We start from the raw sequence: 121896 nt of genomic DNA on the forward strand, positions 1-121896 counted from the left end.
TGTACGTTCCTGGTGTAACTCGAACAGTTGTTGTTGCCATCCTGTACCTGTCCCGCAGGTGTGATGTTCAGATATACCGATCCTGTGCAGGTGTTGTTACACGTGGTCTGCCCCTGCGAGGACAATCAGCTGTCTGTCCTGTCTCCCTGTAGCGTCGTCTTAGGCGTCCCACAGTACGGACATTGCAATTTATTGCCCTGGCCACATCTGCAGTCCTCATGCCCCTAAGGCACATTCACGCAGATGGGCAGGGACCCTGGGCATCTTTCATTTGGTGTTTTTCAGAGTCAGTAGAAAGGCCTCTTTAGTGTCCTAAGTTTTCATAACTGTGACATTAATTGCCTACCATCTGTAAGCTGTTAGTGTCTTAACGACAGTTCCACAGGTGCATGTTCATGAATTGTTTATGGGTCATTGAACAAGCATGGGAAACAGTGTTTAAACCCTTTATAATGAAGATCTGTGCTGCTATTCAGATTTTTACAGGGTCCTGAAAAAGGGATGTTTCTTTTTTTGCTGAGTTTATGTACAGCAGGACCAAATCGGAAAGATAGGTAGGAGCAAGCCCATGAAATGCTTTGTAGGTTAGTAGTAAAACCTTGAAATCAGCCCTTGCCTTAACAGGAAGCCAGTGTAGGGGGCTAGCACTGGAGTAATATGATCAACTTTGTTGGTTCTAGTCAAGATTCTTGCAGCCGTGTTTAGCACTAACTGAAGTTTATTTAGTACTTTATCTGGGTATCCGGAAAGTAGAGCATTGCAATAGTCTAATCTAGAAGTGACAAAAGCATGGATACATTTTTCTGCATCATTTTTGGACAGAAAGTTTCTGATTTTTGCAATGTTACATTGATGGAAAAAAGCTGTACTTGAAACAGTCTTGATATGTTCGTGAAAAGAGAGATCAGGGTCCAGAGTAATGCCAAGGTCCTTCATAGTTTTATTTAAGACAACTGTACAACTATCAAGATGAATTGTCAGATCCAACAGAAGATCTCTTTGTTCCATTTGCCGCCATCCACTCCCTTATGTCTGAAACACAGGCTTCCAGGGAGGGCAATTTTGGGGCTTCACCATGTTTCATCGAAATGTACAGCTGTGTATCGTCCGCATAGCAGTGAAAGTTAACATTATGTTTTCCGAATTACATCGCCAAGAGGTAAAATATATAGTGAAAACAATAGTGGTCCTAGAATGGAACTTTGAGGAACGCCACATTTACAGTTGATTTGTCAGAGGACAAACTATCCACAGAGACAAACTGATATCTTTCCGACAGATAAGATCTAAACCAGGCCAGAACTTGTCTGTGTAGACCAATTTGGGTTTCCAATCTCTTCAAAAGAATGTGGTGATCGATGGTATCAAAAGCAGCACTAAGGTCTAGGAGCACGATGACAGATGCAGAGCCTTGGTCTGATGCCATTAAAAGGTACTTTACCACCTTCACAAGTGCAGTCTCAGTGCTATAAAGGGGTCTAAAACCATACTGAAAAGTTTTGTATACATTGTTTGTCTTCAGGAAGGCAGCAATTTGCTGCACATCAGCTTTCTCAAAATGTTTTGAGAGAAATGGGAGATTCAATATTGGTCGATAGTTTTACATATTTTCTTGGTCAAGATTTGGCTTTTTCAAGAGAGGCTTTATTCCTGCCACTTTGAGTGAGTTTGGAACACATCCGGTTGATATGGAGGCGTTTATTATGTTGAACATATCAGGGCCAAGCACAGGAAGCAGCTCTTTCAGTAGTTTAGTTGGAATAGGTTCCAGTATGCAGCTTGAAGGTTTAGAGGCCATTACTATTTTCATCAATGTGTCAAGAGATATATTATTAAAACACTTGAGTGTCTCCCTTAATCCTAGGTCCTGGCAGAGTTGTGCAGACTCAGGACAACTGAGCTTTGGAGAAATATGCAGATTTAAAGAGGAGTCTGTCATTTGTTTTCAAATGATCATGATCTTTTCGTCAAAGAAGTTGATGAATTTATAACTGCTGAAATGAAAGCCATCCTGTCTTGGGGAATGCTGCTTTTAAGTTAGCTTTGCGACAGTATCAAACATGTTTTGGGGATTGTTCTTGTTCTCCTAAATTAAGTTGGAAAAATAGGACGATCGAGCAGCAGTGAGGGCTCTTTGATACGCAAGGTACGGTCTTTCCAAGCTAATTGGAAGACTTCCAATTTGGTGTAGCGCCATTTCCGTTCCAAATTCTGCAACAAACCGCACAGCAGCACGTAAACAAGTCCACAAGTTGTGACCGGAAATATTCAATCTCTCCCTATCCTAGTCTGCTGTTCCCACATGCTTCAAAATGCTCTTAAATGCAAATAAAACTAAATGCATGCTCTCTGATCGCTGCCCACACCTGCCCGCCCGTCCAGCATCACTACTCTGGACGGTTCTGACTTAGAATATGTGGACAACTACAAATACCTAGGTGTCTGGTTAGACTAAACTCTCCTTCCAGACTCACATTAAGCATCTCCAATCCAAAATTAAATCTAGAATCGGCTTCCTATTTCACAACAAAGCATCCTTCACTCATGCTGCCAAACATACCCTCGTAAAACTGACTATACTACCGATCCTCGACTTTGGCGATGTCATTTACAAAATAGCCTCCAACAGTCTACTCAGCAAATTGGATGCAGTCTATCACAGTGCCATCCGTTTTGTCACCAAAGCCCCATATACAACCCACCACTGCGACCTGTACGCTCTCGTTGGCTGGCCCTCACTTAATACTCGTCGCCAAACCCACTGGCTCCAGGTCATCTATAAGTCTTTGCTAGGTAATGCCCCGCCTTGTCTCAGCTCACTGGTCACCGAAGCATCACCCACCCGTAGCACGCGCTCCAGCAGGTATATTTCACTGGTTACGCCCAAAGCCAATTCCTCCCTTGGCCACCTTTCCTTCCAGTTCTCTGCTGCCAATGACTGGAACGAACTGCAAAAATCACTGAAGCTGGAGACTCATATCTCCCTCACTAACTTTAAGCACCAGCTGTCAGAGCAGCCCACTGCACCTGTACATAGACCATTCAACTACCTCTTCCGCATACTGTATTTATTTATTTTGCTCCTTCGCACCCCAGTATCTCTACTTGCATATTCATCTTCTGCACATCTATCACTCCAGTGTTTAATTGCTATATTGTAATTACTTCGCCACTATGGCCTATTTGCCTTACCTCACTTATCTTACCTCATTTGCACACCCTGTATATAGACTTTTTCTACTGTATTATTGACTGTATGTTTGTTATTCTATGTGTAACTCCGTGTTGTTGTATGTGTCGAACTGCTTTGCTTTATCTTGGCCAGGTCGCAGTTGTAAATGAGAACTTGTTCTCAACTAGCCTACCTGGTTAAATAAAGGTTAAATATATATTTTTTTAAAGATGGCCACCATAGTTCCTGTACCCAAGAAAGCAAAGGTAACTGAACTAAATGACTATTGCCCCATAGCACTCTCTTCTGTTATCATGAAGCGCTTTGAGAGACTAGTCAAGGATCATATCACCTCAACCTACCTTACCTGTCACCCTAGACCCACTTAAATTTGCTTACCACCCCAATAGATCCACAGACGATGCAATCGCCATCACACTGCACACTGTCCTATCCCATCTAGACAAGAGGAATACATATGTAAGAATGCTGTTCATTGACTATAGCTCAGCATTCAACACCATAGTACCCTGACCCCCGCCCTGTGCAACTGGGTCCTGGACTTCCTGACGGGCGCCCCCAGGTGGTGAAGGTAGGAAACAACACCTACACTTTGCTGATCGTCAACACAGGGGCCTCACAAGGGTGCGTTCTCAGCCACCTCCTATATTTCCTGTTCATCCATGACTGCATGGCCATGAACGCCTCCAACTCATACATCCAGTTTGCAGACGACACAAAAGTAGTAGGCCTGATTACCAACAATGACGAGACAGCCTACAGGGATGAAGTGAGAGCCCTGGGAGATTGGTGCCAGGAAAATAACATCTCACTCAACATCAACAAAACAAAGGAGCTGATCGTGGACTGCAGTGGACTGATCGAGGACTGATCGTGGACGACCCTATCCACATCGATGGGACCACAGTAGAGCAGGTGGAAAGTTTCAAGTTCCTCGGCATACACATCACTGATGATCTGAAATGGTCCACCAACACAGACAGCATGGTGAAGAAGGCTTGCCCATTAAAACCCTCACAAACTTTGAAAGATGCACAATTGAGAGCATCCTGTCGGGCTGTATCACCGCCTGGTACAGCAACTGGACAGCCCGCAACCACAGGGCTCTCCAGAGGGTGGTGCGGTCTGCCCAAAGCATCACTGGGGGCAAACTACCTGCCCTCCAGGACACCTACAGCACCCGATGTCACAGGAAGGCCAAAATGATCAACAAGGACATCAACCACCCGAGCCACTGCCTGTTCACCCCGCTAACATCCAGAAGGCGTGGTCAGTTCAGGTGCATCAAAGCTGGGACCGAGAGACTAAAAAGCTATCTTAAGGCCATCATACTGTTAAATAGCCAGCTTATACCCGGTTACGCAACCCTGCACCTTAGAAGCTGCTGTCCTATATTTATAGATTTTTTTTTACCTTTATTTAACTAGGCAAGTCAGTTAAGAACAAATTCTTATTTTCAATGACGGCCTAGGAACAGTGGGTTAACTGCCTTGTTCATGGGCAGAACGACAGATTTTTACCTTGTCAGCTCGGGGCTTCGATCTTTCAGTTACAAGTCCAATGCTCTAACTACTAGGATACCTGCCGCCCCATAGACTTGACTTCGTCACGTCCTGACCATAGTAAGATGTGATTTTCTATGGTAGAGTAGGTCAGGGTGTGACAGGGGGTGTTTTGTGGTTTTCTATGTTTTGTATTTCTAGGTTTAAGTTCTAGGTTTCCATTTCTATGTTGTTGTTTTTTGGGATGATCTCCAATTGGAGGCAGCTGGTCCTCGTTGTCTCTAATTGGAGATCATACTTAAGTAGTTTTTTTTTTTCACCTGTGTTTGTAGGCAGTTGTTTTCTGTTTAGTCTCTGTACCTGCCAGAACTGTGCGCTGTCGTTTTTTCTCTTTGTTATTTTGCTTCAGTATTTTGAGTTATAATAAATTATCATCATGAGCACTCAACACACTGTGCTTTGGTCCCCTCTCTACAATAGCCGTTACAAACTTGGAATCACTGGCAACTTTAATAATGGAACACTAGTCAATTTAATATCTCATATGTACAGTATATACTGTATTCTATTCTTCTGTATTTTAGTCAGTGCCACTCCAACATTACTCAATCTAATATTTATATATTTCTTAATTCCATTCTTTTACTTTTAGATTTATGTGTATTGTTGTGAATAGTTTTTAGATAGTACTGCACTGTTGGAGCTAGGAATACAAGCATTTCACTACACCCGCAATAACATCTGCTAAATATGTGTATGTGACCACTAAAATTTGATTTGGAGGTCCTGGGCTGGCGTGGTTGCACAATGTCTGCGGATGTGAGGCCAGTTGGACATACTGACAAATTCTTTAAAACGACGTTGGAGGCAGTTTATGATAGAGAAATTAACATTAAATTAAACAGCTATGTTGTAAATTCCTGCAGTGAGCATGCCAATTGCATGTTCCCTCAAAACTTGAGACATCTGTGCCATTGTGTCATGTGAAAAAAACATATTTTAAAGTGGCCTTTTATTGTCCCCAGTGCAACGTGCAACTGTGTAATGATCATGCTGTTTAATCAGCTTATTGATATGCCACACCTGTCAGGTGGATGGATTATCTTGGCAAAGGAGAAATGCTCACTAACAGGGATGTAAACAAATTGGTACACAAAAGTTGAGATACATTAGCCTTTTCTAGGATTGTTTTATTTCAGCTCATGAAAAATGGGACCAACACTTTACATGTGTTTATATTTTTGTTCAGTATATATTTGTTCAGTGTAGAATAAATGTATGCACTGTTATAGTTGTAACAGTGTTCTAGGCATCAATGATGAGTACAGTATTATATTGTATCAAATGTTATTAGTCACATGTACCGAATACAACAGGTATTACAGGTATTACAGTGAAATGCTTACTTACGAGCCCCTAACCAACAATGCAGTTTAAAAAAATATGGATAAGAATAAGAAATAAAAGTAACAAGTAAGTAAAGAGCAGCAGTAAAATAACAAAAGCGATACTATATACAGGGGGGTACCAGTCACAGAGTAAATTAGTCGGTTAGTTGAGGTAATATGTAGGTCGAGTTATTAAAGTGACTGCATAGATGATAACAGAGTAGCAGCGGTGTAAAAGAGGGGGGGAGGGGCAAAGCAAATAGTCTGGCGAGTCATTTGACTAGATGTTCAGGAGTCTTATGGCTTGGGGGTAGAAGCTGTTTAGAAGCCTCTTGGACCTAGACTTGGCGCTCAGGTACAGCTTGCCGTGTGGTAGCAGAGAGAACAGTCTATGACTAGGGTGGCTGGAGTCTTTGACCATTTTTAGGGCCTACCTCTGACACCGTCTGGTATAGAGGTCCTGGATGGCAGGAAGCTTGGCCCCAGTGATGTACTGGGCCATTCGCACTACCCTCTGTAGTGCCTTGCGGACGGAGGCCAAGCAGTTGTTGGCCTCATACAGGGCAGTGATGCAACCGGTCAGGATTCTCTTGATGGTGCAGCTGTAGAACCTTTTGAGGATCTGAGAACCCATGCCAAATCTTTTCAGTCTCCTGAGGAGGAAAATGTTTTGTCGTGACCTCTTCAAGACTGTCTTGGTGTGCTTGGACCATGTTAGTTTGTGGGCGATGTGGACACCAAGGAACTTGAAGCTCTCAACCTGGGCCACTACAGCCCCGTCGATGAGAATGGGGGCGTGCTCGGGCCTCTTTTTCCTGTAGTCCACAATCATCTCCTTTGTCTTGATCACGTTGAGGGAGAAGTTATTGTCCTGGCACCACTCGGCCAGGTCTCTGACCTCCTCCCTATAGGCTGTCTTGTCATTGTCGGTGATCAGGCCTAGCACTGTTGTGTCATCGGCAAACATAATGATGGTGTTGGATTCGTGCCTGGCCGTGCAGTCATGAGGGAACAGTGAGTACAGGAGGGGACTGAACACGCACCCTTAAGGGGCCCCTGTGTTGAGAATCAGCATGGTGGATGTGTTGTTACCTACCCTTACCATCTGGGGGCAGCCTGTCAGGAAATCCAGGATCCAGTTGCAGGGTCCTTAGCTTAGTGATGAGCTTTGAGGGCACTATGGTGTTGAACGCTGAGCTGTAGTCAATGAATAGCATTCTCACATAGGTGTTCCTTTTGTCCAGGTGGGAAAGGGCAGTGTGGAGTGCAATAGAGATTGCATCATCTGTGGATCTGTTGGGGCGGTATGCAAATTGGAGTGGGTCTAGGGTTTCTGGGATAATGGTGTTGATGTGAGCCATGACCAGCCTTTCAAAGCACTTCATGACCACAGACGTGAGTGCTACGGGTCAGTAGTCATTTAGGCAGGTTACCTTAGCGTTCTTGGGCACAGGCACTATGGTGGTCTGCAGACTCAGACAGGGAGAGGTTGAAAATGTCAGTGAAGACACTTGCCAGTTGGTCAGCGCATGCTCGCAGTACACGTCCTGGTAATCCGTCTGGCCCTGCGGCCTTGTGAATGTTGACCTGTTTAAAGGCCTCACTCACATTGGCTGCGGAGAGCATGATCACAGTCGTCCGGAATAGCTGGTGCTCTCATGCATGTTTCAGTGTTATTTGCCTCGAAGCGAGCATAGAAGTAGTTTAGTTCATCTGGTAGGCTTGTGTCACTGGGCAGCTCTTGGCTGTGCTTCCCTTTGTAGTCTGTAATGGTTTGCAAGCCCTGCCACATCCGACGAGTGTCAGAGCCGGTGTAATACGATTCGATCTTAGTCCTGTATTGACGCTTTGCCTGTCTGATCGTTCGTCAGAGGGCATAGCGGGATTTCTTATAAGCTTCCGGGTTAGAGTCCCACTCCTTTAAAGCGGCAGCTTTAGCTCAGTGCGGATATTGCCTGTAATCCATGGCTTCTGGTTGAAGTATGTACGTACGGTCACTGTGGAGACGACGTCATCGATCAATCAATCAATCAAATTTATTTATAAAGCCCTTCTTACATCAGCTGATGTCACAAAGTGCTGTACAGAAACCCTGCCTAAAACCCAGCAAGCAATGCAGGTGTAGAAGCATCGATGCACTTATTGATGAAGCCAATGACGGATGTGGTGTACTCCTCAATGCCATCAGAGGAATTCCGGAACATATTTCAATCTGTGCTAGCAAAACAGTCCTGTAGATTAGCATCTGCTTCATCTGACCATTTTTTTATTGATCTAGTCACTGGTGCTTCCTGCTTTAATTTTTGCTTGTAAGCAGGAATCAGGAGGATAGAATTATGGTCAGATTTGCCAAATGGAGGCAAAGGAGAGCTTTGGATGCGTCTCTGTGTGTGGAGTAAAGGTGGTCCAGAGTTTTTTCCCTCTGGTTGAACATTTAACATGCTGATAGAAATTTGGTAAAACGGATTTATGTTTCCCTGCATTAAAGTCCCCGGCTACTAGGAGCGCTGCCTCTGGGTGAGCATTTTCTTGTTTGCTTATGGCGGAATGCAGCTCATTCAATGCTGTCTTTGTGCCAGCCTCAGTCTGTGGTGGTATGTAAACAGATACAAAAAAATACAGATGAAAACTCTCTAGGTAGATAGTGTGGTCTACAGTTTATCATGAGATACTCTACCTCAGGCGAGCAATAGCTTGAGACTCCCTTAGAAATCTTGCACCAGCTGTTATTTACAAAAATACATAGTCCGCTGCCCCTTGTCTTACCAGACGCCGCTATTCTATCCTGCCGGTACAGCGTATAACTAGCCAGCTGTATGTTGATAGTGTCATCGTTCAGCCACGACTCCTTGAAGCATAAGATATTACAGTTTTGAATGTACCGCTGGTAGTTTAATCTTCCGCGTAGGTCATTGATTTTATTCTCCAAAGATTGCATGTTTGCTAGCAGAATGGAAGGAAGTGGGGGTTTATTCAATCGCCTATGAATTCTCAGAAGGCAGCCCGCCCTCTGACCCCTTTTTCTCCACCTCTTCTTCACGCAAATCACGAGGATCTGGGCCTGTTCCCGAGAAAGCAGTATATCATTCGCATCGGGCTCGTCACTCGTTAAAAGAAAAAAAGGATTCTGCCAGTCCGTGGTGAGTAATCACAGTCCTGATGTCCAGAAGTTATTTTCGGTCATAAGAGACGGTAGCGGCAACATTATGTACAATATAAGTTTAAAAAAAGTTAAACACAAATAAACGAACGAAGAAACACAATCGGTTGGGGACACGTAAAACGTCAGCCTTCTTCTCCGGCGCCATTTATTCTATTATGTTAGTGGTTACTCCCAGACCTGGGTTCAAGTACTATTCAAAATCGTTCAAGTACTTAAAGAGATAGTTTAAAAAAATTACACAATAGTTTCCTTACCCTTTTAGCAGTCTATGGATGCAGTATGACAGCAATCCATGCTTTAGTTTAGTTACCCTGGCACTGTTTCCACATGCTAATATTTACGCATTTGTGGCACGGAACCAAGTCATTGAACCGATATTAGCATTTTTCGCGCATCATGTGCAAATGATCCAAAACTATCTCAAATGTATTGCGAAGCTCAACAAAGTCACTTATACAGTGCATTCGAAAAGTATTCAGACCCCTTGACTTTTTCCAACCTTATTCTAAAATTGATTCGTTTATTCCCCCTCATCAATCTACACACAATACCCCACCCCATAATGACAAAGCAAAAACAGGTTTTTAGACACTTTTGCAAATGTATTAAAAATAAAAAGCTGAAATAAAAAGTATTTAGACCCTTTACTCAGTACTATGTTGAAGCACCTTTGGCAGCAATAACAGCCTCAAGAATTCTCTGCAAAGTCCCTATTTAATGTGGCCCATCTGCTACGCACTTTCTCTTACAAACACACCATCTCCTACCCCACCGCTCACAACACGTTCACACCCACACACGCTCTCTCAAACATAGACAAACGGACACACACAACAATAATCAAATAAAATAGTACAAAAAAAACTGGTGATGCAGGCTTGTGAACATGACATCATTTGCTTAACAGATGCGATGTGGCCCAGCAAATCTGTCAGTAAGAAGTCCGTTGCGCTCCTTTTCCAGTATCCCTTTGTCATCCTGTGCTGTCCCTGTTGTGATACAGTCCTTCATGAGTCCCAAATGGCCCCCTATTCCCTATATAGTACACTACTTTTGACCAAAGTCTCTGATCAAATGTAGTGCACTACATAGGAAATAGGGTGCCATTTTTGGGAGACAACCCTTGTCCTGAGCGTACCCAGAACTCCCCCACTCAGCATTGCCCAGCGTCTCGGATGCGACAGGCCACCGCCGTTATGAGAGCTGCCCCCTTCCCACTACCATCCTCTGATTGGATGAAAGTGACCTTGCACTGCGGCGCCAGGTCCCTGACAGTCTCATGCATGAAGTTGGAGAAGCTGTGAAGACGAGAGATAAGAAGAGAGATGAGAGGCAGTTTACAATGTTATTACTGACCAGAAGCTGCAGGGAATGCGGGGGAGTGGGCTCACATGGCCAGAAGCAAGATAATGAGGTAGATGCGCATAGGCAGATGCACATGCACATGTACACACAGCTACTGTAAAAAGATACGGTGAAAAGGCATTTGAGGGCAGACTTTAGGATTCCTAGATGCTTACTGCTGATTTCAACACTATATCACTCAAATTAAATATATTTGGTAGTAAAATGCATAAAGAAACCAAATAACTATATTTTGTAGCCTACATTTAAAAAAAAATACCTTTGAGAATGTTAACATTTACACATAACCTAGAAATCAAAACCATGGAAACAGACAGCTTGCATAAGAAGTTAGGTTAGAAGTTCTCAATGTTTATCTTTTTGTCGCCCACTAATTTTATTCATATATTCAGCCAGGTAAAAAAGAAAGAGAAACTAAAGACCATAAAGTAAAAAACTTCCAGATCTCTAGTTATAGTGCCTTCAGAAAGTATTCATACCCCTTGACCTTTTCCACATTTTGTTATGTTACAGCCTCAATTCAAAATGGTTTCAATAGTTTTTTCCCCCTTACCTATCTACATACAATACCCCATAATGACAAAGCAAAAACATGTTTTTAGACATTTTTGCTAATTTATTGTAAATGAAATAAAGAAATATCTCATTTACATATGTATTCACACCCCTGACTAAATACAGGTTAGAACCTTTGGCAGCGAGCTTTGCACACCTGGATTGTTCAATATTTTGACAATCTTTTTAAAACATCTGTTTTAGGTAATTGTCCTGCTGAAAGCTGAATTTGTCTCCCAGTGTCTGTTGGAAAGCGGATTGAACCGGGTTTTCCTCTAGGATTTTGCCTGTGCTTAGCTCTATTCCGTTTTTTTTTCATCCTAAAAAAACTCCCTAATCCTTGCCGATGACAAGCATACCCATAACATGATGCAGCCACCACCATGCTTGAAAATATGAAGAGTGGTACTCAGTGATGTGTTGTGTTGGATTTGCCCCAAACATAATGCTTCGTATTCAGGACATAAAATGTATTTCTTTGCCACGTTTTGCAGTTTTACTTGAGTGCCTTATTGCAAACAGGATGCATGTTTTGGAATATTTATATTCTGTACAGGCTTCCTTCTATTCTGTACAGGCTTCCTTCTTTTCACTCTGTAATTTAGGTTAGTATTTTGGAGTAAATCCTTTGTTTTCTACTATCATAGCCATTAAACTCTGTAACTGTTTAAAATTCACCATTGGCCTCATTGTGAAATCCCTGAGTGGTGTTCTTCCTCTTCGGCAACTTTGTTAGGAAGGACTAGGTGTAACTTTGTAGTCACTACACCATCCAAAGTGTAATTAATAACTTAACATTGCTCAATAGGTGCCCTCCTTTGCGAGACATTGGAAAACCTCCCTGGTCTTTGTGGTTGAATCTGTGTTTTGAGCTTTAACCTGACAGTATTATCACAATAAAAAACAACCACTCACTGTGGGTGTAGTTTGTAGAGTGTTCCGTCGACACCCACTGTGATTTTGAGCTCAGGGAGGTTGCGGTTCTGCCGGATCTTATCGACCACGGCGGCCAGGCCGGCACCACAGAGCTGGGCAGCGCGGCAAGCCACCACGCTACACACCTCCTTCACCAGGATGCTGTCGTCACACGTAGAGCTGGTTAGACCCAGGTGCTGCAGGATGGAGCGCACCTGCCTCAGGGCCAGACGGTCACTAACAGGGGGGGCACAAACAACAGTCAAGTAAATATCAACGAGATCTATATCAAATCAAAACTTTTTATGAACATACACAGAAAAAGGGATTCACACATTGCTCCCACCATGGCTGTCAACTTTTAAGCAACTTTTGTAATGAAACACTTTTCCAATCTTCCTCTTGCTCGTCATGCATCAACACTAGATATTGATTGAAGGTGTGGTTACCACAAACATGACCAGACACTAGACACTGACTCACCTCTCGATCTGGGAGAGGAACTTGGTTTCAAAGATGCCTCTGGTCTTGAGCCTCTCAGAGAGTTTGCCTCGGAACAACAGTCCCTTAGTAGTGAACTCCAGCAGTACGTTCCTCACTATCTCCCCAAGGTACATCCCACTGATCATCTTCTCATACCTGACAGAGAGAGAGCGAGACAAAGACACTTGATTCCTGTGGCTTACCCCTGAAAAACCAGCTATCAGGCTTTATGGATTAAAGTGTTATTGCCCTGGTGTGTGTCTAGTAGTCCCCAGCCTCCAAAGATACATCAATCAACTTGAACAAACAGTAAATAATAAATCCAATACACTCACAAGAAGGAGATATGGATTTGTAACTTTTTCTTTGTTCAGTTCATCCTTTGTAAGTCAACACCTCAACTAAGGGTGTTCTTTCTTTATTATAAACTGGGTGGATCAAGCCCTGAATGCTGATTGGCTGAAAGCCTTAGCCATGGTATATTAGCCATATACCATACCCCCTCTGGCCTTGTTGCTTTATTATAACACAACTGCAAAGAAACAGTAATAGTCTACGTCTGTTTGCCAGGGTTGGCAGAGTGCTCATCCACGGCTTTGTCGAAGTCTGTGCTGAAGTCGTCCAGCTCTCCGTGGTCCCCAAACGCCCCCCACTCCATGTTAACACACATCTTCCCTTCGCTCCCATCCACCAGCTCCATGTTCTGCATCTCCTCCATGTAGCACACATTGGTGCCAGTACCTGGAAAGAGGGGAAGTGAGTGAGTGAGTGAGTGAGTGAGTGAGTGAGTGAGTGAGTGAGTGAGTGAGTGAGTGAGTGAGTAAACTCATTGAAATAAAAGGGAGGCCGTTGTTGATCTGCTACAGCCTGTGCTTGTGGCCCAGAAGGCACATCCAGTAGGCTCTGAGACTCACCTACGATGAGGCCCACCTCACACAGTGGGTCCTCGTAGCCACATGTCATCATGGTGCCCACCGTATCATTCACCACGGCAACCACGTCCAGGTCAAACTCCTATAAAAACATCAACACGAAGAAGTACGGATCACTAACATGGAACAGTGTTCTATAACCAGTGGATTTCAGATTTGAGACTGGTATACTTTAACATCAACTTCCAAAATGGTTACGGACGGTGTACTTTCATGGTATCATATTACATTTTTAAAGGATTTGAGATCCTACAGGTACTGTTTTGATTCTGGGCAGTGTAGGATTTTGAGAAAGCCCAGTCAGTAGGTGTGACCTCTGACCTCTCTGCGGTAGATAGCATCCTTCAGTAGAGTGACAACATCCTCCCCCTCGCAGCCAGTAGCTTTGAAACCCTTGGTCCACTTTAGCAGGATGCCCTGGAGGAGGAGAAGGAAGAGGAACGGGCATCACATTAGGACAGGCATCTTAATCTGGCCTTTAGCAGAGTGTTGATTAGTCAGAAACCTAAGACATGAAGGCCAGCCTTGGCACGTGAGGGTATATGTTTTTTCTGCACGCCAAGGCATAGCAAGCCACCCCCCCAAAATGTTTTGGTTATGTTCCAGACTTATTCTAAAATTGATTAAATTGTTTTTTCCCCCTTATTAATCTACACATAATATATCATGACAAAGCAAAAACGGTTTTTTAAAATGTTTTAAATATGTATTAAATATAAAAAACTGAAATATCACATTTACATAAGTATTCAGACCCTTTACTCAGTACTTTGTTGAAGCAGCAATTACACCATTGAGTCTTCTTGAGTATGACCCTACAAGCTTGGCACACCTGTATTTGGGGAATTTCTACCATTCTTCTCTGCAGATCCTCTCAAGCTCTGTCAGTTTGGATGGGGAGCGTTGCTGCAGAGCTATTTTCAGGTCTCTCCAGAGATGTTCGATTAGATTCAAGTCCAGGCTCTGGCTGGGCCACTCAAGGACATTCAGAGACTTGTCCCGAAGCCACTTCTGCGTTATCTTGGCTGTGTGCTTAGGGTCGTTGTCCTGTTGGCAGGTGAACCTTCGCCCCAGTCTGAGGTCCTGAGCGCTCTTGAGCAGGTTTTCATCAAGGATCTCTCTGTATTTTCCTCCGTTCATATTTGCCTCGATACTGACTAGTCTCTAAGTCCCTGCTGCTGAAAAACAACCCCACAGCATGATGCTGCCACCACCATGCTTCACCGTAGGTATGGTGGCAGGTTTCCTAAAGACGTGATGCTTGGCATATCCCTGACCAAGGACCTTTCCCCCTGATCGCTCAATTTGGCCAGGCAGCCAGCTTTAGGAAGAGTCTTGGTGGTTCCAAACTTCTTCCATTTAAGAATGATGGGTGCCACTGTGTTCTTGGGGACCTTCAATGCTGCAGACATTTTTTTGGTACCCTTACCCTGATATGTGCCTAGACACAATCCTGTCTCGGAGCACTACGGACAATTCCTTCGACCTCATAGCTTGGTTTTTGCTATGACATGCACTGTCAACTGTGGGACCTTATATAGACAGGTGTGAGCCTTTCAAACTTTAAATACATTTATTTTATTTAACCGGGCAAGTCAGTTAAGAACAAAATCTTATTTACAATTTTTTATTTCACCTTTATTTAACCAGGTAGGCTAGTTGAGAACAAGTTCTCATTTGCAACTGCGACCTGGCCAAGATAAAGCAAAGCAGTTTGACACATAAAACAACACAGAGTTACACATGGAATAAACAAATATACAGTCAATAATACAGTAGAAAAAGTCTATATACAGTATGTGCAAATGAGGTAGGATAAGGGAGGTAAGGCAATAAATAGGCCATGGTGGCGAAGTATTTACAATATAGCAATTAAACACTGCAATGGTAGATGTGCAGAATATATATATAGTATAGTAGCAAGTAGAGATACTGGGGTGCAAAGGAGCAAGATAAATAAATAAATACAGTATGGGATGAGGTAGTGATCTGTGAGCTGCTCTGACAGCTGTTGCTTGAAGCTAGTGAGGGAGATATGAGTCTCCAGCTTCAGTGATTTTTGCAGTTCGTTCCAGTCATTGGCAGCAGAGAACTGGAAGGAAAGGCGGCCAAAGGAAGAATTGGCTTTGGGGGTGACCAGTGAGATATACCTGCTGGAGCGTGTGCTACGGGTGGGTGCTGCTATGGTGACCAGTGAGCTGAGATAAGGCGGGGCGTTACCTAGCAAAGACTTGTAGATGACTTGGAGCCAGTGGGTTTGGCGACGAGTATGAAGCGAGGGCCAGCCAACGAGAGCGTACAAGTCGCAGTGGTGGGTGGTATATGGGGCTTTGGTGACAAAACGGACGGCACTGTGATAGACTGCATCCAATTTGCTGAGTAGCGTGTTGGAGGCTATTTTGTAAATGACATCACCGAAGTCGAGGATCGGTAGGATGGTCAGTTTTACGAGGGTATGTTTGGCAGCATGAGTGAAGGAAGCTTTGTTGCGAAATAGGAAGCCGATTCTAGATTTAATTTTGGATTGGAGATGCTTAATGTGAGTCTGGAAGGAGAGGTTACAGTCTAACCAGACACCTAGGTGTTTGTAGTTGTCCACATATTCTAAGTCAGAACCGTCCAGAGTAGTTATGTTGGACGGGCGGGCAGGTGCGGGCAGCGATCGGTTGAAGAGCATGCATTTAGTTTTACTTGCATTTAAGAGCAGTTGGAGGCCACGGAAGGAGAGTTGTATGGCATTGAAGCTCATCTGGAGGTTAGTTAACACAGTGTCCAAAGAAGGGCCAGAGATATACAGAATGGTGTCGTCTGCTTAGAGGTGGATCAGAGAATCACCAGCAGCAAGAGCGACAATGACGGCCTACCCCGGCAAAACCCTAACCCGGACGACGCGGGGCCAATTATGCACTGCCCTATGGGACTCCCAATCATAGCCGGTTGTGAAACAGCCTGGAATCGAACCAGGGTTTGTTGCACTGAGATGCAGTGCCTTAGACCTCTGCGCCACTCGGGAGCCCCAAATCATGTCCAATCTATTGAATTTACCACAGGTGGACTCCAATAAAGTTGTAGAAACATCAAGGATGATCAATGGAAACAGAATGCACTTGAGCTCAATTTCAAGTCTCATAGCAAAGGGTCTGAATACTTGGTATTTCTGTTTCTTATTGTTAATACATTTGCAAAAATTTAAAAAAAAATGTTTTGCTTTGTCATCATGGGGTATTGTGTGTAGATTGCTGAGGAAAAATATATATATATATTTTAGAATAAGGCTGTAACGTAACAAAATGTGGAAAAAGTCAAGGGGTCTGAATACTTTCCGAAGGAACTGTATATACAGTACCAGTGTCACGTCCTGACCAGCAGAGGGAGTAGTGGTGTAGTATTTTGGTCAGGACGTGGCAGAAGAAGTCTGTATGTGTTGTCTAGTATGTCTGTTTCTGTGTTAGTCTTGTGACTCCTGATCAGGAATAGCTGGGGAGCGTTGTTCCTGATTGGGAGTCATATATTTAGGAGTATGTTTGTCACTTGGGTTTGTGGGTGGTTGTGCTAAGACTGCTAGACTTTTGTTTGTACGTAGCCTGTTAGCCTGTCATTAGTAGTTATTGTTTTCCTGTGGATGCTTTGCTCGTATCTATTAAAAGGATGAGTATCCACATTCCGTCTGCAGTTTGGTCCATTCAACACGGCAACACTTGTGACAACCAGTCAAAAGTTTGGACACACCTACTCATTCAAGGGTTTTTCTTTATTTTTACTATTTTCTACAATGTATAATAATAGGTAGGACATCAAAACTATGAAATCACACATATGGAATCATGTAGTAACCAAAAAAAAGTGTTCAACAAATCAAAATATATTTTATATTTGAGATTCTTCAAAGTAGCCACCCTCTGCCTTGACAGCTTTGTACACTCTTGGCATTCTCTCAACCAGGTTTACCTGGAATACTTTTCCAACAGTCTTGAAAAAGTTCCCACATATGCTGAGTGCTTGTTGGCTGCTTTTCCTTCAGTTTGCGGTCCAACTCATCCCAAACCATCTCAATTTGGTTGAGTTCGGGTGATTATGGAGGCCAGGTCATCTGATTAAGCACTCCAACACTGTCCTTACTGGTCAAATAGACCTTACCCAGCCTAGAGGTGTGTTGGATCATTGTCCTGTTGAAAAACAAACGATAGATGGGATGGCGTATCGCTGCAGAATGCTGTGGTAGCCACGCTGGTTATGGGTGCCTTGAATTCTAAATAAATCACTGACAGTGTCACCAACAAAGCACCCCCGCACCATCACACCTCCTCTTCCATGCTTCACGGTGGGAAGCACACATGCAGAGATCATCCGTTCATCTTCTCTGCGTCTCACAAAAACACCACGGTTGGAAGCAAAAATCTAAAATTTGGACTCATCAGACCAAAGGAAAGAAATTCCACAAATGAACTTTTAACAAGGCACACCGGTTAATTGAAATGCATTCCAGGTGACTACCTCATGAAGATGGTTGAGAGAATGCCAAGAGTGTGCAAAGCTGTCATCAAGCTAAATGGTGGCTTCTTTGAAGAATCTCAAAAATAAAATATATTTTGATTTGTTGAACACTTCTTTGGTTACTACATGATTCCATATGTGTTATTTCATAGTTTTGATGTGTTCACTATTATTCTACAATGTAGAAAATAGTAAAAATAAAGAAAAACCCTGGAATGAGTAGGTTTGTCCAAACTTTTGACTGCAACTGTATATATATATATATATATATATATATATTGTGGCAAACGGCAAGGAGAGGTGAGGGGCATGGTGATTGAAGGAAGATATCTTGCAGCCCGGTGGCTCCACCCCCGAGCCTTATATGGACTTCCTGCCCCAACGAGGCAAGCCAGTGGATTGTTAAGCAATTGAGTGCTTGGGGATAAAAGAATAAGCGGCTGCACAAAGGGTGAGAGGACCGAGAGGGAAAAGCATGTCATGGAGAGGGTGAGAATTGCCTGTACGATTACCTGTTGTGAACTGGTTGCTGGATTCCCCCCTTTCCCACTGTGTGCAAATATCCCTAATAAATTCCCCATTTGCATTCTAGTTGTGCTCCTTGTGCGTGTTTGGTTATTGAACTGGTGATGTGGAAACCCCACACCCTTGAGCCTACTACAATATAGAATATATATATACATCCGTTCAAAAGTTTGGGATCACTTAGAAATGTCCTTCTTTTTGAAAGAAAAGCAATTTTTTTTGTCCATTAAAATTACATCAAATTGATCAGAAATACAAGGTAGACATTGTTAATGTTGTAAATGACTATTGTAGCTGGAAACGGTTGATTTTGAATGGAATATCTACATAGGTGTACAGAGGCCCATTATCACCAACCATCACTCCTGTGTTCCAATGGCACGTCGTGTTAGCTAATCCAAGTTTATCATTTTAAAAGGCTAATTGATCATTAGAAAACCCTTTTGCAATTATGTTAGCACAGCTGTAAACTGTTGTGCTGATTAAAGAAGCAATTAAACTGCCCTTCTTTAGACTAGTTGAGTATCTGGAGCACCAGCATTTTTGGGTTCAATTACAGGCTCAAAATGGCCAGAAACAAAGAACTTTCTTCTGAAACTCATCAGTCTATTCTTGTTCTGAGAAATGAAGGCTATTCCATGCGAGAAATTGCCAAGACACTGAAGATCTCGTACAACGCTGTGTACTACTTACTTCACAGAACAGCGCAAACTGGCTCTAACCAGAATAGAAAGAGGAGTGGGAGGCCCGGTGCACAACTGAGCAAGAGGACAAGTACATTAGAGTGTCTAGTTTGAGAAACAGATGACTCACAAGTCCTCAACTGGCAGCTTCATGAAATAGTACCCGCAAAACACCAGTCTCAATGTCAACAGTTGAAGAGGCGACTCCGGGATGCTAGCCTTCTAGGCAGAGTTCCTCTGTCCAGTGTCTGTGTTCTTTTTCCCATCTTAATCTTTTCTTTTTATTGGCCAGTCTGAGATATGGCTTTTTCTTTGCAACTCTGCCTAAGAGAAAAGAAAATATTAAGATGGGCAAAAGAACACAGACACTGGACAGAGGAATATAGATTTGTTTTACCGAAGGACTGTTCTGTTTGCGCTCTCTGTTGTAAAACTGTTGTTTGTGGGACATTAAGTGTATGGCGTCATTTTGAAACGAGACATGGGAAAAACTTCATGGATGAGGCGGACAAGGCTGAAGGAATCAAAAGGGCTGTGTCCAGGTATGAAAAGCAAAGCAGTGTGTTTACAAATCTACATGCAGTCAAAAATCAAGCTACAGAGGGGAGCTACAAAGTTGCGCAGTGCTTTGCTAAACATGGAAAACCATTTACTAATGGAGAATATATCAAGGAGGCTTTACTTAGTAGTTCCCAGGCTTAATTTGATGGATTGCCTAACAAAGACAAAATCATCTCAAAGACATGCCTGTATCTGCCAGAACTGTTGAAGGGCGTGTTACGGAGATGGCTGAAAATGTAAAGGAACAGCAAACTGTAGCGTTAAAAGGTGTGGCTCTTGATGAGTGTGGATGTGAATGACATTCCACGTCTGACAGTTGCAAGATACTGTGACCCAGAGCAGGTACGTGAGGAGCTGCTTGGTCTATAACCCATGCATGGTACTACTAAAGGGGAAGATGTAGCAAAAGTCGTCACAGATCATTTTGAGGAGAGGTGTCGATATTAAAAGCATCTCGCTATTACAACTGACGGTGCCCCCGCTATGGTGGGGAAACAAAAAGGATTCGCAAAGCTGATTGAAGAAAAGATTGGCTGGGCCTCCTGAGTGGCGCAGCGATGTAAGGCACTGCATCACAGTGCTAGAGGCGTTACTGCAGACCCGGGTTCATTCCTGGGCTGTGCCACAACCGGCCGTGGCCGGGAGTCTCATAGGACGGCGCACAACTAGCCAAGCGTTGTCAGGGTTAGAGGAGGGTTTGGCCGGGGGGGCTTTACTTGGCTCATCGCGCCCTAGCGACTCCTTGTGGCGGACCGGGTGCCTGCAGGCTGACCCCGGGCGCCAGTTGAACGGTGTTTCCTCCGACACATTGGTGTGGCTGGCTTCCGGGTTAAGCTGGCAGGTGTTAAGGAGCATGGTTAGCTGGGTCATGTTTTGCCTCTCCCAAGCCTGTTGGGGAGTTGCAGTGATGAGACAAGATTGAAATTGGGGAGAAAAAGGGGTGTAAAAAAAAGAAAATGTCACTATCATTCACCAAGAGAAACTGTGTTCCAAGATCAAGCCTGTGGGGCTGATGGACAGCGCCTCTGTTTAGCGAGCTATGGAATTCTTCCATTTGTGGGCAATTAGATATTCAATAGACACAATTAGTTGTAATGCACATATGAAAATCCTAACTGGCACACAGATCGTTAGAAATGGTAGGGTAAATTGTAAATTGGCACTCCACACAAAAAATGTCTATGCTATGTCAGGATCACAGGCTACAGGCACCTACAGCATGCGTGAATAGACCATGTGTTGCACTCCGACCACTCCTGTCAACACTTGTCCTTCCAAGCGTTGCCCTGGGAATGATGAGGTGCAGACAGAGCACAATGTGTTCTCTAGTCTTCTCAACGTTTTATCTGTGAGAGTTTCAGCAGTAGTGGGTCAATCGATAAAAAAGCGATTGAAATGCATTGCTTTTTTGTGTGTGTGTGTGTGTGTGTGTGTGTGTGTGTGTGTGTGTGTGTGTGTGTGTGTGTGTGTTTGCTTTGTTACCTGGTCCAGTTTGCTCTGATGGCACGGGAAGGAGAAGGTGAAGCCGAGGGGCAAGGACGCTCTTTTCATACCCATGTACTCCAGGAAGTCAGCGATGCAGTGCACTATGTGGTCAAACAGCTGACAGGGAGAGAGAGAACAGAGAGAGGGAGAGAATGAGAGACGACAGAGAGAAGGAGAAATAGAAAAGAGTGAGTGAGAGAAAGAAAAGATAGGTCAAATTACCAATGCAGTGGACTGGGACTGAGCTCTACTTATTAGGGTTGGGCAATATTTTATATCTATCGATGATAATTGAAAGCCATTGTCGATGGTGACGACATAGTGAATTGACAGACGATGGTTTAGCCTATTTTAGGCTATATTCCGTCCTCTCCATTCAATATGAATATGGCCCTTGGGCAAGGCTACGCTTTCATCGTTTTATGCATGCATGGCTTTCTCCCGATCAAACACTGAATGAATCTAACGACCTTCCATCTCAAAGTTGTTTGAATATCCTAAATACGTAAGGTAGCCATGGGACTGATAATGAAAGAGAATAAACAATATCAATGGCCTATAGAAAAATATAATGACAAGTTAAATCAAGTTTAAAGTATCAGTGCAGGGTAAAAAAATCCCTCTCCTAGTACGCCTATCATAAAAGCTTGAAGATAAATGAAAGTTATGAACAGCAGCCTATTTCCCAAATATTTGAATAGCCTAAGAAGGTACTGTTGTCCTACAGTTGTCGCTTTCAAAAAGAACAAGAATATAATCCTCAAGTCTCATCTTTCAAAATACATAGAGTCCTCTTAATTTACAGCATTTCTCACACACAGACTGTCACGTCCTGGCCAGTATATAAGGTTAATTGTTTTGTAGTTTGGTCAGGGCGTGGCAGGGGGTATTTGTTTTATGTGGTTCGGGGTGGTGTGTTTGTGTAAAGGGTGTTTGATTTAGTATTTCCGGGTTTTGGTTTATGTTTAGTTAATTCTATGGTTAGTCTAGTGTGTGTGTTTCTATGTTTGGTTGATTGGGGTTGGGACTCTCAGTTGAAGGCAGGTGTTGTCTATCTGCCTTTGATTGAGAGTCCCATATATTAGGGTGTGTTTGTATGTGTTATTTGTGGGTGATTGTTCTGTGTGTAAGCCGTATGCTTTACCAGACTGTTTGTAGTTGTTCGTTTCGTTTTGTTATTTTGTATGTTCATTTTTGTAGTTAATAAAAATCAAGATGAGCATACACGTACCTGCTGCGTATTGGTCCTCCTTCACCGACAACAACCGTGACACAGACAACCAAAAGTTCCCAAATTAGCAGGAGGGATTGGGGGAAACTTCATTGCACGAGGTGCTCAAGTTCAGAACGGCTGTCAGTGAAAACCCGGTTTACCTCCTCTCCAGTGCCCTGCATGGCCTCCTGGGGAATGGCGTAGATCTTATTGTGCATCTCCACACTGCGTCTCTTCCCACGCCGCACACGCACCAGCAAAACCCGGAAGTTGGTCCCTCCCAGGTCCAGGGCCAAGAATTCACCGCTCTCTGATGAGTTCAATGAGCACAATGGGGAGAGAAGCTAAGAAAGTAAGATAACACTCCAAAATTATATTTAGCAGTTTAGGGGTTATGTGCCATGGATTGTCAGCCATGGATTTCCAACCGCTAAGCTTTTGATTGCTGGCCCATCTCTCTAACCCAGGGGTGTCAAACTAATTTACCCCAGGAGCCGCATTCAGTCTTAAACAAGGTCTGGAGGGCCGTACTGAAAATGTATTACATTTCCTCGCTGTCAATAATTTTATAAAAATAGTCCTCTATCCATTGTTTTTGGAATTTTCTATGCTCTCTGACTGTCTAGCTTTCATTTAGGTGACTATTAGCGAGCTGGACACAATCAAGAAACTCTATTATAAGTCCATTATAATTTCTAATTCGATTTGGTTTTAATAATTTGAAAGTATATTGAGTTTGTTTTTATTTGTAACAGCTTAAGGCTTTCTTCTCAGTTTCCTGCTATAGCCCTGCCAAGGACATCCATCTATTTTCAAGGATTTTCAAGGCCCATCAGTAGCTTATGGCTCCCTCTCCTACCATACACACATGGAGAATCTCAATTGCATTTCCTCGATTCCTCGTGTCCCCTGTCCTCACCTCCTAAAAACCCAGTGGATGAGGTCAGAGGTCCCTCCCCTCTGACTTTCTAATCCAATTGGTTTTGAAAAGCGGTCCGAGGAGAGACGACACAAGGAATCAAGAAAATGCCATTGAGATTCTCCCACAGATAACACTCCTCTCCCTCCTCTCTCCATCTTCTCTTCTCTTGACCCTGTACCTGTGCCGTCGGGCATGGAGCGAACAAAGGTGGGCAGCATCTTGACGGTGGCCTGGTCATGACTCTCCTTGGCCAAGCCTCTGTTCATCTCCTCTCCCATCCTCCTTTTCACATCCAGCAGCTGCTCCTGGCTCAAACGCAGAGCGTCCAGGATACGCTGCCGCCCGGCATGCTGGATAGCCAGCCGAAATGCCACTGCTGTCACCATGGCTGCTCCCTTCCCACTTCCGTCCTCCGAGCGCAGGAAACGCACGTCGCAATCCGGCACCAGCCGCCGCACCATCTTGTGGAGCCGCCGCGCAAACCTGGGAGAGGAGGCACAACTTTATTTTAAGCTTATAAAACGTTATTAAAAGGCTTATTAGCTATTAGTAAACTGTTTGTAAATTAAATATATTTGATCATGTTTCAGTTACTAGTGAATACATGTACAGTACCAGTCAAAAGTTTGGACACACCTACTCATTCAAGGGTTTTTCTTTATTTTTACTATATTGTAGAATAATAGTGAAGAATTCATATGGAATCATGCAGTAACCAAAAAAAGTGGTAAACAAATCAAAATATATTTTAGATTCTTCAAAGTAGCCACCCTTTGCCTTGATGACAGCCTTGCACACTCTTGGCATTCTCTCAACCAACTTCATGAGGTAGTCACCTGCAATGTATTTCAAGTAACATATATGCCTTGTTAAAAGCTAATTTGTGGAATTTCTTCCCTTCTTAATGCGTTTGAGGCAATCAGTTGGGTTGTGACAAGGGTGGTATACAGAAGATAGCCCTATTTGGTAAAAGACCATGTCCATATTATGGCAAGAACAGCTCAAATAAGCAAAGAGAAACGACAGTCCATCATTACTTTAAGAAATTAAGGTCAGTCAATACGGAACATTTCAAGAACTTTGAAAGTTTCTTCAAGTGCAGTAGCAATAACCATCAAGCACTATGATGGAACTGGCTCTCATGAGGACGCCACAGGAAAGGAAGACCCAGAGTTACCTATGCTGCAGAGGATAAGTTAATTCGAGTTATCAGCCTCAGAAATTGCAGCCCAAATAAATGCTTCACAGAGTTCACGTAACAGACCGGTGGAAGAAGCCACCCATTCTGCAGCAATATGCCATCCCATCTGGTTTGCGCTTAGTGGCACGATCATTTGTTTTTCAACAGGACAATGACCCAACACACCTCCAGGCTGTGTAAGGGCTATTTGACCAAGATGGAGAGTGATGGAGTGCTGCATCAGATGACCTGACCTCCACAATCACCCAACTGAACCCAATTGAGATGGTTTGGGATGAGTTGGATCGCAAACTGAAGGAAAAGCAGTCAACAAGTGCGCAGCATATGTGGAACTCCTTCAAGACGGTTGGAAAAGCATTCCAGGTGAAGCTGGTTGAGAGAATGCCAAGAGTGTGCAAAGCTGTCATCAAGGTAAAGGGTGGCTACTTTCAATCTAACATCTTAAATATATTTTGATTTGTTTAACATTTTTTTGGTTACTATGAACACATGATTTCATGTGTTATTTCATTGTTTTGATGTCTTCACTATTATTCTACAATGTAGAAAATAGTAAAATAAATAAAAACCCTTGCATGAGTAGGTGTGTCCAACCTTTTAACTGGTACTGTATGTATAAGCCATTTCCTAATTGGTCTTGTAATTTTAGCTGGCACTTGAGATGTAAGGGTCAACTCCATTGTAATTTCCGTCATCCACTGTGTAATTTAGTTAAGTCTCTTCTAGGAGAATTGCTCTGAGTAGCCATGCTCTCAGGGAGGTGTAGATTGAAACTCAGGGAGGTGTAGATTGTTGTCAAGTTGAGTTGGAATTCATTACAATTTAACTCGACAATGTCCATTGCATTTTATTTTTAATGTCCTGAAACGACTGGAGCTGAAGTGCATTTGAGTCTTGCCTCTTTGGAATCAGACTTGAAGTCTACTTCCTCACTCGTCTTTAAAATATCAAGGGTAAAAAATTCCAAACAGTACCTTATATGACTCATGCTCTGAATGGTGTGAAACTCAGGGAGGTGTAGATTGTTTGAGTATCAAGTTGAGTTGAAATTTATTCAAATTTATTCAAAACTTGACAATGTGCAATAGCATTTCAGTTTTTGAGTCATGACCACATAGGCAAATTACAGTTGGCCCAGAACAGAGCAGCACGACTGGCCCTTAAATGTACACGTAAGGCTTATATCAAGAACATGCATGTCAATCTCTCCTGGCTCAAAGTAGAGGAGAGATTGACATGTTGAAAGCACTGTTCAAATAGCTAACACACAGCTCAGACACCCATGCATAACCCACAAAACATGCCACCAGGGGTCTTTTCACAGTTCCCAAGTCCAGAACAGAGGCTAGGAAACGCACAGTACTACATGGAATTCTCCTCCACCTCGGGTAACTCAAGCTAGCAGTAAAATCAGATTTAAAAAAAAGAAAAAGTTAAAACAACACCTCACGGAACCACACGCACACACACAAAAATTATAAACCAAAAACTGTTTTAAGTGAGAAGTAGGCATTGCTCTGAAGCCGAAAAATGAAGGAAATTCACGAGCACCACAATGCCTACTTCACCCATGCTCTATCACACAGCTTTGACCTACTACAGTAGCTATGTTGGTCTATTGCACTTCAAACAATGTGTAGGCAGGTTTGCTTAGGATTGAAACCTTCTCAAATAGCCTAACTCATACGCTTAGAGAAGGTGCTCCCACAATAATGTGATTTGTTACGCATATAAGGTAAAGTACTCGATTCTTCACACCACACTAAGACATTATCCCATTCCACTTATACACAATGTCTACCATCTGCCCAGTACAGATGAAACTGGGATTCATCCTTGAAGAGCACACTTCTCCAGTGTGCCAGTGGCCATCGAAGGTGAGTAGATGCCCACTGAAGTCGGTTACGACACTGAACTGCAGTCGGGTCAAGACCCTGGTGAGGATGACGAGCATGCAAATAAGCTTCCCTGAGATGTTTCTGGCAGTTTGTGCAGAAATTCTTCGGTTGTGCAAACCTACAGTTTCATCAGCTGTCCGGTTGGCTGGTCTCAGATGTTCACGCAGGTGAAGAAGCAGGATGTGGAGGTCCTGGGCTGGCGTGGTTACACGTTACAAAGGAGAAATGCTCACTAATAGGGATGTAAATGAATTTGTGCACAAACTTGGAGAGAAATAAGCTTTTTGTGCATATGGAACATTTCTGGGGTCTTGTATTTCAAGCTCATGAAACCTGGGGCCAACACTTCACATGTTGTGTTTATATTTTTATTCAGTGTATATATTTCATAATCACATCCTTTTTTGGTCAATAGGTGTGAAACATAACAGGTGGTGGTGTGTTGAACACAGTCCCTCAGACGAAGGTCTATAGAACCTGTCTGCATTCCTGATTTCTGTAACCATTAGCTAATCTGTGCAATATTGACATAAACTCAAAACCACTTGTTTTGCAAACATGGGTCCTGTTTTATCAATTGCTGTGCTAATCAATGGACAGTTCATTACCTGTCAAAGGAATATGTAGATTAAAGTTATGTTTGTATTTCTATTTATTTTTGCAGTAAAGATGGTGACACTACAATAAAACACATTTAGGCCTACAATAGGGGCTATATCTAAAAATACATACAGACTAATGATAAATATTAGGGGTGTACCGATCTCATCATACTCGTATTCGTAATTGCATCCGTTTTATCACACTTCATACTGGTAATCGGATTTACTCATGATCGGAAAATTCGGAAGTGCGCTTTAAATGCCGGTAAAGCCTCAAGTGTGCATTACTGCAGAGTGCATCGTTCAGTTCCTTCACACACGTTGTTAAACGACCCTGACAGATGAAAATGCACGATTTACTTACTTCGTCCTATTCAATTTCTCAACAAAGTAGGCTAATAAATAGTCTAATGCATGGCTGGCTACTACTGCCTGCAATTATTCCAGACACAGATTTATATGAAGGTAGGCTAATTCACTTTTGAGAGGAGCAAAACTTCTCTCCCGAAACTTGTGCCAACACATTTGTACAATCAAAATAAACCATCTACATTTGTAATTTTATTTTCTAATTATCTGTCACTCAGTAAACATGACTGGGCGAAAATAAATAATAATAGCAAGAAAGCATGGGGATCACGACATAACGACAGTACATCGTCAGTAATGGAATACTTATACGGACAGACAAAGTAGGCATACTAAACAACACCATGTAAACAGGCAAAAACAACCATATGGCCTCAGAAAAGTCGCCAGGAAAAAACTAAATTGTACAACAATGATGAGCTACGGATTAGGATTCATTCATAATGTTTGGAGAAGGGGAGACTTAACAGAGCCACACGTGTGTCTGTCTGGAGAAATGAGAGCAGAGGGAGAGCAGCTTGTTCAACTGATATCCCGCCTGTTTCTTTACAGACAGAAGAACTAGCCAATAGTTGTTTAGAGCACAGTGTTTCACACTGTTTGAGTGAAAGAGAGATGCGTGCTGGCAGCTGAAAATTCCTTTTTTCCGTTCAAGGATAACTACAAAAAATACTTGTCATAATCCTATTCAGAAAATTCTCCATCCCATTAGATACTCATTTTGTCCGAATACTCGGCACACCCCTAATAGATATACGTTATTTTAATAGCAGAACACTGTAAAGTCCATTATTCTTCTGAAGAGTATTAATTAGGGTGTTTGAGAAGGTTTGAATCCTAAGCAACCTGCCTACACATTGTTTGACGTGCAATAGACCAACATAGCTACTGTAGTAGGTCAAAGCTGTGTGCTAGAAAACCTTGGTAGTTCAAGGGTGATGTAGGCATTGTGGTTCTCCTGAATTTCCTTTCTTTTTTGCCTTCTGACCAATGCCTACTTCTCACATAAAAGTTTTTTGTTTCTAATTTCCATGGTTTTTACACTGGAAGGTGATTATACCAAATTATAATACAACATCACAACCTCTTCCTTGACTACTGTCACATTAGGTGGCTCGGAGAGCGAGGAATGAATTGGGGCAAACTGCTCCATGTTCTGCACCTGCAGAGGTGCTGCTGCTGCCCCTGACATCAGTCATCCACCTTGGTGGAAACGACTTGGGACAGACAAAGGTGACAGCCCTGGTGCGTCAGATGCGAGCTGATTTGGAGGTAGTCATCCAAATGTTCCCCGGGACAATGGTGTTCTACTCTGACATCGCACAGCAGACGAGTTGGATGTTCCAGTGGGAGGAGGACTTCAACAAGCGCATAGAGATGGCCCGGCGCTATGTCAACCAGCTTGTGTTTGCATTTCTCCGTGACAGGCGCATGCCCACAATCCGCCACTCTGTAATAAAGCACAGTTTCCCTGGGCAGTAACATAGGTATGGCGTGCATCGCATGGAGGGTAACAACCTCCGCTGGTCTCGCCTCCGTTCTAGCAAGACGCACACAGTAGTACACACCACCACACTTGGTGGTGGTGCCATTTGCCGGCCACTCCACAAACCCAAAGGCTCTTTTAAGAGCCACCTAATAAATGAAAATAAGTGTGTGTATGTCAGGAAGGTGCTGTCAAAACTATAACCTAAATAATGGTCAAAATGTATCCTACAGAAGGCGAACCCACAATCTTCAGATCCACAGACGGTATCTCTAACCATTACACTACAACATTGACAGACCATTTAAATTCTCGATGCCTTTGTTTCACTGATTGAACATGTATTTATGTTGCTTGGATAAAATACAATAGTCTAAAAAAGCAATTCACTTTTGCCTGTGAAAACACACAATCCTACTCATTAATGACAAAATGGTGCCGCAAGAAATGGCAGCATTTTTACGGGCACCCAACCAATTGATCCATTATGTTTTTTTTGCGTCATTTGTAACTTATTTTGTACATAATGTTTCTGAAACCGTATCTTACGGCAAAAAAGAGCTTCTGGATATCAGGACAGTGATCACTCACCTCGGATTAGACAAAGATTTTATCTTCAACAAGCAAGACGCACAGGACATTCTCCAAACACCCGACAGGGCCAACATCCCTGTTATTCGCAAGAGGAAGCGACGCAGGTACAGAGGACAAAGAGCCAGATGCCTGGTCAGGACCCGGAGAAGGCGAGAGGGAAAGCTGCCATTACCGTAAATACTACTCGCCAATGTGCAATCATTGGATAATAAACTAGACGAGGTACGATCACGAATATCCTACCAACGGGACATCAAAAACTGTAATATCCTATGTTTCACGGAATCGTGGCTGAATGACAACATGGATATTCAGCTAGCGGGATATACGCTGCACTGGCAAGAAAGAACAGCACACTGCGGTAAGACGAGGGGGGCAGTCTGTGCATATTTGTAAACAACAGCTGTTGCACGAAATCTAAGGAAGTCTCTAGATTTTGCTCGCCTGAAGTAGAGTATATTGTGATAAATTGCAGGCCACTACTTGCCAAGAGAGTTTTCAGCTATACTTTTCGTGGCTGTTTATTTACCACCACAGACAGATGCTGGCAAGACCGCACTCAGTCAGCTGTATAAGGAAATAAGCAAACAGGAAACCACTCATCCCAGAGGCGGCGCTCCTAGAGGCCGGAGACTTTAATGCAGGGAAACTTAAATCAGTTCTACCAAATTTCCATCAACATTTTAAATGTGCAACCAGAGGGGAAACAATTCTAGATCACCTGTACTCCACACACAGAGACGCGTACAAAGCTCTCCCTCGCCGTCCATTTGGAAAATCCGACCACAACTCTATCCTCCCGATTCCTGCTTACAAGCTAAAATTAAAGCAAAAAGCACCAGGGACTCGGTCTATAAAAAAGTGGTCAGATGAATCAGATGCTAAACTACAGGACTGTTTTGCTATCACAGACTGGAACATGTTCCGGGATTCTTCCGATGGCAATGAGGAGTACACCACATCAGTCACTGGATTTATCAATAAGTGCATCGAGGACGTCATCCCCACAGTGACTGTACATACATACCCCAACCAGAAGCCATGGATTACAGGCAACATTCGCACTGAGCTAAAGGGTAGAGCTGCCGCTTTCAAGGCGCGGGACTCTAACCCGGAAGCTTACAAGAAATCCTGCTATGCCCTCTGACGAACCAGCAAACAGGCAAAGCGTCAATACAGGGCTAAGATTAAATCATACCACACCGGCTCCAATGCTCGTCTTACGTGGCAGAGCTTGAAAACTATTACAGACTACAAAGGGAAGCACAGCCGCGAGCTGCCCAGTGACACGAGCCTACCAGACGAGCTAAATCACTTCTATGCTCGCTTCGAGGCAAGCAACACTGAGGCATGCATGAGAGCATCAGCTATTCCGGACGACTGTGTGATCACGCTCTCCGTAGCCGACGTGAGTAAGACCTTTAACCTCTTACATCTAGATGTTCCGCTAGCGGAACACCTGCTCCAATATCCAATGATGGGCGTGGCGCGAAATAAAAATTCCTCTAAAATCCGAAAAATTCCATTTTTCAAACATATGACTATTTTACAGCATTTTAAAGACAAGACTCTCGTTAATCTAACCACACTGTCCGATTTCAAAAAGGCTTTACAGCGAAAGCAAAACATTAGATTATGTCAGCAGAGTACCCAGCCAGAAATAATCAGACACCCATTTTTCAAGCTAGCATATAATGTCACAAAAACCAAAACCACAGCTAAATGCAGCACTAACCTTTGATGATCTTCATCAGATGACAACCCTAGGACATTATGTTATACAATGCATGCATGTTTTGTTCAATCAAGTTCATATTTATATCAAAAACCAGCTTTTTTACATTAGCATGTGACGTTCAGAACTAGCATACCCCCCGCAAACCTCCGGTGAATTTACTAAATTACTCACGATAAACGTTCACAAAACACATAACAATTATTTTAAGAATTATAGATACAGAACTCCTCTATGCACTCGATATGTCCGATTTTAAAATGGCTTTTCGGTGAAAGCACATTTTGCAATATTCTCAGTAGATAGCCCAGCCATCACGGCTAGCCATTTAGACACCGACCAAGTTTAGCCCTGACCAAACTCCGATTTACTATTACAAAAGTTTGATTACCTTTGTTGTCTTCGTCAGAATGCACTCCCAGGACTGCTATTTCAATAACAAATGTTGGTTTGGTCCAAAATAATCCATCGTTATATCCAAATAGCGGCGTTTTGTTGTTGCGTTCTAGACACTATCCGAATGGTAAATAAGGCGCATGGCGCATTTCGTGACAAAAGATTTCTAAATATTTCATTACCGTACTGCGAAGCATGTCAACCTCTGTTTAAAATCAATTTTTATGCCATTTTTCTTGTAAAAAAGCGATAATATTCCGACCGGGAATCTGCGTTTCGGTAAATAGAGGGAAAAAAAGAAAGACGGGAGCGGCCAGTGCACGCGCCTAAGCCCTTTGTCCTCTGATAGACCACTTAGCAAAAGCGCTCGTGTGTTTCAGCCAGGGCTTTGAATTACGTCATTCAGCTTTTTCCCAGGCTCTGAGCGCCCATGGAAGCCGTAGGAAGTGTCACGTAACAGCAGAGATCCTTTGTAATGGATAGAGATGACAAAGGCCAAGAAATGGTCAGACAGGGTACTTCCTGTACAGAATCTTCTCAGGTTTTGGCATGCCAAATGAGTTCTGTTATACTCACAGACACCATTCAAACAGTTTCAGAAACTTTGGAGTGTTTTCTATCCAAAGCTAATAATTATATGCATATTCTATTTTCTGGGCAGGAGTAATAATCAGATTAAATCGGGTACGTTTTTTATCCAGCCGTGAAAATACTGCCCCCTAGCCATAACAGGTTAAACAGGTCAACATACACAAGGCTGCGGGGCCAGACGGATTACCAGGACGTTTGCTCCGGGCATGTGCTGACCAACTGGTAGGTGTCTTAACTGATATTTTCAACATGTCCCTGATTGAGTCTGTAATACCAACATGTTTCAAGCAGACCACCATAGTCCCTGTGCCCAAGAACACAAAGGCAACCTACCTAAATGACTACAGACCCGTAGCACTCACGTCCATAGCCATGAAGTGCTTTGAAAGGTTGGTAAAGGCTCACATCAACACCAGAAACCCTAGACCCACACCAATTTGCATACTGCCCAAACAGATCCACAGATGATGCTATCTCTATTGCACTCCATACTGCCCTTTCCCACCTGGACAAAAGGAACACCTATGTGAGAATGCTATTCATTGACTACAGCTCAGCGTTTAACACCATAGTACCCTCAAAGCTCATCACTAAGCTAAGGATCCTGGGACTAAACACCTCCCTCTGCAACTGGATCCTGGACTTCCTGACGGGCCACCCCCAGGTGGTGAGGGTAGATAGCAACACATCTGCCACACTGATCCTCAACACTGGAGCTCCCCAGGGATGCGTGCTCAGTCCCCTCCTGTACTCCCTGTTCACCCACAACTGCATGGCCAGGCACGACTCCAACACCATCATTAAGTTTGCAGACAACACAACAGTGGTAGGCCTGATCACCGACAACGACGAGACAGCCTATAGGGAGGAGGTCAGAGACCTAGCCGGGTGGTGCCAGAATAACAACCTATCCCTCAACGTAACCAAGACTAAGGAGATGATTGTGAACTACAGGAAAAGGAGGACTGAGCACGCCCCCATTCTCATCGATGGGGCTGTAGTGGAGCAGGTTGAGAGCTTCAAGTTCCTTGGTGTCCACATCAACAACAAACTAGAATGGTCCAAACACACCAAGACAGTCGTGAAGAGGGCACGACAAAGCCTATTCCCCCTCAGGAAACTAAAAAGATTTGCCATGGGTCCTGAAATCCTCAAAAGGTTCAACAGCTGCAACATCGTGAGCATCCTGACTGGTTGCATCACTGCCTGGTACGGCAATTGCTCGGCCTCTGACCGCAAGGCACTACAGAGGGTAGTACATCACTGGGGCTAAGCTTCCTGCCATCCAGGACCTCTAAACCAGGCAGTGTCAGAGGAAGGCCCTAAAAAGACCCCAGCCACCCCAGTCATAGACTGTTCTCTCTACTACCGCATGGCAAGCGGTACCGGAATGCCAAGTCTAGGACAAAAAGGCTTCTCAACAGTTTTTACCCCCAAGCCATAAGACTTCCGAACAGGTAATCAAATGGCTACCCGGACTATTTGCATTGTGTGCCCCCCAACCCCTCTTTTTACGCTGCTGCTACTCTCTGTTTATCATATATGCATAGTCACTTTAACCTCTTAGGGCTAGGGGGCAGTATTTACACCGCCGGATAAAAACGTACCCGATTTAATCTGGTTACTACTCCTACCCAGTAACTAGAATATGCATATACTTATTAGATATGGATAGAAAACACCCTAAAGTTTCTAAAACTGTTTGAATGGTGTCTCTGAGTATAACAGAACTCATATGGCAGGCAAAAACCTGAGAGATTCCTTTACAGGAAGTGGCCTGTCTGACCATTTATTGGCTTTCTTTGACATCTCTTTCCAAAACAAAGGATCTCTGCGGTAACGTGACACTTCCCACGGCTCCCATAGGCTCTCAGAGCCCGGGAAAAAGCTGAATGTCGTCATTCCAGCCCCAGGCTGAAACACATTATTGCCTTTGTCAAGTGGCCGATCAAGGGACAGTGGGCTTAGGCGCATGGACTGGTCGCCCCCGTCTTTCTTTTTTTCTCCTCTATTCACCGAAACGCAGATTCCCGGTCGGAATATTATCGCTTTTTTACGAGATAAATTGCATAAAAATTGATTTTAAACAGCGGTTGACATGCTTCGAAGTACGGTAATGGAATATTTCGATTTTTTTTGTCACGAAATGCGCCATGCTCGTAACCCTGATTTACCATTTCGGATAGTTTCTTGAACGCACGAACAAAACGCCGCTATTTGCATATAACGATGGATTATTTGGGACCAAACCAACATTTGTTATTGAAGTAGAAGTCCTGGGAGTGCATTCTGACGAAGAACATCAAAGGTAATCAAACTTTTGTAATAGTAAATCTGATTTTGGTGAAGACTAAACTTGCTGGGTGTCTAAATAGCTAGCCCGTGATGGCTGGGCTATGTACTTAGAATATTGCAAAATGTGCTTTCACCAAAAAGCTATTTTAAAATCGGACATATCGAGTGCATAGAGGAGTTCTGTATCTATAATTCTTAAAATAATTGTTATGCTTTTTGTGAACGTTTATCGTGAGTAATTTAGAAAATTGTTAGTAAATTCCCCGGAAGTTTGCGGGGGGTATGCTAGTTCTGAACGTCACATGCTAATGTAAAAAGCTGGTTTTTGATATAAATATGAACTTGATTGAACAAAACATGCATGTATTGTATAACATAATGTCCTAGGGTTGTCATCTGATGAAGATCATCAAAGGTTAGTGCTACATTTAGCTGTGGTTTGGGTTTTTGTGACATTATATGCTAGCTTGAAAAATGGGTGTCTGATTATTTCTGGCTGGGTACTCTGCTGACATAATCTAATGTTTTGCTTTCGTTGTAAAGCCTTTTTGAAATCGGACAGTGTGGTTAGATTAACGAGAGTCTTGTCTTTAAATAGCTGTAAAATAGTCATATGTTTGAGAAATTGAAGTAAAAGCATTTCTAAGGTATTTGAAAATCGCGCCACAGGATTCAACTGGCTGTTACGTAGGTGGGACGATTTGGTGCCACCTAGCCCAGAGAGGTTAAAACCTCTTGGGGATCGAGGGTAACCTAATCCCACTGACGGGATTGCTAGCAAGGCGGGAAATTCAAAACATCAAAAATCTAATAATTTCAATTTCTCAAACAATCAACTATTTTACACCATTTAAAAGATAAACATCTCCCTAATCAAACCACATTGTCCGATTTTCAAAGAGGCTTTACGGCGAAAGCATAAAGTTAGATTATGTTAGGAGAGTACATAGCCAAAAAAAGTACACACATCCATTTTCAATTCAAGGACAGGCGTCACCAAAAGCAGAAAACCAGCTAAAATTATGCACTAACCTTTGACAATCTTCATCAGATGACACTCCTAGAACATTATGTTAGACAATACATGCATTTTTGTTCAATCAAGTTCATATTTATATCCAAAAACAGCATTTTACATCGGCGCGTGCCGTTGTGAAAATGTGTCTCCCCCAAAACTGCCAGTGAATTTACAAAAAATACTCATTATAAAACGTGGTTAAAGTATTAAACTGTTATTCAAAGAATAACGGTTGCATTCTCCTGAATTTCAAAATAACTTTACTGGGAAAGCATACTTTGCAATAATCTGAGTACTCTGGTCAGAAAAATACACTAGGCTATACAGATAGCCGCCATGTTGGAATCATCTAAAACCATAAATAACATTAGCAATATTCCCTTACCTTTAATAATCTTCATCAGAAGGCACTTCCAGGAATCTCAGGTCCACAACAAATGTTGTTTTTTTCGATGAAGTTCATAATTTATGTCCAAATAACTCCATGCTGTTCCGTGTTGTTAGCGCGTTCGGTAGGCTACTCAAAATGAAGGGCGCGGGAGGGAAAGTCACGGCGAAAAGTAAAAAAAAAAATCTATTTACGTTCGTTCAAACATGTCAAACGTTGTTTAGCATCAATCTTTTGGTCCATTTTTAACATGAAACATCAGTAATATTTCAACCCGACCTCTCCTGTGTCTTGAAACACGTTTTGAAAAATGTCTCGCCTCACATGAACGCTCATCTGCGCGCAATAATGAAGTGACGACATCCCAGGGACGTCAACTTCCCTTCCTTCTCACTCGGTCTCTGTTCATCATAGACGCTTCAAACAACTTTAAAAAGATCGTTGACATCTAGTGGAAGCCATAGGAAGTGCAAAATGAATCCTTTGTCACTGTGTGTTTCATTGCCAATGACTTGAAAATAGTACAGCCACAAAATTTTAATTTCCTGCTTGTATTTCTTCTCAGGTTTTTGCCTGCCATATGAGTTCTGTTATACTTAGAGACACCATTCAAACAGTTTTAGAAACTTCAGAGTGTTTTCTATCCAAATCTACTAATACTATGCATATTCTATTTTCTGGGCCGGAGTAGTAACCTGTTTAAATTGGGTACGTTTTTCATCCGGCCGTGAAAATACTGCCCCCTAGCCCCTAGAGGATATTATACATTCATGTACATACTACCTCAATTGGGCTGACCAACCAGCGCTCCCGCACATTGGCTAACCGGGCTATCTGCATTGTGTCCCACCCACCAACCCCTCTTTTACGCTACTGCTACTCTCTGTTCATCATATATGCATAGTCACTTTAACCATACCTACATGTACATACTACCTCAATCAGCCTGACTAACCGGTATCTGTATGTAGCCTCGCTAGTTTTATAGCCTCACTACTGTATATAGACTGTCTTTTACTGTTGTTTTATTTCTTTACTTACCTATTGTTCACCTAATACCTTTTTTTCACTATTGGTTAGAGCCTGTAAGTAAACATTTAATTGTAAGGTCTACACCTGTTGTATTCGGGGCACGTGACAAATAAACTTTGATTTGATTACTACACGTGCTTAATTACGTCACTTTTGTTTTGAGCCGACTTCGCTGCCAGACAGAGCGGGGAACCTGGATCACGCCCGGGAGGCAGCCCGGTTCCAAATCGAATGCAATCAACTTTCAACCAGTGCAAAACAGGCCTACACAGGTACACGGGCAAGATAAATTGAACCCCCTCAATGATTCTGATGTTGTTTTACCTCGGTGCACTGTGGTCAGCACCCGCACCCCCTGACTACTTTTTACTTGTGGATGGCAACTTCTGGGAACACACTGAAAAGAAACTTGACACTGTGTTAATCAGTCAGCACAAATTTGGATTATAATAATAAATACGATAACTAGAAGAGTAAGTTTAAATTACATTTTATTCAACAATCTGCCATGTAGAGCTAGTTAGAGGACATTTTCCAAACAATGTATGACAATGTCTCAGACTGTGTAACCAGGGGTATCACAGAGATGTAGCAATGTCCACAAGATTGGAGAGGAGAAAAATGGTAGCACTTAATTTAACCTCTACGGGATGGGTGTCCCTAAACTGGGACGGTTGTTGCTAACGTGTGCTAAAGTGACTAGAATGACGTTTTATACAACACCCAACTTTCCGAGACATAGACATGTCTTATATAGGCATAAACCTTAAATTATTTTTAATCTAATTGCAGTGTCCAATTAACAGTAGCTATTACAGTGAAAAAATACCATGCTATTGTTTGAGGAGAGTGCACAACAACAAAAAACGTTTACCACGGCAACTGGTTTGATACATTCACCTCTGAAGGTAAATAATGTACTTACATTCAGTAATCTTGCTCTGATTTGTCATCCTGAGGGTCCCAGAGATAAAACATGTAGCATAGTTTTGTTTGATAAAATCTATTTTTATGTTCAAATGTAGGAACTGGGGATAGTGTTTGACCCCACTGCTGTCTCTGGCTCCACACCCACCCCGCCCGGCCATCTAGATGTGTGAAAGTTAGTGCATAAGCTAATAATCTATTATGTATGACATTCCTGGGAGTGTGTAAACTGAAATGTTTTATTACCATTGTATTTTTGTATGTTCTCTATAGTTATGTACTTGAAAATGTATCAATTGACCAATTCGGCACATTTGGGCAAACTCCTGGCAGACTTGATACAAAATATTGTGCAGTAATGTAATTCTTCATTGGATCAGTCTGAAACTTTGCGCACACACTGCTGCCATCTGGTGGCCAACATCTAAATTACACAGTCTCCTATCTGAAATGATGGCCTTTCTCTTGCATTTCAAAGCTGATTAAAAAAAATAAAAAATAAAAAAAAAAATGGTTGTATTATCATTTGCCATATCTTATGTGTTATATTCTCCTACATTAATTTCACATTTCCACAAACTTCAAAGTTTTTCCTTTCAAATGGTATCAAGAATATGCATATCCTTGCTTCAGGTCCTGAGCTACAGGCAGTTAGATTTGGGTATGTCATTTTAGGTGAAAATTTTAAAAAAGGGTACGAAAAATGCCTGGAATTTCAGCCTGTTCAGTTGGGATGAAGTTTTTGGCCCAGATCATGACATCGATCTGATCCGATTATAATATGACCATTAATCTGGGTTAGGGAGTGGGCTTGTGTCGGGACTATCTTGTGGAAAGATGAAATAGAATGAAAAAATGTATCAAAATAACGTTTTTAATGAAAATATGTCAATGATTATTTGAATATGTTGGTAACCCGCTATATAAAAGTGATAATGCCCGAAAAGCTGGTGTTTGGAGGGTATATTGGCACGGGTGTTAGGCCCGAGACGAAGTCAATAATGATTGACATATTTTCATTAAAAACTTTATTTTGATGAATGTATCCATACTATTTCATCCTTCCACAAGATAGAGACGTGACCCAGTCGTTCAGTCTTTTTGTTCTGTATCTATGCACGCGACCCAGTCATTCAGTCTTTTTGATCTGTATCTATGGACACGACCCAGTCATTCATTCTAAATGTTCCATTCCCGTACTGGCTTGCTAGTGAAAAGGGTTCACCTAGGGGTCATGATAGGGGCTGTACCAAATGTTTGATGTATTATAATAATTGTTTATGCTTATGTTGTATTAATAGAAGGGGAGGGGTTATAAGACCCCTCCCTCCTTACATTTATAGGGTCCTAGACTACAGATTAACAACACATATACATTATGAGGTTTAATATTGTTCCACAGTACTTTTCTAGGCTCTTTGCCTCTTATGAAGAAACTGTCTGAGAAATGTGTGACTGAAGACAGAACTCTGCAGGGGAGTGTAAGAGATAAGAGATTAGTAAGACATTCCACTATAAATAAACTTTGACATTTACTGCAAGCTTTTAGATAACACTAAAACTCTTGTTTATATAGCTGAGTTGTCACAAGGGTCGTCGAAAGGGAACCAAGGCACAGCGTGTAAAGTGCTCATTTTTCTTTTATTAATGAAAACACTTAAACCAAAATAACAAAACGACAGCCAACAGTTCCGTAAGGTACACTGACAAAACGGAAAACAACTACCCACAAAACCCAAAGGAAAAACAGGCTGCCTAAGTATGGCTTCCAATCAGAGACAACGATAGACACCTGCCTCTGATTGGAAACCATACCCGGCCAAAACATAGAAAACAAAACATAGAAATAGAAATCTAGAAAAAGCCCACATATAAACAGAAAACCACCACCTGTCACACCCTGACCACTCTACTATGGAAGATGACCTCTTACAAGGGTCAGGACGTGACATGAGTAGGCATGGTTTTGGACTCATTTCACCTCATGAGTAAAAGATAATGATGTAGGCAGTGACATCACTAGGGCTGGACTTCGGGTTTAATAAAATAACATGGGACCTTTTCTTTGATACAGAACTTACTCGGAAACATGAGTTATGTTCCTGTTGTCAACTTCTGTCTGCAATTGCATTAATAATGTTTTTTGAATGATTTAATTAAAGATATTGTCATAATGCTAATTTCACCAATGATCCAATGATTGACAAGGAACAAGGATACGAACACCAACACTAGCTAGCCAACTACGGCTAATTTACAGTCTCGTCAAAAAGTGCAGCAAGAATAAGAGCAAAGTAGCAGCATTTGCATAAGCTGTTTTCCAGTGACATTTATTTGAATAAATCCATAACAATTAGTTAATGAGGTGCGACTTCGCCTGGCATAGAAAACGTGCTCACTCGTCAGGACACTGTTGTTCAGAGGAGCTAGCCAACAACACAATCTCTTCAAACAGAAACTGGAAAGACTGCAAATTAGCTGTGTTTCATTTTACCTTTTTTCAATTGACATTTGTTTGTATACAGTTGAAGTCGGAAGTTTACATACACTTAGGTTGGAGTCATAAAAACTAGTTTTTCAACCACTCCTCAAATTTCTTGTTAACAAAGTACAGTTTTGACAAGTCGGTTATGACATCTACATTGTGCATGACACAAGTAATTTTTCCAACAACTGTTTACAGACAGATTATTTCACTTATAAATCATTGTATCACAATTCCAGTGGGTCAGAAGTTTACATACACGAAGTTGACTGTGCCTTTAAACAGCTTGGAAAATTCTAGAAAAGATGTCATGGCTTTAGAAGCTTCTGATAGGCTAATTGACCTCATCAGTCAATTGTAGGTGTACCTGTGGATGTATTTCAAGGCCTACCTTCAAACTCAGTGCCTCTTTGCTTGACATCATGGGAAAATCAAAAGAAATCAGCCAAGACCTCAGGGGAAAAAAATGTAGACCTCCACAAGTCTGGTTCATCCTTGGGAGCAATTTCCAAAACACCTGAAGGTACCACGTTCATCTGTACAAACAATAGTACGCAAGTATAAACACCATGGGACCACGCAGCCGTCATACCGCTCAGGAAGGAGACGCGTTCTGTCTCCTAGAGATAAACGTACTTTGGTGTGAAAAGTGCAAATCAATCCCAGAACAACAGCAAAGGACCATGTGAAAATGCTGGAAGAAATAGTTACAAAAGTATCTATATCCACGGTAAAACGAGTCCTATATCGACATAACCTGAAAGGCCTCTCAGCAAAAAAGAAGCCACTGCTCCAAAACCGCCATAAAACAGCCAGACTACAGTTTGCAACTGCACATGGGGACAAAGATCGTACTTTTTGGAGAAATGTCCTCTGTTCTGATGAAACAAAAATAGAACCGTTTGGCCATAATGACCATCATTATGTTTGGAGGGAAAAGAGGGAGGCTTTGCAAGCATGGAGATGGCAGCATCATGTTGTGGGGGTGCTTTGCTGCAGGAGGGACTGGTGCACTTCACAAAATAGATGGCATCATGAGGCATGAAAATTCTGTGGATATAATTGAAGCAACATCTCAAGACATCAGTCAGGAAGTTAAAGCTTGGTCGCAAATGGGTCTTCCAAATGGACAATGACCCCAAGCATATTTCCAAAGTTGTGGAAAAATGGCTTAAGGACAACAAAGTCAAGGTATTGGAGTGGCCATCACAAAGCCCTGACCTCAATCCTATAGAAAATGTGTGGGCAGAACTGAAAAGGCGTGTGCGAGCAAGGAGGCCTACAAACCTGTGTCACGCCCTGACCATGGTAAGCTGTTATTTTCTATGGTAGAGTAGGGCAGGGCATGACAGGGGGGTTTATTCTATGTGTTCTATTTCTATGTTCTTAGGTTCTAGTTTTTGTATTTCTATGTTGGTTTGTTTGGGATGATCTCCAATTAGAGGCAGCTGGTCCTCGTTGTCTCTAATTGGAGATCACGGTTTGTTGTTTTGTCTATTCAGTTATTTGATGTATTGCATAGTTTCACAGAGTAAATAAAATGTGGAACTACACACACGCTGCACCTTGGTCCTCTCCTTTTGACAGCCGTGACAACCTGACTCAGTTACACCAGCTCTGTCAGGAGGAATGGGCCAAAATTCACCCAACTTATTGTGGGAAGCTTGTGGAAGGCTACCAGAAACGTTTGACCCAAGTTAAACAATTTAAAGGCAATGCTACCAAATACTAATTGAGTGTATGTAAACTTCTAACCCACTGGGAATGTGATGAAAGAAAAAAGTTTAAATAAATAATTCTCTTTACTATTATTCTGACATTTCACATTCTTAAAATAAAGTGGTGATCCTAACTGACCTAAGACAGGGAATTTTTACTAGGATTAAATGTCAGGAACTGAGTTTAAATGTATCTGGCTAAGGTGTATGTAAACTTCCGACTTAAACTGTATATCCATAAAAAGATGCCAGCTGATTCATGATCTAGACTGGCTGAGAAACGTTGCCTGCCTGTCTGCCTCGTCCCAACTCCCGATACGTTCATTACTATGGGACAGCAGGAGATCCAATTTCAATGTTGAAACAATGTTGCAAATGTCGGAGAGAGAGACAGCAAGGTTTATACAAATCTCAGCTGTTGAAAACAAAATGTTAGTTTAAAAGAAATGTGAGATAATGTCTAGATGCTTTATATAGTGGAGATCAAGTTTATAAGTTGCCTGGTTGGGCTGATGAGACAGTGGATTGCGCAGTCAGATGGAACAGAGAAAATAGGCATTTTAACGTCATAAATTTTGCCGGTAGCAACTTCCTGAATAGACACCAGCTGGAATGCGGTTTTAACCAATCAGCATTAGACCATCCTATCAGCCAATCAGGGCTTTGTATGTAAATATCTTCAAATGTGTGTCCTAATGCCCACACGATCAGACTGAGCATTCAATGGCCAAAATCCTCAGGGAGGATTTAAAATTAACACCTGCCAAATGCGAGTAGATTTTGGCATTGGCGGGTAAGTTGTCTATTTCACCAGCCACGTTGGCGGGGGTCAGGGCTCCACAGTGCGAGAATTTCACAATAAAAATAGTCAAGTATGATCACATATATAGCAAAACAAATTCTACAGTAGCTGTTTTCAAAGAATTTGTGCTGTTTTGTTTCATTTCATAGGTGGTAAATTAAATTGTACTAAGTCAAAGAACTACGAATCCTACTTAACCTGTTGGGGCTAGGGGGCAGTATTTGCACGGCCGGATAAAAAACGTACCCGATTTAAACTGGTTCCTACTCTTGCCCAGAAACGAGAATATGCATATAATTAGTAGATTTGGATAGAAAACACTCTAAAGTTTCTAAAACTGTTTGAATGGTGTCTGTGAGTATAACAGAACTCATATGGCAGGCCAAAACCTGAGAAGATTCCATACAGGAAGTGCCCTGTCTGACAATTTGTTGTCCTTCTGTTGCATCTCTATCAAAAATACAGCATCTCTGCTGTAACGTGACATTTTCTAAGGCTTCCATTGGCTCTCAGAAGGCGCCAGAAAGTGTAATGGGGTGTCTGCTGTCTCTGGGCGAAGAACAGCAGGAGAATTTGTGAGTGGTCAGCCTGGGGACAGTGACACTGGAGATGCGCGTTCATGAGAAATCTCTATTTTTTTCTTTCAGCCTTTGAATGAATACAACGTCTCCCGGTTGGAATATTATCGCTATCTTACGAGAAAAATAGCATAAAAATTTATTTTAAACAGCGTTTGACATGCTTCGAAGTACGGTAATGGAATATTTTGAAATTTTCTGTCACGAAATGCGCTCGCATGTCACCCTTCGGATAGTGACCTGAACGCACGAACAAAACGGAGGTATTTGGATATAACTATGGATTATATGGAACCAAAACAACATTTGTTGTTGAAGTAGAAGTCCTGGGAGGGCATTCTGATGAAGAACAGCAAAGGTAATCCAATTTTTCTAATAGTAATTCTGAGTTTAGTGAGCACCAAACTTGGCGGGTGTCAAATTAGCTAGCCTGTGATGGCCGAGCTATCTACTCAGAATATTGCAAAATGTGCTTTCGCCGAAAAGCCATTTTAAAATCTTACACCGCGATTGCATAAAGGAGTTCTGTATCTATAATTCTTAAAATAATTGTTATGTTTTTTGTGAACGTTTATCGTGAGTAATTTAGTAAATTCACCGGAAGTTTGCGGTGGGTATGCTAGTTCTGAACATCACATGCTAATGTAAAAAGCTGGTTTTTGATATAAATATGAACTTGATTGAACAAAACATGCATGTATTATATAACATAATGTCCTTGGAGTGTCATCTGATGAAGATCATCAAAGGTTAGTGCTGCATTTAGCTGTGGTTTTGGTTTTTGTGACATAGGCTTGCTTTGAAAATGGCTGTGTGATTATTTTTGGCAGGGTGCTCTCTTGACATAATCTAATGTTTTGCTTTCGCTGTAAAGCCTTTTTGAAATCGGACAATGTGGTTAGATTAACGAGAGTCTTGTCTTTAAAATGGTGTAAAATAGTCATATGTTTGAGAAATTGAAGTTATAGCATTTTTGAGGTATTTGTATTTCGCGCCACGCGATTCCACTGGCTGTTGACTAGTCCCACCTCGCCCAGGGAGGTTCACCTATCCCACCTCGCACTGCAACACTGCCTGGCTGGGGGCTGTGCACACGTGAAGAGCTGAGTGAAAGCTTCCTTTTTAGAAGCGCTGTGCACAGGTATAAAAAGGGGGATGTTTTGCAGTGGCAGGGAGACTAGTCAGGATAGAGGGAAAGATGAACAGAGCAAAGTACAAAGAGATCCTTGATCAAAACCTGTTCCAGAGCGCTCAAGACCTCAGACTTAGGCGAAGGTTCACCTTCCAACAGGACAACGACACTAAGCACACAGCCAAGACAATGCAGGAGTGGCTTCGGGACAAGTCTCTGAATGTCCTTGAGTGGTGCCGGTGGCTGAATCAGAGTGGTGATGGGGGTTGCCTTAATCGACATCTTTTGCGCCCTGGGAGCAGTTGTTGTTGGGGGTTAAGTGCCTTGCTCAGGGTCAGAATTATATTTACAGACATGTCGGCGATACGATCCAGCAACCTTTCGGTTAGTGGCCCAATACTCCTACCCGCCAGGCTACCTTACTAGTAATAAATGCATTATTGTTTAAGAAACTTTACAAAGCATGTTCATCTGTTTTTTTCTGTTTGTTGGTGTAATTTTAGCAACAACAAAAACATTTTTGGAAGGTAGAAAATCTGAGTGGCTGGTAGACTTTTTTTTTATCTACCTACCACAGTGGTTGGTGGACCAAACTTTTTTTAGGCCCTGGGCTCAAGGAGAAACATTATAAAACATATATTTTGGAGTTATTTGTATTAAATAAACACACACAGTGAGCGCCATGTCAAGTGCAACACTTCATCTGTTCTATCCTGAATTGACGGGAGCTGCAATGACAGCTTCATTGACCCCAACTATGTTAGAGATAACCCCAGAGTACAGTATCTCCATGCTCACACACGTGTGCGCACACACGCACTAATACACACGCAAGCACTCACTCACACACACGCACGGAACCCCACACACTCGCACTCACTCATACATGCACCTGCGCGCACACACACACACACACACACACACACACACACACACACACACACACACACACACACACACACACACACACACACACACACACACTTTGTACGCGCCCCCCCGCCCCACTCACTGTGGGTGGTTCTTGTAGACAGAGCCGTCCACTCCTATTGTTGTCCTCAGCCTCTCTGCAGCCTTGTTGTCTCTGATCTGTCTCAACACAGCGGCCAGGGTGGCAGCACACAGGTGGGCGGCCCGGGTCGACACCACCTGACACACCCTCCGAGTGGCCACGCAGTCCTCCACAGAGGGGTCCAGGCCCAGCCCCCTCAGCATCTTCTCTGCACTCACCAGACCCTCCTTGTCTCTGTCAGGAAAATAGTACCACCTCAGTTACATACCAGCTTATAAAGTATAACATTCAGTTTGGTATTTGTATGAATTACATTTACTACCTATCATCATCATCATGAACCAAGTTATATCAAGATAGGCCCACATATTGTACACACACAAAAACTACTAACTTGTCATTCTCGATGGCAGAGACAAAGCTGGTCTGGAGTTGTCCATTGGTGACGAGGTCCGGGGTGATGTGACCCTGAAACACCAGGTCCTCCTTGGCCATCTTTACTAGGATCAGACGCACCAGCTCACCCATGTACATCCCACTGATCATCTTCTCAAACCTACACACACACACACACACACACACACACACAGCAGGCTGTCACACATTTACAACAACACCTGGCTAGATGTGAGTAAATGCTGAGGGTGATAGTTAACAAGCTGAAAATTACACTTTCAACACCACGCCGGATCTATATTGCAGCTGGAGGTTGATATCTTTTCCAGGTGGGATTGGGCAACAGACAGAGAGGACCAGTGTAATAGACAGTATAGTAGAAGTAGAGGGCGGGCCAGTTGTCTGTCTGCCACTCACAGCTGTTTGCCGGGGTTGAGGGAGCCGGCGTCGATATCCTGGTCGAAGTCTGTACGAAGATCTTCCAGAGCGCCGTCGTCCCCAAATGCCCCCCACTCCATGTTAACACACATCCTCCCCTCATCCCCTTCCACCAGCTCCAGGTGACGCATCTCCTCCATGTAGCAGGCGTTGGTGCCAGTGCCTGGGGGGGCAGCAATAGACAACATGGTCATACTGTACTTCTTACTTACCAAGGCCTCATCACGCCATGCGGCATTTAAGGCCTCAAAAAGGCCCCCCTTCTATCTCTTTCTGTGCTGGGCTATTTTAGACACCTCTTTCCAGGCCCAGGTGAGCCCTACATTACACTGGCCTTGAGCTCGGCTCCATACTGTAATTCAAGGATTCTCTCAAATCTGGAAACTAACAGCACTCCATCTGGCCCTCCAGGCTTGGTTACAACAAGAGTATCCCTGCTGTACTTTGTGCCAGCTACATTTTTGGGATGATCAACAAAAGAATGTTTATTTTGTTGAACAATAGACACGACATTCTGGGTGGTTTTTTTTCTTTTCCAAATAGTGTTTTAAATAAAATAATTTGTATATTGAGAATGTGTGACTAATCTGATGACGTAAATTGTTTTTCATTTCCAGACTGCATATAGGTTCAGCTTCCCTCAACAACCACACTTCTAGGTTTATAATTGTACTAAACTTACAGATACGTTTCAATGGTAAGCTTTTCTCACCCTAACACCAAAGCACACTTGAACATGTCACAATACAACTAGAGTAGTTCCATTATTTACATACTGATTGAGTCCTACGAATTATGTATGGAATGTGTTCCCAACGGAGGCCTTCAGTGTTCAATATGCAATTACACTCCCATACATATTTACTTGGACAGTGAAGCTAAAACTTTTAATTTGGCTCTACTGTAATTTCCGGACTATTAAGCGCACCTGAATATAAGAATTTATATCCAGAATTTTATTTTTTTTATTTTATTTTGAACATAAATAAGCCGCACGTCTATAAGCCGCAGGTGCCTACCGGTACATTGAAACAAATTAACTTTTCACAGGCTTTAACGAAACACGGCTTGTAACAAAAATAAATAGGCTTTAACGAAACATGGCTTGTAACAAAAATAAATAGGCTTTAACGAAACACGGCTTGTAACAAAAAATAAAAAATTTGCAGTAAACAGTAAGTAGCCTACCAAGAAAGTCATTGGTCACCATCTTCCTCCTCCTGTGCACTGAAACCACTGAAGTCATCTCCTTCAGTGTCGGAGTTGAATAGCCTCAGAATTGCTTCATCCGATATTGGATCATTTTCATTGTCGCTCTCGTCACTGTTTGACCTTAACCTGTTCGGCAATTTCATTGGTCTAATGAAAGCTTCATGCCGCCAAAAAACTGAGCACGTCACAGAATGTGTTTTTTTGGAAGAAAAAAAATTGAAAGCGGGAAAAATCCATATATGAGCCGTGTCATTGTTTAAGCCGCGAGGTTCAAAGCGTGGGAAAAAAGTTGCGGCTTATAGTCAGGAATTTATGGTATACGCCAGCATTTTGAATTTGAGATCAAATGTTTTAAACAGAATGTCACCTTTTTAAGGGTCATTTTATACATGCCTGTTTTAACGTTTAGAAATAAATGCACTTTACATATGTAGTCCGCTCATTTAAAGGTGTCATAAGTATTTGGACAAATTCACTTATAGTGTATTCAATTTAGTCAAAAGATTAGTATTTGGTCCCATATTCCTAGCATGCAATGATATCAAGCTTGTGACTCTACAAACTTGTTGCATGCCTTTAGAATATGTTTTGGTTGTGTTTCAGATTATGTTTTCTGCAAATACAGTACCAGTCAAAAGTTTGGTCACACCTACTCATTCAAGGATTTTCTTTATTTTTACTACTTTCTACATTTTAGAATAATAGTAAACACATCAACACAATGAAATAACACATATGGAATCATGTAGTAAACAAAAAAGGGTTAAACAAATCAAAATACATTTTGTATTCTTGAAAGTAGCCACCCTTTGCCTTGATGACAGCTTTGCACACGCTTGGTATTCTCTCACCCAACATCACCTGGAATGCTTTTCCAACAGTCTTGAAGGAGTTCCCACATATTGTTGGCTGCCTTTCCTTCACTCTATGGGCCAACTCACCCAAACCATCTCAATTGGGTTGAGGTCGGGTGATTGTGGAGGCCAGGTCATCTGATGCAGCACTCCATTACTCTCCTTCTTAGAAAATAGCCCTTACACAGCCTGGAGGTGTGTTGGGTCATTGTCCTGTTGATAAACAAATGATAGTCCCACGAAGCACAAACCAGATGGGATGGCTTATCGCTGCAGAATGCTGTGGTAGCCATGCTGGTTAAGCCTTGAATTGTAAATAAATTACAGACAGTGTCACCAGCAAAACACCCCCATACCATCACACCTCCTCCTCCATGTTTCACAGTGGGAACCACACATGGGGAGATCATCCGTTCACCTACTCTGTGTCTCACAAAGACAGGGCGGTTGGAACCAAAAATCTCAAATTTGGACTCATGAAACCAAAGGAAAGATTTCCACTGGTCTAATGTCCATTGCTCTTGTTTCTTGGCCCAAGCAAGTCTCTTCTTCTTATTGGTGTCCTTTAATTGTGGTTTCTTTGCAGCAATTTGACCATGAAGGTCTGATTCAAGCAGTCTCCTCTGAACAGTTGATGTTGAGATGTGTCTCATACTTGAACTATATGAAGCATTTATTTGGGCTGCAATCTAAGGTGCAGTTAACGCTAATTAACTTATCCTCTGCAGCATAAGTAACTCTGGGTCTTCCTTTCCTGTGGCGGTCCTCATGAGAGCCAATTTCATCATAGCGCTTGATGGTTGTTGCGACTGCACTTGAATAGACTTTCAAAGTTCTTGAAATGTTCTGCATTGACTGAACTTCATGTCTTAAAGTAATAATGTACTGTCGTTTTTCTTTGCATATTTGAGCTGTTCTTGCTATAATATTGACTTGGTCTTTTACCAAATAGGGCTATTTTCTGTATACCTCCCCTACCCTGTCACAACACAACTGATTGGCTCAAACAGATTAAGAAGCAAATAAATTCCACAAATTAACAAGGCACACCTGTTAATTGAAATACACTGCTCAAAAAAATAAAGGGAACACTTAAACAACACAATGTTACTCCAAGTCAATCACACTTCTGTGAAATCAAACTGTCCACTTAGGAAGCAACAGTGATTGACAATACATTTCACATGCTGTTGTGCAAATGGAATAGACAACAGGTGGAAATTATAGGCAATTAGCAAGACACCCCCAATAAAGGAGTGGTTCTGCAGGTGGGAACCACAGACCACTTCTCAGTTCCTATGCTTCCTGGCTGATGTTTTGGTCACTTTTGAATGCTGGTGGTGCTTTCACTCTAGTGGTAGCATGAGACGGAGTCTACAACCCACACAAGTGGCTCAGGTAGTGCAGCTCATCCAGGATGGCACATCAATGCGAGCTGTGGCAAGAAGGTTTGCTGTGTCTGTCAGTGTAGTGTCCAGAGCATGGAAGCGCTACCAGGAGACAGGCCAGTACATCAGGAGACGTGGAGGAGGCCGTAGGAGGGCAACAACCCAGCAGCAGGACCGCTACCTCCGCCTGTGCAAGGAGGAGCAGGAGGATCACTGCCAGAGCCCTGCAAAATGACCTCCAGCAGGCCACAAATGTGCACGTGTCTGCTCAAACGGTCAGAAACAGAGGGCCCGAAGAGGGCCCGACGTCCACAGGTGGGGGTTGTGCTTTCAGCCCAACACCGTGCAGGACGTTTGCAGGACGTTTGGCATTTGCCAGAGAACACCAAGATTGGCAAATTCGCCACTGGCGCCCTGTGCTCTTCACAGATGAAAGCAGGTTCACACTGAGCACATGTGACAGACGTGACAGAGTCTGGAGACGCCGTGGAGAACGTTCTGCTGCCTGCAACATCCTCCAGCATGACCGGTTTGGCGGTGGGTCAGTCATGGTGTGGGGTGGCATTTCTTTGGGGGGCCGCACAGCCCTCCATGTGCTCGCCAGAGGTAGCCTGACTGCCATTAGGTACCGAGATGAGATCCTCAGACCCCTTGTGAGAGCATATTCTGGTGCGGTTGGCCCTGTGTTCCTCCTAATGCAAGACAATGCTAGACCTTATGCGGCTGGAGTGTGTCAGCAGTTCCTGCAAGAGGAAGGCATTGATGCTACGGACTGGCCCGCCCGTTCCCCAGACCTGAATCCAATTGAGCACATCTGGGACATCATGTCTCGCTCCATCCACCAACGCCACGTTGCACCACAGACTGTCCAGGAGTTGGCGGATGCTTTAGTCCAGGTCTGGGAGGAGATCCCTCAGGAGACCATCCGCCACCTCATCAGGAGCATGCCCAGGCGTTGTAGGGAGGTCATACAGGCACGTGGAGGCCACACACACTACTGAGCCTCATTTTGACTTGTTTTAAGGACATTACATCAAAGTTGGATCAGCCTGTAGTGTGGTTTTCCACTTTAATTTTGAGTGTGACTCCAAATCCAGACCTCCATGGGTTGATAAATTGGATTTCCATTGATTATTTTTGTGTGATTTTGTTGTCAGCACATTCAACTATGTAAAGAAAAAAGTATTTAATAAGATTATTTCTTTCATTCAGATCTAGGAAGTGTGGTTTAAGTGTTCCCTTTATTTTTTTGAGCAGTATATATTCCCGATGACTACCTCATGAAGCTGGTTGAGAGAATGCCAAGAGTGTGTAAATATGTCATTAAGGCAAAGGGTAGCTACTTTGATGAATCTACAATGTAGAAAATAGTAAAAGTAACGAAAAACCCTTGAATGAGTAGGTGTCCAAACTTTTGACTGGTACTGTATGTGACGTAATACGCAATTTCCGGAGACCACTTTTGGCTCATGAGTGCTACTTTCAGAACTACTGGATTAAAAGTATATAAAAGTACTGGACAATCTCTTTAATGTGGGTGCTACCATGATTATGGAAAATCATGAATGAATCCAGAATAATGATGACTGAGAAAGTTCACTGTCCAAATAAATACATTGGGGATTTGTATATGGCAAGAACATACGGAGTGAGAAGATTGGGAGCAAGAACATTGAGTCCAATTGATTAGGCCTGTGTGTGGACTGTATCGATTAAGGGCTCAGTACCTTGTACCTCACTCAAAACATTGGAAGTGTGCCATAGGGTTGGGCGATCTCAACCTTTGTCCTATTGTGATGATGTACTCATTAAATATTGTGATATATACTATATCTAGAAAAGTATGTGCACACCTTCATATTAGTGGATTTGGCTATTTCAGCTACACCCAGGTGTATAAAAATCGTGCCACAGCCATGCAATCTCCATAGACAAACATAGACAAACATTGGCAGAAGAATGGCCTTACTGAAGAGACCAGTGACTTTCAACGTGGCCCCGTCATAGGATGCCACCTTTCCAACAAGTTAGTTTGTCAAATTTCTGCCCTGCTAGAGCTGCCCAGGTAAACTGTAAGTGCGGTTATTGTGAAGTCGAAACATCTAGGAGCATCAATGGCTGAGCCGCGAAGTGGTAGGCCAGACAAGCTCAAAGAACGGGACCGCTGAGTGCTGAAGCGCGTAAAAATCGTCTGTCCTCAGTTGCAACACTCACTACCAAGTTCCAAACTGCCTCAGGAAGCAACGTCAGCCCAAGAACAGTTTGTCGGAAGCTTCATGAAATGGGTTTCCATGGCCGAGCAGCCGCACACAAGCGTCGGCTGGAGACATAAAGCTCGCCGCCATTGGGTCTCTGGAGCAGTGGAAACGTGATCTCGGGAATGATGAATCATGCTTCACCATCTGGCAGTCCAATGGACGAATCTGGGTTTGGCGGATGCCAGGAGAACGCTACCTGCCCCAATGCAAATTGAGAATTGTAAAGTTTGGTGGAGGAGGAATAATGGTCTGGGGCGGTTTTTCATGGTCGGGCTAGGCCCCTTTCTTCTAGTGAAGGGAAATCTTAACTCTACAGCATACAATGACACTCTCGACGATTCTGTGCATCTATCTTTGTGGCAACAGTTTGGGGAAGGCCCTTTCCTGTTTCAGCATGACAAGGCCTACAAACCTGACTCAGTTACACCAGCTCTGTCAGGAGGAATGGGCCAAAATTCACCCAACTTACTGTGGGAAGCATGTGGAAGGCTACCCAAAATGTTTGACCCAAGTTAAACAATTTAAAGGCAATGCTAACAAATACTATTTGAGTGTATGTAAACTTCTAACCCACTGGGAATGTGATGAAGAAATAAAAGCTGAAATAAATCATTCTCTCTACTATTATTCTGACATTTCACATTTTTTAAATAAAGTGGTGATCCTAACTGAGCTAAGACAGGGCATTTTTACTAGGATTAAATGTCAGGAATTGTGAAAAACTGAGTTTAAATGTATTTGGCTAAGGTGTGTGTAAACTCCCGACTTCAACTGTGTATATATATTTTTTTTAACTTTATTTATAGATTTTCAGATATAACAACAAAAACAGTACAACCCTAACCCCTAATTCTCCCATCCATCCGTTCTCTCTGTCCCACCCTCCAGTCCCAAACCAACCCACCCACCAAGGCATCTATAAAAGTAAGTTAAATAAGAAAGAAAAACAGAAACAAACAGTAATAGAAACAATAACTATGGAGAAAAAAAGTTCAATAAAAACTCTTATCAGCACAAATGGCCACTAGAGCAGACATGACTGCTTATGCAAGTTACTCTAAGTAAAAGACAGGCTCTCCATGTATTGTATTAATGGGGACTAGGTCAAACCTTTGTCGGGACCCATGCACAGTGTACCTAACCTTCTCCAGAGGCAGAGATGACATCACCTCCTTAATACACTGCATCAAGGTAGGCGGCTTTGCAGACTTCCAGTGAAAGAGGATGCGTGGTAGCATTCTGGTCTAGAGGAAGTACACCAAAAATGTCAGTGACCGGGTTGGGGATAACAGTTGTATTACACATATGTGAGAATGCCTCAGAAATGGGGTCCCAGAGGCCACTCAAAGATTGGCATGACCAAAACATGTGTCCCACAGTCACTGGACACTTGGGGTCAACATTTGCCAATCTGTCATTTGAGTAATGGAGTCGTAGCAAAACCTTAAACTGAATAAGCCCATGCCTTATGCAAAATGATGTGTGGATACACTCAATACTTTGTTGCCATATATCATTGGGTAGCTCGCCACCTATGTCTTGCTCCCATGCAGATTTTGTATTGCAAAGGAAGACAGATTAATGTTCTGTATTATGTCATTTAATCTGGAGATTGTGCCCTTCAGATAAGGGTTAAGATCTAAGCACCTCTCGACTGGACACTTAGTGGGCTCGAGTGGAAATGAAGGGAAATGTTTTTTGGCAAAGCTGCGAGTTTGCAGGTATCTAAAAAAGTGGGTATTGGGAATATTATGGTCAACCGCCAGAGTATCAAATGAGACAAATGAATTATCAACAAATAGGTCACCAGCAAAACACCAGACTGTTCCTATGCCAGCACTGGAATGCCGTGTCAATCTGTGACGCTGGGAAGAGATGATTAGATGTTAATGGGGAGAAGCCGTTTGCTTGTTTAAGGCTAAAGTGACTTCGGTATTGGGACAAGATTTTAAGGGAGTTCTTAACAATGGGGTTCAAAACATGGGCGCCAAGATTCATGGGCATTGGGGAGCACAGGAGCGAGGCTGGAGAAGTTGGAAGGTTGACTGTAACTCCATGATGGCCCAAGTTGGGCCATGCTTGTTTTGAAATGTAGAAACCCAATAAACACATTTAGATATATTTGCTGACCAGTAGTAGTGTAACAAATTGGGAAGGCCCAGCCCACCTGCGGACTTATGTCTCCCTAGATATACCTTTCTCATTGGTGGATTTGACTTATTCCAAATTAAATTGAAAATGTAGCTGTCCAGTTGTTTGAACATCGACTTTGGCAGAAAAATGGGGATCATTTAGAATAAGTACAAAGACCTAGGTAGTACAGTCATCTTAACAGAATTATTGCGACCTGTTAATTAAATGGGAAGAGACGACCACTTTATGAAATCCTGCTCAGTGCGCTCCAGGAATGTTTTGAAGATATGTTTAAACAGAGCCTTAAATGAGTGTGTGACCTTTATCCCCAAATAAGTAAAGAGCTGATGCTCCACCATAAATGGGAAATTGGCATACCCAATTCCTTCTGTTAACTGATTGATGGGGAGGAGCACACTTTTTGTTAGGTTTAACCCCTGTGCGGCCATCCAGCAAAAAATCCTATCGCCATTAGCATAACAAAATGTAATACTTTTTTTTTTCAATTTTATTTTTCAAATTATATCGTTTTATAGATACACCTCTCCTGAATCGAACCACGTTGTCCGATTTCAAAAAGGCTTTACAGCAAAAGCAAAACATTAGATTATGTTAGAGGAGTATATCGTAAAAGTAGCCACATAGCCATTTTCCGACCAACCACATGCATCACAAATAACCAAAAAACAGCTAAATGCAGCACTAACCTTTGACAATCTTCATCAGATGACACACCTAGGACATCATGTTACACAATACATGCATTCTTTTGTTCGATAAAGTTCATATTTATATATAAAAACAGCATTTTACATCGGTGCGTAACGTTGACTAACTATTTTCCCTGAAATGCATCCGATGAAACAGCGCTACAATTTACTAAATTACTATTCGAAAACATTTTTTAAATGTAATATTGTCATTCTAAGATTTATAGATGAATATCTCTTGAAAGCACCTGTAATGCCAGATTTAAAAATAACTTTACTGGGTAATCACACTTTGCGATAAAAGGGGATGCGATACTCAGAACAATAGGCTAGCAATACAGGTCAGTGCCATCTTGGAACAATCGCATATCAAATCTAGTCTTGTATACTATTGTCAATAATCCCTTACCTTTGATTATCTTCATCCTTAGGCACTTCCAGGAATCCCAGGTCCACAACAAATGTATTTTCGTTCGAAAAAGTTCATCCTTTATGTTCCATTAGCTTGTTGTTATTAGCGCGTTCTGAAGGCTGCACCAAAAGTCCGACGTGCGCGGGGCTACTCTTTCAACAAAATGCATTTTTTTCTTATTTAGGTTCATTCAAACATGTCAAACGTTGTATAACATAAATCTTTAGGGCCTTTTTCAACCAGAGCTCCAATAAGATTCAAGGGGGACGATTGCATTGTCTTTATAAACGTTTCGAAAGGGGAGGGTAGCCAGAGGCGCCGGCGTCATAATGGTGATGGCCCTCTCCGTGTGACCACGTTCCACAGCGTGTCATTCTGTCAGTTTTCACAGTAGGAGACTCAAATCACTTTGTAAAGACTGGGGACATCTAGTGGAAGCAATAGGAAGTGCTCAATGAACCATAGCTCATGGTGTGATTAATAGGCAACGTGATGAAGTTGAGTTCGCAATTCAGAATTCCACTTCCTGTTTCGATCTGTCTCTGGGTTTTGACTGGCATATGAGTTCTGTTATACTCACAGACACCATTCAAACAGTTTTAGAAACTTTAGGGTGTTTTCTATCCACAAGTATTAATTATGTGCATATCCTAGCTTCTGAGTTTGAGTAGTAGGCCGGTTAAAATGGGCACACATTTTTTTCAAAATGCGCTGTGGTGCCCCCTATCCTAGGCGACCGTCAAGAGGTTAACTTGTAACCAGAGAATGCCCCAAAACCTTGTAGCATGTCTAAGAGATAGGGCATAGACTCCAGAGGGTTAGAGATGTATAAAAGTAGATTGTCTGCATATAAAGATAACTTGTGAGTCATGTGGCCCCTCAATATTCCCTTAATCCTCTCCTCCGCCCGCAGGGCGATAGCAAGAGGCTCAATAGCCATATCAAATAGGAAAGGGGATAAACAGAAACCCTGCCTGGCCGCCCTGCGAAGAGGGAAGTAGCTGGAGGTAACATTGTTGGTGCGAACAGAAGTCACTGGGGACGAGTACAACATCTTAATCCAGGAAAGGAATGACGGGCCAAACCCAAATCTCTCTAGTACTGTAAATAGATATTCCAACTCAACCCGGTCGAAAGCCTTCTCAGCATCAAGAGAGATGACAACCTCTGGCTGTAGAGTTGAGAGGGCAGAATAGAGAACATTAAATAGCCGGCGCATATTATAGAATGATTGCCTACCTGAGAGAAATCCGGTTTGGTCAGAGTGAATTATTTTAGGCATCACTGTCTCTAAACGGCACAAGAGGACCGTAGTGAGAATTGTATAACTGCAGCACAAAAAGCTTATAGGGCGGTATGAGCCACAGTCTAGGGGATTCTTGTCTTTTTTAAGCAAAACCGAAATAGTCGCCTGGGTAAGTGTCTGTGGCAGTTTCTGACTAGAAAGGATTTCATTGTACATTGAACTGAGAATAGGGGATAATTGAGAGGAGAATGCTTTATAAAATTCAATAGGGAAGCCATCAGGCCCAGGGACTTTACAGCTCTGCATGGACTGGATTGCCAGAGTAGCTTCATCATCACTTATTGAGGCATCCATGTTGGTTTGTTCATCTGAATTGAGGCGGGGGGGATGTCCAGATTGTCTGGAAATGCATGCATACGAGATGTGTCAGGAAGAGCCTCTGACGAGTAAAGAGCAGAATATAATTTCTTAAATTGATTGTTGATTTCTTTGGGATTGGTAGAAGTTAAATCAGCTGCAACACAGATTTCAGGTATGGTGCTGCAAGCAGCGGATTGTCGAAGCTGGTGAGATAACAACTTGCCAGCTTTCTCTCCGTGTTCATAGAATTTTTGCCTCGACTTCAACAGAAGCTGCTCCGTTTGTTTGGTGGAAAGATTGTCAAAGATTTCAGGAGTCGGAGAAGAGGCATATCTATTGTCCACATCTAGCATGAGTTGAGATAGCTCCGATAAGCGTTTGGTGCGTTGTTTGTTGTCATACGGTGTGTATGAAATCATTTGGCCCCTTGGATATGCTTTAAATGACTCCCACACAGTAGAGTGAGACACGTCAGGGGTACAGTTGATCTGTAAAAAGACATCAATGTAAGTTGATATGTATTTTTTAAAAGGCACTACAGGATAGTAGTAGTGGGTCAAGTCGTCACGGGTGTTGTGACACAGGACTGTCCGGAAAGCAGATATCTAGCTGGACAGGGCTATGGTCTTGAGATAACGATGCTGTGATATTTGCTATTAGTTACAAAAGGAAGAATTCTATTGTCCAGCAGGAAAAAGTCAATCCTAGAATATGAGGGGTGGACTGTAGAAAAAAAGGAGTACTGTTAAGCAGTGGGACTGCTCCTCCTCCATGGATCAGACAAATTATAGGATTCTAAAAATGAGTTGATTACTGCACCTGATTTTAAAAGTACATTGTTGGGCTTCGGTCTGGATCTGTCTAGACTTGGATGCAATACACAATTTAAATCTCCGCCCAATATCAAATATCCTCTCTTTAGTTTGTCATGCTTGCTGGACCGGAGATGGGTCTCTTGGAGGAAAACAATGTCCGGACTTAAGGACTTAAAATGACCATACACTCGGCAACGCTTGACCACCTGGTTAATTCCGTTCACGTTCCAGCTGATAAAGCATGTGGAGCCTAGAGTACGTGTATTAGGCATAGTCATAGTAATCAGAAATGAATGTTAGTACAATCACATGGCCAGTGTCCTGAAAAAGGTCAGAGAAATAGAATATAAAGAAAGAAGAAAAAAAAGAGCTAAGAACAACAAAATACCCAGAAGAAAACCTTGGATCCCTATGCTGGGCTTCCCCCTGTTGGATGGCTGCATCTACCTCTCCTAGACTAGAGAAAAATGCTACCATGTTAAACTGAACCTCAGTAGAGCTCTATCCAGGGAGAACACAATCAAGTTTACACCTAGGGAAGAGATTCTGAAGGGAACAACCTTAGTTATTTAAGATATACTATGCAATATGCATATTTGAAGGATAGTAAAACAATATATGAAAGAGAAGGAATAGGTTCCCCCCTCCCCCCGACAAACCCCATCCACTTGAGATGACTTAAAACATAAATAAATATTATATACATATACACATACATACATACAGTTGAAGTCTGAAGTTTACATTCACTTAGGTTGGAGTCATTAAAACTCGTTTTTCAACCACTCCACACATTTCTTGTTAACAAACTATAGTTTTGGCAAGTTGGTTAGGACATCTACCGTAATTTCCGGACTATTAAGCGCACCTGAATATAAGCCACACCCACTGAATTTAAAAAAATATTATTTTGAACATAAATAAGCCGCACATGTCTATAAGCCACAGGTGCCTACCGGTACATTGAAACAAATGAACTTTACACAGGCTTTAACGAAACACGGCTTGTAAAAAAAAAAAATAGGCTTTAACGAAACACGGCTTGTAACAAAAATAAATAGGCTTTAACGAAACACGGCTTGTAACAAAAATAAAACATTTGCAGTAATCTTTAGTTGTCTTTTTGCACTGAGTCAATTCCTCACGCTGCTGTTTCCAACGTCTTATCATCGACTCATTAAGACCAAGCTCCCGTGCAGCAGCTCTATTTCCTTTTCCAACAGCCAGATCAATCGCCTTCAACTTGAAAGCTGCATCATATGCATTCCTCCGTGTCTTTGCCATGATGAGGGTGACAAAATGACTACAGTAATCAGAATGATGGGAAGTTTGAGAGCGCTTGATTTAATCTAAACAGTAAACTAAAAAGTTGTTTGACCTTAACCCGTTCGGCAATTTCATTGGTCTAATGAAAGCTTCATGCCGCCAAAAAACTGAGCACGTCACAGAATGTGTTTGTTTGGAGAGAAAAAAATTGAAAGCGTGAAAAATCCATATATTAGCCGCGTCATTGTTTAAACCTCGAGGTTCAAAGCCTGGGAAAAAGTTGCGGCTTATAGTCCGGAATTTACGGTACTTTGTGCATGATACAAGTATTTTTTCCAACAATTGTTTACAGACAGATTATTTCACGTATAATTCACTGTATCTCAATTCCGGTGGGTCAGAAATTTACATACACTAAGTTGACTGTGCCTTTAAACAGCTTGGAAAATTCCAGAAAATGATGTCATGGCTTTAGAAGCTTCTGAAAGGCTAACTGACATAATTTGAGTCAATTGGAGGTGTACCTGTGGATGTATTTCAAGGCCTACCTTCAAACTCAGTGCCTCTTTGCTTGACATCATGGGAAAATAAAACAAAGTCAGCTAAGACCTCAGAAAAAAATTGTAGACCTCCACAAGTCTGGTTCATCCTTGGGAGCAATTTTCAAATGCCTGAAGGTACCACATTCATCTGTACAAACAATAGTACACAAGTATAAACACCATTGGAACACGTAGCCGTCATACCGCTCAGGAAGGAGAGGCGTTCTGTCTCCTAGAGATGAACGTACTTTGGTGCAAAAAGTGCAAATCAATCCCAGAACAACAGCAAAGGACCTTGTGAAGATGCTGGAGGAAACTGGTACAAAAGTATCTATAGCCACAGTAAAATTTGTCCTATATCGACAACCTGAAAGGCCGCTCAGAAAGGAAGAAGCCACTGCTCCAAAACCGCCATAAAAAAGCCAGACTACAGTTTGAAACTGCACATGGGACAAAGATCGTACATTTTACTGTGGCTATAGATACTTTTGTACCAGTTTCCTCCAGCATCTTCACAAGGTTCTTTGCTGTTGTTCTGGGATTGATTTGCACTATTTGCATGAAAGAAAAATAGAACTGTTTGGCCATAATTACCATCTTTATGTTTGGAGGAAAAAGGGGGAGGCTTGCAAGCCAAAGAACACCATGAAGCACGGGGGTGGCAGCATCATGTTGTGGGGGTGCTTTGCTGCAGGAGGGACTGGTGCACTTCACAAAATAGATGACTTCATGAGGCAGGAAAATTATGTGGATATATTGAAGCGACATCAGTCAGGAAGTTAAAGCTTGGTCGCAAATGGGTCTTCCAAATGGACAATGACCCCAAGCATACTTTCCAAAGAAGGTGGCAAAATGGCTTAAGGACAACAAAGTCAAGGTATTTGAGTGGCCATCACAAAGCCCTGACCTCAAGCCTATAGAAAATGTGTGGGCAGAACTGAAAAGGCGTGTGCGAGCAAGGCCTACAAACCTGACTCAGTTACACCAGCTCTGTCAGGAGGAATGGGACAAAATTCACCCAACATATTGTGGGAAGCTTGTGGAGGCTACCCGAAACGTTTGACCCAAGTTAAACAATTTAAAGGTAATGCTACCAAATACTAATTGAGTGTATGTAAACTTCTGACCCACTGGGAATTTGATGAAAGATATAAAAGCTGAAATAAATCATTCGCCCAACTATTATTCTGACATTTCACATTCTTAAAATTAAGTGGTGTTTCTAACCGACCTAAGACAGGGAATTTGTACTTGGAGTAAATGTCAGGATTTGTGAAAAACTGAGTTTAAATGCATTTGGCTAAGGTATATGCAAACTTCCGACTTCAACTGTACCTTCACGTATCTGAAATGACATGATCATTGATGTTTACTGATCATGAAAAGCATAAAGTTATTTGCTGTACAACTCTGATGATAGGGCTAAATGTGCGCAATTGTTTTGCATGGAATAATTAAACATTTGTAGTTCTGACTATGCTCAATAGGTGATGATATTAAAACAAATAGTTATAACATTTATTTCACAATCCCTTGAAAACGTTATGTTGTTGTCAATGGTTTTAGCAGAGCTGGGGGTTTCGTTTCTGTCTGTAATGAAGCCCTTTTGTGGGGAAAAATGTATTTGGATTGGCTGGGCTTGGCTCATCAGTAGGTGGTCCTCGCTCCCATGTGGGTGGGCCTATGCCCTCCCAGGTCCCTGCCCAGTCATGTGAAATCCATAGACCAGGGCCTAATTCATTTATTTCAATTAACTGATTTCCTTACATGAACTGTAACTCAGTAAAATCTTTGAAATTGTTGCATGTTGCGTTTATATTGTTGTTCAGTATAGTTTTTATGACATGCGCCCCATAAAAATACACACTTTAATCTACACAGGTTTCACACATTTGTTGTTATTGTTGGGCAATCAAAGTGGCACTAGGCTACAATCTGTGGCTCCATGTGTAGCAAGCAATGTTGGAGACTTCTAATCAATGCAAAATTGAATACAAATTATGGAATTAAATGAGCTAAATGAGAATGAGTAGGCTACAACAAGCAACCATTAGGTAGGCTGTTGTTTAATCTGAATGTAGTTGTAGAGAGGGATGGGAAGCGCAGCAAAATAGCTTCAATTAGCCTAGGTATCTTAGCTAAAATAGATTAACCTAACTTCATTACATCGATTTGATGCAGTCAAGAGAAGTACTACAAGATGGGATGATTGACAAACTTGTAGATACTGTAGGTTATCTAACTAGCACGAGTCTGTATGGCTACTCTCTCATGTCAAACTTATCAGCCCCTGCCCGTTAGAATTATTCATTGTTTGATCAGGAGAAAGCCATGCATGCTTAAAACGATGAAAGCGAAGCCTAGCCCAAGTCATATTCAAAGCCTATCGAATGGAGAGATAAGGGAATATAGCCTACATTTTTTTTACTGCTAGATACTTATGGAGATACTTAGGAAGTGTTCATTATTTAACATTTTGACAAGTTTAGGCTATATGGCCCTTGCATCCGACAGAGAGAAAAACAATATTTTCTGACTGGACATTTTGCACTGCTTTGGAAGAATTTTTTGCTCTCTCTTGCGTTCAGTATAAGTATTGTCTTAATCGGTTGTTGTCTAGTACTGTCTTTTTGCTAGCTAGAGCCATCTACTTTAAGTGCCGTCTGTCTTCCCAGTAGCCTATTTGGTGTGTGAACTGTTGACTGCTCATAACTTGCAGCTGATTGTAGACACATCAACCAGGATTAATGAGCAGGGCAATTTGTAACTGTTGTTGTTTTGGTAATCAGTGGCTGTATTGGAGGGGGAGTGGTTTCTCCTCTCCTAGGAAATCAACAATTAGTACAGGGAGGTGTGCCCTTCACCTCTGCTAGATAATTAGCAATTAGTGTTAGTACTTAAGTCTCCCCTGTTTTCTCAGCCCCAGCTGTAAGCGGTGGTCGTGTCAGCGCCGGTCTCGTCGCCGAAAACAAAGACAGTTCTGCCGAGTTGTTCTGCGAAGTTGTTCGAGGAATGCACGACTCTCTCACTTGAGGATCTAACCTAGTTATTTTCAAATGATCTCCTTTTGCTCTTTTGTAGCATTGGCAACCATGTGTGTTTTCTATACCTGTTTGCGTCTCCTTCTAGGCATTAGACGCTCCCCACCCCTTTGCTGCAACCGTTCTAATTTAGTGTACCCTGCGCACACAACCCATGAATTCCTGGTCCCCGGCAGTGTTTGGAACTGCCGATCTGCGGTCAAGAGCGCTGAATTCATCTTAGCCTATGCTGCCATTCAGTACCCAAACTTTTTGGCCCTGACAGAGACCTGGATCACCCCAGAGAACACTGCTACTCCAGCTGCTCTTGTCATCGGACTACGTATTCTCTCATAGTACGAGAGCATCTGGTTGTCAAAGTGCTGGCACAGGCCTACTAATTTCTCCTAAATGGAGACTATATTTCTCCCTCACCTGTCAATCTCCTCATTTGAATTCCATGTTACTGTCACTTGTCCACTTATGCTTAACATTGTTGTCATCTATCGCCCACCAGGTACCTTTAAAGTTCCTCGATGAGCTTGAAACCTTTAAGCTAATTCCCTGATGGTCACCGCTCTTCGTACTGGGCGACTTCAACCTCCCGATGTCTGCCTTCAATTAATTTCTTTCTTCCCTCTTTGCCTCTTTTGACCTAACCCTTTCCCAGTCCCCTCCTACTCACAAGGCAGAGAATACGCTTTACCTCATCTTCACTAGAGGCTGCTCAGCCCTCCCTTCCAACTCTGTGGCTGAGTGACTCATTGCGAGCTTACAGGGCTGCGGGCAGCTGAGCGAAAATGGTTGAAAACAAAACGATCATCCTTTCATTCCCTCTCTACCTTCCGCTGCTAAAGCCACTTTCTATCAATCAAAATGTTAAGCTTCTGCCTCTAACCGTAGGAAACTATTTTCCACCTTCTCCTCCCTCCTTAATTCTCCAACCCCTCCCTACGACTTTATCAACTACTTTGAAAAGAAAGTTGACGACATCCGCTCCTCATTCACTCAGCCTATTGAGTCCACTGGTCCCACTCACTGACAACTACCCTACGCCTTCACTTCTTTCTCCCCTCTCTCTCCAGATGAAATCCTGCGACTAGTGAGGTCCGGCCAACCAGCAACCTGCTTGTTCGACCCTATTCCCTCCTCCAGACCATCTCTGGGGACCTTCTCCCACTCCTCACTTATCTCATCCTTGCGTCCTCTGCCTTCAATGCCAGAGTCGCTCCCCTCCTCAAAACCAACACTCGACCCCTCTGACGTCAAACTACAGACCGGTATCCATTCATTATTGTCTTTCCATAACACTTCAGCGTGCGGTCTCTGACCAATTCTCTTGCTATCTCTCAGAACAATCTTCTTGACCCTAACCAGTCAGGCTTCAAGACTGTCCCCCTCCCGGAGAGCAAAGAACTGTGGCGTGACCCTGGACAACACCCTGGCGTTCTCTGCAAATATCAAAGTCAGTGACTCTGCTCTACAACATTCTTAGAGTACGACCCTACCTCACACAGGAAGCGGCACAGGTCCTAGTGGCAGCAGGTAGCCTAGTGGTTAGAGTGTTGGGCCAGTATCTGAAAGGTTGCTGGATCGAATCCCGAGTTGACAAGGTAAAAATCTGTCATTCTGCCCCTGAGCAAGGCAGTTAACCTACTGTTCCCCGGGCGTCAAAGACGTGGATGTCAATTAAGGCAGCCCCCGCACCTCTCTGATTCAGAGGGGTTGGGTTAAATGCGGAAGACACATTTCAGTTGAAGGCATTCAGTTGTACAACTGACTAGGTATCCCCCTTTCCCTAATCCAGGCACTTGTCATCTACTGCAGCACGCTGTTGGCTGGGCTCCCCGCTTGTGCCATCAAACCCCTGCACTAACTTGATTTTCCCCCCCGACTAGTTCTTACTTTGCTGATAGCTACTTTATTGAGGAAAGACGTACTTACTATGACTGAGATACATTATTTGGTTGTCCAACGTAGCCAACGTTATGAGTGCACTAACTCTAAGTCGCTCTGGATAAGATCGTTTGCTAAATGACTAAAATGTAAATGTATATAACATATTTATTGAAATAGGTTATGGCAAATAGGAAGATAATTTGGAATGTCACTCGTGCTGTGCGCTGCCACTGCGAGGCACCAGTCAAGTTCAAATAGGCTAAACCGTTGTCTGTCAAATCAGACGCCCAACCCATGCCATTTCACACATTTCACACATTTTCACTAATCCCCATATACGTGCAACAGGATCCGGGTGAGACTCACCGACAATTAGGCCTATTTCACAGTGATGGTCATCGTATCCACAGGTCATCATGGTGCCCACAGTGTCGTTGATCACCGACACAATGTCAATGTCAAAGTCCTAGAAAGAAATAGAAACAGGACATAATTAACTTATCAAGTGACTCACCTAGTAGCTAGTTTGCTGTGATTGACATCATTACGCATGACACAACACCGATGAAGATCAACAAGTAAAGATGCAGGTTGTGATCAGGGTAGTAGTGCTGTTCTAGACTGATCCTAGATAAACACTCCTGGTCCGATATGTTATTAGCAGCAAATTTAAATCACACAGAAATTACATATTGGTTCCCTAACCCTGTAAGTGGTCTATGGACAAGGTATGACAGCAATCCATGCTTTGGTTTAGTTACCCTGTGACTGTTTCCAAATCCACACATTTTAGCATTTGTGGCACAAATCCCATGCATGTCGCGCTTCATGTCCAAATCATCTTCGATAAACTACACTATCAATTTCAGATAATTTAGCATTGGAAAAACATGCTAGGGAAACTAAAGCTGTGTTCGAATACCCATATTAACATACTGTATACTACATAAGTGTATACACCACGAGTTCATTTTAGCATACTGTAAACGAACAGTATCGTTTCAGTTGAGCGTACTAGCATTTTCCCTGTCTACCGGAAATGGATGATGTTGCTATACAACCTCTTGTTAGCATAACTAGCTAGACATTTTAGGATTTCGGGTGTATTCATAAATTCAATCTGGAGTGCCAGAGTGCGCTCAGAGTGCCCTCTGGGCATTTGAAAATCCAGAGCATTGTCAGATTATCCGTTCGTAAACTCAGCGCGTTCAGAGCACACACTGGACGCTCTGGCCGAGGAGTAGAGTTGATCCGAGCGTTCTGACCTCCCAACTGCACCCAAGCTAAGGTTGGCTAGCTACTTCCAGACACAAATGAGAGAACACCTCACTTTGACCATTTTACTTGCCCAAACAGAGCTGTTTAGGCTGTTTTCATGTTATCCAGAGCGTTGGTGACTAAATGTACTGCTGGCAAAATTATGCTTATTTTTTTTGCCGACAGCAGCCATATTCAACAGGTTTTGAGTGTTCGTAAATTCAGTTATTCTGCGCTCTGGAACACTCAGACGAGAGTGCTCTGAAATCAGAGTAGATGGCTAGAATGAACAATGTCCATTGAAAAGGCACAACGACTATACCACTTAGCTAAGAATGAAGTGAATAATCAAGTCAATAAAAGTTGCATAGTTAGCATTTGGTTAATATACTGCATGGCAAGTTCGATGTATTAGTAGCCAACTAACGTTAGGTAACTAGCATACCGGTACATACTGCTGTAATGCTATGCGGTTCGTAAGGATAGCGTAGCTAACAAATTGTCAGCCAACATAACATGTAATGTAATTTATTTGAAAAGTCATTACTTTATTACATTACTCAACATTTTAATGTTTGGCATAATTAGTTAAAGAAATTAATTTGTATCCAATCTTGTTGGACTTCGGCTGCATATTTTCTGTCATTTTCTTCAAATCTGAAACCGTTGTGAAGCCATACCCATTTTCGGAAGAATTGCATTATGTGCCCTAAAAGCACGGAAATAGTGTCAACCGCTTGTATACTTTGTATACATTATGTAAAGTAAAAATCCAAACCGGACAGTGCATGATATACACACACATACAGTACCAGTCAAAGGTTTGGACACCTACTCATTCAAGGGTTTTTCTTTATTTGAACTATTCTCTACATTGTAGAATACTAGTAAAGACATCAAAACTATGAAATAACACATATGCAATCATGTAGTAAACAAGAAAGTGTTAAACAAATCAAAATATATTTTAGTTTCCTCAAAGTAGCAATCCTTTGCCTTGATCGACAGCTTTGCACACTCTTGGCATTCTCTCAAACAGCTTCATGAGGAATGCAGTCTTCAAGGAGTTCCCACATATGCTAAGCATTTGTTGACTGCTTTCCCTTCACTCTGCGTGTCATGCCCTGATCTGTTTCACCTGTCTTGGTGATTGTCCCCACCCATCTCCAGGTGTCTCCTGTTTTCCCCATTAGTCCCCGGTGTATTTATCCTTGTTTCCTGTCTCTCTCTCTGTGCCAGTTCATCTTGTTTTGCCAAGTCAACCAGATTTTCTCCTTGCTCCCATTTTTTCCCCAGTCTGTTTTTTCCTAGCCCTCCTGGTTTGGACCCTTGCCTGTCCTGACGCCAAATCCGCCTGCCTGACCACTCTGCCTGTTCTGACCTCAAGCCTGCCTATCCCCTGGTACTGTTTGGACTCTGACCTGGTTTATGAACTCACGCCTGTCCCCGACCTGCCTTTTGCCTACTACCTTTTGGTGTAATAACCATCTGTCTCCTGTGTCTGCATTTGGGTTTCACCTTGTGCCCTTTATAGTAGGAACTTGCCATGATAGACCCAGCAGACTAGGACCAGCTCCGTCACGCTGTCTCCCTGCAAGGAGCCACCATTGGGAGGCACGAGGAGCTACTGCTGGACCTTATGGAAGGGCTTTGTTCCCTGATGGAACTTCACGGCCAAGGGTTCAAGTCTATAATGGAGCAAATCAGTGAGTTAGCTCATAGGCAGCCTGCCACCTCTGAGACCTCCCAACCACACAGCAACATTTCTACTACTAGTAGATTTGTTCAACCTACCCTGGCTCCTTGAGAATCCCGCTTACCACCTCCGGAACGTTATGCAGGCAATCCTGGTACCTGCCGGGCATTCCTTTCCCAGCGCTCCCTCATTGTCGAACTCCGCCCTCTTTGTTCCCGTCGGATCGATCGAAGATAGCATATTTAATCACGCTAATGTCCGGAAGGGCGCTCTCCTGGGCAACGGCTGTGTGGGAGCAGCAATCAGCTGTGTGCCATAGCCTGGAATTCATGGCAGAAGTGAGAAAGGTTTGATTCTCCGGTGCCCGGGAGGGAGGCGGCTCAAACTACTGCAGGTTCATCAAAACTTCTGTAGCGTGGCAGACTACGCAGTAGATTTTCGCACATTGGCCGCAGAAAGTTCCTGGAATCCGGAGGCTCTGTTTGACACCTTTCTCCACGGAGTGTCGAAGGGGATAAAGGACGAGCTCGCAGTTTGGGAAATACCACGGGATCTCGATTCTCTCATCACCCTGGCGATTAGGATTGATGGACGCCTACGAGAACGGCGGTGTGAGAGGTCGTCGGGTCTCAGGAACACTCGTTCGTCTGCTGATGCTGGAGCCCGGCCGAAGGAATCCGGAAATCCCAGAAGTTGGTATTTCGAAAACACCCGAGGTTCCCAGAGAATCATCGGCGACGGGTGAGTTGGATACTCCTGAGCCCATGCAACTGGGAAGAGCTAGGTTATCGGTTGGGGAATGCTCACGTAGGCTGAATTCTAACTGTTGTCTGTACTGTGGAGGGGTGGGACATTATAGTCACTTGCTCAGTTGAGAAACCCTTTTAGTGTGTACAAGTACTCTGGTGAGCCAGACAGAGTCCCCTAACTTCCATCACCCGTCCACCTTTTTTGTGTGATTCTGCCGTGGGGAGACCAGTCTAAGTCTCGCCGGGGTGCTCATTGACTCTGGGGCTGATGAAAGTTTTATGGATGCTGCCATGGTTTCTGAATTAGGTATTCACACTCAACTTCTCTCTGTCCCCATGGATGCAAGGGCACTGGACGGCTCTATTGGAGTCACCCATAGCACTGTGGCCGTTCATATACGGGTATCAGTAAACCACAGTGAGACCATACAGTTCCTCATCAATTCCCCCCATGTTCCTGTGGTTTTGGGATTTTCTTGGCTCCAGAAACACAATCTTGTTATTGACTGGACCACGAGCTCCATCCTGAGTTGGAGCCCATTTTGTCATTCTCATTGCCTAAAAGCGGCACAGCCTAAAAGCGGCACAGCACTCAGGACGTAAGCAAAGCCACGGATGTCTCTGCCGTCCCCACTGGGTACCATGACCTGAGGTCTTCAGTAAGGCACGGACTACTTCTCTTCCCCCCCGCACTGTCCTTATGATTGTGCCATTGATCTCCTCCCAGGCACCACACCATCTCGTGGTCGGCTATATTCTCTATCCGGCACGGAGACCGAGGCCATGTAGGAGTACATAGGAGTCTCTGGCTACTGGAGGCATCCGTCCATCTGCATCTCCTGCCGGTGCGGGGTTTTTCTTCGTGGAGAAGACCCTGCGTCCGTGCATTGACTACCGGGGTCTGAATGGTATAACGATAAAGAATCATTACCCCCTACCACTCCTCTCCTCAGCCGTCGAACCTCTCCAGGGGGCCACCATTTTTTCCAAACTGGACCTTCGGAATGTCTACCACCTGGTTCGAATACGCAAAGGAGAGGAAGACAGCCTTTAACACAACCAGTGGACAGTATGAGTACCAGGTCATGCCGTTTGGACTCACCAATGCCCCCGCTGTCTTCCAGGCTCTGGTAAACTATGTGCTCCGGGACATGATAAACCATTTCGTGTTCGTCTACCTTGACGACATCCTGGTTTTTTCCGGTCTGCCCAAGAACACGTTCATGTCAGACAAGTCTGGTCCTGAAGCCAAGTCCGCCTGCCTGACCTCTAGCCTGCCTATCCCCTTGGACTCTGACCTGGTTTATGAACTCTCGCCTGTCCCCAACCTGCCTTTTTGCCTACCCCTTTTGGTGTAATAAATATCAGAGCTCAACCATCTGCCTCCTGTGTCTGCATTTGGGTCTCGCCTAGTGCAATTATACTGCGGTCCAACTCATCCCAAACCCTCTCAATTGGGTTGAGGTCAGGTGATTGTGGAGGCCAGTTCATATGATGCAGCACTCCATCACTCTTCTTCTTGGTCAAAATAGCCCTTACACAGCCTGGAGCTGTGTTTTGGGTCATTGTACTGTTGAAAAACAAATGATAGTCCCACTAAGCGCAAACTAGATGGGATAGCGTATCACTGCAGAATTCTGCGGTAGTCACGCTGCTTAAGTGTGCCTTGAATTCTAAATAAATCACTGACAGTGTTACCAGCAAAGTACCATCACACCTCCTTCTCCATACTTCACGGTGGGAACCACACATGCAGAGATTATCTATTCACCTGCAAAGTTTGGACTCATCAGAGCAAAGGACAGATTTCCACTGGTCTAATGTCCATTGCTTGTGTTTCTTCACCCAACCAAGTGTCTTCTCATTGGTGTCCTTTAGTAGTGGTTTCTTTACAGCAATTCGACCATGAAGGCCTGATTCACGCGGTCTCCTCTGAACAGTTGATGTCTGTTACTTCAACTCTGTGAAGCATTTATTTGGGCTGCAATTTCTGAGGCTGGTAACTCGAATTAACTTATCCTCTGCAGCAGAGTTAACTCTGGGTCTTCCTTTGCTGTGGCGGTCCTCATGAGAGCCAGTTTCATCATAACGCTTGATGGTTTTTGCGACTGCACTTGAAGAAATGTTAAGTTCTTAATTTTTCTAATTGAAATCAAATTTTATTGGTCACATGCAGATGTTATTGCGGGTGTAGCGAAATGCTTGAGTTTGTAGCTCCAACAGTGCAGTAGTGTCGAACAAGTAATATCGAACAATTTCACAATACACATGTAAGTAAAGGATTGGAATTAAGAATATAAAAATACATGGATGAGCAGTGTCAGATCGGCGTAGAATAGAATACAGTATATATGAGTAATGCAAAATAAAAACTAAAGCGGCCAGTGACTTCAAGTCTATGTATTTTGGCAGAAGCCGCTGTGCTAGTGATTGTTATTATTTAAACAGTCTGATGGTCTTGATATAGCTGTTTTTGTCTCTCTGATGCACCTGTACAAACCTCACCTTCTGGATGATAGCAGGGTGGTTGACATGGTTGGGTGGTTGATGTCCTTGATTATATTTTTGGTCTTCCTGTGATAATCGGGTGCTGTAGGTGTCCTGGAGGACAGGCAGTGTGCCTGTTGATGCGTTGGGCAGACCGCATCACCCTCTGGAGAGCACTGCAGTTGTAGCCGGTGCAGTTGCCTTACCAGGCAGTGATACAGCAGACAGGATTGTGCATCTGGAGAAGTTTGTGGGTTTTAGGTGCCAAGCCAAATTTCTTTAGCCTCCTGAGGTTGAAGAGGCTCTGTTGCGCCTTGTTCATGACACTGTCTGTGTGGGTGGACCATTTCAGTTTGTCAGTAAATGTGTACGCCGAGGAACTTGAAGTTTCCCACCTTCTCCACTGCGGTCCCGTCGATGTGGAAAGGGGGGTGCTCCCTTTGCTGCTTCCTGAAGTCCATGATCAGCTCCTTTTGTTTTGATGAAGTGAGAGGTTACTTTTTTCATGGCACCACACTCAGAGCCCTTACCTCCTTCTTGTAGGCTGTCTCGTCATTGTTGGTAATCAAGCATACTACTGTTGTGTCGTCTGCAAACTTGATGATTGAGTTGGAGGCGTGCGTGGCCACGCAGTCATGGGTGAACAGGGAGTACAGGAGGGGGCTGAGCACACAACGCTGTGGGGCCACAGTGTTGAGGATCAGCAAAGTGGAGGTGTTTCCTACCTTCACCACCTGGGGGTGACCTGTCAGGAAGCCCAGGACCCAGTTGCACAGGGTGGGGTTCAGACCCAGGGCCCCGAGCTTAATGAAGATTGCAGGGTACTAGGGTGCTGAATGCTGATCTATAGTCAATGAACAGCATTCTTACTTATGTATTCCTCTTGTCCAGATGGGATAGTGCGATGGCGATTGTATCGTCTGTGGATCTATTGAGGCGGTAAGCAAATTGAAGTGGGTCTAGGGTGTCAGGTAAGGTAGAGGTGATATGATCATTGACTAGTCTCTCAAAGCACTTCCTGATGACAGAAGTGGGTGCTACAGGGGAATAGTCATTTAGTTCAGGTACCTTTGCTTTCTTGGGTACAGGAACAAAGGTGGCCATCTTGAAGCATGTGGGGACAGAAGACTGGGATAGAGAGAAATTGAATATGTCTGTGCATGCTCGGAGGTTAGGCTAGGGATGCCGTCTGGCACGGCAGCCTTGCGAGGGTTAACAAGCTTAAATGTTTTACTCATGTTGGCCACGGAGAAGGAGAACCCACAGTCCTTGGTAGCAGACCGCCTCGGTGGCACTGTGTTATCCTCAAAGCGGGCGAAGAAGGTGTTTAGCTTGTCTGGAAGCAAGATGTTGGTGTCCGATGTGGCTGATTTTCCTTTTGTAGTTCGTGATTGTCTGTAGACCCTGACACATACGTCTCGTGTATGAGCCGTTGAATTGCGACTCCACTGTCTCTATACTGACGTTTTGCCTGTGATTGCCTTACAGAGGGAAAAACGACCCTGTTTGTATTCAACCATATTCCTAGTCACCTTGCCATGGTTAAATGCAGTGGTTTCTCGCTTTGTTTTGCACAAATGCTGACAGAGTGGATATAGAAAGTCTACACACCCCTGTTAAAATGGCAGGTTTTTGTGATGTAAAAGAATGAGACAAAGATAAATCATGTCAGAACTTTTTCTACTGTTAATGTGACCTATAATGTGAACAATTCAATTGAAAAGCAAACTGAAATCTTTGAGGGGGGGAAAAATAAAAACCTTACAATAACCTGGTTGCATAAGTGTGCACACCCTTTTATAACTGGGGATGTGGCTGTGTTCAGAATTAACCAATCACATTCAAACTCATGTTAAATAGAAGTCATTACACACCTGCCATCATTTAAAGTGACTCTGATTAATCACAAATAAAGTTCAGCTGTTCTAGTAGGATTTTCCTGATATGTTCTTAGTTGTATCTCAGAGCAAAAGCCATGGCTTCCAAAGCATCAGAGGGATCTCATTGTTGAAAGATATCAGTCAGGAGAAGGGTACAAAAGAATTTCCAAAGCATTACATATACCATGGAACACAGTGAAGACAGTCATCACCCAGTGGAGAAAATATGGCACCACAGAGACATTACCAAGAACTGGACGTCCCTCCAAAATGTATGAAAAGACAAGAAGAAAACTGGTCAGGGAGGCTTCCAAGAGGCCTACAGCAACATTAAAGGAACTGCAGGAATTTCTGGCAAGTACTGGCTGTGTGCTACATGTGACAACAATCTCCTGTATTCTTCATATGAATGGGCTATGGGGTAGGGTGGCAAGACGGAAGCCTTTTCTTACAATAAAAAACATCCAAGCCCGGCTGTAGTTTGCAAAAACAAACATCAAGTCCCCCAAAAGCACGTGGGAAAATGTGTTATGGTCTGATGAAACCAAGGTTGAACCTTTTGGCCATTATTCCAAAAGGTATGTTTGGCGCAAAAACAACACTGCACATCACCCAAAGAACACCATACCCACAGTGAAGCATGGTGGTGGCAGCATCATGCTTTGGGGCTGTTTTTCTTCAGCTGGAACCATGGCCTTAGTCAGGATGGAGGGAATTATGAACAGTTCCAAATACCAGGCAATTTTGGCACAAAACCTTCAGGCGTCCGTTAGAAAGCTGAAGATGAAGAGGAAGTTCACCTTTCAGCATGACAACGACCCAAAGCACACATCCAAATCCACGAAAGCATGGCTTCACCAGAAGAAGATTAACGTTTTGGAATGGCCCAGCCAGAGCCCAGACCTGAATCCAATTGAACATCTCTGGGGTGATCTGAAGAGGGCTGTGCACAGGAGATGTCCCTGCAATCTGACAGATTTGGAGCGCTTTTGCAAAGAAGAGTGGGCAAATATTGCCACATCAAGATGTGCCATGCTAATAGACTCCTACCCAAAAAGACTGAGTGCTGTAATAAAATCAAAATGTGCTTCAACAAAGTATTAGTTTAAGGGTGTGCACACTTATGCAACCAGGTTATTGTGAGTTAATTTTTTATTTTTCCCCCTCAAAGATTTCAGTTTGTTTTTCAATTGAATTGTTCACGTTATAGGTCACATTAAAAGGTGGGAAAAGTTCTGACATGAGTTATCTTTGTCTCTATTTTACATCACAAAAACCTGGCATTTTAACAGGGGTGTGTAGACTTTAAATCCACTGTATATCCACGGTTTCTGGTGAGGGTAGGTTTTAATGGTCACATTCACATCTCCTGTACACTTCCTGATAAACTCAGTCACCATATCAGCGTATTCAATGTATTCTCAGATGAAAAAACAAATCTTGAAGTGTGGATTCCGATTGGTCAGACCAGCGTTGAATAGTCCTTAGCACGGGCACAGTGCCTTGCAAAGGTTTATCCCCCTTGGCGTTTTTCCTATTATTTACTTATTATTTACTTTACTTATACTTATTTCCCTCATTAAAATGCAAATCAATTTATAACATTTTTTACATGTGTTTTTCTGGATATTTTTGTTGTTATTCTGTCTCTCACTGTTCAAATAAACCTACCATTAAAATTATAGACTGATCCTTTCTTTGTCAGTGGGCAAACGTACAAAATCAGCAGGGGATCAAATACTTTTTTCCCCCACTGTACTTTGAAGAAACTCAAATACACCATTTTTTGATTTGTTGAACACCTTTTTTGGTAACTACATGATTCCATGTGTTATTTCATAGTTCTGATATCTTCACTATTATTCTACAATGTAGAAAATAGTACAAATAAAGAAAAACCCTGGAATGAGGTGTGTCCAAACTTTTGACTGGTACTGTACATATATACAGTGCCTTCGGAAAGTATTCAGACACCTTGACTTTTCCCACGTTTCGTTACAATACAGCCTTGTTCTAAAATTTATTAAATAATTTTTTTCCCTTCAATCTACACACAATACACCATAATGACAAAACAAAAAAGATTTAAATGTTTGCACATCTATTAAAAATAAAAAACACATACCTTATTTATAGAAGTATTCAGACCCTTTGCTATGGGACTTGAAATTGAGCTCAGGTGTATCCTGTTTCCAGTGATCATCTCTAGGAAGAGTCTTGGTGGTTCGAAACTTCTTCCATTTAAGAATGATGGAGGTCACTGTGTTCTTGGCGAACTTCAATGCTGCAGAAATTTGTTGGTACCCTTTCCCAGATCTGTGCCTCGACACAATTCTGTCTCGGAGTTCTACGGACAATTCCTTCGACCTCATGGCTTGATTTTTGCTCTGACATGCACTGTCAACTGTGTGAACTTATACAGACAGGTGTGCCTGTCCAAATCATGTCATATCAATTGAATTTACCACAGGTAGATTACAATCAAGTTGTAGAAACATCTCAAGGACGATCAATGGAAACAGGATGCACCTGAGCTCACTTGAGTCTCATAGCAAAGGGTCTGAATACTTATGTAATAAGGTGTCTGCTCTTTATTTTTAATACATTTGTAAAACAAAAAAATGTAACCCGTTTTCGCTTTGTCCTTATGGGGCATTTGGTGTATATTGATGAGGGAAAAAATGTATTTAATCTATTTTAGAACAAGGCTATAATGTAATGTGATGGACATTTTATACATGTGCTGTTCTAATAACCAATTTCTGAGTTCATGCAAGTGATTGATTGAACAAATCCTCACTTATCAGTATCTGCAATTTGGCAGTACGCCTAGACCTTGTTTTGACAACTTAATATTTCAAGGTCTCAACTTAGAGAGAAGAAGCCTCTTGAGGTATTGGTCTGTCACATGATATGAACCAGTCAGTATTGGTCGGTCACATGAATGAAACAAAACGGTAATGATGAAATAATTATGCTAAATCATGTAAATATAACTTGTCTGTGTATAGCTGTATATAAGACAACTGCTGGAACTGCCCTAGCAGAGCTTCTGACAGACATTCACTATGGTGCATTAAGTTTGTTGGAACCTCTCCAGCTCGCTGACAAACAATGATTCATTTAAAAATTGACTTTGAGTGTCCCTGTTTTTAAGAATTTCCACAACAGTAAAAAGTGAAAGGGTCTGAATACTTTCCAAACACACTGTGTACACACACACAGCACATTCCCATAATAGCCATCACAGAGTGGGCTATAAAAAAATATATGTTTTATTGTAACACCAAATAGGTGCAGTAAAATGTGTTGTTTTATAGGGTCAGCCAAAGTAGTACGGCACCTTAGGATTAAGTACACCTGGCCCAACGCTCTAACCGTTAGGTTACCTGCACCCTATGACTTACACACACACACACACCCCCCGAGTTTTGAAAACACCCTAAGACATGAAAGGATAACTACTGTAAAGCTCAGTATAAAGAGTTTGACTTAATGTTCCATACAAAATGGGTAAATACTCCCAAGATTTATCAGTGCTGTAATGTTTTTAAGCATTGGAACAGTCACACAGACATGTCAGCTACTAACAAGCATTATTCAGGGTGTGATGTTGTTATATAATAGAATAATTGTAAAAACAAAAACCTTTATTTCTCTTTTGTGTTATAAAATCTTAATCTTAAGGTTTTTCTTTATTTTTACTATTTTCTACATTGTATAATAATAGGGAAGAAATCAAAACTATGAAATAACACATATGGAATCATGTACTAACCAAAAAAAAGTGTTAAAACAAATCAAAATAGATTTCATATTTGAGATTCTTCAAAGTAGCCACCCTTTGCCTCGATGGCAGCTTTGCACACTCTTGGCATTCTCTCAACAAGCTTCATGAGGTAGTCACCTGGAATGCATTTCAATTAACAGGTGTGCCTTGTAAAAGTTAAGAAACACAAGCAATGGACATTAGACCAGTGGGAATCTCTCCTTTGGTCGAATGAGTCCAAATTTGAGATTTTTGGTTCCAACCGCCATGTCTTTGGAGAGACGCAGAGTAGGTGAACGGATGATCTCTGCATGTGTGGTTCCCACCGTGAAGCAAGGTGGAGGAGGTGTGATGGTGCTTTGCTGGTGACACTGTGATTTATTTAAAATTCAAGGCACACTTAACTAGCATGGCTACCACAGCATTCTGCAGCGATATGCCATCCCATCTGGTTTGCGCTTCGTGGGACTATCATTTGTTTTTCAACAGGACAATGACCCAACACAGCTCCAGGCTGTGTAAGGGCTATTTGACTAAGAAGGAGAGTGATGGAGTGCTGCATCAGATGACCTGGCCTCCATAATCACCCGACCTCAACCTAATAGAGATGGTTTGGGATGAGTTGGACCGCAGAGTGAAGGAAAAGCAGCCAACAAGTGCTTAGCATATGTGGGAACTCCTTCAAGACTGTTGGAAAAGCATTCCAGGTGAAGCTGGTCGAGAGAATGCCAAGAGTGTGCAAAGCTGTCATCAAGTCAAAGGGTGGCTACTTTGAAGAATCTAAAATATATTTTGATTGTTGAACCCTTTTTTGGTTACTACATTATTCCATATGTGTTATTTCCTAGTTTATGTCTTCACTATTATTATACCATTTTTGACTGGTACTGTATATTTGTATGGCGTATCTTTTTGTTTGATAGTGTGAGTGTGATGGTCTCTTTCTAAAAACTTGAATAAACACTAGGTTTCAGTTCATCTTAATGCTGCTGGCCTGAAGCCTTCATGTTATACTTTCAGCATAACCTATATAGGTCAGATTACTTTTGTAGCACACAATGTCTTGGAGTTTGCTGGGAGGCCATACATTATCTGTATGGAAAGAAAATGCCATGATGTGGCAAGGCACAGAGAGTGCTGCATTTACGAGTGCTGCCACTGGTGCATAACCTTAGCCCATTCATTTTCCACTGACTCACCCCTCTCTTTATGATGGCTTTCCTCAGAAGGCTGACCACATCTCTCCCTTCCACCCCATGCGACTTGAAGCCCTTGGTCCATGACACCAGAATACTCTGCATGAACATACACACGCACGCACACAGACAATGACAACTTCTGGATCATTCTGAAGGCTTAAACCTCCAAATCACGGTTCCTTTTTTCTGTTTAAATTTCAAATGCGGTCCTCAATAGTCAACCTCCTTATTCCTCACCTCATCCAGTTTGGTCTGCTGGCAGGGGAAGGAGAAGGTGAAACCCAGAGGAAGCTTCTGGTTCTTGATCCCCAGCTTCTCCAGGAAGTTAGCAAGACACTCAGCAATATGGTCGAAAAGCTAAGGGCGAAACAGAGGGGTGTTAACATACAGCAGCAAACTGATCAACGTAATAGTAACCCCTTCAGTTCATTGATATGATCTATGGTTTTTCCCACCCCATTTTTCTCGTATTTTAGCGAAATTATAATGTTAGGGTCAAATATTACAAATATGACATAAAAGCCATTACCAACCTCAACCCTTATTGAACATCCCAAATCAAATGTTATTGGTCTCACACACACACACACACACACACACACACACGTGTTTAGCAGATGTTATTGCGGGTGTAGCAAAATGCTTGTGTTTCTAACTCAGTGGAATAATATCTAACAAGTAATATCTAACAATTTCACAACATATACCCAATACACACACATCTAAGTAAAGGAATGGAATTAAGAATATATAAATATACCTGAGATAAATATGACAACCCTAACCAAGAGGACTAAAACAAAGTTGTGTTCAGTAGGCACCAAATGGTAGAAAACCTTTTAAAAACAGAGGAGGTAGCTCGTAGGTGTTCAATATCAATACGATTGTTTTGTTTTCAGTTCTCTATTGTGGAAGGACCACCAGAGGGCAGGCTGGGCTCACGGATAGTAGCCCAACAAGGCATGTGAGACAAGGTAACCAGAGTCAATTAAGCACAGCTGACAGTACGAATGAGATATTCTCTTTGCCCTACAAGAGAGAGGATGGAACCAGCAAGAAGGGGGGAAGATAAACTATCTCTGGAGAATGGCTACGGGGAGATAGGTGCTATCCAAGAAGATCCATTAAGACGGTGACGAATATGTGATTGTTGTTATAGTTTGAAGATAATCGTAATGTGATCCTGTGTCATCTAAAGAAGAAGATGTATGTTGTTCCTTTAGAGATTCTCATTGACTGTGTTGGAGTGTTTGTATTGTCAGAAATCCATCAATAGAGAACTGTGTTGAATCAAGAAAACCTACTCTGGACTCGTTTATTCCACCTTTCCACTTTAGAGTGACACCAAATGACTTGGTCCGCTCACACTATTTTGCACGTACTGAACTTGACCCAGCCTCCGTACTTCCCAGAGATTCAGTCATCCGTTGTCTTTACCAAACACAGTTAGACTTAGAAATACCTATGAAACCCCTATTCCAGAACCAGATGTTCTTCCCAGCATCAAAGTTGGCGATGTTATAGAAATGTCATAAAACAGACCTACCGACATTGATACTGCTTGGTCTGAACGATGAGGGAAAGTGTTTAAAAGGGACAATCAGCAGTTGCTACATACATATCATTCATTTATAAGTAAAAAAATGTATCTGTTGATTCTTGAAGAATATAACTTATGACTCATGAGCTTATTAGTTTCGTACCCCATCAGAACCCAAAATAGAAAACCGTTTTACACCAATATTTGTAAATAAAGTAAATGTAAACAAACAAGTTACAGCCTCATAACATAGTTAAAACTATAATTTTGATATCATTGATGGTCAGTCCTTGCATCCATAGGTCTGTGTGTTAATTACATTTCTCCAGCCCCATCCCTCAGCTTTTTACAGAAACAGTGGTGGGGTGGTTGCTTTGTTATTGTTTCAACTCCCGATTGGCCGTTTAAGAAGTCACTGTAATAAGGTCAAGCATCTGGCCCATTGCAGGGATTTGCTGTGTGAATTTAGGTCATTCCTGATGTCCATTGAAATGAACATCCCCTTCTCCTCTCACCTCTTCGCCACTGCCCCTCATCAGCTCCTCAGAAATGGCATAGATCTGGTTCTCCATCTCCACCTTCTGCTTCCCGTTGTCAGACACCTTCACCAGCAGGACCCGGAAGTTGGTCCCACCCAGATCTAGAGCCAGGAAGTCTCCCTTTTCTGGAAGAGTCAGGGAAAAAACACACATACTCAAAAATGCTGTAAAGCAAGAAAAAAAAATAGATACAAAAAAAATTACAAATAACAGTACTAAGTCTACTAAACTGCAATAGCGAGGGTAAAGAAAACAGGTATGCTCTACCAAATATTTAAGTGGGAATGTGGTGCTCGTCTTGGTAAATAAATTATATACTACAAGTCTTCCAAACAGCCTATATGGAGGAGGACAACAATAAATCCAAGAATGTACCAAAACTAGGCCTAATGGTATTTTTCATGTCAAAGTACTATTTTATAAAAAAAGTGTATACGTTTCTACCACAGTCTTTATGAAAGCTACAAAGCTGCAATAGAGATAACCATGAGCAGCAATAATGTTGATTGGAGCAGAGGTGATCACGGGTCAGACAAATGAATTTCATTACAACCACAAAGGACTTTGACCATGAAGCAGTAGGCTCCTTCTGAACATCGGAGTCCTCTTTGAAAAGTGATGTCTTTCACCCATTGCCAATAACATACCCATGACCTGCTACCATTTTTATGAGATATAAAGGTGAATCTTTCAATGGACTGACCTTATGTTATAATACATAACAACCAACATAAAATGTTAATACCAAACTAAGGTTTTATTCAACGCAATAAACAAGTATAAAATACGTTTTGAATCTTGTCACATTTTTTGAGTGAATAGACTACCTAACATTCAACATTTCAATGTCCCTTTCATTGAAATGTCCTTTTCAAAGTGAGGTTTACATGATCAATGGCTAACCACATAATTTAGACTGAAAAGAAAACCACATCGAAAGGAAGGAGAGAGAGAACGAGGAGAGAGTCAGAAGTAGTGCTGTCACACACACACACACACACACACAATACCAGATTTGTTCGATACAGATAATATTTTTTTTAACATTGAACAATATATTGATAACTGGTAGAACAAATAAAATAACAAATAGAATATCTAATTTCTGAAGCTTCTATACTGCAATAGTCTGGTCACATTAGATGTCGAGAGTCTATATACCAGCATTCCCCATGCGGGGGGGCTGGCAGCACTAGCTCACTATTTGGGAGACAGAGATACTAATGAATATCCACCAACAAACTTTATTTTAGAGCTGGCAGAATATGTTTTAAAGTATAACTATTTTAGGTTTGATGATGAATACTACCTCCAAACGAATGGAACGTCGATGGGCTCCACATTCGATCCGAGCTATGCTAACCTTTATGTGGGTCTATTTGAAGAACGTTTAGTCATTAACAAAAACGAAAATCCATTTTTGAATAAAATCCTGAAGTGGTATCGATATATTGACGACATTTTTTGCATATGGGAAGGAACTGAACAAGAGCTGTCAGATTTTATGGCACTACTCAATGACATGGATCCCAATCTCAAATTTACTATTGAAAGTGACACTCAACGCGTTCATTACCTCGATATGTGGATTGAGAAATCAAATGGAACCCTGTTTACAACTCTGTATCGAAAAGAAACAGACAGAAATACTCTATTACAGGGGGACAGCTTCCACCCTGAGCCATTAAAAAGAGGACTTCCTAGAAGCCAGTTTTTCAGACTGCGCCGTATATGCTATTCCAATGATGATTATCTAGAAAAAGCAGCGGAGATGCGCACTAGGTTTCTAAGAAGAGGCTATTCGCCACAATGTGTGGATGAAGCTCTTCATTTGGCATTGGGAAAAACACGAGATGAATTGTTACAAAAAAGACCAGCTAAAGCAAAAGAACACTCCGTTATGTTCACAACCACATATACTTTGAATTCGCGAAAAGTGGGAGGTGTGGTTAAGAAACATTGGCATATTTTATCATCGGAACCCAGCTTTGCCGGCTGAATTCAAGAATCCACCACTCATTGTGTATAGGAGAGGTCGCAATTTGCGCGATAAATTGGTTCATGCCAACTGCCAGCCACGAAAGAAAATCAGCCAGGCTCTTTTACGCCCGCTACCAAATGGTAGCTATAAATGTAGAGGATGCGCACAGTGCAACAATATGATGTGTGAATATTTCTGCCACCCACACACAGGAAAACGGTTTCAAATTAACGATATCATCACGTGCACCACCACCCATGTTATTTACATTATTAAATGTCCATGTGGGCTCTGCTATGTCGGTAAAACCTCTGGTTCTCTCAAACAGAGAATTAGTGAACATAAAAGTTCAATCAGGAGAAACGACAGGGATTATCCAGTCGCAGTACATTTTAATGACCAAAAGCATGACATTTCTACCTTTAGATTTTGTGGTATAGAGAAAGTTAAGATATCAGACAGGGGAGGTGATATTAATAATACTCTGAGCAAAAGAGAATGTTTTTGGATTTTCACCCTCCAGACATTATTTCCTAAAGGACTTAATGATGAAATGCCTATGTATGTTATGTTGTGAATTTAAAATATGTTCCTATTTAAGATTACTTTGTTTTTTCGTATGATGTACCAAATGATTAATGAAAACTTGCTATGTCCTCGTTGTGATTTTATGGACGTGTTCGGTACGTCTTGTCTATACACTTTTGTAATATTTGTGAAATGCATATTGTTATGTTTGGTAGCACTTATTTATTTTTCCTTTGCCTCCAACCCCTTTCCATACGTGGAACGGATGTGGGTGGGGCTAGGTCTACATAGAGGTGCTGTTTTCTGAAAATTCACAAAAGCTCTGACGAAGGCCGTTAGGCCGATACGTAAGCTTATTAAATATCAGTGATACTATCAAGAACAGTGTGCGGTTTCCTTTTTTCATTCATACTGCAATAGTCTACCATAGACATTTAGTCTACAGCAGTGTCCCCCCATGCACTAAACAACTGATTCAAATAACCAACTCATCATCAAGCTTTGATTATTTGTTGACATAGTGCACATAAAAATAACTTTTGACGTTAAATTGCCATGTACCGAACACAAATACAAGTTAAATGGCTTTCGTTCGCCTTTTCAACTCTACTGATGGTTGTGTCAAAAACTGTTGCGTTATATAGCAAATGTGCCCACTCTGGTCTTGGCATGTGCGCTATAGACAACAACTCGCAGATAGGCCACCTACATTATGAGATTATTATGGATAAGAGAGTTATTTGTATTTGTCAAATGGCAACCAAGCATTGATCATGTCACCAGAATAAAACCCTCATTATTTATTGGAAAGGAGCATCAAGCTCATCACTTTGCACATTCACCACCCTGTGAAGTTCATCACTTATTTAATCTGTAGCCTAATAAACTGCACTGTACTGCTTTGTAACACCTTTTACTTAGTTGTTGTAACACCTTTTACTTAGTATTCCCATAGTTCGCTTCTGCAGACAGTTTGGTCAACAAGCTGCGGGCACTGAGCTATAATAAAAGTTGTGTGTGTGAAGGTATGAAATTTAAGTTTGAAGAAGCCATGCTCTTCTTGCTTGCTTCTTAAGTGGCTTGCTCGTGTCAGCTGCATGTGCAAACACAGCCTGGCTAGCTACTGCCCCCTTCAGTAATTTGTCTGAATCTTTGACGTCACCTGAGACACATTTGAGATAAGTACAGAAAGTAACAATAATTTGTCTGACTCTTTGACAGAGTCGATCCTTTCAATCCATATATGATGTCACGTGAGACACATTTGACATAAGTACAGAAAGTAACAATTCTAGTACCAAACCGCTTTTCATGTTTTAGTATAAAAAAAGTACAGACGTTTCGGTATATCGTGCAACACTAGTCAAAAGAGCGAGAGAGAGAGAGACAAGATAGAGAGGCAGAGAAAGTGATGAGAAAGAGGGAGGGAGACATAACAGTGGTTCAGCTGGATAGACACTTATCTGCTAGGTTGGCGTTTAATATGCCAATAATGACCAGAGTCAACAGGCTGAGCAAACAGAGGTTTGGCCTGGGTGCTTTTGTACTTCCTCTGCAATTCACATTTACCATTCCTCTCCAGTCACTTATGACAAATCACCTTCCCCAGTCTCCAAGAGTGGTTTTTGATATGCCACCTGATATACTTTTGATATGCCCCGGTCACAGTCACGAACACAGGTCAAACTCAAAGGAAAATGCAGCTGGGACATTTCAATGTTCATGCAGCATAGGCCTACCGCTAGAGTGTAATGTCTAGATGGGATACAGCTACGTCAACATTTTTTTGGGGGGACATTTTAGCTAACCTTAACCCTTTTCCTAACCTTAACCTAATTCTCCTAAGCTGCTACGTTAATTCTCCTAACCTGCTGGTAAGTTCTTCTAACCTGCAAAAAAAAGTCAATTTTGACAAAAGCTGTATCCCTCCTAGAGTGCATGCCCAATTCATTTCATTCAAAGTGGTATGCTAGTGTGGATGGATATTATAACAGAGCCCAGATTTTCTATGTACCATTCTTCACCAGCATACTCTCATTAGCTAAGGGTTCATCATGGTTCTGGAGATCCAAAGGGGTGCACATTTTGTTCTTGACCTAGCACTCACACACCCAATTTAAATCAAAAGGCTTGATGAGTGGGTTAGTTGAATCAAGTGGGTGAGTGCTAGGGCAAGAACAAAAAGGTGCCCAGATTGAGAAACTAGGGCGAAGATTGAGAAACCCTGATCTAAAGGGCTGTCAAACAAAAGAACTCCCTCCTATTCTCACCTCAACAACCAGTCCATAGTTGACATATATATATATATATATATATATATATATATTTTTTTTTTAATTTCACCTTTATTTAACCAGGTAGGCAAGTTGAGAACATGTTCTCATTTACAATTGCGACCTGGCCAAGATAAAGCAAAGCAGTTCGACAACATACAAAAACACAGAGTTACACATGGAGTAAAACAACATACAATCAATGATACAGTAGACAAAAATAAGACTATATACAATGTGAGCAAATGATGTGAGATAAGGGAGGTAAAGGCAAAAAAAGGCCATGGTGGCAAAGTAAATAAAGTATAGCAAGTAAAACACTGGAATGGTAGAATTATAATTTGAAGAAAGTTCAAAGTTAAAATATAAATAATATGGTGCAAAGGAGCAAAATAATAAATAAAATAAATAAATACAGTAGGGGAAGAGGTAGTAGTTTGGGCTAAATTATAGATGGGCTATGTACAGGTGCAGTGATCTGGGAGCTGCTCTGATAGCTGGTGCTTAAAGCTAGTGAGGGAGATAAGTGTTTCCAGTTTCAGAGATTTTTGTAGTTCGTTCCAGTCATTGGCAGCAGAGAACTGGAAGGAGAGACGACCAAAGGAGGAGTTGGCTTTAGGGGTGACCAGAGAGATATACCTGCTGGAGCGCGTGCTACAGGTGGGTGCTGCTATGGTGACCAGTGAGCGGAGATAAGGGGGGACTTTACCTAGCAGGGTCTTGTAGATGACCTGGAGCCAATGTGTTTGGCGACGATTATGAAGCGAAGGCCAGCCAACGAGAGTGTACAGGTCGCAGTGGTGGGTAGTATATGGGGCTTTGGTGACAAAACGGATGGCACTGTGATAGACTGCATCCAGCTTGTTGAGTAGGGTATTGGAGGCTATTTTGTAAATGACATCGCCGAAGTCGAGGATTGGTAGGATGGTCAGTTTTACGAGGGTATGTTTGGCAGCATGAGTGAAGGATGCTTTGTTGCGAAATAGGAAGCCAATTCTAGATTTAACTTTGGATTGGATATGATTGATGTGAGTCTGGAAGGAGCGTTTACAGTCTAACCAGACACCTAGGTATTTGTAGTTATCCACAAATTCTAAGTCAGAACCGTCCAGAGAAGTGATGCTGGACAGGCGGGCAGGTGCAGGCAGCGATTGGTTGAAGAGCATGCATTTAGTTTTACTTGTATTTAAGAGCAGTTGGAGACCACGGAAGGAGAGTTGTATGGCATTGAAGCTCGTCTGGAGGGTTGTTAACACAGTGTCCAAAGAAGGGCCAGAAGTATACAGAATGGTGTCGTCTGCGTAGAGGTGGATCAGAGATTCACCAGCAGCAAGAGCGACATCATTGATGTATACAGAGACATTTATAAGCATGGGTTGTGCTGTTTCTTGAAGATTCCAATGACTGTGCATGAGAAGGCTTGAAGGCCAGGTCTTCTGACACCAATGGCACTTTTTCATTCAATACAGGTAAAATAAGATTAAAAAACACTTTAGATGGGGCCAGAGTCATATAGCTATAAATATATATATATCCATCTATGGCTCTTAACTGGGCTTAGCTGTATCATTCTGAACACAGTTCACTGACACAGGTCATAATCTGCAGCTGAGACACACAGCTTCAGGATTTATGTGCTTTTCACCACCAGTCTCTCATTTGCCATCTAAACAACTGTCACTCAAAAAACTTCCTACCAGCCTGCCCTCATCTAAGCAAGTTACCAATATGAAATTATTGATGGATTGTGCAATTTTTCTTATTCCTGCACAGTGCATTAGTAGGCAAGGCATGGGTCTCTATGGACTCTAAGAAGGGCCTGTGGCATGGATGTACTGAGATTTCTCCAGGCCTCCCTGAAGAAAGAAGTCTTCTGACCTCAATGGGACTTCATGATTAAATAACATTTAAGTCTGCGTCCCAAATGGCACCCTATTACCTTTATAGTGAACTACTTTTGACCAGTACTTTTGGCCAGTCCCACTGTAAAGGGAATGTGGTGCCATTTGGGACACAACGTAAATAAAATAGAAATTACTCAACAGATGTCTGTGAGACCCCCTCTCCACCGACCCCCTTACCTGTCCCGTCAGGGGTGGAGCGCACAAACGTGGGCAGCATCTTCACAGCGGCCGTAGGGTTGGAGTCACGGCCCAGCCCCTTATCCATCTCCCTCCGGAACCTCTCAGACACGTCGATCAGGTTCTCGTCCGATAACCGCAGGTGGTACAAGAATTTATCCACCTTAAGAGGGAGAGAAAGAAAACAGAGTAAGATAGAATACAGTGCATTCGGAAAGTTCAGACCCAATTACTTTTTCCACATTTTGTTACGTTACATCCTTATTCTAAAATTGAATGAATAATTTTTTTCCATCAATCTACACAAAATATCCCATAACGACGAAGCAAAAACAGGTTTAGACATTTTTGCAAATATACACTACCGTTCAAAAGTTTGAGGTCACGTAGAAATGTCCTTGTTTTTGAAAGAAAAGCAATTTTTTTGTCCATTAAAATAACATCAAATTGATCAGAAATACAGTGTAGACATTGTTAATGTTGTAAATGACAATTGTAGATGGAAACGGCAGCTTTTAATGGAATATCTACATAGACGTACAGATGTCCATTATCAGCAACCATCACTCCTGTGTTCCAGTGGCACGATGTGTTAGCTAATCCACGTTTATAATTTTAAAAAGGCTAATTGATCATTAGAAAACCCTTTTGCAATTACAGTTGAAGTCGGAAGTTTACATTCAAAGGCACACACCTGTCTCTATAAGGTCCCACAGTTGACAGTGAATGTCAGAGCAAAAACCAAGCCATGAGGTCGCAGGAATTGTCAGTAGAGCTCCGAGACAGGATTGTGTCAAGGTACAGATCTGGGGAAGGGTACCAAAACATTTCTGCAGCATTGAAGGTCCCAAAGAACACAGTGGCCTCCATTATTCTTAAATGGAAGTAAACTCAGCAAAAAAAAGAAACGTCCTCTTTCTGTCAACTGCGTTTATTGTCAGCAAACTTAACATGTGTAAATATTTGTATGAACATAAGATTCAACAAATGAGACAAAATGAACAAGTTCCACAGACATGTGACTAACAGAAATGGAATAATGTTTCCCTGAACAAGAGGGGGAGGGGGTGGGGGGGGGGTGAGATTTGCCAGTTCTTGCTGTGAGATGTTACCCCATTCTTCCACCAAGGCACCTGCAAGTTCCTGGACATTTCTGGGGGGGGAATGGCCCAGCCCTCACCCTCCGATCCAACAGGTCCCAGACGTGCTCAATGGGATTGAGATCCGGGCTCCTCGCTTGCCATGGCAAAACACTGACATCTCTGTCTTGCAGGAAATCACGCACAGAACGAACAGTATGGCTGGTGGCATTGTCATGCTGTAGGGCCATGTCAGGATGAGCCTGCAGGAAGGGTACCACGTGAGGGAGGAGGATGTCTTCCCTGTAACACACAGTGTTGAGATTGCCTGCAATGACAACAAGCTCAGTCCGATGATGCTGTGACACAACGCCCCAGACCATGACGGACCCTCCACCTCCAAATTGATCCCGCTCCAGAGTACAGGCCTAGGTGTAACGCTCATTCCGTCGATGATAAACGCAAATCTGACCATCACCCCTGGTGAGACAAAACCGCGACTCGTCAGTGAAGAGCACTTTTTGCCAGTCCTGTCTGGTCCAGCGACGGTGGGTTTGTGCCCATAGGCAACGTTGTTGCCGGTGATTTCTGGTGAGGACCTGCCTTACAACAGGCCTACAGGCCCTCAGTCCAGCCTCTCTCAGCCTATTGTGGACAGTCTGAGCACTGATGGAGGAATTGTGCGTTCCTGGTGTAACTCGGACAGTTGTTGTTGCCATCCTGTACCTGTCCCGCAGGTGTGATGTTCGGATGTACCCGATCCTGTGCAGGTGTTGTCACACGGGTCTGCCACTGCGAGGACGATCAGCTGTCTGTCCTGTCTCCCTGTAGCACTGTCTTAGGTGTCTTACAGTACGGACATTGCAATGTATTGTCCTGGCCACATCTGCAGTCCTCATGCCTCCTTGCAGCATGCCAAAGGCACGTTCATGCAGATGAGCAGGGACCCTGGGCATCTTTCTTTTGGTGTTTTTCAGAGTCAGTATGTAGGCCTCTTTAGTGTCCTAAGTTTTCATAACTGTGACCTTAATTTCCTACCATCTGTAAGCTGTTCGTGTCTTAACGACCATTCCACAGGTGCATGTTCATTAATTGTTTATGGTTCATTGAAAAAGCATGGGAAACAGGGTTAAAACCCTTTACAATGAAGATCTGTGAAGTTATTTGGATTTTTACGAATTATCTTTGAAAGACAGGGTCCTGAAAAAAGGACGTTTCTTTTTTTGCTGACTAGTTTGGAACCACCAAGACTCTTCCTAGAGCTGGCCGCTTGGCCAAACTGAGCAATTGGGGGGAGGTGACCAAGAACCCGATGGTCACTGACAGTGCTCCACAGTTCTCTGGTGATGTTTTTCAGCAGGAGGGACTGGGAGACTAGTCAGGATTCAGGGATATATGAACGGAGCAAAGTACAGAGAGATCCTTGATGAAAACCTGCTCCAGAGCACGTAGGTCCTCAGACTGGGGTGAAGGTTCACCTTCCAACAGGACAACAACCCTAAGCACACAGCCAAGACCAAGCTGGGGTGGCTTCAGGACAAGTCTGTGAATGTCCTTGAGTGGCCCCAGCCAGAGCCCGGACTTGAACCCGATCGAACATCTCTGGAGAGACCTGAAAATAGCTGTGCAGTGATGCTCCCCATCCAACCTGACTGAGGTTGAGAGGATCTGCAGAGAAGAATGGGAGAAACTCCACAAATACAGGTGTGCCATGCCTGTAGCGTCATACTCAAGAAGACTCGAGGTTGTAATCGCTGCCAAAGGTGCTTCAACAAAGTACTGAGGAAAGGGTCTTATGTAAATATGATATTTCAGTGTTAATACATTTGCAACAATTTCAAAAAACCTGTTTTTGTTTTGTCATTATGGGGTATTGTGTGTAGATTGATGAGGGGGGAAAATAATTAATCAATTTTAGAATAAGGCTGTAACAACAAAATAAGGAAAAAGGCAAAGGGTCTTAATACTTTCCGAATGCACTGTAACTGGAAGGTGGTAAAGGTATTTAACCACCTGACCTTAGGAAAGGGCAACAGAGAAAAGAAAATGCATTATTACAACAGGCCTTGTTCGAGACAGAAAGGCTAATAGGGCAGGAGCATGTGTCACGTCCTGACCAGTATAGAGTATATTTGGTTATTGTAGTTTGGTCAGGTCGTGGCAGAGGGTAGTTGATGTATGTTTATGGGGTTTGTCACTGGTCTATGTCTGTGTTTCTATGTTTAGTTTGATTGGGAGTCCTATATAGTAGGGTGTGTTTGTCTTTGTGTTTCGTGGGTAGTTGTATTTCGCACTGCTAGGGAATGTATAGCCTGTGAAACTGTCACTAGTCGTTCTTTGTTTTCTTGTTTTCACGTGTTCACATTTATTTAATAAATTAAGATGATGAGCACGCAACCCGCTGCGTATTGGTCCACTTTCTCTGACAGTGACTTCAACATATCGTCAGAAGACGAGGATCGTGACAGCATGTTTCCTGTTTCTGTAGCGTGAGGCAGCTTGACGTACCAGTCTACTCCCTGGACAGGACGCTATTGATTCCTTATTGAATGTCTGACTTATAGCCTGACATGAGTAGTCAATGCTTATGAGGTTTACGTGCAGTGACAATGGGTAGCTAATAGCTATACAAAAGGAACCATCTGTTTGTTTACGTGGTTATAAGTGTATGTCTCTATTTTGTTGCTTTCCCACTGAAGTTACATAATGTTGTGTTCAATTAGCGTGTGTGTGTAACCACTTATATACTTGTGAGAACCAGAAGTCCTCACAAGATTAGTAAACCAAAGATAATTCTGAGAATTGAGGACATTTTGCCAGTCCTCAAAGGGAAAAGGGCTATTTTAGGCTTAGGAGTTAGTGTTAGGTTTAAGGTTAAGGTTAGGGTAAGGGTTAGGTTAAGGGATAATAGGATTTTGAATGGTAATCAATTGTTGGTTCCTAAAAAGTCCTCACAAGTATAGTAAAACAAACGTGTCTGTGCGAGTTAGAGCTGGGACGATAAATAGAAAATTATCGGCAACGACCATACCGATTACTTATCACAGGCATTTTACTGATATTGTGTATTATGATAAGTAGCTTATACAAGAGAAATGTGAAGTTTGAAATTAAATCAGTTTGCTCATATGGGTTGTTAACCCTTTACACTCATGGGAATTGGCCTATATCGATAGGGCTTAATTCAAATGTTTCTTACAGAATAAATATGACAAGCATATGCATAACGTTGGTAGCAATTGAAAAGGAACAGTTTGGAGAACATTTAAAAAAATTAGACCACAACAGTTCCCCTGAAAAGACTGAATCCAAACATTACAGTGTTGATTTTATGTTTACTGTACTTTTTGACAGGAACTAGAGCAAGCTAACTTGTAGGTCATTTCATTTGGAGCACAACTCTGCATCCCCGGCATCACACATTACTGTTGTTGTTTAAAAATCCCAAAACATTTTTTTGGGGGAAAGCTTGTTCTATTGCCAACATGACTAAGTTATAAAATGATGATCTTACAGTGTTGATCTTACAGTGTTCACCTTTTACAAGGTAATTCAGAGAAACAGATCATTTTGGTGCGCATAAAAAGGAGTCTTGAGAGCATTCAGGTGTATGCGCCCGGGCAAATTTCTTCACAATAAATATAGGCTCCTTCTGTTCAGAATAACCCAGGGTATGATTCCATTTAATCTTGTAACTGTACATCAAACATAGTGATCATAAATGTTGAAGCTGTATATGACACTTTTTTATGATTTCGAAATGTGAAGTGCACATTTGACCTCACAGGTGTTTGCCTAGCTTGTGTAACATCAAAGCACTATTTATTATAATCCTCAACGTCTCATCTTTCAAAATACACTTCTTGTCGAGCGAGGTGCTCAAGTTCAGAACGGCTGTCAGTCCAAACCCATACAGTGCTGTGAAGCGCAGAGCCTGACTTCATGTATAGCATGTTACTGTACAGCTACTATGTTCCAATTTAGGTGTTTATTAGTGTCCAAATCTGGCAAATCGCGATATGGATTTTTGTCCGTATCACCCATTTCTAGTGTGTGTAGCTATTAGGGTTGCAAAGGGTCGGAAACTTTCGGGTAAATGTATTTTATCCGAACATTTTGTATGGGAAGTTAGGCCCGGGAATATGTGGAATTTTGCTTAAATTCATCAAAAAAAGTTAGCTTATAACAGTGAACCTTTGAGGGATACACATAAGGCAATTCTAGGTCTTGTGGCATATTTTGGTTAAACTATCTCCAATGCAATAGAATTGCAACCCTCTCCATACACAGTGCATTCTTCCATCACATGTACAGCTGATTCTCAAGATCTTGCACACTATTGAGATGTTATTGAGCCCACACTACTACACTGTCTGAGCCAAGGACTACATGCTTTCTGGTAAGTTTTGATTACAATACTGGGTGGGGTGAATATATTTTATATGACATACATTATTTTTTGTTAACTAGTAAATAGTAGCCTACAGCAAAGTGTGTTTAAATAATTTCTAACTTGTTAACAATTTCTGCTAGTTCGTTTTTGCTACCATGTGGGTTTTAGCTTGCTTGAGCCTGCTAACTGAGGACTGTTAATTCACCTGTTTCCATACATGTTTCATTTAAAAACATGTATCTTACAAAGGAGTTGTTTAATCTAACTGCTTAACTATTTATCTGTACATGGAATTGTATTTGGGTTTTGTTACTCATTTTTTTCTAATCTTTACAGGAAAATGCCACGGGCACTATCTGATGTGTGGAGACATTTCACTGCAGCTAATGTAGAAGGAAAAGCTGTGTACATTTGCAAATACTGTGCCAAATCATGTGAAGAATGCAACAAAGATGCAGAATCATCTGGCCAAGTGCATAAAGTTCCCTCAGCGCTCACAACAAACAACCTCTGACAAAAGTCCCTCTACTTCTATTCGAGGTGAAAATGATGAATCAGACACCTTATTGACAGCAACAGCTCATGGTCCTCCTGGAATCAGAAGTGTTTTTGGCTCAATGGAGGAGAAATGCTGATGAATGTCTTACTCAAGCTGTGTATACAACTCGTTCACCTCTGATTCTCACAGGCAATGTGTATTGGAAGAGATTTCTGAATGTTCTTCGCCCAGCATACATCCCTCCAACCAGACATTCTTTATCTACTCATTTCATGGATACAGAGTTCAAGTGAAGGTCAAGCAAATCATAGAGAAAGCAGACTGTATTGCAATCATCTCTGGTGGGTGGTAGAATGTTCATGGGCAAGTGTCACGTCCTGGCCAGTATAAGGGTTAATTGTTATTGTAGTTTGGTCAGGACGTGGCAGAGGGTATTTGTTTTATGTGGTTCAGGGTGGTGTTTTTGTAGTAAGGGCATTTGATTTAGTATTCCGGGTTTTTTTGGGCACTGTTTGAGATTCATGTATTCTATGTTTAGTCTAGGTAGTCTGTTTCTATGTTGAGTTAATTGGGGTGGACTTCCAATTGAAGGCAGCTGTGTGGTGTTGCCTTTGATTGGAAGTCCTATATTAGTTGGGTGTGTTTGTGGGAGATTGTTCTGTGTTTAGCCTTGTGCCTTGCCAGACAGTTTGTTGATCGGTCGGTCGGTCTCTTTTTTGTTATTTTGGTGTTCATTTTGGAATTTATTAAAAGTCAAGATGAGCATACACATACCTGTGGCATTTTGGTCCTCCTTAACCAACGACAACCGTGACAGCAATGAATAATTAACTACATCCTCTCCACCCCTCAACCAGTATTCTACAAGAGCAGATAAGGGACAAGACACACCGGTCTCTACATTGCAGATGAGCTGAAGGCAGTCATCATTGACCTTGGACTACAGAAGGTATTTGCAAGGATTTAATCATTTGCAATTGTCTACTTATGATAAACCTTTTTTTTACCTTATGTTTCTGTCTCCATATGATATGGTAAATACATCCAATGCAAAAAACATTACATTTAAACGGTATTAATATTAATTCCCATATTCCCGTTAATTCCCCACCTCTGAATATTCCCCAAAATGTGCAACCCTAGTAGCTATTGACCGGAGCCATTAGGGCCAGTGGCAGTACCATCTTGTCACCGCTAACAGAATACATCTGGCACTCCATTATACTACAATCTACCCTGCTGAAATGCCAACAGTAATCTGAGATTTTTAAAAGATTTTTTTTATTAACTAGGCAAGTCAGTTAAGAACATATTCTTATTTATGACAGCCTAGCCCGGCCAAACCCAGACGACGCTGGGCCCAGGGACGTCTTCCTGGGGGCTTGGAAATTTCCCCGGACCTCTCCGTCTGCTCCACAGAGTACCAGGACCTCTGGGAGGGGTTCAGTAAGGCTCGGGCCACTTCGCTTCCACAGCACCGACCGGAATCCAAGAAGGTCAAGCCTGAGGCGCTGGCTCGCCACTACCCCAGAAGCAGAGACCTTTCCTCCCCGCTCCAAGATCATTAGCCCCTCTGCTGTTCGTCCTCTGTTGCCCCATACCCTCCGTATTGTTCCTACCTTTTCTGTATCTAGAATTAAAACCATGTCTGACTGCCCCTTGTCTCCTGTTTCAGGCCCACCCCTCTCATCGACGGCCGACCGGCGTACATGGTGAGACACCTCCTGAAGGTTCAACCTCGGGGCAGGGGATTCCAGTACCTGGTTGACTGGGAGGGTTATGGCCCGGAGGAGAGGTCCTGGGTCTCCACTAGGGACATCCTGGACCCAGGCCTCATCTCATCTCCAGCACCGGCACGCCGCTCAACCAGGTATGCACCCAGGTAGGACACCTGGTGCATCCCTAGAAGGGGAGGGGGTACTGTCTAGAGGTCGACCGATTAATTGGAATGGCCAATTAATTAGGGCCAATTTCAAGTTCATAACAATCGGTAATCGGCCACCGATTTGCCGATCATTATTTAACTAGGCAAGTCAGATTAAGAACACATTCTTATTTTCAATGACGGCCTAGGAACGGGGGTTAACTGCCTTGTTCAGGGGGGATTCGGGGATTTGTTTTTGCAACCTTCTGGACATTGCACTCCACGAGGAGCCTGCATGTTAAACATGTATTGTAAGTGTTTATCAGCACAGCATTATGGCAGCATTTTCTAAACTGTTACGCAAGGGCAGCAAGAAGCCAAGGTAAGTTGCTAGCTAGCATTAAACTTATCTTATAAAAAACAATCAATCTTAACATAATCACTAGATAACTACACATGGTTGATATTACTAGTTTATCTAACGTGTCCTGCGTGGCATATAATCGATGCGGTGCCTGTTAATTTCTCATCGAATCACAGCCTACTTCAACAAACGGGTGATGATTTAACAAGCGCATTTGCGAAAAAAGCACTGTCGTTGCACCAATGTACCTAAACATCAATGCCTTTAAAATCAATACACAAGTATATATTTTTAAACCTGCATATTTAGTTAATATTGCCTGCTAAAATGAAATTGTGTCACTGCTCTTGCGTTCATTGCCTGGCTCGTTGCGAACTAATTTGCCAGAATGTTACGTAATTATGACATACCATTGAAGGTTGTGCAATGTAACAGGAATATTTAGACTTAGGGATGCCACCCGTTAGATAAAATACGGACTGGTTCCGTATTTCACTGAAAGAAAAAATGTTTTGTTTTCGAGATGATAGTTTCCGGATTCGACCATATTAATGACCAAAGGCTCGTATTTCTGTGTTTATTATATTATAATTAAGTCTATGATTTGATAGAGCAGTCTGACTTAGCGGTGGTAGGCACCAACAGGTTCGTAAGCATTCATTCAAACAGCACTTTCGTGCATTTTGCCAGCAGCTCTTCGCAATGCATTGCGCTGTTTATGACTTCAAGCCTGTCAACTCCCAAGATTAGGCTGGTGTAACCGATGTGAAATGGCTGGCTAGTTAGCGGGTGCGCACTAATAGCGTTTCAAACGTCACTCGCTCTGAGACTTGGAGTAGTTGTTCCCCTTGCTCTACATGGGTAACGCTGCTTCGAGGTTGGCTGTTGTCGATGTGTTCCTGGTTCGAGCCCAGGTAGGAGCGAGGAGAGGGACGGAAGCTATAATGTTACACTGGCAATACTAAAGTGCCTATAAGAACATCCAATAGTCAAAGGTATATGATATACAAATCGTATAGAGAGAAATAGTCCTACGATAACTACAACCTAAAACTTCTTACCTGGGAATATTGAAGACTCATGTTAAAAGGAACCACCAGCTTTCATATGTTCCCATGTTCTGAGCAAGGCACTTAAACGTTAGCTTTCTTACATGGCACATATTGCACTTTTACTTCTCCAACACTTTGTTTTTGCATTATTTAAACCGAATTGAACACGTTTCATTATTTATTTGAGGCTAAATTGATTTTATTTATGCATTATATTAAGTTAAAATAAGTGTTCATTCAGTATTGTTGTAATTGTCATTACAACAAATAAAAATACAATTTCAAAAAAAAACATCGGCCGATTAATCGGCATCGGTGGTTTTTGGTCCTCCAATAATCGGTATAGGTATCGGCGTTAAATCATAATCGGTCAACCTCTAGTACTGTCACACCCTGATCTGTTTCACCTGTCCTTGTCTCCACCCCCTCCAGGTGTCACCCATCTTCCCCATTATCCCCTGTATATTTGTACCTGTGTTTTGTCTGTCTTTTGCCAGTTCACCTTGTTTGCTCAAGCCTACTAGCATTTTGTCTCAGCTCCTGTTTTTCCCTTAGTCTCGCTTTTTCTCATCCTCTTGGTTTTTAACCTTTGCCTGTCCTGACCCTGTACCCGCCCGACCACTGCCTATCTGAGCCTGCCTGCCCTTCTGTACCTTTGTTCCACCTCTGGATTATCGACCCCTGCCTGCCATGACCTGTCATTTGCCTGCCCCTGTGGTTACAATAAATATTGTTACTTCAGTCTGCACTTGGGTCTTACCTTGATTCCTGATAGGTTCAGATTGTTTCCACAGCCAAGGTGACATTACAGACAAGCAGTCATCACAGAGACTACACAATGGAAAATCATGATATGTTCTTTATCTTATTTAGATTTCCAGTTAGGTACATCATCTACAATAGGCCTAGGCCAATTTTGTTTTCTGTCAACCATACCACGGTCAAACAAAGCCAAATCTGACTTTCTGAAGGCCATCTCTCTCAACTCCTTAAATTAACATTCTGTATCAAGCCTCCGTCCTGACAACATTTTCTTTTACTGGAACACGAGTCACACTTCCCCAGGGCTAACTAAAACCACCCCCTGCTCTACTGGTTGGCTCCAACTCCAGGAACTAGCCTAGATGCCTCTGCTTAGCACCAGCCATATGTACTGATAGATGTTCCCCAAGGGCCCACCACACTATTTAATAAATACAAAGTATTCAGACCGCTTCCCTTTTTCCAAATTTTAAGTTACAGCTTGATTCTAAGAATTAAATAAACAATGTCCTCAATCTACACAAAGTAACTATGACAAAGTGAAAACAGGTTTAGAAATTTTTGCAAATATACCAAAAAGAATGTAAACACCTTATTTCCATAACTATTCAGACCCTTTGCTATGAGACTAAAAATTGAGCTCAGGTGCATCCTGTTGCCATTGATCCTCCTTGAGATATTTCTACAAATTGGAGTCCATCGGTAGTAAATTAAATTGATTGGACATGATTTGGAAAGGCAAACACCTGTCTATATAAAGTCCCAAAGTTGACAGTGCATGTCAGAGTAAAAAACCAAGCCATAAGGTCAAAGGAATTGTCCGTAGAGCTACAAGACAGGATTGTCTATAGGCACAGATCTGAAGATCTTTCTGCAGCACTGAAGGTACCCAAGAACACAAGTAGATTGGAACCACCAAGACTCTACCTAGAGCTGGCTGCCCAGCCAAACTGAGCAATCGGGGGAGAAGGGCCTTGGTCAGGGAGGTGACCAAGAACCTGATGGTCACATGGACAGAGCTCCAGAGTTCCACTGTGGAGATGTGAGAATCTTCCAGAAGGACAACAATCTCTGCAGCACTCCACCAACCAGGCCTTTATGGTAGTGGCCAGACAGAAGCCACTCCTCAGTAAAAGGCACATGGCAGCCCGCTTGGAGTATCGACAACCTGAAAGGCTGCTCAGCAAGGAAGAGGCCACTGCTCTAAAACCGCCATAAAAAAGCCAGACTACGGATTGCAACTGCACATGGGGACAAAGATCGTTCTTTTTGGAGAAATATCCTCTGGTCTGCTGAAATAAAAATAGAACTGTTTGGCCATAATGACCATCGTTATGTTTGGAGGAAAAAGGGGGAGACTTGCAAGCCGAAGAACACCTTCCCAACCGTGAAGCACAGGTGTGGCAGCATCATGTTGTGGGGGGGCTTTGCTGCAGGAGGGACTGGTGCACTTCACAAAATAGATGGCATCATGAGGCAGGAAAATGATGTGGATATATTGAAGCAACATCTCAAGACATCAGTCAGGAAGTTAAAGCTTGGTCCCAAATGGGTCTTCCAAATGGACAATGACCCGAAGCATACTTCCAAAGTTGTGGCAAAATGGCTTAAGGATAACAAAGTCAAGGTATTGGAGTGGCCATCACAAAGCCCTGACCTCATCCTATAGAACATTTGTGAGCAGAACTGAAAAAGCATGTGCAAGCAAGGAGGCCTACAAACCTGACTCAGTTACACCAGCTCTGTCAGGAGGAATGGACCAAAAACATCCCATGGTGTTTATACTTGCGTACTCTTGTTTGTACAGATGAACATGGTACTTTCAGGCATTTAGAAATTTCTCCCAAGGATGAACCAGACATGTGGAGGTCTATAATTGTTCTTCTGAGGTCTTGGCAGATTTATTTTGATTTTCCCATGATGTCAAGCAAAGAGGCACTGAGTTTGAAGCTAGGCCTTGAAATACATCCACGGGTACACCTCCAATTGACTCAAATTATGTCAATTAGCCTATCAGAAGCCATGACATTTTCTGGAATTTTCCAAGCTGTTTAAAGGCACAGTCAACTTAGTGTATGTGAACTTCTGACCCACTGAAATTTAAATACAGTGAATTATAAGTGAAATAATCTGTAAACAATTTTTGGAAAAATTACTTTTCGCATGCACAAAGTAGATGTCCTAACCGACTTGCCAAAACTATAGTTTGTTAACAAGAAATTTGTGGAGTGGTTGAAAAACTAGTTTTAACGACTCTAACCTAAGTGTATGTAAACTTCCGACTTCAACTCTACATATCCCAACCAAAAGCCACGAATTACAGGCAACATCCATATCGAGCTAAAGGCTAGAGCTGCTGCTTTCAAAGAGCGAGACACTAATCCGGACAACTATAAGAAATCCTGCTATGCCCACAGACGAACTATCAAACAAGAAAAGCGTAAATACAGGATTAAGATTGAATCCAACTACACTGGCTCTGACGCTCGTTGGATGTGGCAGGGCTTGAAGACTATTACGGACTCCAAAGGGAAACCCAGACGTGAGCTGCCCAGTGATGCGAGCCTACCAGATGAGCTAAAGAAGTTCTATGCTCGCTTCGAGGCAAGCAACACTGAAGCATGCATAAGAGCAAAAGCTGTTCTGGATGACTGTGATAACGCTCTCGGTAGCCAATGTGTGCAAGACCTTTAAACAGGTCAACATTCACAAAGCCGCGGGGCCAGATCGATTACCAGGACGTGTACTCAAAGCATGCGCGGACCAACTGGCAAGAGTCTTCACTGACATTTTCAAACTCTCCATGACTGAGTCTGTAATACCTACATGTTTCAAGCAGACCACCATAGTCCCTGTGCCCAAGGAAGCGAAGGTAACCTGCCTAAATTATTACCGCCCCGTAGCACTCACGTCAGTAGCCATGAAGTGCTTTGAAAGGCTGGTCATGGCTCACAACAGCATCCTCCCAGATACCCTAGAACCACTCCAAATCACATACCGCTCCAACAGATCCACAGATGACGCAATCTCTATCGCACTCCATACTGCCCTTTCCCACCTAGACAAAAGGAACACCTATGTGAGAATACTGTTTATTGACTACAGCTCAGCGTAGCACCATAGTGCCCACAAAGCTCATCACTAAGCTAAGGACCCTGGAACTAAACACCTCCCTCTGCAACTGGATCCTGGACTTCCTGACGGGCCACCCCCAGGTGGTAAGGGTAGGCAACAACACGTCTACCACACTGATCCTCAACACTGGGGCCCCTCAAGGGTGTGTACTTAGTCCCCTCCTGTACTCCCTGTTCACCCACGACCGCGTGGACAAACATGACGCCAACACCATCATTAAGTTTGCTGACGACACAACAGGGTTAGGCCTGATCACCGACAACGATGAGACGGCCTACAGGGAGGTGGTCAGAGAACTGGCAGTGTGGTGCCAGGACAACAACCACTCCCTCAATGTGAGCAAGACTAAGGAGCTGATCGTGGACTACAGGAAAAGGCGGGCCGAACAGGCCCCCATTAACATCAACGGCGCTGTAATGGAGCGGGTCGAGAGTTTCAAGTTCCTTGGTGTCCACATCACCAACAAACTATCATGGTCCAAACACACCAAGACAGTCGTTAAGAGGGCACAACACCTTTTCCCCCTCATGAGATTGAAAAGATTTGGCATGGGTCCCCAGATCCTCAAAAGGTTCTAGAGCTGCACAATCGAGAGCATCCTGACCGGTTGCATCACCGCCTGGTATGGCAACTGCACAGCATCTGACCGTAAGGCGCTACAGAGGGTAGTGCTTACGACCCAGTACATCACTGGAACCAAGCTTCCTGAAATCATGGACCTAAATAATAGGTGGTGTCAGAGGAAAGTCCATAAAATTGTCAGAGACTCCAGTCACCCAAGTCATAGACTGTTTTCTCTGCTACCGCACAGGAAGTGGTACCACCGGACTATTACATTGACCCCCCCTCCATTTGTTTTGTACACTGCTGCTACTCGCTATTTATTATCTACAATGGGGGGAAAAAGTATTTGATCCCCTGCTGATTTTGTACGTTTGCCCACTTACAAAGAAATGATCAGTCTATAATTTTAATAATACGTTTATTTGAACAGTGAGAGACAGAATAACAACAGAAAATCCAGAAAAACGCATGTCAAAAATGTTATAAAATGATTTGCATTTTAATGAGGGAAATAAGTATTTGACCCCTCTGCAAAACATGACTTAGTACTTGGTGGCAAAACCCTTGTTGGCAATCACAGAGGTCAGACATTTCTTGTAGTTGGCCACCAGGTTTGCACACATCTCAGGAAGGATTTTGTCCCACTCCTCTTTGCAGATCTTCTCCAAGTCATTAAGGTTTCGATGCTGAAGTTTGGCAACTCAAACCTTCAGCTCCCTCCACAGATTTTCTATGGGATTAAGGTCTGGAGACTGGCTAGGCCACTCCAGGACCTTAATGTGCTTCTTCTTGAGCCACTCCTTTGTTGCCTTGGCCGTGTATTTTGGGTCATTGTAATGCTGGAATACCCATCCACGACCCATTTTCAATGCCCTGGCTGAGGGAAGGAGGTTCTCACCCAAGATTTGACGGTACATGGCCCCGTCCATCATCCCTTTGATGCGGTGAAATTGTCCTGTCCCCTTAGCAGAAAAACACCCCCAAAGCATAATGTTTCCACCTCCATGTTTGACGGTGGAGATGGTGTTCTTGGGGTCATAGGCAGCATTCCTCCTCCTCCAAACACGGCGAGTTGAGTTGATGTCAAAAAGCTCAATTTTGGTCTCATCTGACCACAACACTTTCACCAGTTGTCCTCTGAGTCATTCAGATGTTCATTGGTAAACTTCAGACGGGCATGTATATGTATTCTTGAGCAGGGGGACCTTGCGGGCGCTGCAGGATTTCAGTTCTTCACGGCGTAGTGTGTTACCAATTGTTTTCTTGGTGACTATGGTCCCAGCTGCCTTGAGATCATTGACAAGATCATCCCGTGTAGTTCTGGGCTGATTCCTCACCGTTCTCATGATCATTGCAACTCCACGAGGTGAGATCTTGCATGGAGCCCCAGGCCGAGAGATATTGACAGTTCTTTTGTGTTTCTTCCATTTGCGAATAATTGCACCAAATGTTGTCACCTTCTCACCAAGCTGCTTGGCGATGGTCTTGTAGCCCATTCCAGCCTTGTGTAGGTCTACAATCTTGTCCCTGACATCCTTGGAGAGCTCTTTGGTCTTTTCCATGGTGGAGAGTTTGGAATCTGATTGATTGCTTCTGTGGACAGGTGTCTTTTTTACAGGTAACAAGCTGCAGTTAGGAGCACTCCCTTTAAGAGTGTGCTCCTAATCTCAGCTCGTTACCTGTATAAAAGACACCTGGGAGCCAGAAATCTTTCTGATTGAGAGGGGGTCAAATACTTATTTCCCTCATTAAAATGCAAATCAATTTATAACATTTTTGACATGCATTTTCTGGATATTTTTGTTGTTATTCTGTCTCTCACTGTTCAAATAAACCTACCATTAAAATTATAGACTGATCCATTCTTTGTCAGTGGGCAAACGTACAAAATCAGCAGGGGATCAAATACTTTTTTCCCCCACTGTATGTATAGTCATGTCACCTACTTACAAGTACAAATGACCTCTAACCTGTACACCCGCACACCCGCACACTGACTCTGTACCGGTACCTCCTGTATATAGCCTCGTTATTGTTATGTTATTGTGTTACTTTGTTTATTTTACTTTCGTTTATTTGGTAAATATTTTCTTCACTCTTCTTGAACTGCACTGTTGGTTAAGGGCTTGTAAGTAAGCATTTCACGGTAAGGTCTACACTTGTTGTATTCGGCGCATGTGACAAATACAGTTTGATTTGATTTGAATGCCAAGTGTCCCATCTGTAGAAAAGCTGGCTCTATCCCTAAGGTGAAGCATGGTGGTGGCACCATCATGCTGTGGGGATGTTTTCAGCAGCAGGGACTGTGAGACTAGTCAGGATTCAGGGAAAGATGAATGGAGCAAAGTACAGAGAGATACTTCATGAAAACCTGCTCCAGAGCGCTCAGGACCTCAGACTGGGGCAAAGGTTCACCTTCCAACATGACAACGACCATAAGCACACAGCCAAGCCAATGCAGGGGTGGCTTCGGGACAAGTCTGTGAATGTCCTAGAGTGGCCCAGCCAGAGCCCGGACTTGAACCCGATCGAACATCTCTGGAGAGACCTGAAAATAGCGGTATAGCGACGCTCCCCATCAAACCTGAGAGCTCGAGAGGATCTGCAGAGAAGAATGGGAGAAACTCCCCAAAAACAGGTGTGCCAAGCTTGTAGCATCATACCCAAGAAGACTCGAGGCTGTAATCATTGCTAAAGGTGCTTCAACAAGGTACTGAGTAAAGGGTCTGAACACTTATGTCCAAAAATATGTTTTCACTTTGTCATTATGAGGTATTGTGTGTAGATTGATGAGGGAAAACAACTATAAGATCCATATTAGAATAAGGCTGTAATGTAACTAAATGTGGAAAAAGTCAAGGGGTCTGAATACTTTCCGAATGTACTGTATCTAATACACTGACGGGACACAACGTTCCAGCAGCAATCTGGAACAAACTGACGATACAGCATTCAAATCTGAAACTGGAGATAGCAAAATCTCACGAGTGAGAGAGTTGAGAGGGACGGAGAGTTGAGACAGCAAAAGGCGTATCTGACTTTTTACACTAGACTGCAGTAGGAATCATATTGTCATGGCGTAAATCAGAAGTAGGATAAAGCCTAAAGAGAAAATCTCAAAGGCGAGAAGCCCAAATTAGGAAAGCCAGTGATGGAGAGGCAGGCAGGAGAAGTAGCCTGTGGGCTGTCCAAAATTGTACATTTTATTGACCTAAGTAGGAGCTGTGAAATGTCAATAAAGTTAGAGGCTAGTAGTGCACAGTTTGTGGCTGGCCGAACCTAACAGGCTTAGCAAGTCAAACACAGCTGGCGAGCAGAGCCTATACTATGAATGTAATTTGAGGAGTTAGCTAGGTAACTTTGGTTAACTGAGTTCAACTCGGGGTAACCGGTACCACAAAAGTGGCTCACCTATAAGCCAGGCAAAATTCTACGGCAACAAATCATTCAGAACTAACTTGCAGTGACTGATGACAAAGGGGCTGTCTTATCGTAGTGACATCAGGCCTGGATAGAAGCAGTCTACCGTCTTCAGAACAGGATAATAATTGGTTTGACACGAAATAATAGAAAAATAAATAACACTGTTTGTTCCATCTATCATAAAGTTGTGATTGAGAATAGCCTATGCCTACGCTATAAACTTTCATTCTTGTTTTTTTTTTAAAGCCATAACTTTAGGACAACACCTTCGTAGGCTAGAATACATTACATGGCCAAAAGTATGTGGACACCTGCTCGTCGAACATCTCGTTCCAAAATCGTGGGCATTAATATGGAATTGGTCCCCCCTTTGCTGCTATAACAGCCTCCACTCTTCTAGGAAGGCTTTCCACTAAATGTTGGAACATTGCTGTGGGGACTTGCTTCCATTCAGCCACAAGAGCATTAGTGAGGTTGGGCCATGATGTTGGCAGATAAGGCTTGGCTCGCAGTTGACGTTCCAATTCATTCCCAAAGGTGTTCGATGGGGTTGAGGTCAGGGTTCTGTGCAGGCCAGTCAAGTTCTTCCACATCAATCTCAACAAACCATTTATGTATGGACCTTGTGTACAGGTGCCTTGTCATGCTGAAACAGGGAAGGGCCTTCCCGAAACTGTTGCCACAAAGTTGGAAGCACAGAATTGTCTAGAATGTCATTGTATGCTGTAGCGTTAAGATTGTCCTTCACTGGAACTAAGGGGCCTAGCCCGAACCATGAAAAAAATAGCCCCAGACCATTATTCCTCCTCCACCAAACTTTACAGTTGCCACTGTTTGCTCGGGTATTTGTATTTATTAAGGATCCCCATTAGCTGTTGCCAAAGCAGCAGCTACTCTTCCTGGGGTCCAGCGACATTAAGGCAGTGTGGCTGAAATAGTTTTTGTGTATATAGTGCATGTCCTGCTCCTTCCCTGACTTTATTGTCAATGTCAGAATTTTGAAATCACAAACAGAAAAGTATTTAGAGACTTTTTACCAATTTTTTTCACACCTATTCCTAACTTAACCCACCAAGACAATGTGCTGTAGTATGTTGGTACCCAGCCAGGCGCTAATGCGTCACTCTCTCCTCACTGATCGAATGACAAATGGGTGATAATTGTGCACCTTACTTCACAAATTAATTTAAATTAGGCCTAACTGAATGATGAGGAGGGTGAAGAAGTTGATTTAATTTAGAAAGACAATAGTGTAATGATGAGTTTGTGTTAGGCCTATTTACCAGCAGCAAATAATTTGACCTCGGACCTTGCGGGTTCATAGTATTCTCTTTTACGTTTCACTTTGTAAAACGAAGCTGCTATGGGACTGTTTTAATTACTATAACTCTATTACTAATCAAATTTACTGTCAGGGAAACAAAAACATGCTACATGTTGAAGTAGGCCTTTAGAATAACGCAAAACATATCCTTGACTGTAGAGTAGATGAGCGGGAAACAAACGATGCAAGTCAACCGGCACAGCCGGTCCTTCGAAATTACACCTAAACTACAGTACCAGTCAAAAGTTTGGACACACCTACTCATTCAAGGGCTTTTCTTTATTTTTACATTGTAGAATAATAGTGAAAACATCAAAACTATGAAATAACACATACGGAATCATGTACTAACCAAAAAAAGTGATAAACAAATCAAAATATATTTTATATTTGTCCTGATAGCTTCTGGTGTGGATGAACAAAATCAACATGCGCACCATGGCGCACGCAGACGAACGCGCGTCCCGGTCTGGTCTGCATGGTAAAACTTTTTCCGCACCCAATGTCATTCAGCCATCCCTGATTAACGTGCCTTGGTAGCCTACATAAACCGTTGAAGTAATGGTTAGACAATCAGATGAAAACAACATGATTGGTTGTGTTCATGCCACATTAAAAGGTAGGCTAGTAACGTTACATTTAAACGTTAAAAGGACAAATCTTTACTATTAGGCCCATAGAGATCCTATTAAATTCATATGGATTGTATATGTAATTATATGATTAAGCGGCCACATAAGAGGTTCCCGTATCTGTAAGAAATTAAATTGACTTTCACCCGTGCATAACATAGTCAAACACGAGTTACATTTTTAACTAGCCATCCATAGACCAGGCCAACAGCTTTAACTGGCCGAAGCTAGAAGATGCGCGCTTATTGCATGTCTGATAACAAGTCAGTAAAAGTCAATATTTGGGCATAGCTTGCCAATCGCCAGTGTCTTCAAAATTAATTTACTTAGCTAGTGTTGATAGACATTGATGTGGTGCAATTTGAACGGAAAATAAAACTAGCTAGCTAACTACCACTGATAAGAGTAAATTCAAGTCAATAGTGAATGGCTCGAGGAGGCTGGCTAGATGTTCTGACCCTGCAATGCCAACGTGATCAGACGTCACGTGGCGTACCTTCCAGTAATTTAGCTTCTTCAAAATAGCAAAAATACATGTTTCTAACCAGTAGCCACTTACCTGTTGAACCTTGTCATGGTGGAGCTCCGTGAAGTAGTATGCCAGAAGATGAGAGGCTATCATCGTCGTTATGAATGTCCTTCTCCTCTACCACTTAGCTAGCAAACTATGTTAATTAAATTATTTCCTAATAGCGGGCTTGTTCGTTAAACATTCGGCAACTAGTCATAACATTGAACAGAATCTGCACTGGCCTTCGTAATGACACTGTTAGCTACTACGACTTTATAGATATGTTGACTACAGAAGTCATATACTTCAAACAAGTCATTCGAGAATAACGAGTATTTTTACAGTCATTGCAGGCACGAGGAAGGTGTGGCTTATTTCGTGTCGCCGTCTAATGAAAAGCAAATTATGATATATATATACTCTAATAGTTTAGGAATGGATTTGATAGCCTACCTATAATCAAATCTTCTCACAATTATACAACATCGCATTCAATATTATGATTGAATTAACTCTCAAAGCAACTTTTAATTACTTTGATATATAGTGTATCTTATTGATAGAGATACAACTCCATAATCTTATTTCTGTAAAACAACACTGACCTTGGTAACTGCTATTATGTCAACGTGATATCACAACATAATGATTTGATTATCTCTCAGAGCAACTTTTAATTAGTTTTTTTATATAAAATAGTGTATCTCATAGAGCTATAACAGCGTTCCCCAAAACTCTGTCCTCTGGACCCCAAAGGGTAGTGCTAGGTCAAAAACCAAAATGTGCAGCCCTTGGAGTCCCAAGGACCGAGTTTGGGAAACCTTGCTATACAGCCTAGATACAAACAATCAATTAATCAAATGTATTTTATAAAACCCAATTTACATCAGTAGTTTTTACATCGGTAGTCACAAAGTGTTGTACTGGTCACTTAAATAATGTTTACATACTGATTTACTCACTTCATATGTATATAAGGTATTGTAGTCAAGGCTCATCCTATATAACTATTGCTATACACACCTTTTCTATTCATATACTGTCCATAACGTCTATACACACCATTATTTGTATACAGTTGAAGTCGGAAGTTTACATACACATTTAAATACATTTAAACTCAGTTTTTCACAATTCCTGACATGTAATCCTCGTAAAAAATTCCCTGTCTTAGGTCAGTTAGGATCACCACTTTTTTTTAAGAATGTGAAATGTCAGAATAATAGTACAGAGAATGATTTATTTCTGCTCGCACACGCTTTTTCAGTTCTGCCCACACATTTTCTATAGGATTGAGGTCAGGGATTTGTGACGGCCACTCTAAAACCTTGACTTTGTTGTCCTTAAGCCATTCTGCCACAACTTTGGAAGTATGCTTGGGGTCATTGTCCATTTGGAAGACCCATTTGGTACCAAGCTTTAACTTCCTGACTGATGTCTTGAGATGCTGCTTCATTATATCCACATCATTTTCCTACCTCATGATGCCATCTATTTTGTGAAGTGCACCAGTCCCTCCTGCAGAAAAGCCCCCTCACAACATGATGCTGCCACCCCCGTGCTTCACGGTTGGGATGGGATTCTTCGGCTTGCAAGTCTCCCCCTTTTTCCTCCAAACGTAACAATGGTCATTATGGCTAAACAGTTCTATTTTTGTTCCATCAGACCAGAGGGCATTCCTCCAAAAAGAACAATCTTTGTCCCCATGTGCAGTTGCAAACCGTAGTCTGGCTTTTTTATGCCGGTTTAGGAGCAGTGGCTTCTTCCTTGCTGAGCAGCCATTCAGGTTATGTCGATACAGGACTCATTTTACTGTGGATATAGATACTTTTGTACCTGTTTCCTCCAGCATCTTCACAAGGTCCTTTGCTGTTGTTCTGGGATTGATTTGCACTTTTGCCACAAAGTACATTCATCTCTAGGAGACCGTAACGCATCTCCTTCCTGAGCGGTATGATGGCTGTGTGGTCCCATGGTGTTTATACTTGCGTACTATTCTTTGTACAGATGAATGTGGTACCGTCAGGCATTTGGAAATTCCTCCTAAGGATGAACCAGACTTGTGGAAGTCTACAATCTTTTTTCTGAGGTCTTGGCTGATTTCCTTTGATTTACTTGTGTCATGCACAATGTAGATGTCCTAACCGACTTGCCAAAACTATAGTTTGTTAACAAGAAATTTGTGGAGTGGTTGACAAACGAGTTTTAATGACTCCAACCTAAGTGTATGTAATCTTCTGACTTCAACATACAGTTGAAGTCGGAAGTTTACATACAATTTCTTGTTAACAAACTATAGTTTTGGCATGTCGGTTAGGACATCTACATTGTGCATGACACAAGTAATTTTTCCAACAATTGTTTACAGACAGATTATTTCATTTATAATTCACTGTATCACAATTCCAGTGGGTCAGAAGTTTACATACATTAAGTTGACTGTGCCTTTAAACAGCTTGGACATTTCCAGAAAAATATGCCATGACTTTTGAAGCTTCTGATACAACAACGTTGCCTATGGGCACAAACCCACTGTCACTGGACCAGACAGGACTGGCAAAAAGTGCTCTTCACTGACGAGTCGCGGTTTTCTCTCACCAGGGGTGATGGTCGGATTCGCGTTTATCGTCGAAGGAATGAGCGTTACACCTAGGCCTGTACTCTGGAGCGGGATCGATTTGGAGGTGGAGGGTCAGTCATGGTCTGGGGTGGTGTGACACTGCATCATCGGACTGAGCTTGTTGTCATTGCAGGCAATCTCAACGCTGTGCGTTACAGGGAAGACATCCTCCTCCCTCATGTGGTACCCTTCCTGCAGGCTCATCCTGACATGACCCTCCATCATGACAATGCCACTAGCCATTCTGCTATTTCTGTGCGGGATTTCCTGCAAGACAGGAATGTCAGTGTTCTGCTATGGCCAGCGAATAGCCCGACTCTCAATCCCATTGAGCACGTCTGGGTCCTGTTGGATCGGAGGGTGAGGGCTAAGGCCATTCCCCCCCAGAAATGTCTGGGAACTTGCAAGTGCCTTGGTGGAAGAGTGGGGTAACATCTCACAGCAAGAACTGGCAAATCTGGTGCAGTCCATGAGGGGGAGATGCACTGCAGTACTTAATGCAGCTGGTGGCCACACCAGATACTGACTGTTACTTTTGATTTTGACCCCCCCTTTGTTCAGGGACACATTATTCAATTTCTGTTAGTCACATGTCTGTGGAACTTGTTCAGTGTATGTCTCTTTTGAATTAACATGTATTTGAATGTTCATTCAAATATTTACACATGTTAAGTTTACTGAAAATAAATGCAGTTGACAGTGAGAGGAGTTTATTTACATACACTACCAGTCAAAAGTTTGAACATACCTACTCATTCAAGGGTGTTTCTTTACTTTTACTATTTTCTACATTGTATAATAATAGTGAAGACATCAAAACTATGAAATAACACATATGGAATCTTGTAGTAACCAAAAAAGTGTTAAACAAATCAAAATATATTTTATATTCTTCAAAGTAGCCACCCTTTGCCTTGATGACAGCTTTGCACACTCTTATATTTACATGATTCCATGTGTTATTTCATAGTTTTGATGTCTTTACTATTATTCTACAATGTATAAAATAGAAAAAATTAAGAAAAACCATTGAATGAGTAGGTGTTCTAAAACTTTTGACCGGTAGTGTATATATTCCGGACTCTGACATATATTTCTTATATTTCTTAATCCCTTTCTTTTTGTTTTGGGGATTTGCATGTGTTGCTTTGTATTGTTAGGTATTACTGCACTGTTGGAGCTAGGAACAAGCATTTCACTACACCTGCAAAATATGTGTACACGACCAATAAAATGTTATTGTAAGGTCTGTCGTCAGGAATGGACCAAGGCGCAGCGGGAATGTGGATACTCATATTTTTAATAAACACAAGTAAAGCATCCACAGGAAAAAAAACAAGAAACACGACAGGAACAGTTTTGCAGGCACACAAAACGCAGTGCAAAAACAACTACCCACAACCCCAAGGAAAAACACACACTACTATATAGGACTCCCAATCAAAGGCAACTCAACACACCTGCCTTCAATTGGGAGTCCAACAACCAACTCACACGTAACACAAAATCTCTGCCACGTCCTGACCAAAACTAATACAATTGCTCCCTCTGCTGGTCAGGACGTGACAGTTATTTGATTTAAAGATACCTAGCCTAAAACCCCAAAGAGCAAGCAAAGCAGATGTAGAAGCACAGTGCACAGTGGCTAGGAAAAACTCCCTAGAAAGGCAGGAAACTAGAAAGGAATCAGGCTTTGAGGGGTGGAGATTGTAAGAGTACATGACCATAAAGTCCAGACGTGAAGAACTTGTCCTTACTTTCAGAGAGTAGTTCCATCTATTGGCATGAAGTTTCTGTAATGACTGATTCTGTCACTGTGAAAATGCACATTTTCACATTCTTGTACTGAATAGAAAAAAAGTCAATCTCAAGAATGTGTGGGAAGAATCTATTGTATGGCACTAAATCAACAAGACAGAGAGAAGTATTTCCACAACGCTGTTGTCTAGCCAGGTGCCACTCAGTGTGTGTGTGTGTGTGTGCATTATATGCGCCAAGCCAAGGTCATTCTCTGCAACAAGTAATAAAAAGTTGTATCATACTAACTAACAAAATCGAGGTGCTTTGGTTCACATACATCTGCAAGTCCCACAAAGCTAGGCATTACAAGGCCATTTCACACTGCATTGTTATTAGCCCCGGGCTATCTTATCCCCAGTCTAGACTGGCCCTGGGGCCTGTTGCACAAAACTAGGATAAGGGATTAAGCCAGGATATCTTGGTGATCCTGGCTCAATTGATCCGTAATCCGGTTGCACTAAAGATGGATAGGGGGCAGGAGGATATGTTATGGTATAAATTACCATGGAGATTTATTCTGTGGAGCTAGCCTGCTCCAGACCAGGCTAAATTCCAGGATCTATTTAATCTCATCCCTAATGTCAGTCAGCAGTCACCACAAATGGAAACCAATAGTTATTTCACTGCTCACTATACATTGTTATCACATAACTAGACCCACTGTCATTATTTAAACGTTTGTGATCATTAATTTCAATGATTTTGGATAAAAAAAATTTTTTAGATTATGTTGCTATCATTAGATAATTTACAGTTTCCCATAGACTATAAGGCTATATATAAAATGATAGAATATTAGGGCCACAGAGGGGAAAAAAACACAAGTAATAATATTGTAACCGGTTGTTTTAAAGGAGGACAGTTGTTAAAATGACAGATGTGGGGCATTTCGTGAAATTGTACTTCAGTATGGTTTCATAAACAAAGACATGCTGATGTGCCAGAATATTAAGTATCACATTGTCATAAGTATCAAAACTGTAAAAACAATATGTAGCTTTTCTGCAGAAAGAACCAGCCTCATAAATTTATGACTTTATCCTTTTTCTTCAGTGTGGCCCTAGTACTCTGTCATATAAACAAATACACATTCCATATGAATATAAAAACACAATGTGTAACATTATGTTCCTTTATTGAATAAGGACAAAACAAAGCAGGTAAACCATCAGCTCCTTTCGAAACTGAAGTCACAGTGACTACAAGATGGAAAGCACAGAATCCAAGCATATTATACAAAATGATACATACACATTCAAAGGTCTGTATATAACACACCCTGCATGTCTGCACACTAAAATAAATGCAGGACAAATCCATACACATCAACTGAACAGACAAATGAATGGATGCAGTAGCCTCCCTGCAGCCTTGTATTACACACAGTATACCGCACAAACATCATAAGAGGCCAAATTGCGAAAAAAACGAACCCAAAAAAAACCCAATTCCTCTGCCACCGCAGGACATATTTAACCAAAATTGAAAGCACACATACTAACTAAAATAATTCAACACATATTGGTCCCTCAGCAGCCGACCACTGTCGTCATCAGGGAAGATTGCCGGATTGTCCCAGTCCATGGCTGGTGGCACTCTGGGGGCCCTCTCCTTCCTCAGGCAGGCCACATTGTGGAGGACAGCACAAGCCACAGTAATATCACATGCCCTAACAGGGCTGACCCTTAATTTGTGAAGGCAGTGAAAGCGTGCCTTCAGGAGGCCAAAGGTCATTTCAACTCTGGCCCTGGTCCTGGCATGGGCATGGTTGTAGGCCTGCTGTGCTTCCTGGGGGTCTGTGAAAGGTGTCAGGAGAAAAGGCTGGCAGCCATACCCCCTGTCTCCCAGCAGCACACCAGAGAATTCACCTGTCAACACAAAATCTCATCATTACTACCTCATAAACACAGTGATATTCTTGACACAGCCATGATGGTTATAAATAGGGGTTGTGTGGCTTACCTTGTGATAGGCACTGATAGATTTCAGAGGCCCGAAAGATTCTGGAGTCATGGACTGAGCCAGGCCATTTTGCCACAACATTGCTGATCACACAGTCAGCATTGCAGACCATCTGAAATCATAAGATGAGGAATATTACACCAATCAATGCACATCACTGGCAATGCAGAGTGTTCGTCAATGGACAATATCAAAAAGTTATGTTCACCTGAACATTAATGCTGTGAAAGGATTTCCTATTCACAAAATCGGCCTCATGGGCACCTGAGGGGGCTTTTATCCTTATGTGTGTGCAGTCCACTGCACCAATGACATTGGGGAAACCTGTCACACAAAGTAATGAGTATCCTACTATGTGTTAACAGTTGTCCTGTAATTTGTAGATCCTCTTACCTGCAATCCTATAGAACTCCTCTTTGATGTCACAGAGTCTTCTGTGGCCAGGGAAGGAGATGAAGACATCTGCTAATGCTTTGATAGCCAGACACACACTCCTTATTGTGCGGCAAATTGTGGCCTTGTTCAGCTGTTCTGCATCCCCCACTGAGTACAGGAAGGCTCCACTAGAAAAAAAGCGCAAGGCCACACAAACCATTTGCTCCACACTCAGTGCATGGCTCCGTGCAGTGCGGTGCTTAATCCTGGGACCCAGTAGTCTGCATAGATACCTGATGCCATCTGCAGAAAACCTGTATCTTTCATATAGATGGTCATCAGGGAAGGCCAGTGGGTCCAACCGGTCCCTGAAGACCCTTTCTCGCCTGAAGGCTCTCCTCAGCACAAGTGCTTCTTCATCCACCACATCTCGCACGAATGGGCATGCCATTGTCAGAGCAGAAAGGAACACACAATTTTGGGCCTTCATATAGGCTAGTGGCCACACCTGGTGCTGGGGGGGTGGGCAAAAGAGGGCGATGCCTTATAACGATGACTTGGTTGTACTGATTGCTGGGAAAATAAAAAAAACCTTAGAAAGATGCCACCGTCCTGTGTGCTCACAATAAGAGCTCATATGTCATGGCTCACTTGACTTTACGAGAATATACCTAATTTTTATTTTGAGCTGTGTCATCTTCTTGGAGCTGGGGGAGGAAAGAAAAATAATGATTAATACATTTGTGTTACAGTTAGCATACAGTGTACATTGAAGGCATATCTCACCTCCCTCTCAAGTTTTTTTATTTCAAGGTCCAGTTTCCTAATTGTCCTCTTTTTTATTTCGGACTCCAGTGCAAGATTTTCCATCTTTTTCTTCTTGTACTGAATGTCTATGTCTGCCAGTTCTATTTGGCGCCGGAGGTGGTTGCCATACAACTTTCTGATAGCTTGTGAGCTCTGTGAACACAATACAATTAGCGCAGCTGGAATTTGGCAGGATGTGGTGTCCTTTTATTAATACGCACTATGTTGCCAGGCTGGTTTTCCCACTGTATAGCATCTGGGTCCTGTAAAAGAAATTAGATTTTTTGATTTTGATGAGGACTCCTCACCATTGTAGAGTAAATAGTACTTTCACAGTCTTAACATGATACCTCATGCCTTCTGGAATCCAGAGAGATGGTCTCCTCCTCATCATCGTCTCCATCATGTGCTGTTGCTGCTGCACTGGGGCCTTCACCCTATCACATTTAATCGGATTCATATTGAAGCTAGTAGACAAGACATGCCAGGCCTACAGTATGCCTTTGATGGAGTACTCACTGGATCAGCATCGTCTGGTGCTTGTGCTGGTGGCTCTAACAGGAACACAGTGCTGCCAGACACTGCAAGGCAATAGGTAAACCAAAGTCAGACAGTCCAAATTGATTCAATATGAATGTGGTTGTATCCCATGTAGAGATGGAAGGACATACCTTGAATGAAGCGGGTGGCATCTTGGGAGGAACCTATGCTCGTCTCTTTCCCCCAGGGATCCCCTCTAAGACGGGCCTGCCTTTATTTAGCTCCAAGGCCATGTCCTCTGCTGGGGTAAGGTCAGCCTTTGGTGACCCACCACCCGTGCCTTGTCTGTGGGTATTCTTTTTCACTGCTAAAACAGTACAGACAATGTGTGAGCAGGCACCTTCTGGGTACAATATATGCTTGTGCTTTGTTAAATATTAGTCAGGGACCATACCATTCTGCAGAATGTTCTTGTATTTGATTTTGACCTGCTGCCATGTCCGTTTTGGCCCGTTCATGTTTAATCTACACACACACACACACACACACACACACACATTTAATGGAGTCACACTGCAAAAAATTACTTGGTATTTTTGTCTTGTTTTCAGTAAAAATATCAAAAAATCTATCATAGCTTTATACAGTGTGATGGAGTTACTTTACACAATTTCACTCATATCTGCAGTGCATTTCAATTAAAAAATTTAACCGTTTCATAATTACAGTACAACTGCATTTTTGGAGATGTGAATTAAATATTTGAATTGTAATTGTGATGTTTCAGCGGAGCGGTGACTGTGTAATTGTGCACTACTTACGCATTCAGGCGGTCTGCAATACTTTGCCACGCTTTTTCTCTTTGCTTTATCACTGTGGCGGTGTTGCCTTTCTTCTTAATTATATATTTTACCTCCTCGTATGCCTCCATGAGGATTTGTGCTTCCGACGGGGAAAGTACGCGGCTCTAGTTGCCATGGTAAATCAGTTAATCTGTGATCTGTGGCGGGGTCTATTTGAGTGAGCCGTGAGCGCGCACCTATCCAGGATTGGTTTCACCTGGCTTAATGAATCCGTGTCTGCTCATCCTGGCTTGGTCTTTGTGCAACCAATTAAGCCTGGACGCACATGTTTTGGCTTCATTGAGCTCAGCTGAGTCATTTATCCCGGATGTCTTAATTCTACTTTTGTGCAACAGGCCCCTGGGCTAGCTTAGCCTGTGTTTACATTTACATTTAAGTCATTTAGCAGACGCTCTTATCCAGAGCGACTTACAAAATGGTGCATTCACCTTATGATATCCAGTGGAACAACCACTTTACAATAGTGCATCTAAATATTTTAAGGGGGGGGTTAGAAGGATTACTTTATCCTATCCTAGGTATTCCTTAAAGAGGTGGGGTTTCAGGTGTCTCCGGAAGGTGGTGATTGACTCCGCTGTCCTGGCGTCGTGAGGGAGCTTGTTCCACCATTGGGGTGCCAGAGCAGCGAACAGTTTTGACTGGGCTGAGCGGGAACTGTGCTTCCTCAGAGGTAGGGGGGCCAGCAGGCCAGAGGTGGATGAACGCAGTGCCCTTGTTTGGGTGTAGGGCCTGATCAGAGCCTGAAGGTATGGAGGTGCCGTTCCCTTCACAGCTCCGTAGGCAATCACCATGGTCTTGTAGCGGATGTGTTCACACAAGCATTTGTTAACCTTGGGCTGCTTTAGCCCTGGGCTAAGTATTCACACATACTCCACAGCCTTGGGCTAACGGACAAACAGACATGCGACCAACATTCTATCTCTGCCACATGACCAATGTTATAAGTAATAATGTATTTATTTTTAGACATTATTTCCTCCTGCTTCTATTCTAGCCTAGCATTTTATTTCTGACAGTGATATTTTGTATAAACCTTGCTGTCTGCCTGTCCGACCTCGGAACAATGAGCATGGTTACATGCACACAATAATGCGATTATTGTGGATAGTCAGGTTAATATAATAGTTCGTTTAAAACATTTGCATGCTTTGCAACAAGAACGATTTCCAAAATAATGGACACATCTGAAATCATTTAAATTTTTACAGACCGCAAGTAGGGTTAGCATAAGTGCGTTGCTCATGGGCACATCGACAGATTTTTTACCTAGTTGACTTCGGTGTTGTGCCTAAAATCTCCCCCCTGCCAGAATTCTCCCCCCCCCCCTTCATGTGAACGTGCACACACTCAATTCTTCATTACTGCAACTTGCTTACTAGTTGAGATTTCTGCTCTTCACTCCGTTGTCAGTTTAGCCTACATTTCACTGATCTTAGTAGCAGAAATCATTTTTTATTTGTGTCCTTCAAGGCAGCTGTCAATGATCACGTTAGTCTGCGTTTCAGTTTATTTTTTATGGCGGTTTGATAGCGGGGAGGCACTAGTAATGTCTGCCGTTTTCAGTTTGGCTATTTGTTTCAAGTGTATAAGTCTACAAATAAATCTCTTTGCCAACATTTGTCATCTCTCCCATGTCTTATTCAACTAGTAGTTGTTCTGAAATGTTTATTGCTGGCCTACATTTTACTACCTCCTCTATGTTTAATATAACACACATACATGAATTATTAATTTCGGTTGCCTATCCTGACGTGAAGTTTGTTCTATAGAAAGTATTTGACTGATGTGTACCACAGAAAGTATTTGACTCTAGTGACAAAATTAAGGAAATTAGAAGGGGGGGAGGGGATTTCAGCAAGGCTATTTTCTTGCCTGCCGAAACCCCCCCCTTGCAAGGCCTGGCACACTTCATAATCATTTTGGTAGCTGTTGACCACAAAATAAAAGAAATTAGAAGGGGGAAATAAAGGTAATCCTCTCCCCCTTCTAATTTCCTTAATTTTGTGGCTAGAGTCAAATACTTTCTGTGGCACACACAACTGGTCAACATGAGCTACCAAAATGTGCCAGGCCTTGCAGTCTCAAGATAGAACGGTGGGGTGGGGGGGTATTTCGGCAGTCAAGAAAATGGCACTTTTTGTGGCACACATCAGAGTCAAATACTTTCTATAGATCAAACTTCACGTCAGGATAGGCATCCGAAATTAATAGCTATTGTATGTGTGTTATATTAAACATAGAGGAGGGAGTAAAAAGTAGGCCAGCGATAAACATTTCAGAACAACTAGTAGTCGAATAAGACATGGGAGAGATTTTGGAAAAGTTATTCATTTATAGACTAATAAACAAATAGCCAAACTGAAAACTGCAGACATTACTAGTGCCTCCCCGCTATCAAACCGACATAAAAAATAAACTGAAACGCAGCCTGACGTGATCATTGACAGCTGCCTTGAAGGACACAAATAAAAAATGATTTCTGCTACTAAGATCAGTGAAATGTAGGCTAAACTGACAACGGAGTGAAGAGCAGAAATTTCAACTAGTAAGCAAGTCGCAGTAATGAAGAATTGAGTGTGTGCATGTTCACGCGAAGGGGGGGAGTATTCTGGCAGGGGGGAGATTTTTGGCACAACACCGGGAGTTGAACTAGTGACCTTTTGGTTACTGGCCCAACACTCTTAACCGCTAGACTACCTACTGATGAGACTTTGATAAATTCAGAAAATCGCCAATCTAAATAAACGTTCTGCCACAGTGAGCATGTTGTTTTTGGGAAGACTATTTGATTCAGAGTTTTCCGAACTCACATCACTCACATAAGAAGGAAGCTTGCGCTACCCCGATGCTGACCAGTGCGCACATCAAATACACATCTGGAATGCGATTAAGCTGTTTAGGCCTACATGTCCTAATAATTCTAAATATTTCTCAGACAACCAGGTGTTTTAATCGGCATATGCTTAATTAGATTTTAACCTTACATCGAATTAAGATAAAGAGTAACGTGTTCATATGACTATTGCATACTCTGTCTACTGCCGTAACCCATTTAATGACAATTATTAGCGTGCATGTTAACATTGGCTACTCGATGACGAGGCAGTGCAGGGCTTGGGATCCCGGGATCGCAGGCAGTTGGATCAGGAGGGCCAAGAGGTTGTAAATGAGGGGGTCCGCATACCGGGACTAGATGTACCCCAACAGTCCGATGACAACAGGATGGTGGACATGCACATCATTGACGATGGTGAGGGAGACATACAAATAAAATGTATGATTCTCTCATGCCTGGTTCTGTTCAATATTATGACATCACACTTTACTCTTCCTTCAGAGGACTTCACCCCCCAGAGCCAACTGTGTTGGAGGAGGCAGAGCAGGAGCAGCAGATGTATCTGGAGAAGCAGAGGAAGCTCAAACAGAAGCAGCTGTTCAAAGACTCGGGAAAAGATGTGAACATTCTGTTCATAACTGTTCCTCTCTTTACTTACAATGCTAGAATATAACTGTGGCCAAAGATCCTATCCAGTGCAAGGATCTCTTCTTTGACAACTGAAAACAGCAATATTGTGTGGATTACTATAAAACATGTGATATTCAATCACTAATAAATGTTAAATGGTTAAAAAATTGTTCTCACTCTCTTGCAGAGCAGGTAGATTTACATTGTTCATTGTTCGATTATATCAATTACATAGATTTTCAGGTCCACTGTAGACCTACAGGAAAATACACAGACACTGGCTCCCAAGGACAATAACAAGGTGATGTTGGAGGAGAATACCAAGATGCAGGCAGTAAAAGACAAATTATGGACACAAATGAAGGGAGGAATGGAGGACTGACTGGATTTCCCAGATGGATTTAATGGGGAACAAAACAGTTGTGCAGGCCAGGGGCAAAGTAAAGATCTCCATGAACCAACACTAATTGGATGCTGCTTGATTAAAAGTTAAAACACAGCTTAACAGATGAAGCACTTGAGGATACCTTAAGAGTCATAAATGCCGTCACTGGTAAATATTCAAGAATGTAGGTGATTTTAAGGATTACATTCAATTCCATGACGTCTGTGTAAATTGTGCCCTCACAATGGAACTGAAGGATGACGGCGTGTATTGCAATGAAACTCATGATTTTAACAGGACACATGAAACAGGGGATTTACTTCATTTTCTTAACCCTTGAAGCACTGCTGTGCAATCAAATTTTTATTTATTTAACTAGGCAAATCAGTTAAGAACAACTTATTATTTACAATGACGGCCTACCCCGGCGACGCTGAGCCAATTGTGCACCGCCCTATGGGACTCCAAATCTCGGCCAGTTGTGATACAGCCTTGAATTGTACCAGGGTCTGTAGTGATGCCTCTAGCATGCAGTGACTTAGACCACTGCGCCACTCGGGAGCCCTCATTGAGCAGGATGAGCTAAGAAAACAGCTTCATCTGTCACGACAGTGACGGATGGTGGCGCCCCTCCTCGGCCGGCCGGAGCTCGGCGGTCGTCGTCGCCGGCCTACTAGCTACCATCGATCCCTTTTTGTTTCACTTTCTGTTGGTTAGGTCTAGGTAGGCACGCACCTGTTTTGGGTTAGTCATTAGTAGGGGGGGTTATTTAGTTTAGCGTAGGATGTATGTGTTTGTGCGTGATTGTGTTTCTTGTTTTTTGTGCTATAGGAACGTGTACTGGGTTTTTCCCTCTTCCTGTGGTTTGTTTTCATTGTGTACACCACCGCAGAATAATTTAAGGGCTGCGCCCCTATACTTTTGGCGACCACATCCAGTTGCTTTGAATAAAGAAGTGTGGTCAAGAACTCTCTGTCTCCTGCGCCTGACTCTACCTCTCCTGTTGTTTTTTCGAGCCAGCCCTTGACATCATCACTCAAACAGTAAACCAAACCCTCAATCCAATGATGACATTTATGATGGCCAGATGTACAAGATGTTTGCAAAGAGTTGCAATACTCTACCTGACAATCTGATTCTCTCCCTTACTTTCAGCTGTGATGGTGTACCTCTGTTTAAGTCTTCCTCGCAAAGTATTTGGCCACTTTTGTATATAGTGAACGAACTCCCAGCAGACTTGAGATCAAAACATGTTATGCTTGTAGGATTGTGGTTTGGACTTTAAAAGCCAAATATCAATATGTATCTTGCACCATTTGTTGATAAAAGTATTTCACTCCAAAAACACGGCTTTAGTTGGTGTAGCGCAGATGGCATGTGTGGAACAAGTAAGGTGTTTCCATTGGTATTAGTCAACGACAGTGTTGCCACACCTCTTCTCCAAAACTTTAAACATTTCAATGGAGAGCTTTGGGTGTTTATTCTGCCTTCAGAAAGGCACAGTGGTTGAGAGGGGCCAGGGACATGCTCACGTTTATTCCTACCACCCAGAGTGTGAACCTCGAACTCGAGTCCAGACTGAAGACTTTGTTGAAAATGCACTTGAGAGAGCCTCTCCAGTGATGAGCATTAAAGGGCCATCTGGGAGGTCGTTACAACAAGTTGACAGCGTGCTCCTTGAAATCCAACCCCCATGCAACGTTTCCAGAGTTCCCAGATCCTTAACTGAGAGAAAATACTGGAAAGCCAATGAATGGTTCATGTGGTTACTCTACTACAGCATTCCTGTTCTGAAAGGGATTTTGCCAGAGAAATACTTAATTTATTCACCTAAACTTGTGAATGGTGTTTCATTGCTCATTTCTATGTATATAACCCCACAGCAAATCTCAGAGGCAGAAGAGTCACTCACTCAGTTCATAGCGGGGATGGAGAGTTTATATGGTTTGAGCAATGTTACCTTCAATGCTCACCTCTGCCTTCATTTGCCAAGAAGTGTTTTGAACTGGGGACCATTGTGGTCCCATTCATCAATTTTTTTCCAAGATTACAATGCTGACTTGCTGGAGATGGTGCAAAGCACATGTGTGCCTCTGCAGATCTGGGAGAAGGCCCTTCCCCAGGAAATGGAAATGCTTATTTTGAGTGCATGGATGTTTTTCAGTCTTTAGATTAGCCTAGACTTACAGTAAAAAATGTTGTGAGATGTGAGGGCGTTATGGCCTTGGGACAACCTCAGAGAAAAATGATTGAGAAAGAGCACTATCTTGCTCTGCACGGTGTTGCCCATCAAGTAAAGAAGGGTATTGTAGGGTGGCTATGAATGGGGAGATCATTCACTCTCAAAGTTACAGACAATAACGTAAAAGGAACTCATAAACAGTCATGCTTGATGATCAAGATCATGTCTCCATGGAACGCCATCTTAACCGACTTCATTTAGCTTCAATACGCTGTTGAGTCTTCACATAGGAATGGTGTCACGTGATCGATGGCTTTGTCCATTCATATAGCTCTCTAAATCCAAGATGGCGTAGCAGTCAGGCATCTTTGTCTTCGCATTGTTGTGTCCCGTGTATATACCTTTTAATATATTTTTTCTTCTAATATATTTTTTTATATTTTTCTTAACCTTAACTTCAACATACCCCCCCCCCCAAGTGGTATGGATCCTCTGACTACTAGCTAGTAGTCAGCTAGCCACTGCTAGCGGTCATCAGCTAACCTTTAGCCCGGACAACTACTGCCAGTCTGCATAGCGCAATTCAACCCAGAGCATATCGGACTTCAAATCAAATCAAATTTATTTTTATATAGCCCTTCGTACATCAGCTGATATCTCAAAGTGCTGTACAGAAACCCAGCCTAAAACCCCAAACAGCAAGCAAAGCATGTGAAAGAAGCACGGTGGCTAGGAAAAACTCCCTAGGAAAAAACTCCATAGAAAGGCCAAAAACCTAGGAAGAAACC

General features: G+C 42.5%; 1 protein-coding gene across 2 annotated transcripts; it reads right to left on the reverse strand.

Moving 5' to 3' along the window:
* Positions 1–9831: 9831 nt before the first annotated feature.
* LOC106580495 (hexokinase-2) lies at positions 9832–106500 on the reverse strand. 2 transcript variants are annotated; one of them, XM_014161633.2, is made up of 18 exons: positions 106217–106500; positions 86567–86729; positions 79680–79828; positions 77862–77981; positions 77625–77720; positions 64954–65053; positions 46452–46635; positions 46033–46194; positions 45639–45872; positions 23558–23862; positions 22619–22767; positions 21242–21361; positions 13818–13913; positions 13479–13578; positions 13122–13305; positions 12565–12720; positions 12082–12318; positions 9834–10544 (listed from the first exon to the last, which is right to left on the reverse strand). In XM_014161633.2, exons 1-18 carry the CDS (start codon positions 106277–106279, stop codon positions 10400–10402), a joined length of 2763 nt encoding a protein of 920 aa, XP_014017108.2. In that variant the 5' UTR covers positions 106280–106500; the 3' UTR covers positions 9834–10399. The 2 variants fall into 2 exon arrangements, with proteins under 2 accessions (XP_014017109.2, XP_014017108.2); XM_014161634.2 differs by lacking the exons at positions 64954–65053; positions 77625–77720; positions 77862–77981; ... (1 more) ...; positions 86567–86729; positions 106217–106500 and having other exon boundaries at positions 9832–10544; positions 46309–46513.
* Between the last annotated feature and the right edge of the window lie 15396 nt (positions 106501–121896).

This window comes from Salmo salar, chromosome ssa20 (assembly GCF_905237065.1).
Source record: "Salmo salar chromosome ssa20, Ssal_v3.1, whole genome shotgun sequence".
NCBI classification, from domain to species: Eukaryota; Metazoa; Chordata; class Actinopteri; order Salmoniformes; family Salmonidae; genus Salmo; species Salmo salar.

What these genes read in the sequence shown, in the direction of transcription:
- LOC106580495 (XM_014161633.2), bottom strand. Translation starts at nt 106,279, where the DNA reads ATGATAGCCTCTCATCTTCTGGCATACTACTTCACGGAGCTCCACCAT. An exon ending in TGAGGGGCAGTGGCGAAGAG is followed by an intron (nt 77,982 to 79,679) that starts GTGAGAGGAGAA and finishes TTTCGCCCTTAG; the next exon opens with CTTTTCGACCATATTGCTGA. An exon ending in AAGCCATCATAAAGAGAGGG is followed by an intron (nt 65,054 to 77,624) that starts GTGAGTCAGTGG and finishes ATTTCTTTCTAG; the next exon opens with GACTTTGACATTGACATTGT.